Source organism: Thamnophis elegans, chromosome 2, assembly GCF_009769535.1.
Source record: "Thamnophis elegans isolate rThaEle1 chromosome 2, rThaEle1.pri, whole genome shotgun sequence".
Lineage (NCBI taxonomy): Eukaryota > Metazoa > Chordata > Lepidosauria > Squamata > Colubridae > Thamnophis > Thamnophis elegans.
The window spans coordinates 89835044-89950962 of record NC_045542.1 but is presented as its reverse complement, the minus strand read 5'-3'; the positions used below and the strand labels follow the sequence as shown (position 1 = coordinate 89950962).

At 40.3% G+C, this 115919-nt stretch overlaps 3 protein-coding genes across 4 annotated transcripts; 1 reads left to right on the top strand and 2 right to left on the bottom strand.

Moving 5' to 3' along the window:
• Nucleotides 1–11992: 11992 nt before the first annotated feature.
• MAML1 (mastermind like transcriptional coactivator 1) lies at nucleotides 11993–51672 on the bottom strand. The gene is given in 8 exon segments (XM_032210517.1): nucleotides 11993–14703; nucleotides 14706–15219; nucleotides 15222–15451; nucleotides 16637–16751; nucleotides 17801–18054; nucleotides 26100–26669; nucleotides 26672–27503; nucleotides 49251–51672. Coding segments are annotated over 8 exon segments (3153 nt in total). The 5' UTR covers nucleotides 49671–51672; the 3' UTR covers nucleotides 11993–14485.
• A 1755-nt stretch (nucleotides 51673–53427) lies between these two features.
• CANX (calnexin) lies at nucleotides 53428–85349 on the bottom strand. Of its 2 annotated transcripts, none has more exons than XM_032210516.1 (15): nucleotides 85243–85349; nucleotides 78453–78647; nucleotides 77695–77768; nucleotides 76638–76696; nucleotides 75785–75926; nucleotides 73636–73717; nucleotides 69489–69681; nucleotides 68313–68502; nucleotides 64709–64822; nucleotides 63598–63754; nucleotides 61892–62107; nucleotides 60882–61001; nucleotides 60634–60775; nucleotides 60198–60313; nucleotides 53428–54574 (listed from the first exon to the last, which is right to left on the bottom strand). In XM_032210516.1, exons 2-15 carry the CDS (start codon nucleotides 78642–78644, stop codon nucleotides 54521–54523), a joined length of 1851 nt encoding a protein of 616 aa, XP_032066407.1. In that variant the 5' UTR covers nucleotides 78645–78647; nucleotides 85243–85349; the 3' UTR covers nucleotides 53428–54520. The 2 variants fall into 2 exon arrangements, with proteins under 2 accessions (XP_032066407.1, XP_032066406.1); XM_032210515.1 differs by having other exon boundaries at nucleotides 85147–85334.
• An 11165-nt stretch (nucleotides 85350–96514) lies between these two features.
• On the top strand, nucleotides 96515–96970 carry CBY3 (chibby family member 3). The gene has a single exon (XM_032239056.1). The coding sequence runs from the start codon at nucleotides 96515–96517 to the stop codon at nucleotides 96968–96970; it is 456 nt and encodes a 151-aa protein (XP_032094947.1).
• Nucleotides 96971–115919: the final 18949 nt, after the last annotated feature.

The following is a 115919-nucleotide window of genomic DNA, read 5'->3' as shown; positions in this document are numbered from 1 at the left end:
TGAATCTTCCACTGAAACTGTGGATACTAGTTTGAGCACTTAATCAGTAATTGAAAGACACAAGTAAGAAATAGTCTTAAAATGTATATAAGCTGTGAAACAACATATTTAAATGTTCTGGTCTTTTACAGTAGGGTCAGCTTGCTTTGAAAAGGGAGTATTTGTTCTTAAAATTATTTTAACACTTTGGAAAAATATTTAATATTAATTTAACACCTCACTGGGGATAGCTATTATGGAGCATTCCCTGGTGCCTTTCAGGTTTTTGGCTCAGTTTCTTTTAATGTAATGCTGATTAGCATGCAACTAATAAGCAAAGCAATATACCTTTAATGATTTAATGAGGCGGCTTCTAAATCCTATGTATCTTTCTTGCCCATCCTTTGTTGGACTTAGAGAAGCCATCACTGCTGGCCAAAGTTGACTGCCTTGAAGGGTCAGAAAAAGTCATATATTTATCAAGAAGCTGGATAGAAACATTCTCAAGTTTGTGTTGCACATTAAATAGTCTCCAGTAAATTCAGTGTGAATGGTGAATTTAATTCCTTTCTTATTAGCCAACTCAAAGTGAGTATCCTTAGAAAATGAAAATCGGAAACTAGTAATAACTTGATACATTGTTTGAGAATGTGTCTATCTGCTCAGAAAGAAGAAAACATTGAGTAGTAGGGCTGTATTATGTTAATTAGGTATATTAAATATTACTGCTTCTCACTTATTTCTTCTTCAATAACATAGAGACTCATAGATTATGCTCCTTTACAAAAAGTAACAGTTGTTAAAGACACTTATATTTTTCTCAAGGTATATCCTTAATATATGGAATTGATCAATACCATAAAATCTTGTTTTAACAGACAAGGTGAGAGAAAAAAGTGTGAACAAGAATGTCCATAGGTGAAAATGTCTGTAACTGACATTATTTGTATAATTTGTCACTTACATAATTGCAAACTTTATATAATTTACATCATATTTTTACACAAGTTGCATACATTATGTAAGGTGCCCATGTTGTCATTGTCGGAAAAAATGGAGAAGTTTCTGCACAGCCTAGTTACATATGTTATGGTAGAGATTTTAAAAAATGTAGTACATATTTTTCTAATATGTAAGCTAATTTTACCATGACTTCAAATCCATCTAAGTACAGAGTTGCTGGACACCTTACTTGTAACCAATTATCTATTTCTAATGTGAGCCCCTTTGTTCCTGTAATGTAGATATAGCTTGTATTTGGTTACCAGAGGGAGTCTTTCACCTTGAAAATGTTGCTAATGTGTTTTATGTGAGAGGCCCTGCAGACCCTCACAAATAAACAATTCGGAAAGGAAATGTTGGGTTTGTGGTTTTCACTGGGCAGACAAATGAACCAGAATGAACCTCACTGTAAAAATAGCTGAAAAGGAAAAGGTAGCTGTGGTTATCCGAGTTTTCTCTCCAACAAGTGTGCAGCCCGAATTAAAATGTTTTCAGTTTTATCTGAAATCAGTCGAATGGAGTTCTAGGAAATGAAGAGCAAGTTATGTATTCAAGTAAAAGCTGTATCTAAGGTATTAGTACTTTGGAAGAAACAATCTATTGTTCATTTGTAGCAGTTAATAATTAACAAGTATTTAATGAATATTTAAACTGACTCTCTTTTGAAAGGAGAAGCAAGGAATACTTGTTATTAATTCATGAAATTAACAGTATAACATGGGATTTTTCACATTTGTTTGTTCTTCCTTCCTTTATTCCTTTTAATTAAAATATAATACAGTGGTCATGCTTTCTCAAAATAAGCAATGTCACAGTCCTTTGGGAAGGGTTTAAGGAATAAAGTACCTTACATCTTTTTAAGCGAGGGGTCCTTGTTGCTCTCTGAGCTTGGTTGTTTTCTAGCAGAGGTTTCATTACTCACACTAGGTAACATTATCAGTGCTAATAAGGAATGGCGGTTGCTTTCAGTTTATATTCTAATGTTTTTTTGTTTTCTTTGTGGCTTGTTAATGATCTCTTTTGCACAGTATTGTAGATGTATGGCTATGTACTGTGCAAAAGAGGTAAGCCAAAAAGGGAACAAAAAACAACAACGAAACACTTCCTGACCAGCAATCAACACCCAGATGAGTAACATCAAGATTTACCTCAGACCAACAATCAAGAGATAAACAATACCCGATCAAGGAATTGTCAAACAAACAGTAAACAGTCCAATCAAACAATCTCTGAAACCACCCCCACCAACATTGAGAGGGCAAGCCACTAGAATATAAATTGAGATTCCTTACTAGCACTGATGGTGTTATTTAGTTTGGATAATGAAATGTCTGCAAGAAAAAGGGCGTTGGTAACTTACCTGATACGCCTCTTCTAATAAGGTGGAGAGAGCATCTATGCATGGGTTGACACTGTCCGTGTTCTGATTGGACTGAGTCTGATTACTAATTAATTAACCACTATATAACCCACTCCATTAGTGGTACCGCCCAGTTTTCAGGTGAAGAAAAAGAAAGACAGACTCCTCATGTTACCCCAATAAAAACAAATTTAGTAAGTCAAAGAACAAAAGATTACAACATGTAATGGAACCCCGAAGGGCCCAAGCTCAACTTCCAAAGAACAACAACCTCAGGAGTTCAAGGAATATAAGGAATATAAAGAATACAAGGAACAGACAAAGAAGGGCCGGGGCTAGATGCTATCTCCACCTTTTTAGAAGATGCATATCAGGTAAGTTACCAACGCCCTTTCTCAATAAGGGTGGAGATAGCAACTATGCATGGGACATACCCAAGCCCCATAACATTCAAGGGTGGGCCAGCGACTGTTCCTGGATTGGTCTAGCCAAATGAACCGCCTGGAGCACTCTCCATCCGAATGCAGCTTCAGCCGAAGCGAACTTATCAAGTTTATAATTGTGCACAAAGGGGGAAGGGGAGGTCCATGTAGCCGCCCTACAAATCTCCTCCAGAGTTGCTTGTGTTGCCCATGCCATTGTCATGGCAGCGCTCCTGGTAAAGTGGGCCGTCACCCCAACTGGTTTTGGTTCCTTGTGTGAGTCATACGCAGCAGCAATATACCATCTGACCCACCGCCCAATGGTGGCTGTAGAAACCCTCTGTCCCAGGGAAGAATGGAAAAAAATAAACAGGGTCTCTGAGTGCCTGTGGCCTGCCGTGCGCTCAATGTAAATGCTTAGCGCTCGACACACATCCAACTTGTGCCAGCCATGTTCCACCTCATGAGTGGGAGAGGGACAAAAATTTGGAAGTACAACCTCTTGAGTGCGATGAAACCAGGACCCCACTTTAGGTACAAAAGAAGGGTGCATAGATCCTCCCTCACAGATAATGCATGCAACTCAGAAATACGTCTTACCGACGTAATGGCCATCTTCCAGGTAAGTACCAGCAAGGGCACCTCCCTCAGGGGTTCAAACGGTGGATAGATTAGGGCTTCCAGGACCTTGGCCAGATCCCAGATTGGGTACCGATGTACCGCTGGGGGTTTGAGGTTGACTGCCCCCTTTAAAAATCCCCGGACGTTGGGATGATGTGTCAACGATTGACCCCCGCCCCGGATGAGTACACTGCTAAGGGCCGCCACTTGACACCTAAGGGTGTTGAGAGCTAGCCCCTTTTCCAACCCATCCTGCAGAAATTCCAGAACCTAAGAGATGGTAGACTGAACTGGTGATACCCACGCACCAACGTGAAAATATTTTTCAGGTTGCATTATAAATGCAGATTGTGGACAGCCTCCTGGAGCCCTGTATGGTGGAAATGACCCTCTCAGAAAGGTTTCCTTCCCTCAGCATGATCCGCTCAACCTCCAGATGGTTAGCTGCAACCACTGGGGTTGTGGATGACGGATCGACCCCTGGGTGAGAACAACCCGATCCGGTGGGATTCTCCAAGGCCTTTCTACTGAGAGCGACCGCAGGTCAGTGAACCAAGGGCGCCGAGGCTAGTGAGGAGCCAGAAGGATGACCTCCGCTTCCAGATAGATGATCCTGCGGATGACCCTGGGGAGAAGAGGGATCGGGGGAAATGCATAAACCAACCCCCTGGGCTGGGGGCAGCGAAGGGCATCCACTGCTTCCACCCCTGGTATGTTGAACCATGAGAAAAACTTCGGCAGCTGGGTGTTGTCCACGGTGGCAAACAGGTCGACAATGGGGAACCCGAACAGTCGCCTGACGACCTGAAAAAGACAAGGGTGTAGATGCCATTCGGCTTGGTCAACTGTAGATCTACTAAGCCAATCCACCGTGATGTTAGTGTCACCCAATATGCGTTCAGCGGAGATGGACTTAAGGTTCTCCTCAGCCCAGGAAAATAAGAGGTTCGCCTCAACCATGAGGTCACCAGACCTAGTACCCACCTGTCTTTTGATCTGAGCCTAGCCGTCATATTATCTGTAAGAATGAGGACATGACAGCCCAAGATAGAATTCCAGAAACTCAGTAAGGCTAACCTAATGGCCCGCAGTTCCAACCAGTTAATACTCCTCTCAGCCTCCTCACTTGACCAAAGACCCTGGACCATTTGGTAACCCATATGGGCTCCCCAACCATGAAGGCTGGCGTCAGTGGTCACTGTCACTCTATCGACCGCCCTAAAATGGCATCCCATCTCCACAGCTGAGGATCTCCACCAGTCGAGCGACTGACGAATTTCCTTGGGCTATGAACCCTGGCCAAGGAAGCACTGTGGTTGGCCTTCTGGTAGGGGAGAAGGAACCATTGCAGCTCTCTCGAGTGTAACATAGCCCAGGGCACTATGGAGAAGGTGGAGACCATTTTGCCCAACACCTTGGATAGAGTGGCCAATGAGCTGTGACTGCGCAGCATCTTTGTTACCAGTTGCCTAAGGCTGTTGATCCGGTGTTCACCCATGTTCCCTCAGGACTCTTAATGAATACCTGGGGTGCGGAGGAAAGGCCAAAGGGCAAAGCCCTATACTGGTAATGGTGTGACCTGTAGCAAAATCGCAAGAATTGCCTGTGGTCCTCCAAATAGGTACATGCAGGTAAGCCTCTGTGAGGTCAATGGAGGAAAGAAAATCACCTTCACAAATCCCCTCCAGGATAGTCATCAAGGAATGCATCTTGAAATGCCTGTATTTAACAAACTTGTTTAATCGTTTCAAATCCAAAATGGCCCTCCACCTTCCAGAGGCCTTAGGTATGACAAACAGAATAGAATAGAAACCCCAGCCGGCTTGACCAGTAGGTACCTCCTGAGTAGCCCTAATATCAAGCAAATGCTGTATGGCGGACTGCATAAGGGATCTCCTCTGGGGATTGTTAGAAACTGGACAATGAATAAAAAACTTTGGGGGTGTAGAAACAAACTCCAAGGCCAGACCGAACTTGACCGTGGCCAGGCATCAGTGGTCGTGATTTTCCATCAGTCAGCGAAGAAATGCAACCTGCCACCAATGGAGTGCTGACCCTGCGGTAGTATCGGTTACCGCCTCCATGAAAGGGGCGCTTAGACTGGTTACCTCTCTGCTGCCGAAACTGTGGCTGTCTATACCTCTGAAAGGTTCCCCCCTGTGGGCGATATCCTGATGGGGAATACTCTTGTTGTCTGCCAGACCCCCCCCCCCCATATTCCTGGTTGCAAAAGGTTTGCCTCCTAGGATAAGGAGTTGAACGTGCAAACCCTCTTTTAGAGTTGGAGGGGAGGATTTTACGCTTATCCTTACCCTCGATCAAAAAGGGAGTGAGAATCCCCAAAGAGTGTGTAGGGTTCGGACGCCAAGCACCACTTATGTTTGACCTCCGTCTGCCACTGTGGCAGTCACAAGAGCCTGTGTGATGCCACCCATGACGCCATTGCTTTAGAGGCGAACCGGGTGGTGTTCAGAGTGGCGTCCGCTGTGACTTGCACAATGGCAATAATCTTATTCAGATCCTGGTGGGACCGTGAATCCCCAACCGGGATTCGCCCCTGCAACTGCTGCAACCAGCTGAGGCTGGAACGGGAGAAGGAGGCCGCTGTCGAGGCCTGCACCACCCAGGCAGCTGCCTGGTGGCCCTGCTGGATGACCTGGTCGGCCCGTCAATCCTCAGGTTTGAGGATATCCTCCCGTGCCCCCGGCATGATGGTATTAGTGTAGAGGGCTGTCATGGGTGAGTCAATTGTGGGCCATAATAACGCCTTGTTGAGGCCGTCTGCCACGTTAGAGAAACATTTGTCATTGGCCGATGGGGCTGGGCCTGACACAGGCGTGCACCACTGGCGCTGGACGGCATCGACAAAAATTTGTGGGGCCGAGGCTTAGCAGTGAGAAGATGGAGTTTCAGGCTACTCCTGAAATTCCTCTATACCGAAGGATTTTTGGACGGGTTCTTTGAACCCTAGCTGTCCCGGAGAAGACAGTGAAGGTGAGGAGAGACCCAGGACCTCAGAGATACCCGCAAATCTCTGGGGGGGGGGTATTAACTCCTCGTGCCAATTCCTTTCTGGATTAGCTGCGTGCTAACTGAAACTGCAGGTTGCCCCTAAGAATGCTAGAAGTGATGTCATCTGGTAAGCTGATTTTATTATCCAAGAGAGACTGTTCGCGTTAAAAACTTAAGATAACTGAAGCCAAAGAACAGGGAAATTTAGCGGCGAATTGGCTTTTTCTAATGGATTTATGGCTGGTGGTTACTTTACTTCTTAAATGCTTCAAGAAACTCCTCGACACCCTCCCCCCTCTGAATCTCCTTAAGTGGATCGTAAAATTTATTTTCTACTAATTAGCCCGTCACGATTCAACACTTTTATTACTTTACTACTCGGCTTTGTTTACAATCACAGCCTGTGAGAGACTAAGAAGTCTGTGGGGAAAAAAAAGAGTTTGCAATTTTTAACTGCGACACACATCATGGCGTCCCAAAATACCTCTAAGATTTCATTTCAGAGACTTTTTTCCGCATGTAGAGGACTTTTTGATTCTTATCAAAGACTGGAAAGAAAACTGGATCATCTGATTTTAAAATATGAAGCAAAAACTGAGATTGTTGAATGTTTAAATGCTCCTGAAATACAAACGGAAAATGTGAGAAATGGTGTCTGGTCTATCTCAGAGGAAGAAAGGAGGGGGGAAGCTATAAAGAAGACTCATTTAAAAAGACAGAGTGCAGGAGGAATGGAAAATCCACCCTTGAGAATTAAAGTTAATTTGGAAAATTTTACAAGCCCAGGACAACATTATTATTATTTCGTCACTGACATTCAGAGTCCAAAGGTGCCCAAATATCTTTGTCTGGATTTGATTATGAAAACATTTGGTAAATTTATCCAATGCGTGGCAATTGGCTGGAGAGGATCTTGCTATTGGAGAGACACTGGCTGATGGATGGAATGGATAGTAATATATACAATTTGGAACTGGCTGATAGATTGAAGAACACAATTGAAAACTAGTTAAACCTAATTGCTTTTTCTTGTAACAGATATAGTTGAATAATAATTGATATTGATAGTAATGTATATAATGTGGAGTTGATATGATAACTAACAATTGGAAGATTATACATAAAGAGTATTAACTACAATAATTATCACTATTAAAAACTAAATAAAATACATACAATCAAATGTTAATCAATACTGGGAAAATGTTATGATATATGATATAATTAAATATTATGGATGTCCAGCTAAAATAGGATATGAGGACTTGATGATAATAGAGGATTTTATAAATAAGTAAATGAATTGTCAGCATGTGTTATGGATTAATTATGTAATGCATAGCTAAGGATGAAGGATGTTTAAATAACCATAGGTAATTAAAACTGGAGGTATAATGATGTTGATATGGCAAATATTCAAGTTAAGATATTTGAATTAATATGAGTTAATGGAAGAGAAGCACCAAAGCATGTTGTAACCAGTTGATATACTTCTTTTTTTTTCTCATGATAGACACCTGTGTTTTGTTTCGTTTTCCTGCCTTGTCTCTTGTCGTTTTTGTCTTTTTTTGTATTATTTTTATTCTTTATTTTAATTTTTATCTTTTATCTGTCCTTTTTTTTTTCTTTTTCTTTTTGATTTTTTCCTCTCCCACCGGTGTGGGCAGGGATTGTTCAAGATTATTACTTTCATCAATATTGCTAAATAATAATTACAGTTAAATGAAAATGGATATATAATAATGCCTTAGTTAATATGAGTTATGTTGGTTGACTGTGGAGATGATGTACTAAAACTTATCTGTAATTGATTGATATATTTTTTACAGATGTAAAGAAAGATGTGTACCTGTTTTAAACTAAAATTAAAAAACATTTATTAAAAAAAAAAAATTGTGGGGCCGGAATGGTGTCAGTTTCCAGCTTGTGTTCGATAAACCAAACACTGGCAGGTTGGGGCTGGGACGCGGTCTCCTTTGCTCTCTGATCCCCCAGCTCAGATGTAGTCTTGGGCTTGCAGAGTAACGGTGTGAACAAGTTGGGTGGAAAGAGGCCTGTAAAAGAAGGCTTGCCTGCAACTGGCCCCTCCTCGTCTGACAGCTCGACATCTCTGATTTCGCCCTCCTCAGAGGTGGGGGATGAGCAGTGGTCAGGCTCAAGCATGTGGGCAGAATCTGAAGCCGTCGGGAAGCCTCCTGCACGTGCCGGCCCCTGAGCTGCTGTGGGTAGTGAAGCTTTCTCCCTCAGGCCAGCTGCGATCCCTTGCTTTATAGCCTCTGTTATAATATCCTGACAAGCAGGAGGCATGCTTTGTATAGTAGTGGGAGCATAAGGGTGGGCACAGTAGTCTCTCCCGGGCGGGGTGAATGTGGCCTCAGCCATCCTGCCTTGTCCTTGTGTGCCAGGGGTGCCCCAAAGGCCTGCTGTGTTTATTGGCAGCATTGGACTAAATGGTCCCTGAGCCAAATTTAATTGAAGTGGGGGCAGTGGGCTGGGCGGTGGCGGTGCCCGCAGATCTTTATCAGAGTGGCACTGAGAGAATGCTTACTCTTTGAAGAGACCTTAGAGGCCTTCCTTGCCTTGGAGCCTTTGTCAGAGGATCCCTTGTGTGCTGGCTTTGATGAGGCATCAGAGGTGTGTGTGTGTGTGTGAGGAGGGGGGGTTCTCCACCACAGCCAGAAGGCTAGGCTCCCCCAGTGCCGCTTCTCTGCCCCCATTAGAGACTGACTCTTGCATGCTGCTGTCAGCCATGCTGCCCAGGGAGCTATAGTGAGCCTCAAAATGGTGTCAGTGACTAGGCCAGCCCTGGCTCTGCCCCTTTTTCAAAATGGCATTCGTGTCTTTTTTTCTCTGCAGAATCAAGGCTTTTGCACTGCGCTAGGCCTTTGGAAGGCCTGGGAGGAGCACGGAGTGGGCTGCAGCCCCTCAGTGGTGTTTCGGGCGCTCCCCCCGCATGGACGGCTGTCAAAGGCCTCTGCCGCCGTTTCTCGCTGCCGCAGCAGTCAACCACAAGGAGCAGGTGAGATGAGAACTCACTGAGCCAAGCAGGGGGAGAGCGTTAAGGCTGTGGGCAGCAGTCCTTACTTCTCAAGTCCAGAAGCCCCAGAGCTCACCACAATGGAGAGCAGGGTAACAGATTCGAATTTAGGCCTCAGTATTTATCCTCCCACAAGTATAGAAGAAGCAAGGGGTAACACGACTGTCCCAGACTAGACTGAGTCGGAAAACTGGGTAATACCACTAATGGAGGGGGTTATATAGTGGTTAATTAATTAGTAATCAGACTCAGTCCAATCAGAGCACGGACAGTGTCAACCCATGCATAGATGCTATCTCCACCCTTATTGAGAATAACGAAGCTCAAAAAGCACAAAGGACTCCTCGTTTCAAACTACAAATATTCTCCTTTATTGGTAGCTTTTTAAGCCTTAAAATTTCCTATGGATTAAAAAAAAAGATTGGTTCACTTTATGATGCCATCCTTTTAGTGGCCGCTTTCTCTGTGGCCCTTAGCATGCATAATACATACAAAAAGAATTGTACAAGTGTTCTTTGATGGGAAGTTATTCCTGGCTCAGAAGAATACTATGGTCAAGATTATCCAAAGCCACCAAGATCAAGATCAAGGAGCACAAAGATGGATGCGCCAATGCCTTCCAGGCTCAGCCGCAGTTCCCTCAGGAATTTGGGTTGAGAATTTGAATCAGCCGATGGCGAATTTGTTTCGTTTATGGCTTGAAAATGGAAGAGTTTAGATGCTGATGTGGGTTATTTTGCATGCTATGGTTTTTTTTGCTTTTAATCTTGTGTGTGTTGTCCAGAGATGTGTGGCTATAAAAATGGTCTAAATAGAAAGAAAAGAAATAGTACGTATTGTTCATTGTTCTATGCAAAACATTATTCCACAGCTTGAAACAGGAAATAATGGATGAAAGTAGAGTACAAGCCGTACTGTATACTCAATTTTCAGGAGTGTCCTGAAGGAAGATCAGAATGAGAATGAGGTATGCAACCTAACTTGTAAGGGCGGATGGATATTCATAATACAGGCATTTGCTACTGAGAAGTCGCCCCCAAGCTCTTCCCGCCCATACCTTGCAGAAATGGGAGACCAAGTTTCTTTTGGGACATCTGAGTTGGGTTTAGGATTCCAGTTGGGAGTCCTGCAGATGCCCGGATGCCAAACCATGTTCTTATATTTCAGAGATGACAGCCAGCATATTGAATTGCATCTGGAATCTAAAAGAAAGCCAGCACAGAGCTTAGAGCACAGGTATAACATGCATAAAGCAATGTGTGCCAGCTAAAAGACAAATTGCTGCATTCCAGATTAATTGAACCTTCAAATGAGAGCCAGTTTCTGTTTCTGAGGGGGAAAAGTTTTCATTTATAGTTATCTTCTGATTATTTCCCTCCCTTACATTCTGAAGTAGTTTAAAAAAAAAAAAAACAAAGCAAGACCAGGCTTTTCCAAAACAGTTGCATTAATCTTCATGGCCAGACATATAAAATTGGCATTAATCATTGTCTAGCACTCTGTTAAAAAATAAAAATGCATATTTAAAATATATACCTAATGTTGACGTGGAAATGCATCCATGACAAATGGAGGCCTTAAGCCAGTGCTCTGCATTTGGCCTTGCTACATGTTTCAGTTTCAGATCAGCCAAGGAATAGAATGAAATGAAATTGGCTTTTGGCAAAAAAGAAAAGAAAAGAAAAGAAAAGAAAAGAAAAGAAAAAGGATCGAGAGAGTATCCATACCAGTTCCAAAGATAACAGAAAACTATATTCATCTCAGGATATTAAAAAAGAAAACACCATAACAATGTGTTCAGTACACTAGCAAAATATTTATTTTTTAATAATGACATAACAGAAATGAAAGGTTTTTGGTGTGCCACAATAATCGTAGTTAAAGAAAAAAAATGGGATTAATGGACTCTTTATACATCTCAATGTCAAAAAAAAAAAAAGGTTAGCATCAAATCTGAACTGTTCACCATTTAAACAAATGTAAAACGTATAACCGCCCCCAACATATATATAAAGAATTATAGTTTTAAAATCTATAAAAAGTAAAAATATACACTCAGAAGATCTAACTTTTATTCAGTCTTTAATATAAAACTGTAAACATTTATTTACACAAAGAAAATGTGTAGAATAGAAAAACTGAGCACCCTTTCCATTTTGCGGGGATTTAGGAAGGCGCTTGGGGGGGGGGGAGATCTTGGACAGGTATGATTTTTTTCCACACCCTTCACCAGGACTGCAGCCTATAAATAAAACCGAGGCAACAGGCCAGGCAAATTGAGGGGAGGGGGGGTGTCTTATTGCTCTGAAGCTGCAGCGAATAGAAAGCACAAGTGCAGATATTCAATGATGAACTGCTACTAGTGATTGATGGGAGTGCCCTGCACTTAGCCCCAGCTAGCTTCCATGTTCAAGGATCACTGCACGGGACATTTTACCTCTTCTAACATTATGCTACATGTTCAAATCTGAAAGAGTTTTGTATCGACTGAAAGCAACAATTGAAATCAAGTTGAAGATATAACGTGACTTACATTTTAAGAACATTTTGATTTTTTTCCCCCAATTTTGAAAGGACAGTCAATCCAAAATTATTTCCAGCTAATTTATTTCACCAGAAGGCATTTGTTACCCTTGAAAGATTCCAGATTACAATTCTCATCAGTCCAGCAGCAGGGCAACTGTGTGTGGAACCATGGGAATTGTAATCCAGGATACCTAAAAAGCAACAAGAGGCTTATTCCTAGTTGTATGTGCTGCAGCTGATAAAACCTTATGTAACTAAACAAAGACACTTTGAAACACAAAGTGACTTACATTTCCTTCTGACCAAAATTTTATCTGATAAATTAAGCTAGAATGGTATAAAACTCGTAGTTATTTTTTTCTGCACCTAAAGAAGAAATACGAAGAACTCAAATAATTAAGAAGTATGAGGTCTCAAGTACCTCCACAAACGAAAGGAAGGCACACTGGTGCAAGATTACCAAAACACATAACAAATATACTTTATCTCCATTTCAAATCTCTTCCTCCCAGACCCCAATAATTTTTCCATGGTCAAAAAAAGCAGCTACAAAGATTACAATATTTTCCAGCTGACATTCATTTTGGATCAAATCTTTGATTGAATTGAATTCACTGAAAAAAAATTAACTCAATTGCCGATTTATGGAAAAGATTAGTAAATGTAACTCTAATCTAATTTACTTACAATATAGTGACACCTATATTTTAATTATTAAATTAAGCAACTCTTATTATAAAATGATTTTTTAAAAATATACACTCAATGCAATTTGCTTCAGTCTGGACATATCAGTAGTGGAACCATTCATTAACATGCAGTTTTCACCATTATTCCCCATCAATTATCCACCAAAACACAAACATCTCTTTAGCATGGCATACTTATCTTGATCATGGATGGCAACCATATACAATGAAAGGAACGGGAAAATTAAATTAAAAGTAGTGTTAAAGCAGATTGTTTTCCAAAGTGCACATTTGAGAGAAACACTGCAGATACAGTAAAATATTTTCCTATTGTTCATCTTCTTTCATCTCTTCACTGTTCCCCCGTCCAAAAAATCCCAGATTCAAATATTTCTATAAATTCTCCTGAACGTATCTGAGGCAAAGGAAATTCTATGATTCTCAGTTGCAAATGCTATGAAGTAAATGAAGAATCCTTATAACAGGAGGTAAATAGCCCTGTTCATTAAAGAACAAAACAAAACCTCGAGTAGGAACAGAGAGGTATCTATGCATCTAAAACAACTTTCAAATTGATTACCTTTATAACTAAAGGTTAAGGCAAAAGGTGGTTTGTTGGCAAGCAGAAATTCTTTTTGGTAACACATTAAAAATAATTCTCTTTTCCTTGCCATATAAAGAACTAATTTTACACATCCAGGAAATGTGTCTCCATGGAACATGATGAATTAGCAGCATTTATTTCATTGGAGATTCGTCTTTATATTTCTAAAGAGCTTCAATCACCATTTTCCCCAAGCGTCTCACAATTGTTAATTTTTTAAAAAAAGTATAGTGTGCCCCCCATCTTCCTGTGCCATTATTGCAAAATTTTCAGTCAATAACTCCCAAGGCATAAAACTTGCTTCACCTGCTTGACAAAGACTAAATCATCCTATCCACATAGTACAGTATACACATGGCAACAAAAATACTGCTAAGAATGAATGCCCTCTGAATCAAACAGAGAAATGTGATGTGGTGTGATCAATCCAACTTTAATGAATGCAGGAAAGGAGATAGAAAAAGTGCACACACTTGATTTTAAGTCTGTTTCTCCAATTAAAAAATAACTAAAAAAGAAACCCCCCCCCCCCAATAGCAGAGTGCAAATTGCTTAGTTCAGTAAGCCATAAGCCAATTAAGACCAGGTTCCCCAGTTTAGACCTACGGCAACCTGCTTCTGGAATTGTTGTATTAGTTAAGGATCTCCAGTAAGCCCATTATCAGTTATTGTGAATTCTTATATCTGGTTTGCTAAGAATGTTGGCACACATTGATTAGATCATCATTCTCCCTAAACTCAGGAGGATTCCACAAAAAAACAAGGGCTATACACATTCTTTCCTTGAAAATGGTGGCAAGGTGGCACTTTTTACTATTTAGAGATCCAAATTAGGATAAAGAAATCTATCAAGTACTATCTGTAAGAAAGAATACCAACACTTAATACTTAAAGCCTATTCCTTGTTGGCTTACTTTCTGCACTGCAACTGCATGGGTTCACATTTAAGTCTTCAAATGTAAAACACTGGAAAAAAGTTACATTTTTGCTGGGCTGTTTGGGGGTACGCACCAAACTGTTTGCATATGTTGTGTTCCAGACACACTACAGAGATGACATTTTTTCCTAGCAAGCCGGTGCATCTTTTTTATGTTCTGAGACCCAGAAAGAAGGAACTCCAATACATTCCCACTAGAGCCTGTGAGTTTTCAATGACACAGGTATTTGGTCCAAAGATAATTTGTAATTTTAAAAAAATGATTCAGGGAAGAAAACAAACAAACAAATTTCATTTCAGTGATTCCCTAATAACTCATCCAAATCATTCATCCACTCTTCTGAAGTCCTGCTTTTCAATAAAGTGTCTATGAGGTCTGTATCTCCCGTTAAGTTCTGTAGTCCATTACCTCCAGATGGGTTACTGTAGGCAAAAGGCAATTCCTGATTAGCTGTCCTCACAGGATAACCTTGAGTACAGTGTAGACTGGTTCTGCTGGACAGCTGCTGATTTGATTCTGGCTGAAAGTCAGATCTGGGACAGTTTGACTCATGCCTTGCAAGACCTGTTGTGACTGGACTGACTGTTGAGTAGGAGGGTTTGTCCGCTGCTGGGCCCCTAACGGCAGAATCTGTCCAGATACAGCTGAATTCATGGGTGCTATTGTCCTGCTGGTGTTGAGGCTTACCTGAGGCATTCCTTGGGCAAATTGTTGACTGGGCAACTTTAAATGAGTCTGCTGCATATGGAACGTGGAGCTGGCAGTAAACGTCGCTAAACCATTATTTCTTTGAGCCTGATTGTTCATATTTGATATAGCTTGATGCTGCCAAGATGTATTTTGGGCCCCAATTGCTGGCATTCTTGCCATCTGAGGCTTGGATAATGTAGCATTTAGTGCTCCTTTATGTTGGTGAGAAATGCCTGAATTTCCTAGTGTGTTCTGTCCGTATCCAGCAGGAAGAGCAGTGCCCTGAGCCAAACTGGGTTGTCTTTGCATCTGTGGCTGACCATTGGCAGTTGGATTTGCATGTTGTGAACCATCTGGGTCATACCAGATGCCATGCTGTATAAATTACCTCGATGAATATTCTGCAGACTAGCATATTGATTAACTGCTCGATCTTGCTGATTACTGCTTGATGAGACAGAATTGTGCCCTGTTCCAATCTGAATCATGTTCTGATTCTGAGAAAACATTCGTGGACTGCTGGAGTTGGACTGGCCTAAATTATTTACCCCTGTCATTGATGGAGATGAACCTGTAATATAAGATTACCAACATTAGTGATTTTAAAATCAATCCAAACATTCTCAGAATATTTGATGCAACATTCTGTATATGTAACATGCAATACAGTAGTTTCTAGCTATATTTAGGGCTTGCTGGCTTAGATCCTGAAAACTTCTAGTGGGATGAGCTTTAGAAAGGTTATTTTCTTCTTCCTGCCAGCCTTCTGAATAGCCTCTTTTAAATGTTTTGTGTGACTCTGGAGGCTAAGGGAAGACGTCAAAAATTAAACAAAGGCAGCTTTACTGAGCATCTCTTTCCTTCTATTATAATAGCATACTTTATGTGTCATACACATCTCAAAAAACACAACTTTTCATAAAATTTACTGTTTTAAATGCAACTGATTAATCTGGAATATATTGTACAAAGATACAACTACCGTATTTTTCAGAGTATAAGACACACCAAGATTTTGAAGAGAAAAGCAAGGGTTTTGGTCTCCTTGCATCCGGTTTTTGCTTTCTCCAGCCCCAGGAGCACTGCAGGCCTCCCAACTCCTCTGTGCACCCCATTTTTGCCAAAAACAGTTCTGTTTTTGGCAAAAATGGATCCACGGGGTGGGGTTTCGGGAGGCCAAAAATGATTGTATTCAGTGTATAAGACGCATAAACATTTTGACCTTTTTAAATGGGGGGAGTGAGACTTATATTTCAAAAGTATGGTATTTAACAATGCTGATTTCTGTTCCAACCAGTTAAATGGGCATTCTGTTTAATCTGTTTCAGGCAGAATCCATGAGATCTTTCTCAGAACATGTTGATATTGTGCAGGGTCTGTGTGTGTGTGTTTGTGTGTGTGTACACACACAATAGATATATCTTGTGCCCTTTGATAAAAGACTGACTCATTTTGGAACAGCTTTTTGGAAGCTAGTTAAAATCTAATTATTTTGGAAAGCTTTGGAGTGAATGTCATGTTGTCAGAGCTGTTATATGATTTTATTAACTTGAACAATTAATCTGCATTTATTGTGGATATTTCAACTGTCTATTTTGTAGCTGTTGTCAATCATTAGGAATCACACATTACAATAGCACATGTATTTAATAAATAAAACAATACTATCAGACTATATTTTGACTACAAAAGAGCATTTTAAATATAACTCATGTCCATCCCAGTCCTTCATATTTCAACCCCACATCCCCTTTACCTGGGAACTGGCCCAACTTGTTGTTGATATGGGTTTGTGTCTGATCTTGATACTGAGGAGGTGGTCGTGTCAAATGCCTCTGGAGCTGTTGCTCCTGATGATGCCTCTGTTTCTCCTAAAATGGAAATCCAGGTTATCAGAAGGATGTTTCTCCACACAAAGCATCAGATGTAAGCTTTATTGTTGAACCAACTAACCATCCACTGCTTTGATTGTAATATAACACCAATTTTAGAAAATAAAATATACTTTGTATGTAAAGGTAATGTGTGCATCTTAAAACACGCAAAACAAAAGGGATCAGAAAATGTTCTGAGAAAAAAAATACTTTATGAGACAATATACTTAATGTGAAGAAATTAATGTAAACATTCCTTGGATCAAGCTTCATTTAGAACAACTTCCCTCCATGCAGTTCTTAGTAGTTTGTCACTGCCTTCCTCCAGCATTCTTTTTCAACTCAATGTTCAAATGAGACTTATTAGTCTCTGGTTTCATACAGAACTGCTTAACAGAAGCATTAATACTGTAGTTTGCTACGTTTGTTACTGTGAACTGTCTACATAGCCTATTACTTTGTATTTGCTCTTTCTAAATGCAATGATAGATGATGGGGATTACAATTAGGTACTGGCTATCTTTCTCAATAACTACCAGTATTACATTAATCAATCTGCTTTTGTCAGGGGCGAATTGTCCCATTCCATTCCCTTCTCCATCATTTCCCTTCCTGCCCCTTATTAAAGTTGTCTTAATCTGTTTTTAAACTGTCCACTCCTAATGTTTCTTCTTCGTTTCTTAACACCTCCTTTATCAGCAGAAATGTGCAGTTGTGGCCAGATAAGAATCCATACTCATCCCTAAATTCTGGAAAGAGGGATCATGTAAGCCATTACCCTGACTTCTGCTTAGACCAATTTCAAGGCAGCCTCACAATAATGAGCAACTATCCCCAAGAATGTCCTAGTGCAAGTCTTCCAAATCCTTTCTGATTTAAAGGCATGTGTTTGAGGGGTGGGTAGGAGGGAATCCTACAAAATCTGTAATAAGCAGTACTAGCCTACTCTCATGTGGTAAACATAATATGCAACCTGATTATTTAACATAATCAAGTACTGAATATTCCACTACATTGGCACAATCTTTGTCACAGCAATGTTTTACCTGTTCAGCAAGAAGTTGCCTCTGTCCCATTAGAAACTGTTGTTTCTGTTGTTCTAGTAACAACTGCTTTTGTTGCTGCTGCTTATGATCTAGTATCATCTGGTGCTGCTTCATTACAGCTGCTTGCTGCTGACTGTTGAGATAAGCTGCATTACCATGGTTACCTGCCATGGAAACATTGGGAGGCTGTACATTTACACCAGAGCCAGGAACAGAAACAGGAATGCGAGGAACACCAGCAGAATGATTTGATCCTATAAAAGCAGAGACAGAAATTGGTTATGCAACAAGGACATCATTTGAGAAGAGCAGTATCTCCAATTTTTATTGACCACAATAATGAAAAACGTATTGAGTATTCACTACTACACTGTGATTCATGAAAAAGTATAATCTAGCATAACTTTGTTTCTAAATGAAATGAGCCAAAGTATATGAAATGGCTTATACAGAAGAGCTGCCACCTAGAGGCAATCTGAAGAGATTTCATTGCAAGAGGCAGTTCAATAAAGATCAAATTCCATGTAGACTCTTTCAATAGGAAAAAAAATTAAAAGTAAATAACTAAAACTTTTCAAATAGACTCCTATCTCTAGTTCAATGAGGATAATATCACATCCTTCCTAAACTGGCTAGTTCAACAATTAACCATTAATATGGTTAAGACTTGAATACCCATAGAATACAGGTTCCAAATATTCAGCTCAGGCAGAATTGTTCATAAATAACGTTAGATTCTTAATTGATGCAACTACTTTGGACAAAATCAATTGTTTTGGGAACAGGGAAATAAGATTTTTAATTGGTTTCTGAAGCAGACCTTGATTCACCTTGGATCTCCTCAAATTGTAATATTTTGAGTGAATGTTTTATTCTACTCCTAAATTTAGTGGTACAAATTGTGTGGTTTCCTTTCTTAATTATGCCTGTACGTTATATCAAGAATGCAACGTTTGCTATTATGTGAATTTGTTATGTATAAATGAGAGTAAATCAGACTAATTGCATTAGCTTAGTAATAATTTTGATATGCTTAAATATTTGGTTTTCCATAACCAAGAAATAAATTTTATACAAGATCAGCAAAAGAATACTTTCTTTTAGGTTATGCAGTAATTAAGGTTATGCAGGTTTTAGGTTATGCAGTAATTCTTTTGCTGATCTTGGTATAAAACTTATTTCTTGGTTATGGAAGATAAATGAAAGAGGAGATAAACAAATGGTTTAGCATTTCTTGGATATTTAGAGTAAGAGAAATTTGAATAAGATCCTTTAACTCTGTTGTTATTTCTGAACTCTTTTTATTGATATTCCTTTATGTACTTTCAAACAACTTTATATGCCATTAATTAACTTTCTTTGAATGGTATCTATGAGAACCTACCATGCATTAATTACTATTACAAGTAGAGAAAGATGGATTTCACTTTCAATTCAGCAATGGGCATTCAAGTGAAAGCTATAATTCGACCCAACTGAGATTTAGCAAGTAATAGGATCCTTGTTTTTTCAGGGATCAGTTTCTAATATACAGAAACATACATGGACGGATTTCTGGCTCAGTGAAAATCCCAACTCTAATATTAATATACAAATAAATAATATTCATGCAAGAATACATCAAATTTTGGCAAGCTTTTGGGTTGGAATAGGTTTGTTGCCATTCTAATTACTTTCTTCCAGAATTTGCTACATAGTATTGAATCAAAGGTTGCTTTTAAATAACCTGGCATAATCCATTAAATGACCACAAATAAAATTTCATGGAGACTAAGAACTAAACTCCATTATCTTTAGATTTCCATCAGGTCATCCCTAAGGAGGAGAAAATTAGGCATTATAACAGGAGAAAACACTGTGGCATTGATTTCCCATCACAATATAGCATTAAAGTTACCAGTGAATATTGATACTGAATTTGAAAATTGAGAAATTGACCATTGGCTTACCTGAAGGGTCGTTCTCTGTGCACTGCGGGAGTGTCCAAGCAAGGGTTAAATTCTTCCCACTGCCCAAGGACTGGATTGAAAATTCTTTGGCCACGCCTTCTGCTCCTTCTAGCTGCAGTTTTTTCAATGAAGGCATGGTTCATGCAAGACGGCTGTTCACACGGTTGTAGATCCACCACAAGGAGCCGGATCATCCAGAAACTTCACCCCAGGGTGGAGTTGGACACTCCCTCAGTGCACAGAGAACGACCCTTCAGGTAAACAACGGTCATTCTCCTGTGCACTGCTTGGAGTGTCCAAGCAACATGCCCAAGCAAAATGTCACTAGGGCAGGTGCAACAAATGCGGCCCACAATGCTAAAATTTAAGAGTTGGTGGAAAGAACACTCTGCAAGACACGTCTCCCGAAGGCCGCATCCGCAGAGGCTATTTGTCCAATTCGTAGTGTCTTACAAATAAAGAAGGCGCCGCCCCGGTCACAGTCTTGCAGATCTCCTCAATTGAGGCCTGGGTAGCCAAGGCAGCTGTGGTGGCTGCGCTTCTGGTTGAGTGCGCAGTCAGTCTGGAAGGTACCAGTCTTCCCTGATGTTCACAGGCGAGCGAAATACAAGCTTTGAGCCAGCACCCAAAGGTGGATGAGGAAACCTTGCAGCCCATAGTCGCCAGCTAAAATGACCACAAACAAGGTCTCAGAGTGCCGGAAGGATGACGTCCGCTTAATGTATCTCTTCAGCATCCATTGCATGTCGAGGATGTGCCAATGGCACTCTCTAGGGTGACTAGGCCTCGGGCAAAAATTCTGAAGTATAAGTTCTTGAGCTCTGTGGAAGTATGAATTGACTTTCGGAACAAATGAAGGGTCTAAACAAAGGACAACCCTGTCATTAAGAATGAGACACAAGTCCTCCCTAACTGACAGAGCCGCCAACTCAGACACTCTCCTTGCCGAGGTGATGGTGACGAGGAAGGCTGTTTTAAATGAAAGATGTTGGATGGACGAAGCCCGGAGAGGTTCAAACGGTGATCCAGAAAGAGCCCTGAGCACCACTACAAGCTTCCAGGTAGGGTAGTGATGCACCACCTGCGGACACAAGTTCGACGCCCCTTTAAGGAAGGCATACACGCTGGGATGACGGCTGAGTGGCTGATGGGAATCCACGGACAAAACGGTGGATAGTGCTGTAATATGATGCCGCAAGATGTTCGGAGCCAGTCCTTTATCGAACCCCTCTTGGAGGAAGTCCAAGATTTGTGGAAGGGACGACGTGAGTGGATCAAGCTGATGGAGAGCGCACCACCCGGTAAAGGCATCAGTAGATTCTGGTGGTGGAGGGCCGCCTAGCTGCCTGAATGGTTCGGTATGACCTGGCTGGAGAAACTGGCCCTAGTCAGGAGGTCCCTCTCAAGTGCCAGATGGTCAGTTGGAGCCACTGCTGCTCCGGGTGACATATAACCCCCTGGCTGAGAGAGACCAAGTCCTGCAGGATTCTCCAGGGCTGAGCGATGGAGAGGCTGGTCAGGTCAGCGAACCAGGATCTTCGCGACCAGTAAAGTGCCACCAGTAACACCTCTGCTCGCTCCACCAGAATCCTCCTGATGACTCGAGGAATTAACGGCAATGGTGGAAAAGCGGTAAAGGAGGCATGTGGGCCAGACGCAGTTGAGAGCGTCCACCCCTTCTGCCTGCGGTGAGCAATATCTGGTGAATTTTCCAGAGTGGTGAAGAGGCCCGAATCTAAGAGATAGCTGATGAAACAGGTTTAGGTGAAGACGCCACTCCGACTGGTCCAGACTGGTGGCTCTGCTTAGCCAATCCACTCGGACATCCCTTGGAAGCCCAGAGCTGGTGACGACCCATGTCTCGAAATGGTTGCCTGTTCTGAGCTGAGCTCGGTCTGATCCCTGAGAATAGGGGCATTGAAAGGAAGAAGAGGATGAAGATGAATTGGACTGTAGCTCGGGCCGCTCGAAAGGACTGCTTTCAAAAGGAGGATCATCTGCAATCCGGTTTGCGGGAGACGGAAGGCATGACCTTCCGCTTGTTCTTGTTTTCAATTAGGACCGAGTCCAGAGCATCCCCGAACAGTTTACCTCCCCTGAAGGGAGCGGAAGCAAACTTCCACTTGTACCTCATGTCCGCATTCCAATGGCAAAGCCATAGGAGCCAGCGGGAGATGATGTTGGAAGCCATGGCCCTAGAAGCGAACTTCGCTGCATTGAGGGATGCATCCGTAGTATATTCAGCTGCCGCCAGTATTGTATTAAATCCTGATGGAGCCTAGAATCCCCATGCGGAAGATGGGTGAGCAGCTGGCGAAGCCAGGCAATGGAGGCCCTGCTGAAAAGGAGGCTGAAGTGGAAGCCTGTATGGCCCACGTCGCGGCCTGGTGGGTGTTGTGACACACCCTATCTGTTCTCTTGTCCTCCACCTTAAGACCTTCCAACAGATCAGGCAGAAGGACAGAATTAGAGGTGAGGGCAGCCACAGGAGCATCGATCTCTGGAAGCTTGAGGAGATCTTCTATGCTAGGTTCAACAGCGTAAGCGGCTTGTCCATACCCAGGGTCGCCCAGGTTCCTGGCTGTACCCACTGGCGCTGCACTACATCCTTAAATAACTTAGGTGTGGGAACTAATTCCTGAGCCTGAATATTCTCATTGAATAACCCCCCACTGGGCCAGCAGAATCAGTAGACTCCTGAGTGATGGGAGGAGCCACCTCCAGGTGAGTAATGACCTTTGCCTTGTGCAAAATTGATTTAAATAGAGAGGGCTTGAACAAGCCAGCAAAGGCGGACTTATCAGGAACCAATCCCTTGTCCTCCGACAGCTCTGGTTCTGCAAGGTCCTCCTCCTCTGACACTGACCAGCACTAACGACGGAGGGGGGAGGTGAGGAAGGCCTGTGGGCCTTGGACTTGCCCTTGTGCCCATGCCCTGACTTAGCATCCCCTTTCCTTGAGGCCCCTGGGCGATGCCCTGGGAAATTGCAGTAGGGATCACCTCCCACAACTCAGCCGAAAGGGCGGGGCCCTAATCCTCCCACTGGTGGGTCCCTGCCCTAGTGGTGGCTGTTGAAGAAGGCCTGCAGGAGGCAGAGGAGGGAGGGGGAGGAGAATCGCCATCTTCAACTACCTCACAATTGAATAGATCAGCACCCCCACCGATAGAAGGAGATCTGGATCCTCCATAGGACTGGTTGAGGAAAATGCTTGGGGGTCCCCCCGCAGGAGGATAGGGGAGGGCCTGGCTGAGAAGGTCCCTGGCTCCCCGGGTACTGTGAGGTGTCCTCACAATGAACTTGTGCAAACAGTGATATTCTGCCTTTGCACCTTATCAAATTGCCTTTCTGAGGACATGTGGCGCTGGCATCCACCCTATCCTGGCCTGTTGTCTTCTTCCTGGAATAAGGGCACCTCCCTATCTCCCTTATGGCCTACCTGGCAACCCTGCCCGCCTTACTGCTATAAGGCCTGTCCTGCCAGGTGGAGGGCCCTTCCTCGGGAGCTTCCACAATGGCATCCTTTCCATGCTACCAAACTGCGACAGCCGAAAGTGGAGAAACTGCGATCTGTCGGGGGGGGGGGGCGTGTCAGATGGTAGCCCCACTCACCCCCACGATGAGGAAGGAGCAAGCGCGTGCCAAATGGACACAGCGCTGCCAGTCCAGGAAGGTAGGTTCACACGCTGGAATCCAGCAGATTTGCAGCAGCTGGGGGAAAGGTGGCCTGTGGAGGATGGCAGCCGCCAAGGCCTCCGAGTGCTAAAGCACTTGCCCTGAGACCGCTGCAGCATTGAGGAGTTGTTCTGCTGTCTTCTGAAGCTCCACTGGCAATGTGCCCCAAAATGGTACTTTTGGCGGGACCCCCACCCAAATGGCCACGCCAACCGTAGACATGTGCACGACCCAGGGAATGAAGATGACTACGCCTGGCCCAAATGCGCGCCGCGTGGTCGTCCGGTCTCTCAACGAGCCTCCCTGGAGCCGGACAGGCTGCCAAAGCCTCGGACTATCCCGTGGGTGAAGATGAGCCGCAGCGGCAAAGCTGCTCGGGAGGCTGAGGAGCTCACTGCTCCGTCTGGAGTGAAGAACTGGCTCCTCACAGGCAAGGCAAGGAAGAGAAACCAAGGATAACTAATCTAACTAGAAATGATAAGTAAAAATAAAAAAATCACTCGACTAAGTAGTAAAAAAGAGAAAAAAAATCAGCTAAGGCTATGAACATCCTGAAGGACTTGGACTGAATTGAAAAAACTGCAGCTAGAAGAAGCCAGAAGGCATGGCCAAAGAATTTTCAATCCAGTCCTTGGGCAGTGGGACAGAATTTAACCCTTGCTTGGACACTCCAAGCAGTGCACAGGAGAATAAGTCAAGACAATCCTATCTATTGTAAAAGACCGTTGGCTTACCTGAACAGTTGTTCTCTGTGCGCTGTGGAAGAATTTGAGATGGGATACAGATATTTATCAAGAAAAATCTACTTGTATTGATTTTTAAGGGAATATTTATAGTTGGTTAGTCACAATAAGGAATTAAGTACCTACATACCTATTATGCTATTGTGTAACTTTATGCAAAGTACAGAAAAAGAATAAGCCAAAGGAATCACGTCAGGCTACAGATATTATCTTGTTTGCTTATCATAGTTTTGGAGACTGAAGCTTTCATGTAACATTATTTTAGAAAGTCAGAAAAAGTATAGTCTAAATTTCTAGCCTTAACTGCATTTTGGTCACATTCAACATTCCTTGATAACAGTATAAGTACAGCATCTAGAAACATCAGTGACGTGCAGTCAGGGGAGACTGGGGAGGCACAGCCTCACCAATGTCAAACATGAAAAGGAAAAAAAATGTAAACGTGAAAAGGCGAGTGCTGAGGTTAGGCTAGCTAGCTGCTGCCTCACCGTGATGACTGCCTGTTTAAAAAAGCCTCTAAAAAAGCGCCCTCTACTATGAGGCAGGGAGAACTGCATGCCTCATCTAGTGTGCACTTTTTAGGCGCTTCGAGCAGAGTAAGCGAGGGTTAAAAGCCTAAAAAATCCCGAGGTAGTTGGAGGCACGCGTTCTCTGCTCATAGTAGAGGGCACATTTTTAGAGGCTTCAACTCTGTCATTCTGTTTAACGCTTCAGCGTCGCACTCACTCTTCCTCCTCTTTCTCCGTTTCTGATGCCCCCACCCCCATGCTCCCTCTTTTCCTTCAAATTTCCTTTTTTTTCTTTAATAAATGCAATGCTCAGGCCTTCTCTCCTCTCCTGCGACACCCACTGACTACAGCACTTTCTTCGCCGCCTGAGTTTGCGGCAGAGCTCAGGCGGGCGAAAGAAAGCGCTTTAGTCAGTGGGGTGCCGGGGGAGAGGACTGCCTCACCAGCCATAAACCTCAACGCACGTCACTGGGAAAGATATATCTTATTTGCTGAAATGGCCTATTAACATACATTGTCAGTCAATATTTGATTTGGTCTTTTGTTGTCAGAGAGATCAGAAACAGGATTTTTTTAGCAATTTAAAGCAAGCTCTTCGGAGCTATTTCATAATGGAATGTTTCAGGCTTCTTTTTCTTTCCCTATTTCACTTTTAATGCAATCAAGTATGTCTCTGTGTATTTCTTCTTTTGTTAATCAGATTTAGTAAAATATTATGTAACAAATATATTCCCTATTCTGTTATCTTATTATAGGGGCAATAGGAGAACAGGAAAGTGAGCTATGCGAGAAGTATACATGCAATGAATGCATAACAACAATATGTATGTTAGTGTGTCATTCAATAGGAGATGGCAAATACTGATATGTTGTTCCAACATTTCCTTGATTACCACAAGCATTTCATTTTTGGAGGTAGACAAGAGGTAGGTATCTATTGAAGTTTTACAGCAATTGAAACAAATAGTTTCCCTGCCCTAAATTTCATTTGGTCTTGAACATTCACTTCATCAATAATATTTAATGACCTGTGCAGGTTTGTGATAATATCCATGGAGTTTTTTCACAATTAATAAAAGCTATATATTGAGCTTTTTACAATGAATAAAAACTATAATCAACTTCCAAAATTCAGTTTGTTTTCTACAAGACTAATAATTTTCATTAAAAAAGCTATCAGAAAAAAAAAGAAATTTCCTTAATGGTTAACAGATTTTGAACTGTACACTAATCCTGAAAGAACAATTCAGAAAGGAGAGAGAAACTACTGGTATATACCAAGAAAGTATTTTAAGTAACTTTTCCCACACTGTTTTTTAAGTGAAAGGTTGATTCTTCTTAAAATGAAACTTATAAGGCTATTTACAGCATATGCTATGAAATTAATTAGTATATTACTATACCCAACCAGCTGCTAGAAACACTTACCTGATTGTGTGGTATTAAAGGCCTATAAGCAATATTTCCAGACTTCTTCATTACAAATATCCCACTCTGCTCATCGCTCATATGAGGCAGCGTAGACTGCTGATGTTGCTGAAGATATGCTAACATAGAAGACTTGTTTTGTCCAGGTACTGTGATTCCTTGCCCACATTCTTTGTAATGTGAAAGAGGTTTTGTATTCCCATAATCTAACACAGAGTTTTGATTAGATGCAGAATTCTGATTTATGTTGCTTGGCTGATGGCTTAGCATATTTCCACCATGATAATTACCTCCTGTTCTAGGAGAACTCTTGTTTGGCATATTGGGTATCAGGAGTTTTTGGTTACTGAAGTCTTGCTGGTAAACAGAAGGACTAGTTGGATTTTCCATAGTGTATGAGACAGCCAATGGACTGTGAGAAGGTCCAGATTGTTGCCAACTAGAAATTTGATTGGATGGGTGGACCTGCTGTTGGTTCTGCAACAATTGATCTCTCTTTTGCTTAGCAGCTATTTGCTGTAGCTGTTTAGCAGATGACATCTCTTTGGCACTCCCTGTAGTTTTCCAGATAACAATGTATTAGATAGAGGCCTCTGAACATTTTGAGCCTGGCTTGATGGTTGCATTATTGACTGGTTGGGATTTTCAGGCATGGACTGATTTGAAGGCTGAAACATTGTTTGAGAATTACTAACTGCTGGAGAAGCAGCAGTAACAGGGATAGAAGATGTACCAATAAACGTGCCAGTAGAGGTAGTTCTGACTTGTGGAGACCCTATTTGTTCCTGTTCAAAGTCTGCCGGGGAAAATTCAGTCTTTATAATGATATCTTGTGGTAAAGGAGTTTGTGCAGTTGAATTTGAAGGATCAGCATCTTTCTTTTCCTCAAAGTCTTCAGTAAATAGGTCTTTCATATCCTCATCGGGCATTGATCTGTTTAGTTCATTCATTAGCTCCTCCCACTCTTGGTCATTAAGGTTAAGATCAGACATCAAATTGTTTTGCGATATCGAACTTCCTGGTCCCGTAATCATACAAGGAAGATCATCTGGTTCTTGTTTGAGTTCTTTGTTAATAACCATAGCAAATGAGTCATCAGCATCACTGCTTCCATTCAACTGAAGGCTAGAATCTGGCAGGTCCTTTTTGCTCATTCCATCTAGGCTCATGGAATGTTTTCCATTAAGCTGTAAATTTTCTCCACTGGAAGGTTTGCTGTCAGGCTGATGTAGAGGGGATACAGGAGGTATTCCATTGGAGGAGCCACTCAACCCACCAAGACCATCATCATGACACAATTTCTTGGGCATGGGAAATATGTCACCAAAGCCATTTGACTGGTCGCCATTTTGAGGTGAAACAGAATTATCAAGTTTCCTTTTTACAGTTTCATGAAGCTGCTGAAAGAAAAATAAAAAGTTCAGTTAATTTATTGCTTCAGCAATCTAAATAACCTAGTTTTTTAGGCTAGCAATCTTCACAGAAATATAATGGATTAACACTTCTTTCAAGCAACTATTTTTTTAACTTCGAAAACTATGCACATTCTGCAGTAAGAGAAATAAAGGATGTTTGCACATATAAAAATATTTTTTTTCAAAATAAATTATTATTTTGGCAATATTGACTAACTCTTTCACTAGACTTCACTTCCAGGGCTACTACTAAATTTCCTTGTAGCCTAGGTACTCAAGGAAAAATCCGAGGTCATCCAAATTATAGTAATGCTGAAATGGCTTTGAACTGATCAGATGTGGAATGGGAGATAACTGAAAACATCATATAAAAGTGATAAATAAATATTGATAAATAGTTTAAAAACATATAAGCAATTTTTGTACTCTTTAAGACTTTATGCTAAATGTGGAATATGATTGCACATGACTCTTCTACAAAATATTTTTGTGATAAATGAGTAAACAATTGCACTCACAATATGCTCTTAAGATTCAATTATTCTAAGATTCTTACTCAGGCTTTAAGGACAGAAAAGACTACTTCCACTATCATCTACTTTCTGGGGGTAAGGTAATCCAAACTAAGAGGCAAATTTCAACAAATTGATTTGTAAAGATTATAATAAAAAGCAAACTTTCTCTCTTCAGAATTCTTTAAAAACATTTTTATTTTTTTATTTTACAGTTAGCAGTGGAGTTGCTTTTCTAGAAATAACAAACATCTAGGCACAAACAGCATCTCTCTCATAAGTCAAGACTTAATTCAAAACCTCTACTTTTTAGTAAAATTCTACCTTCTCATTTGATACCAGATATAAATTTTATAGTTGTTCATTTGAGATGTTCCTAAATCTGGCATGGGCAATTTAATAGATAACTGTACTGGAAATGAAACATGAAACTACTATAAGTGAAAGTCATGTCGGTCCTGATGTCAGCAAGATCTTTAAGGGTTACCAGAGATAACATCATATATTTTTTTAATCAAAGAAGCCATCTTTATATTCCTTCCATTTACATTTAACAGTCTTGATCTTTAGTCCCTTCAAATAATGTTCTAGTACTTGATTTCCTTTTTTTATCCCTTATTATAAAATTTTTCAAAGCCTTAAACAAGCCTGTTTTGTAAATCCAATACAGGAAAATTATCCAAGACACTCTCTTGGTTTGTATACCTCTTTTAATTATTAAGACATCAGCAAGTTTCTTTTGAATGTTCTGTATGTAACATATTTTTCATATCATTGTTGCTGCCTGTCATTTTTAAAACCGCTTTTAAGTAGCTCTCAATCTTATTAGTTAAAACTTGTTCTTCTTCCATGATGTCTTTTAAACATAGTCTTATCTATAGAGGTAGGCATTCTTTAAAAGATACTTTTAGGTTCATTATTCAAAAATATATCAAATGTTAAAATATACTGATTAAAGTTGAATTTAAGTTTTTTTTTTAAATTGTAATCTTTAGTTCCCTCTAGTGTCCAATTTTTAAAATCTCATATCATTTTTAAGAATTCAAAAGAAAAGCATTTTCCTACAGGAAATATTCTCTCTGTGTAATTATTTCCAATTTCACATTTATCTGGACCCAAGTCTTTCGCTGTTTATTCCAAATTTATGATTGTCTTTAAACTTGCATTTAAAACATTTTTTCCTAACAACTGAAGGAAACTCAAGCTGTGCTATAAAACTCATCTAGTGCTATAAAACATATTGATTCAATGCAACTTCTAAAAGTGATCTTAAAAGAGGTATGCAAACCTATTGTCTTTTTAAAGGTACTTTGAAGGTACTTGCGCATTTGAGCAAGATGATTGCGTCCTCATCACCCAGAGCATTAAACCTATTGCGGATTTTTGTCCTGCAGTCTCCTTATGAGAAACAATTGTCTGGAGCACTTGGGGGCAATTCAGGGAGAATTATGAAGAGTCAGTCTACTTGCCAGCTCTTCATTCCTCCGTGGTCATTGGCTTTTAGAAGAGCAGTCTTCTTCTGACATTTCTTCCCAAAGTCCAAAATTCCCATTTTTATCTTTTTGGAGAGCTCATAGACTCCAAACATGATGGAGGTTTTTCAGACTCATTATTTGTATATGACTAATCCAACTGAATGTACATTTTTGTGCTCCATCACTTGAGGTTTTCAAGAAGAGGTTGGGCAGCCATTTGTTCAGAATGGTACAGTCTCCTGCCTAAGCAGGGGATTAGACTAGCAGACCTATTATGTTTTTAATATACCAGTCACACATTTTTGTATTCAATCCACATTTTTTTCATCACCCATTCATTCTTGATCTTATCTGTTTCATCATACATACTTCTGAGATAATCTACCCCCATAGATTCAACTCACTTTTATGTTTTACTCGCTGTACCCAACTCTCATTTCTATGTACCAAAGTGGGCAGAAATATACACTTCTTTCATCAAACATTCTTCTAAAGTTTCTGGGACCATTTCCAAGTCATCTGTGTGACTGGTGTTATTACAAAATGGGTCGTACTTTAAAAGAACTGGTAATAATCTGAGACTCAATCAGATGCTAGATCTTGAGCTTCATTGAAGATAAAAACCATGAAATAATAACTTCAAGTAAATACTTGTAAACTATTTCAGGAAGTTAAACAGCTGCTGTAACAGGCCTATTGAACTATTCAATAAAAGATCAGGGAAAGTATTATTGGGCAAGGTTTATGACACCTATTGTTTATGTTGAGGAAAGAAAATAAACAGGATGAGTCTGAACTCTTAATAAATAATATTAAGTTTATTTTACATTAACCTTATTATAAAATTATATTTCCACCAATATAATTTTAAAAATATAACAGTGGCCTGGTTAAGGTCATTTCCATGACTAGAATACTGCAATTCAGGGATATGATTTTCTCAAAAGGTAAGTTTAAAGGTAGAATTTGTAATGTATATTAAACAAAAGCGTATCTGCATAATAAATTCAAATGAATGGAATCAATAGTATTATAGAACAGGAGTCCCCAATCCCCAGTCCGTGGACTGGCACAGATCCACGACATGTCAGCACCTTGGTCACGCAAACAAGCAAAGCCCCAAGCCTGTGATGCAAGTAGCAAATAAAACCACACACTCCCCAGTCCAGGAAAAACCTTTCTTCATAGAACCAGACCTTGGTGCCAAAAGGTTGAGGGCCACTATTGTAGACTATATATTTGAATTAAAATAAGTGGAAAAAAAGAGTAAAGCCAAAACTGTTTTAGTTTACTATAAAGGTAGTTCTTGAAATCAGATTGTAATGGAGCCTTGCCCATTACGGTCACATGTCGCAGTAGTCATTAGGTGAAACACATTGCCTAACAACACCCCATTCCTGCTCTCCCCAGTGAAATGTAAAATGAATTTATGGGTCCTTAAGGGGAGTGTGCGATGCCCACTGGATGGGGGAGACTACTGAAGGCCTAGTACAGGCCCAGGCCCACCTGCCCTAGCTCCCCTCAATGCCTCCCCATCCTTGAGACACCCTGTGTTCTACTTCCCACTTTTGGGGACTTTGGGTCCCAAAAGACCTTTTTCCACTCCCATTGGGTCCTTCCATGGCTTAGGCTTGATTCTCAGCCCATAAGGCAGAACACTCTCTCACAAGTTACCTTTTAAAGAGCTCTAAGGCTTTCTAAAGTGCTAGGATGACTTATTCTTTGTACATTCACCTTTTTGTCCTGCTCAAAATGGTGTTGGTGTTCTGGTCACCACCGCACAGCCCAGGGACACGTGACTTGCCCTCTTCTCATAACATGAGACCTGGAGCGTTTCAGAAGGTAAATGTGGGGTGTAATTGGCATGTGGGGAGAAGGCCCAAATGCTGCAAGCTTCTGGTGAGGTGGGATGGGAGGAGACAGGAGTGTGCTGCAGCAACCCTATGGTGGGTCATAAGGGCAAACAACTGCAGGCCTGCTGCAGCCATTACAATTTTGAAATGGGGTCATAAGTAGCTTGTGGAGAGGTCAGTCATAATTTTGAATGATAAATAACCTGTACTATTATTTGCCCAGCCAAAGAAAAGAAAAAAAGGATATATTTCCAGCATGAAAATGCAGTTCTTCGGTAAATGATAAAAGCCAAAGTTTATTCTGACATCTGTTGAGAGACAACTTTGCCAAGCACAGAGCTTCTAGGAAATGCCTAAGTTTTTCCTTCAGAGAATGAACCACACATGTCCACAAACACAAATCTGCTGCTCTTTTTATTAACCAATATGGAGGATGTAGTTGAGAAAATTAAAGCACAGGAACAAAAATGGGAAGAAATAATTGTGCAATGTTAAATATCAAGATTTTCAAGACAGCTAACTTTATGTGTCACTGAATGTATTTCCTGAATTTCAAGAATTGGATTTAAATAGAATGGTGATGAGGATTCTTCAGCAAAAGAAGCTACTGACTAAGGGAAAGCATGGAGCATATCACTTCTGCAATTCATTCTAACTATTTTGTCACCAATGATCATAGGAGGCATTTTCTTTTGTAATGAAGACAGAACAGTATCAGTGTTGTTTTTGCTCTCCCCTCATGTTGTATTCCTCTAAAGTCTAAAAATGCTAGAGAATTACTGGAAGCCTGACACTCAGACCAATTGGCCATCAACAAGCACATAGAAGTATGTAACATCTACACATCATTGAAAAGAGGTGAAGTCTAAAAGGAAACAAAAAGCCGAAAAGGAAACAAAGAGATCAAAATACCTCCTCAACCAGCGATCAACATCCAGATGAGCAAAGATTAATACTAAGATTAACATGAGACCAACAATCAAGAAGCAAGCAATACCCCAAACAAGGAACTACCAAACAAGCTAACAGTAAACAACAGCCCAATCAAGGAACATTAGTAAGCCACTAATCATGACTCCTGGTCAAGAAGAGACATGGTTTGGATGTCAATGGAGTTAATTTTGGAAGTGAAGGAGATATACACGTGAAACTAAAAAAAATTAGAATATCGTGCAAAAGTTCATTTATTTCAGTAATGCAACTTAAAAGGTGAAACTAATATATGTAGACTCATTACATGCAAAGCAAGATAGTTCAAGCCGTGATTTGTCATAATTGTGATGATTATGGCGTACAGCTCATGAAAACCCCAAATCCACAATCTCAGAAAATTAGAATATTACATACAATCAATAAAACAAGGATTGTACATAGAACAATATCGACTTCTGAAAAGTATAAGCATGCATATGTACTCAGTACTTGGTTTGGGCCCCTTTTGCAGCAATTACTGCCTCAATGCGGCGTGGCATGGAAGCTATCAGCCTGTGGCACTGCTGAGTGAGTGAGAATAAGCCGGGGCAGTGGCTAATCTATAGGTTGAAGGAGCAGAAGCAAGAAATCAAAGAAAAAGAAAAGACTCATTCAGAAGTTCTATTTACAGCTATACAGAGAAAACCAAGACTATTCAAAGGAAGGAATACTACACTATTTGGAAAAGTCAGATTTGCCAAAGATATCTGAAGAAGAAAAAGATATGCTCAATGAGGAAATAAAATCATCAGAGATAACTGAGGCTATTCAGAAACAAAAGAACAATAAAGCAGCGGGGCCGGATGGACTCCCAGCGGAAATATATAAAGAATTCCAGGAGTTGCTTTTACCAATGCTGATGGAGGTTTATAAGCTGTGTTGAAAGAGGCGAAGACCCCGCTATCATGGACGGAGGCTTTATTACCCAAGGAAGATTCAGATCAGATGTCTATACAAAACTACAGACCAATTTCATTGTTAAACTCAGATTATAAAAAAATTCTCCTGATAATTGCAGAACGGTTGAAAAAATTCCTCACCATGTTCATCCATCCAGATCAAAATGGATTCCTTTCCAGAAGACAGATTAAAAATAATATGAGAACTATGCTGGATATTCTAGAATATTATGAACTACAAAATGAAAAACAGGTTGCGCTGCTTTTTCTTGATGCCCAAAAGGCATTCGACAATGTGAATTGGGAATTTTTACACCAACAATTGGAATATATGGAATTTGGGGATAAGTTCATAAACACAATTAGATCAATATATAAAAATCAAAAAGCTAAAGTAGTAATTAATGGTGAATTAACACAAAGTATAGCAATACAGAAAGGCACAAGACAAGGTTGTCCCCTATCCCCGTTGTTGTTCATATTAACTCTAGAAATTTTAGCTAGGAATGTGCATAAAGAGGAACAGATAAAGGGATTAGAAACTAAAAAGCAATTTAAGTTGCAGGCCTTCACGGACAATTTAGTTTTTTTTTGGAGGATCCCTTAAAGGCTGGTATGAAACTTATTGAGGAATTGAGAGTATGGGAAAATAGCAGGTCTGAAAATAAATATGACAAAGACTAAAATGTTGGTTAAAAATATGACACCCGAACTGAAAAAGGATTTGATGAAGAAATTGAGTATTCAAATCGTCAAAAAAGTGACATATTTAGGTATACATCTAACAGCGAGGTGTGTGTCCATCAAAGAAGACAATTATATTAATTTGATTAATAAAACTAAACAAGATTTAGTAAGGTGGAAAAATTTACAATTATCCCTGATGGGTAGGATGGCTGTCATAAAGATGAATGTACTACCAAACTTTCTTTTCTTGTTTCAGAACATTCCCATCAAATTAAAAAAAGGCTTTTTAAAGAATTTGAATCAATTAATCTCTAAATTTAATGATACTGCGGCTATTCTTACATGGATAAAAGAATGGATAATGTTAAGAAATAAAAGGTTACTCAAATTGGAAGGTCATGACCTCCAAGCAGTATGGCATGCCTTCCTATAGTATGAAAAAGGATCTGCCCATAGGTATTTCCATATACACTATGTTAGACAGTCCCTGATATTAGTTTGGAACAAAATTAAACACGACCACTATATAGAAATACCCATTTGGCTATCCATGATGGAAGCATATATACACCCAAATTTAATTAACATGGAAAAATTATATATGCAAAGAGATACTGAACAAACAGGTGGAGTTAAAAACTAGACTAGAATTGACATCACAAGGGGTACACCTAGAGTGGTGATCTTATCTACAGATACAATCAAGGCGTGCATAGAATAAGAAAAAGGAAGGCATTGCCAAAGAATACACAATATTAGATAAGCTCCTGATAGAGACAGAAGACAGGTTGATTAAAGTGTTATATAGATATCTGCTGGAATACAAACTCGAGGAAGAACATGTTAAGGAAACTTTGATTGCCTCGGTGAAAAATTTTGGTTACAATGTGGAACTGGCTAAATGGGAAAGACTTTGGACATTCAATCGGAAATTAACAATGGCCACGGCTTATAAGGAAAATCTATACAAGATGTTCTATATATGGCCTCTTATGCGCAATATTGGAAAAAATAAAATATTCCATCAGAGTTAGACATAATTAGGAAAATTTTGGATTGTGCAGAAGCAGATAGGCTCACCCTAGAACTAAAAAAGTAAAGGGGAGACGGAATATTATGAAGTTTGGAACAGGTTTTATGACTAGTATAAGACAAGGTGACAAGACGAACAAATTGTAAATAATGTGATTTGACAGAAGAATAGATAATGTATTAAGTAGGCTGACAGTTAATGGATGAGATTATGTGTATATATTGTGATTGTATGGCCATAAAGACTTCTCTGTGCTGCACTATTATAAGTGTAAAATCAATAAAAAATTTTTTAAAGCCACTAATACACATTATAAAATGAAAGCAAGCCCCACTCCCCACTAGCAGTGATGATATCACCTAGTTAGGTAATGACATGTCTGCAAGAAAATAACCAAACTTAGAGAACACCAAAGATCCCACAATTCAACCTTGAGCTGAAAATATTCTCTTCTATTGGTACTGAATAAATATCACAAGATTCAGTCCGGCCCTATATACATGAAATATCTTGATTAATATTTTTATTAACATTGTGAACGAGGTAGAGAGAATGTTCACCAAATTTGTATATGGCAGAAAACAATGGAATAGTGTAAATAGTGAAGATCAGAAGGCAATGATTGGTAGGAGGTTACAAAATAGTACCTTTATCAAGTTCTTTCCATTTTATTTTTGAGGGAGAGAGTTCAATGCAAAAATTATTAACACAAAGCAGCATTTTTCTAGATGCACGCATGAAGCCTAAAAATAAAATAAAGAAATTGCTTTTCTTTCACCGGTGTTGTCATGCCTAGAGGGAATAAAATTCTTATGAAACCTCCCGACTTATCTGTCCTAATCACTCTGCAAAGTGAATTACAATTGAGGTGAAGGGAGAGGGTTTGATTCTTGACATGGCATACCTTGAAAGGCTCAAAGTTTCACTGCTCTCTAATCAGAGAGGCACTGAACTCTGTGATCATGCAGACAGTAGCAGGGGAAGCCCACTGCAAATAGATACACAATTGGTAAATCTGCACAATGCTAGGCAAGACTAACAGAGCAATTGGACAATGTTTGTCTCATTCAAGAACATTTCAATAGACTGCAGGTCAACCAATATCCCAATTTCATGGAAGTTTGCCAGAGAAGTTTGAGGGATCAATTTCTAAGCTTCTCTCCTCCACATGAATTATTTATGGCGAGTCAGCCAACAAGTTTCTACAAATCATTGCATATATCTTTCAAGGTCACTGAAAGGAGTAAAGTGGGTTATGCCCTGCATCAAGGGCAATGATCCATTAATGATAATTACCAAAATGTCTTGCAAATGTTGAATTGCATACAATGATCAGACAACAAATTAATAATTTGTAAACGGAAACAAGTTTACAGCAGAATATAAACTGCGGTTTCAACTGTATGCCAGAGAACATGAAATAATGAGAGAGGAAATTCGATCTCCAAGCTTGTGGGTTGGCTTATGAATGTTCCATTACCAGGCTAGGTTACATCTTCAGCAGAATTTAATGAATGTCAGTGTTGATGTTCTTCTGCTTATAAGGGCTTCATGTGATCAATAAGTCTTATGAAGGGGGGGTGAGGATATAGTGATGGGTCTTTTAAGGGGTCAGGTGTTAGTCACATCAGGAGAAAGTCTTATGCTGACTCTTGTGAGGGAGTCAGGTGTGGGTCTTGCAAAAGTGCCGAGATAATAGTTGAGGATTTCGTGTTGGTTTCCACTAAATTTTACTTTACGCATACTCACCTAAAAAACTGAATTTGAACTTCCCTGATACTTGACTTCTGAAACTGTTCCTCTTCCATACTATACTGGTAGTTGGGGAGATGATCAAGATGCAGAATGTATTCTGGATTCCACATTTAAGAGAAGTCATTTAGAATATCTAATTCAAGGCTACCTGAATCTAAGAGGCTGTGAGAGTACACAATAGATGTTCATGCCTCACACTGAAACATTAGTTCTGTATGAAATTCCTGCACAAACTTTGTTCCTGTGATCTGCCCCCACTATCAATAGACAGCGAATCCCAGGATGAAGAGAACTCTGTGCTCGCCAATAAAATAGATTTTCTGGTACTGGTTACTGTGCAATAGGAAGAGAAGGGAGGACTTTGCAGATTCATCTGACTGTGCTGGCAAGACTTGTCTGATGACCTTGAAGAGTTGCCAAGGGAGAGCCTGGGGAGTGAGTCAATGGTTGATTTACATAGTAACTTGTAGGTATCTTCTTCATGTATGGGAGATGAGACAGATTCTGATGGGGTAATTGGTGTAAAAGAGTATAGAGATAATCTTGAAGAAAAATACAAGTAAATGTAAACTTAGTCCTTGGAAAGAACAGGGGATGAAAAAGAAACCTAAGCTTAAGAGGAGGCATAAGAAACCTTGACCATTTTTCAAGATTCTGTTATACTCTATAAATAGTATTCCTGTGGTTGTCCCAAATTCTGACTCCTGACCTGACCTACTTTGAAGGCTAACAGCACTGCTTGACTGACAGATTTGTCTTCTCTGTAAAAGCTTTTACTAAAAATAACAGAATTTGCCAATTCCTATTCCAAAACACATGTCCTCCCATTCATTAAAAAGTGTTTTGAATTTAGGAGTTTTTGTTTATTTGTAATGAGATTTTTTTAATAAGAGTATATGGCCTTATTATTAACACACATACAACACACACTGTAATGACTAAATATGATATATTTATTTCTTGCCTAATCCTTTTTTTAAATGAGGAAATTACATTAATTTACCATGTTAGGGTACTGCAAACTATATAAAGGATGGTAATGGGCCATTAAAAATACTGGACAACAAAGATTTTGCTTCCTGAACATTTTTAGGTATATCTTATAGATTTTAGATGATAATCACAAAAGTAACCTGTAATTTAACCTATCACATACTGTTTTATAGCAACCTTCTGTTTTTACACAATGACAATGTACACACTCTTCAGTATTTGTTGCCTATGCTGTACACGTGAAACATACGAAACATGAACTGTTGTTAAAGCAAATCCAGTATACCAAGAACAACTGGAATATCTGTAGAGATCTAAACGCAGTGGCTCTTCTGCCTGGAATGCAGCTTGGATATACCAAGTATTGTTACATATGCAAACAGAACAACCGGGCAAGAGTGTCACATAACGTTAAAAAGAAATGCCCAATAAAAAAAAAATGGTTCCGGGATGGAAAAATGTGGCACATGAACCACTTTGTCAACCCCACTAAGATATTTTTGCCTCTATTTCACATAAAATTTGGACTGATGAAAAGTTTTGGGAAAGCAAAGCACAAGGAAGGTAAAGGTTTTTGTTATTTGAGACAGATGTCGCCAAGAATAATTGATGCCAAGGTTAGGCATTTTAGTTAGTCCACAGATCAGATACATTGTCAATGGTAAGCAATTCAAAGATCTGTTATTGGGGCCACGGAAATTTGTTTGGAAAGCATTCACGGATATTGTTGAGAATTTTCTTGGCAACTACATAGCATAGCATAGCATAGCATGCAAATTTCTTATAGCATTCAAGACCGCGAAGTAACATGTCATTGAAGATTCATTTTCTGCATTCACACTTGGACTTCTTTTCTGAAAATTTCGACAGTCAGTGATGAATATGGTGAAAGGTTTCACCAGGACATTGCCCAACGGAAAAACAGTATCAGGGCAATTGGAATCCATCAGTGTTGGCTGACTACTGTGTTTCCCCAAAAATAAGACAAGGTTTCATTTTCTTTTGATCCCTGAAATAAGCTCTTGGCCTTATTTTCAGGGAGGTCTTATTATTTTTGAGGTGCAGGAGGCAACGAGCATGGTGACCTCATGGTTGCTGCTGTGTTGCAATATTTTCGGGGAGGACTTATTTTCAGGAGAGGGTTTATTTTAGCCCATGCGCTCAAAAGCCCAATTGGGTTTATTATCCATGGAGGTCTTATTTTTGGGGAAACAAGGTATTGTTGGACACTGTACCAAGATACACCAGATGCTGAATAAAATTAAAAATCATCAGGAGAACACTTTTAGCCCTATTGAACTTATGCAGTGCATTAGAAGCATGTGATTAAATACATTATAATAATTAAAAGTTAATTTCATATTCTGAAGATTTCTAGTAATATAGTCATTCTGAAATTACTTGTGTTCAATTTGAAGGGATCTATCACAATCACCAAAAGTTTTTCCAGAAGCAAAACTTTTGGGGAAAAAATGTGTTATCCAGTGAACCAATTCAAACAAGATCAAACAAAAATGGATAGAGTATAGAGAAGGTCTGTATAAGAAACATATCAAAATCTAAGATATCTTAGAAGGTATTTTCTACTTACAAGAACCTCCAATACTAAAAGATGAAGTTAGATCAGCGCTCTGATCATTACTAATTGGAAGATTACAGGAATTGGAATACCTTCAGAACTCTAACAAGCAACAAAGAAAAATCAGTAAAGAGTCTACTCAAGACTATTCCAAGAAAGCTGCAAAATTACAGTGGCAAATTGAGGAAGAGGTCAATTTCCATACTGATATCTAAGATATTTAATAGTGTGTGCAAACTACTGTATTCTATCCTTATTTTCACACAATAGCACTTAAAATAATCCAATGTGGATTATTAGAGTTCTACACAGAAAGGAAACCATGGTGCTCTCTGAGCTTAGTTATTTACTTCCAGATGCTTCATTACTAGACTAGGTAATCACAATGAGAAAGCATCAAGGACTCCACAATTCAATCCTAAACTAGATACCGTATATACTCGAGTATAAGCCGACCCGAATATAAGCCGAGGACCTAATTTTACCCCAAAAAGCTGGAAAAGTTATTGACTCGAGTATAAGCCTAGGGTGGGAAATGCAGCAGCTACGGTAAATTTCAAAAATAAAAAATCAGTGTTATTTGAAACTCAAAGTTATGTTTATTCAAGGGACCCGCTTAATTAAAGTGTTCTATAATATCAGTATGACTTATAATACTGCAAGTCTGCAATATTAAAATACTTGTATAGGGGATCCCCGGGATCCCCCGAAGAGATCAAATCACAACCAGTATGCCACCTTCTTGGTATATTGTTTTTATTTTCACTGAGTTTTTAAAAATGAGCATTATTTCATCCTTTTTTTCTTTATGTTTGATTGGTATCTGCAATTTGTGTTAATTCTGTTCATACATATAATAAAATGAAAAACCCAGCTCTCTTAAAAAATATTTTAAGTTCTTTCTGGTGCTCCCTTTTAGAATTGGCCAACTAATATTTCTGTTCGCCCAACTAATGTCAGGCAGAGTTAACTGAAAAAGTAATTTTTCATGAAAGGACATTTTCCTAGGATTTTAATTGTTCTTACTGTCAGATTTCTCGTTATTTCCAGCTTGAGTCTCCTTCTGACAAGTTTCCATTGCTTCTTGTCCTGTCCTCAGGTGCTATTGCTGCCGCCGCCTCCTCCTCCTCCAACAGCACCAGCACATTTGCTGCCCAGCGCTACGGCTGAGGTGAAGCCGCCAAAGCTCCCGCTGGCGCCCCCGCAGCGTTGGGCGGATATCCGGCAGTGCTGTTGGAGGAGGAGGAGGCGAACCAGCCTGCCATCGCCGGCCACCGCTAGCCCCGCCGCTCTTCCCACCCCCTTCCAAGCCCCACAGTCCAGCGGATGGAGCAGCGAAGCCCGGGGGTCTGTAGAGATTGTCAGTCATCCAGGTCACGGTTGTCCTAAAGGTGCTTTTTCAGGCAACAACTGGGCTTTCTTGGGTTTTTTTGGAAGACGTTTCATCCAAGAAGCTTCTTCAGCTCTGCCACTATCCTACTTCCCCACTATCCTGTCAGAGCTGAATGGTGAGAAACGAAACGTCTCCAAAGAAAAAAACAATAAAGTCCAGTTGCCTCCTGAAAAAGCACCCTTGGGTTGATCAGTGATATTGAGAGACACGCTGCATTTACCTTTAATTTTCTTTCTTCTAGCCTTCTGAAGCGGGCAAACAACTCAAGAGAAACTTTTGCAAATTCATACAAGTCCGAATTTACATCATAAAGCATTGTTCTTCCACGTCGATGAAGTTTAACTCTGGCAATTGCCTTATAATATATTACTTTCTCCGGTCTTATTGTTTTTGCTGGGGGGGACGGGGGACGAGTGTTTAACAACGCCACCCGATAATCATTTTTTATTGTGCCCCACCCCTCCCCTACAAAGCGAGTCTGCGCGGCCGGTGGAGACAGCCGACCTCCTTCCTAATCAGGAAAAGTCAGGCGCGTCGAAACTTCGGTAGCTCTCCGCGCTTCCTGCCATGCTCCAAGCCGCGGCTCCTCTCTTCGCGGCCTCCGACGCACCGAGAGCGGGAGCCCTCCAGCCGCCCAGGCCCAGCCCCTGAGGCGGTCGCCCGCTGCGATAGCGAACAAGTGCAACCTCTTCCTTCGGCCGGACTGGGCTGAAGCCGCCGCCGCCGCCGTCGCGCGCTGCTGCTCTTCCTGCCTCCGCGCTTGCAGCGGTAACGGGCGGCGGGGTTGGTGGAAAAGGCGGAGGCGGAGGCGAAGGGAGGGAGGCGGGGAGAAAAGAATGGCAGCAGCCAAGGAACCCGGAGCGGCACCAGCAACAGGGAGCAGCAAGGCCGGCGAAGGGGAGCCGGCGTCGTCTTTCCAGAGCCGCCTGTGGAGGAGCCTGCAGCTGGGGGGCAAAGGCAAAGGCAGCAGCAAAGCGGGAGCCGAACGCCGCAGTGCGGACACCTCGTCGTCGCTTCCGCGGAGTCGCGCCGCGGAGCAGCCGGCCAAGGCGACTTGTTAGCAGGGGGCGTCGTCGTCGGTTCCAGGTGGGGCGGCTTGAGGCGTCGAAAACACGTGCTGGACCGCGTCTTCTCGTCCTCTCAGCCCAACTTGTGCTGCTCCTCGGCAGAGCCCCTGGAGGGCGTGAGCGCCGAGGCCGGCTCTGCTCTGCGCCGCCTACGCGAGCATCTCCTTCACCACCCTCAGGGCAAAGGGGGACAGCAGCAACAGCAGCACGGCCGGGGGGCTGACGACCCGCCCGCCTCTCCTTCCTCGACCTCTTCGGCGGCTGCCCCCGAAAAGGAACGGGTAGTAGGCGGAGATGGAGCCCTCAAAGCCGAGGCGCGGGAGAAGCCTCCGCAGCCGCCCCGACTCGGAGCTCACCTGTCCCATCAGAAGAGCTCTTCTCTGCCCGGCAACTGGAATCCCCTCTCCAAGGGATCCCCGTGCAGAAAATGCGGGGAGCAGCAGCGAAGCCCCGGGGCTTCGCTGCTCCATCCGCTGGACTGTGGGGCTTGGAAGGGGTCGGGAAGAGCGGCGGGGCTAGCGGTGGCCGCGATGGCAGGCTGGTTCGCCTCCTCCTCCTCCAACAGGCAACAGCACTGCCGGATCCAGTTGTAGACTCGAGTATAGCCGAGGCGGCTTTTTTCAGCCCAAAAAGTGGGCTGAAAACTCGGAGGGTGCGGGGAGGGCGGGGGGCTGGCTTTTTTTTTTATACTCGAGTATATACGGTACACTCTCTATGAGAAGAGGAAATGCAGATGTTCAAGATGGATTAAGAAACTCAATAATTTCACAATCAATAAAAGCTCATTACTGAATAACAACAGCACAAGAATATATACTATTAGCAAGCAGCACAATCTATGAAAAGAGGAAGCTAACAGCTGGTAGGGAAGAAATCAAATGTTTCAAAAGCATACACACAAAAGGAAAGGGGGAAAAAAGGAACATAACAATCAAAAACAGTAGCCACAGAACCCAGAGAAATCCAGAGAAAGGGATAAACTAAGAAGAGACTGAATGAGGGTATTGCTAGCCAGCTCCTTCAATAAAAAGAGCCTATAATGAAACATTTTGTTGCAAATTCTATGTTCAACATTGCAAAATAAATACACTACAAATTTAAAAAGAAATGAAGCAGGATTTTAATACTATTTTTTCCTCCCTAATAAGAATACTGTGAATTTTGATTATCTATTTGGGTATGTTACATTTAATTTTTAATTTTTGTGCTTACATCAGTTTATTTGGTCAGATTAATAATTGGTAAACTACACAACTTGACACAACCTAGTTATAAGATGCCTCTCTTGAAACAAGCTTAATACAAAGCTTAGTAAATGAGTCAGTTACTGCCCCACCAAAGTGCATCAAGACAAGAAAAACCTGTTGTAGAACAAAATCTCAAAAGAAAGGGAACTCTCAAAAAGAAATCGATACTATTTGTCAACCTATAAAAAAACCTTTATTCTATTTTAGGTTTAGCTCATAAATAACTAGAAACTGAATAGAAAAGTAATGAAATTACATAGAGTGGGCTTATATACAAATCAGAAACCTTATCTCAAGAACACTGAATAGAATAAGAGAATATAGAATATATTTAGAAAAGGAATCAAATTGTATCACTTGCTCTATTCCATCAATCATATGAAATTATCTTAGTTCCCACCAGCATTCAACATGAAAGAAATTATGTGTCTGGAAATAATGTATTATAAGTATTATGGAAATATATTACATGAACTATCATATTTTTCGGATATAAGACACTCTGGACTATAAGAGCCGAGGTGGCGCAGTGGTTAAATGCAGCACTGCAGGCTACTTCAGCTGACTGCAGTTCTGCAGTTCGGCTGTTCAAATCTCACTGGCTCAGGGTTGACTCAGCCTTCCATCCTTCCAAGGTGGGTAAAATGAGGACCCGGATTGTTGTTGGGGGCAATATGCTGACTCTGTAAACCGCTTAGAGAGGGCTGAAAGCCCTATGAAGCGGTATATAAGTCTAACTGCTATTGCTATTGCTATAAGACGCACCTAGCTTTTGGGGAGGAAAACAAAGGGGAAAAAATCTGCCTCTGTCTCCCAGCATCCATCCGGTATTCATCTGGTCCATTTGCTGCCATGGCCTGTTTGCTTCTGCCATTGCCAGAGCCTGTTTGCCGCCACAGCCCGTTCTAGAACAACTGATCGGCGCCGCACCCCACCTCCACAATATTCGCTGTGTAAGATGCACCGACATTCCAACCACTTTGGGGGGGGGGAGTGTGTTCTTATACTCCAAAACATACGGTACATGAAGTTCCCCACCTTGAGATATTTATAAAAATAATAAAGATAGGATATAAATAAATCAATAAAATAACCTGTTTCACATATCACACAGATACATATGCTGTATAAGAACACAATATTTCAGGCAATAAAAAAAATAAAAATTATTTTATCTCCCTAATATGCCCAATCCTAGGCATGCTACATGAATAGGAAGCCCCAGATATTACAATGACTTATAAGTGATAATTGCTATTAACATTGTCATGTCTCAAATCTAATTACCGTATTTTTGGAGTATAAACGCACCTGAGTATAGATGCACCAAAAATTTTAAGAGGTAAATTGAAAAAGTTTTGCACTCTGCAGATCTCCCAATCCTCTGCACGCCTCACTTTTTGTGAAAATAGGGCATGCAGACAGTTTGAAAGGCCTGCAAAGTGCTCCCAGGGGTCTGGGGAAAGCAAAAAACAAGCAAAAAACGCCCCCCCCCCTTTTTGCAAAAATGGGTGTTTTTCCCCCCAAAAAAGGGCATGCATAGCCTTTAGGCGGCTTGTAGATGCTCTGGGTGAGTGGGGCAAAAATGAGCAGAAAACGGCCCATTTTTGCTTGTTTTTATCCTCCCCAGCCCCCAGGAGCAATTTGCAGGCGTCTCAAACCCTCGCATGTCCATTTTTGTGAAGGGGGCGAGGTTTCATGAGGCCAAAATGCGCATTCAGTGTATAAGACACATGCAGATTTTTCACCCACTTTTTCGGGGGGGGGGAGAGAAGGTGTATCTTATACGCTGCAAAATACAGTAGTTACAATATCTTACACTGAAGACATCTGGCTACTGGATGTTACCATTATTTTTGCAATATAGATAGTCCTTGATTTACAAATAGTGGCTTAGCAACAATCATACAGGGCTCCACAGAGCTACTTATGACCCGGCTTTGAAATTCCGTGGTGGTCCTCCCATCTGCTTTCATATGAACTGAATCTGGATGCTTGGCAACTGATCTGCATTTACAGATGATGCAGTGTTGCAGGGCTACCTGACCACAATTTATGTTTTTGTCGGAACACTTGTGTTTACTTCTGGTTTCCAGAAAATATAGCCCAATGGCAAAAATGGATTCACTTAATGACCCTCATGTTCACTTAGCAACTGTAGTTCTTTGCCTTAATGATTGCCTGCAAAAAAAATCTCATAAATTGCGTGCACGTCACATGGTGACTCAATGATTGGCCTGACTTAGAACCGTAACTCTGAGCTCAATTACAGTTGTAAGTTGAGGACTACCTGTACCCAGCCTCCAAGGAATGCTTGATATCATCTGAACACAGCTGCCTACACTATGGGAAGAGAGAAGTAAAAAGGTTTTATTTTAAATTAGTCACATAGTACCTCAGTGGTCTTTTCCTGATATTTCTAATATAAAGCAAGTTAAGAATAGATTTTTCTTCCTAACAATGTAATTTAACAATGGTTCCTATTCCTAAGAAACGGTAAAAGTTGAATATCCAGAGTTCATTTTTGAAACGCTAAATACAAAGTAACATTTTCATTGTTCTTTATGCAAAATTTTCAATAATTATTAAAATGACAAAATTTATTAGGTTTTCTAAAAAAATGTGAACACTCTGGATTTTAAATTCCCACAAACGGAATCCACTTATCGTGAGGAAAAGGTACTTGTCTCATATCTTCTCTGGAAAATTCAAGTATCATCTGGAATACTCTTTGTTTAGCAGATGTCTCATTCATGACTATTCAAATATGATAGTAACAATAATAATAAAGTATTTCTAGTCAATTCACACTCTAATAACCAGATTTTGTGCACCTGACAATGTACATTGGAATGAGAGTACCACTGGCAATGCCGCACAGGTGAACTTTATGTAAACAAGATAGCAGCAACCAGTGATCTCTCTCTCTCTCTCTCTCTCTCTCCTCTCTCATGACTATCCATCACCATAGTTTGCTTTGTTCTTTCAATACCAAATTATCAGAAATCTGACTACAGACATTACTAATGAATTTTGAATTGTACATTTTTGCAATTCAAACTAACCTGTCCACATTTGGAGGCTGGAGAAGGCAGGAAAGGGGCCAGCTTCCATCACGCAGCATACATATGCAGCATGCAAGAAAACCATCCCTTCCTGTCCTCTCCCGATTCCCAGGATCCTCTATATTGGGCATGTGTTGTTCCAGGCATGTGCAGCACAGTTCTCATTCCACGCATGGAGGCACTGAAAGCCAAACCTGATGGGTCTGGTAAACCCTGGGTGGAAGTGGGAGAAGGTGGGAAAGGGCCAGATTCTGGCACATTGCATATATATGCTGTGTAACCAGAAACCAACCACCCCTTGCCCTCCCATGACCTGCCTTCTAAGCCTACTGGACCACCACCCAGTACTGAACTGAAGCACACATTTTTTAATGCTTATTGACTTGAGAACAAAATGGACTTATGAAGAGACTCTCAGTATATAACCCATTTGTATGTAAGCGGCTATATGTATTGTACATAATAAAAATATTGAATTTATCTTCTGTATTAACCATTCTGAAAAGTTATTGACAGTTAACAGGAAGAGAATTCTGATATTTTCTTTATATTATTATTTGAGACCAATTTCTTTTAAATTTAAGTAATATTTACCAATTATGGATATCATTTTTCACTAACACTAATAAAAACATTATTATTAGCTTTTTATCATCCATCCATCCATCCATCCATCCATCCATCCATCCATCCATCCAGCCATCTATCATCTGTCTGTCTGTCTGTCTGTCAAGTCAAGGTAGCAAACATATTTAATACTCTTGCCCTTATTTTCTCCACAACAACAATCTTGTGAGGTAGATGGAGCTGAGAGAGAATGATTGGCCTAAAGTCACCCAGCTGGCTTTCATGCTTAAGGAAGGCTTAAAGTTCAGCTTCCTGGTATCTAGGCCAGCACCTTAACCACAATAGCAAATGAATGAATAATACTGACATATATTACTCATAGCCTAAACTTTAGTATTAAAAGATACAGCACTCGCAAACTATTCAATGCTACATTAAAAACAAGTCATCTATAAAGTATCATGTACAGAATATATTATCTAGTCAAGTTTTATTCAATTTTCCCAATATATAACTAATTGAAAAATTCAACATCTCAAGTAAGTTATCAGAGAAACTTGGAAATCCTGACCAATGACAGGAATGGTAGATAGACAGACAGACAGACAAGTAGGTAGGTAGAAAGAAAAAAAACTTTCCTGAATAGATTTGATAGGTCATTGTGTGACACAGAATAGCTGAACTAGATAGGCCTGCTTTTTCCAGTGTGGATTAGAATTATAGGGTTGGAAGAGGGTCATTAAGCCACCTGAATGTAACAATGCAGGAATCTCGGTTAAAGGAACTGAGAGAGAGAGAGAGTTGTTTCCTCTGAAGATGTGACTAGTCTATTAACACTGATTAACCTACATTATAAAATGTATTGCTACATTTTCTTTTGTTTTCCTCTTCTAAGCACAGAAATTCCATATAACTTTTACTGTCAAATAAAAATTAATGCGACCAATCATTTGGACTGTGACCTATCTCTGTCCAGCCACCTTCTAAACAAGAAATGACTAATAGATCAGACAACTTCTGATTCTACCATGTGAAAAGATCACAATTTAAAATGACAGAGGAAACTTTTCCCTTCTTGTACCCTATTTTATTAGGAACATAAAGATAATTTTACATGCTTTAAAAGCACAGGCAGCTATTCCAGCTCATTTCTACTTTACCTGCATATTTCCTTCACTTCTGATGGGAAAAAGATATAGGATTTTACTTGTATCAATTTTTAACAAATTAACAGTATTCCACTGTTCCAGTGTATTCTGAATTATACTGAGTTGTGCTATTAATACAGTACAGAAGTTACGTGACTCCTCCAATTCCAAAATAAATTTGATTGAATTTAAAAAAAACATTGATCAATAAAATGCCTATAGTCTATCTCCACTATTTGTAGATATTAAACTTTAAATGTTCATCTAGAAAACATGTTGAAGGCTTGGATCCTGAAGCACTCTCACATGAATTAACAATTTTAGCTAGAACACCAAAGTATCTAAAAGACAATTACCTTATAATTTGTTCTTGTACAATTTTTTAAGAAACCACAGAATTTACCTAACTCAAAAATAATAGTTCAAAATGAAAATGAAATATAAACAAGTATATTGTCTGAGATAACAAACTACAATAGTTGCTGTAGATAACCAATCCTCCCTAATTGTTCCGGATATATAGTGCTGCTCTTCTAGCAACCCAGAAAAAGTTAATAAATATATGCTGATGCAGAAGAATTCAAATACATCTTTAAATCCTAGTTTAGGAGAGAAATAGGCATAAACAGCTTTATCAATTACTCCACAAAATATTATAGAAATATTTGTTTAGAACACTATAAGAAGGAAACTAGATTTCCCTGAAAATCCTGCATAGACATTCCATTTCTGTTTTCCATTTATATTCTCAAGATGCTAGTAATATATATCTTACTTTATAGCCTATCTAGTGCAAAAAAGCAGAAGAGGTTCAATCATTTGCCATTGGAGGTTCTCCTAAGTAGAGCAGATACCCTACTGCTCATATTGTCCTAAAAATAAACCAAAATAACTCTCAGGTGAATTACTTTCGGATTCCTGGGGAAAGATTTGAATTTAAGTGAAGGAAATAAAGACATTATGTATTATTTCTGCCTTCTTACAGAGGTCATATACTAATGCTGAATTCAGGTATAAAGCAAATACATCCATTGCAGTTTTAGATAAAATAATCTGCTTCAGTTTATTTTGAATTTTATACAAGTAGAATAATACTGATGTCTACTTTGTTTATTTTTCAAGTTCTTAAAAAAATATCAAGGGCCATTTTAAAACTGCTTGAAGCAGCAAAGTGAAGAGATAATATGCATAGGTAAAACAAGCACAACAGTGATTAAATTATCTTTTGCTACAAAGGGTAAGACAGTGGAAGACGGGAAAAAATGTTACTGCTACAATTCTGAAATTTAAAATGAAGAAAAAAACCATACGCACGGGAGTGTAAATCTTTTCCATTTTAAAAGTTTCGCAACTTTTCTAAAGTATGCTAATGTTTTGACAAACAAGAACCCGCCTAAGTCCAAACTACAAATACACAATTTATTTTAAGGGAGGGTGGGGTGTCTGAGAGCTAAAACAAACCCCTGGCCCCGACATCTGGATCTTACCGCGATAAGGGCGCTGCTACGGCCGTGCTGTTGCTGTTCACCGCCCGCGGTGTCACCGTCCAGGCCATTGACTCCAGGCCTGTCGGAAGAAGTGGAGGTAGACGCAGGGCCCCCGGCCCCCGGGGCCGGAGCAGAGGAAGGCGGATGCGAAGGAGCCGTCGGAGGTGGCGCAGTGGGGGGTGGAAGGGGCGGCTGGCGGTGCTTCCCCGCTCGCTTGGCCTTAGCCTGCAAGCAGCGCTGGTGAAGGGCGAAGGTCTGCTGGCGCTCCAGCTCCAGGCGTTCCGGGGACACGGCCTGGTAGCGGGACTCGCAGGCACTGTGATGTCGCCGGCAAAGCTCGATGCGCCGGCGGAGCCGCTCCATCACCGCGCTGTGCTGCGACACCACGAACTCCGCCATGGGGCAGGGGGGCAGAACCATGAGCCGCGAGCGGAAAAACGGGAGCACCGGGAGCAGCCGGCTCTTCACTCCGCCATAGCTGGCGGCGAGGGACACCGGGCACTTCGGAGCCCAATTCTCCCTCTTCTTCGGCCGTCACCACTGCCTTTCTCAGGGCAGGGGGCGCCCCAGTGCCGACCGACCCCGCCTTCCCTATGCAGGCCCGATGATTTCAATCCCCTACCCCAATGTAGCTCAGGCCCAGAGCCACCCAAACCTCCCGTTTTCCATTGTTATCCGCGCCTCAGCCGCCGCCATCTTGAAATTTTTTACCCTTTTTCTCCCCCACTTGGGAAGCCTGCCCAGTCCGGAGCGGGTGGCCTTTCCTAGGTAGTGGCAGACGTCACGGCGCACACACTCACTGGCAGTAGGCGTTAACAGACTGCTCAAAGAGCCAATCGGAGATGGGAACGGAAAAGAAAAGGGCGAGGAAAAGCTGGGGAGGGGATTTCCCTTTCCGTTTCTCTCCTCCTCCCCCACTTCTCTACGACCTTTCCGGAAAAGTAGCAGGGGCGGAACTTTATGATTGACAGGAAATGTCTCCGTATGCAGCTTGTGCTGGGATGGCTGAAACTTATAGGCCTGCCCCTCGCATACGTATTGGGCAATAAGTGTAGCAATATATAAAAGTAAATACTGAACGGTAGTCGGGTTTTACACTGAAAATATGCAAATGAGCAACAAAGGCCGAACCAAGCTTTTGAATTCTCACCAGCCTTTCCTTTAAGGACAACTGCCATTTTAAGTGGCTTCTTCCATGTATTCCAGTCAGTATACATTGATTTAAAAGTTTTCTTTGCCGGACTAACGATTAACATAGTGTAAACGAATAACCTAAGTCTGGGTCCTCTTAAAACCCAGAAATCCTTACGGGTACTAGTCTTCTGTTTATATAATATAGCAATGCTTTTAACCGACAAGTGACGCCCAACTCTCAACAATCCTGGGCGTTGAGAATTAGTCTTAGATTAACCCACGGGATAACATAAATAAATGCTAACTGGAGAAAAGGAGAAAGGTTTTCACCTGTAACTGGAAAGCACGAAAATACTAAAACCGGCTTCTTTTCCTCTTGCTTGATGGTGCGGTTTTGCTCCAATGGACGCTAGCTCAAAAGACCACTCAACACCCTCAAAAACCAGCTACCAGCAAGACATTTGATCAGGGAAAAGCGCCCAAGAGTATTTGGAAATATGTAAGCACCTGCAGTTGTTGACCAGATTTTAAAATACATACTAGTGAAAAGTGTCAATTCTTGAACAGGTAAGGTATACATGTAACTTCTAGCGTATCTAATTTAGGCTTTTTAAATTGCTGGTAAGTTTAGTGTTGTTTATAGTTTAAGCATATTACTTGTGATTTATGTTACAATATATTTGGTGAACATTTGTGTTTAAACCTAACGTTGGAAAAAGAATGAATGCAACAATTTATTGGATTAAATGAACCATTTATTGCCAGCAGATTGGTATTAGTTACCTTAAGGAAAAGTATCTTATAGGTTTAACACACAAAGAACTTTTTTGAAAGTTTTAAGGCAGCATTCTTGGGACATTTCATAACATTTCTGGAATGAAGACTATTTTAGTGCACCAAGCTATCACAGCATAATTTTGAAGTCACAATTACTCTAGGAAGCAAATTATAACTACCAGTAGCAGAAAGTTTGAAACGTAAGAAAGGCTACTCATAAATAATAATTCCATTTCTTCAATAATTAATGGTTCATATCTTAGAAATATGTGCTGTGTAAATCAAATCTGTATTAACTGTATCAATAATTAAAATATTTTCTATGGTAATCAATTTCATATTGAAATTGTGCATGTTATAATAGAACAAGGTTATAAACAGTGATATGAAGTTGTATACTTTAAACACTTCAGAAAGATAAACACATTTCATGAAGGCGGAGTTTTCTAAAAGCAAGATACTCATTATGAAACCAATTTGGAAACCATTACCTCAATGTATTATTCATACCTTTTAAATTTCCACTCTTTTAACATTCCTGACTCAAATATTCTCAGTGGGATATTTAATTATTTTGCATTTTGGATATTGTTCAGTTTTTTCACAATAGAATAGTATTAGTTCTGAAGAAAGATCTATCAACTCTTTTGTCTTTAGATTTTGAAAGTTAACCAAAAAAATATTGCAGACGTAGAAAAATAGTGATCTATTTTCTTTATTGATCAAGTAGCTTACATTTGTTTATAACTTAACCAATATATTTATATGCATACTGCATCTTCAGATTTTTACAACAGTCAGGACTTAAGTCACAATCTTGTTTACCAACACTTGCACCCTGCATCAAACAATACTGGCATTTAGAAATTTATAATAGAGAAGGCAAAGAGGTGCAAAGAAATGTATTCTTAGCACCATATTTAGTGTCACAGGAGAGTTGGGGCCACATTATGGAGATCTAGGATACCCTTTATGGTTAATCATGTTCAGCTCTCCTGTCAACCATAACAACCACATCTGAAATGGGGTAAGTATCCTAAGACAGAACACACATTTAGTTAAGATTTTTATCTTTTTTAAAGCATCTATATCTTTATATGCTGTATATGAACTGTGACTGATTTGAAATAGCTACAATGCACATTCTTTTCCAAAAAGAAATAGTCTAATATCTTATTCATTCTAAAATTATTTAGAACATTTCCTAAGTTTGTTATAAGTCTAATTCTTTCGAACCAAGAGTTCAACTATGTCAGTGTAAAAATATTTCCTGCATCGGAATGGTTTTCCATGGTCTTTTTAAAATTATCCACTAAGTTACCAATTCAGCACCTCAAATTACTTGGAAATTACAAATGACTTTTTATATTATTTTTTTGCTTTATTATTCTTAAATAGCAGATGACAATCTTCTCCCAGTACTAAGTAGTCTTAATAAGGCTTCACAGGTTACACTGGGCATTTAAAAAAGTACATTTTCACTAACATGAAAAAAGGCTAAAACATGCAAACAGAGGAGTATTCTGAAGAGGTCTTATGAGTTCAGATTCATTCTTACCAGTATCCTGGAGAAAGGAATATATGTTTCACAAAAAGTGAAGACATTGATCAAAAAACATGAACTCAAGCACATTAAAATTAGTACTAGTATTAAATAGCCACTGCAAGTTAATGTTGTAGGAAAAAAATAGAAGAAACTAGGGGGAATAATTTCATTTAAACATCCTGACTAGACAACAGAAAGAAACTATGGAAGCAAGCCACTGACTGTATTAAATTGAATCTACCAGTGGAATGGATGCCAAGTTTATAAAGCTCTCTGGAGGACACAAGGAGAAAAATAAACTCTTGCACAACTACTGTAGATGTGCAAGGAATGATGCTGGAATGCAAGCCAAAGGCTGCAAGCACTGTAGCTTCAAATTAGGATAATTCTGCTTTTTTGGAAAGATAACAGAATTGAGGGTTCTGCAAAATAATCTGCAAGACAACTGTTAGTCGTTTTGAAAAAGCTATGTATATAATTATATCTGAACAAAAGTATAAAATCTTAATTACTCTGAAAAATTCTTACCCACCAAGTAAAAACTGGGAGTGTTTTAATTCAGTGCCATATATTTAAATAAAGGATAACAGGTGGCAAAATATTTCTTCTTTGCTTTCCTCCATCATGCACTTCAATATAATATAGAGGATTATGCTTTTCTTAAGTAAACACTCTGTATTCTACGTAAGATTTCTGAATAGCTAGATACTCAATGCAACATATTTTAAAAAAATTTATTCATCTGGAACCCCCTAGATTCACAACATTTTGATACATGAAGAGCACTGAGATTCAAAATGTTACATATGCCAAGTTTTCACATGCTTATTCCTCAGCCACAAATACTGACATTTGCTTTCAGCACAAATAAAACTTGAATGATCAGCTTGCCTGTGCCTTTTATTCTGTGCATAAATGTACATAAGATGGCAACAATAAGAAGGTTAGCAACACTCTCCGGTTTCAATGTTTGGACCCAGAAATAAGTAGTGCTACCTTCTGAGAAAAGAAACACAATTTTAACAGTGAGCTAACAAGTGTATTCTCTAGCAGCAAAGCTGCATCTGAAAAAACTGTACAGGAGAAACAACAGCTGGAAGAGAAGGAAATGTTTTTTAAAAACTGAGGGAGGGGGGAAACACAAAAACTGAAATCAAATTCCAAATTGAGAAAAAGTTCAAAATCTAAACGAACAAGACAATCCAGTCTCACTAAAATCTGTTCCTAAATTCAGACTAGTGCAAACACTGTTTTAACTGAGCTGTATCTGTGACCAATCTGAGTATTTCATGGCCAAATGCTTTTCATCAATATGGAAGTTTGAGCACTTGAAGATCGCTTCAAATGGATTTTAACTTTATCCTACATTTAACATGATCATACTATGAGAAATAAGAGTTGTATAAGAACTTTCATCTTTGTAAGAAAGAAAAGACTTATAAAAACTTTACATCTGGCATTTTTCTTAAGGTTTGCTCTTCACTTCCATTGATAGATTAATACATTAATTTAAGCCAAAAGTTTTGAGACTGGTAATTCTATCATCTATTTAAAAACAAAATAAAAATGTTAGTTTTTGTAACTTTCCAGAAATTCATAGCCGGGTTGTGTTAAATGCATTTTTTTCTTCAGGAATATTATTGAGAAACACAATTGCAAATATTTGACTGCTAAACACTTTTCACTGCAGAGTATTTGACAGGAACCCATGGATGGTATATTTTGAAGATTTTTGATTTTCAGCAAAATGGTATCCATGGTCCTCTCCCAAACCATATCAGAAAAATTAATCAGATTAAGTTTTTAGGATATTTCATTCTCTTCTTGGTTTTCTATTTCTGGGAGACCTATTCACAGTTTCTTCTGCCTGCAAACATAAAAGAACATATAAATAATCCAGCTACATTCAGATATTTAGCTTTAAAAGTAATAAGCAGATATTTTCAAAGGTAATTTATTGAGATCTCAAGAATAATGTACGTCAGTAAATGTTGTTTGCTTTAACAATTGTTAGCACTGCTGAATAGACAAGCTACTTTTTAAAACCTTAAGCCTGATTTTTTAGCTGTCAATCAAATTTAAGTATTATCCCACATGCTTATTTCTTTCAATATTAAAAGAAAAAAATGTTTCAACTGTAACATACATATCAGAGTAACAGAAAAATCAAATTCAGGGTTATTTTTGTAAAAGGCATTACAAAATGTTAAGATTTAATATTTTTAACATTTGACATTAGCTTTTTTTCATTTTAATTTATTTGTATGCCGCCCTTTTCCCTGAAAGGGACTCAGGGCGGCTCACAACTCAAAGGGAGGGGAAAAACAAACAAAGTTACAAAAAACATAAAAACCATGCGTAATTAAAAAAGCACAACAGTCATACCATTCGAAGTGGGGCAGCGAGTCTTTAGCCCCAGGCCTGTCGGAACAGCCAGGTTTTAAGGGCTATGCGGAAGGCCTGGAGGGTGGTGAGGGTACGAATCTCCACGGGGAGTTCGTTCCAGAGGGTCTGAGCAGCCACAGAGAAGGCCCTCCTCCGGGTAGTCGCCAGTCGACACTGGCCGGCTGATGGAATTCGGAGGAGGCCTAGTCTGTGGGTCTAGTGGAGGTAATTGGCAGTAGGCGGTCTCTCAAGTACCCAGATCCAATACCATGAAGGGCTTTGTAGGTGACAACTAGCACCTTGAAGCGTACCCGGAGATCAACAGGCAGCCAGTGCAGCTCGCGGAGGATAGGTGTTGCGTGGGTGAACCGAGGCGCACCCACGATCGCTCGTGCGGCTGCATTCTGGACAAGCTGAAGTCGCCGAATACTCTTCAAGGGCAGCCCCATGTAGAGCACGTTGCAGTACTCCAGTCTGGAGGTCACAAGGGCACGAGTGACTGTTGTGAGAGCCTCCTGGTTCAGGTAGGGACGCAACTGGTGCACCAGGCGGACCTGGGCACATGCCCCCCTGGTCACAGATGACAAATGGTGTTCAAAAGTCAGCTGTGGGTCCAGGAGGACTCCCAAGTTGCGGACCTTATCTGAGGGGTATACTGTTTGACCCCCCAGCCTGAGAGGTGGAACACTTGGCCAATTAGTAGGAGGGAAGCACAGCAGCCACTCGGTCTTATCTGGATTGAGTACAAGCTTGTTAACCCCCATCCAGTGCCTAACAGCCTCGAGGCCCTGGCACATCACGTCCATCGCTTCATTGAGTTGGCACGGGGCGGACAGATACAGCTGTGTATCGTCCGCATACTGGTGGTATTTTATCCCGTGCCGTCGAATGATCTCGCCCAGCGGTTTCATGTAGATATTAAAGAGGAGGGGGGACAGGACCGAACCCTGCGGCACCCCACACGTTAGGGGCCTAGGGGTCGATCTCTGCCCTCCGACCAACACCGACTGCGACCTGTCCGAGAGGTAAGAGGAGAACCACTGTAAGACAGTGCCTCCCACTCCCACCTCCCGCAGTCGTCGCAGAAGGATACCATGGTCGATGGTATCGAAAGCCGCAGAGAGGTCAAGGAGTACTAGGATGGAGGCATGACCTCCATCCCTGGCTTTCCAGAGATCATCGATCAATGCGACCAAAGCGGTTTCCGTGCTGTAGCCAGGCCTGAAACCCGACTGGAAGGGATCTAGATAACTGGTTTCCTCCAAGGACCGCTGGAGCTGAAAGGCCACCACCTTCTCAACAACCTTCCCCACAAAGGGGAGGTTGGAGACTGGACGATAGTTGTTTAAGACAGCTGGATCCAAAGATGGTTTCTTCAGGAGGGGTCTCACCACCGCCGCCTTTAATGCGGGGGGAAAGACCCCCCTCCTGAAGGGAGGCGGCAACAACTGCCTGGATCCAGCCCCGTGTCACCTCCCTGCTGTTAACAACCAGCCAGGAGGGGCACGGGTCCAGTACACATGTGGAGGCACTTACAGCTCTCATGGCCTTGTCCACGTCCTCAGGGGTAACAGCCTGAAAATCAATCCAGTGATGTCCTACCAGATTATCCCTTGGTGCCTCAGCTGGTTCTGCGGGATTGGAGTCCAGGTCCGCCCAAGCCGAGCAACTTTATCCGCGAGGAATTGGACGTAGTCCTCAGCTCTGCCTTGCAAAGGATCGCTCGTATCCCTCCTATTTAGGAGGGAACGGGTTATCCTGAACAAGGCGGCTGGGCGCGACTCAGCGGAAGCAATCAGAGAGGCAATGTATGCTCTTTTTGTCGTCCTAATTGCCCGGATGTAAACTCTGACGCTGGTTGTTAAAAGTGCTCGGTCTGACTCGGACTTACTGGATCTCCATCGATGCTCTAGGCGTCTCTTTCGGCGCTTCATCTCCCAGAGTTCTTCAGTAAACCAAGGGGCCCTCCTGGATCCACTGCCTCGGATCGGCCGTAAAGGCGCAATCCGGTTAAGAGCCTCTGTCGCTGCTGAATTCCAAGCAGCAACCAGAGTCTCCGCTGGACTGCAGGCGAGAGTATCAGGAATAACCCCAAGCTCCGTCTGGAAGCCCGACGGGTCCATAAGTCGCCTGGGGTGGAACCACCTGGTCGGTTCCTCCTCCCTACAGTGGGGGTTTGGTCTCCGAAATCAAGCCTCAGTAGGTAGTGGTCCGACCATGACAGGGGTAAGATCTCACTACCCCTCAGACCAAGGTCACAACTCCACTGCTCCGAGAGAAATACGAGGTCGAGCATGTGACCCGCCGAGTGAGTTGGGCCCTGGATTACTTGGGTCAAGCCCATGGCTGTCATGGAAGCCATGAACTCCTGCGCTCCATCAGAGTGAGCGCCGATAGAAGGCAGGTTGAAATCCCCCAGAACCATAAGCCTGGGAAACTCAACTGCCAACTCGGCTACCGACTCGAGGAGCGAGGAGAGGGCTGCCGCAACGCTGTTGGGAGGCAGGTACGTTAACAGCAGACCCACTTGACCCTTGAGGTCCAACTTCACCAGCAAGGACTCACACCCGGCAAGCTCCGGAGCAGGGATCCTACGAGGTACTAGGGACTCTCGGATAACAATAGCCACACCTCCACCCCTTCCCTGAGCTTGCGGCTGATGTAGCACCTGAAAACCCTCTGGGCACATCTCTACGAGGGGGACTCCTCCCTCCGGGAGGAGTCCATCAACAATGTATACTTCAAAAAATATCAAATACACTCATTTGGGAATGAACTCCATGAATATATCAGATTGCACTTGATAGTGTTTAATATTAGAATAATCTTCTAATAATTTGTACAGTTATACGTAACTTCATTTTGAAATATTACTAACTGGAAAAAGTTGCTATATAAAATTTCATGACATTACTAGGAAGTTAAAAGTGTAGGAAAGGTAACAAAGTCAAATTATTATCTTGATTTGCTACAACTTCATGTAATGAGCTCATTAAAAAGTTGTACAGACTAGGACTTAACTACTGGGTAGTTCAGTGGATAGGAAGTTCATTCAGGATAGATCCCTGTGTGTGATTGTTAATGGGGTACCAATCACACATAGTGTCCCACAAGGCTGAGTCCTAGGTCCTATTCTGTTCAACATGTAAGTGATATAACAGAAGGACTGCTTGTTTTTTTGCTGATGACATGAAGTTGTGTAATAAGAGTTGATCTTCTTGGAGGTATTTCGTAACATGGAAAATGATTTGGCATTGCTGGAAAATTAGTCAAAAATATGGAAACTCTAGTTCAGTGTTTCTAAATATAAAATCATGAACTTGGGGAAAAAGAATCTTCTGGCAGAGTATGGTATTGGTGTACAGTGTTAGAACAATAGAAGAAAAGCATTTAGGTTTACAAAATGAGTAAATAGTGTGGCCACACAATTGTGAAGGCAAACAAAATTCTGGAATGTATTGTTAGAGGATCACCAGCATGAAGGAGGAGGCCCTAATCCCACTATATAATTCTTAAAATCAGTTCCCATTTGGAATATTGTGTCCAGTTCTGGAGATCTAACTTAGAAAAATATAGAAGATTGAATAAGTCCAGAAATGGACAACCACGACATAAAGCCTGAAGGACAAAACATTATCAAGACAGATTGCAGATTCTATGTTTTTATATTTTCTTTTAGAATTATCAACTTTAGAACAAAGATAACATTCAAGCCATGATTGTCTGCAAATTACAGAAACTAGTATAATAGTTAGTAAGTAAGTCAGCAATCCAGCTAGCCTATGTCATCTTATAAGACCCAAGGAGACCTGCCTTCTCTGCTGCACTTGCTCTTTGGAGAATATCCTCCCGCCACCTGAGTTCCCAACTTGTGTCTTCCTGCAGGCATTGGCAAAGGTTTTATTGGATAAAACCCATCCACTAATACAGTGATGGGCAACCTTTTTGGCGTGGTGTGTCAAAAATCGGCAAAAAATCGAGCATAACACGCGTTGTATGTCACTTCGACAAAAACATAATTTTGCCATTTTTTTCTATAATGCCATACATCTCGCTCCATGTCTCTTGAAAGGGTCGGCCACTGCCACTACCACTCCCTTTACTTAACCTTTGTTTTTTATTTTTTGGGTGCTCCATCAGTGGGCCAGTGACAGCAGATAGAATTATAGATAGCCAATGCTAATGGCGCTCACAGTTCCCGTTGGCACTCCGCTGTTCCCTGCTGTGGTGTGGTCGTAACCGACAGTCCCAGGAGTAGACTCTCTGTGCCGGCCTGACTGGAGAGAGGCGTGCACTGTTCCCGCGCTCCTCTCCTGCGGGTCCTCCCTCGCCGCGCTGATGACGTGTGCGCACGGCACGCATGCCTTACCAGCAGCCCCTGCGCTCAGAAAGGGGCGGCGGCGATACAGTGAGTGTGGGCGGGGGAGATCACACGTCCCGCCCCCCCCCCCCCGTTCCTCCAGCACAGATTCTTTCATCCTCGGCGGCCGTGCAGGAGCTGAGGATGAATCGCATGAAATCCTGTGCGTGTCACCCCAAATGGCTACGCGTGTCAGCACTGACACGCGTGTCATAGGTTCGCCATCACTGCACTAATTTGCCTTTTATACACAGCATTGGGGTGGGGGCATGTGGGGACGGTTGGTGTATGTGTTGTATTCTTTCATATTTTTCTCTTTGCAGTGGTTTGTTTTTAATTCTTTGTAAGCCATTCAGAATCCTTTGACAAACAAGCAGCCTAAACTCAATTTTTTTTTAAAAAGGCATCATTGGCTTTCAGAATTTTGTAGAAGTGGATACCAAGCAGTTTAGTATACAGATAATGCATATACAGATTCAAACCCTGCAGCTACACAGGGTTGGGGGAAAAATAACAAATGCTAATCTGCCTTAACAAATTTGTATCCCAACATGTGATGTTAGTACATAAATATTTACTGTTTCATTATAGCATACTTTTGTTGTCTCTCTTGATTCCCATGAAAAAGTTGTGGTTACAGATTTAGGAGGCAATATGTTGTATGATAGCCTTATTAAATATACTAATAGTCTAATACCCTGTATTAATATTTGTCTCATACAAGTTTATATAATTAAATACTTGCCTCTGTAATGTCTCTGCTTTCTTCTTCCTCTTCCATCTCTACCTCTTCTTCTTCCTCTTCTGCTTCCTCTTCTTGGCTCACATTTTCTGTATTTCCATCATTCCTGTCCTTCTCTTCTAAATAAAGTTTTACAAGGTATTATTTTTTTTACAACAATAGTGTCAGTTTTGCAGACCTCAATGCAACAGACAAAATTCCTGATGTGTTTATATAATTTTATGATATTTATGTGAATTTGGGTAATAACAATACCATGGATGATATAACAGACAACTGGGAATAATCAATACCTACTCCCCCAACTGATACATTAAAATTGAACTTTCGTTGTACTGCAAAAGTCATCATTCTTTTCTCAGAAATCAAGACATTTTTTGAAAATGGGCAATTTTCCCAAACACTTAGTCATTTATGAGCTTGGGGCACTTTTACTTACCAGGCTTTTTTTCATTTGATTCTTCTTCTTCTTCCTCTTCCTCATCCTCTTCTTTTTCTTTTTCCTCCACCTTCTCTTCTTCATTTACATCTGGTTGAGGAGCATCTGTCTTTTTGTACTCTGCAGCACTTGGTTGTTTTGTCTGAAATAAAATGTTGAAAGGGTTTTCAAGTTCAGTTCTTCTAAAATGGACTGTTTTCTTTCTCAGTTTATCAAACAAAATGTTTAAAATCAACTACCATACAGACCTTTCCAGAGCAGCAGAAAAGAACAATGAGAAAAACAGGCAGAGCCACTGTCAAGATATATACTATCCAAAGCCAGGGACGTTCTTCAGCAGCAGCCATCATTTGGGTCACGACACCAGGCTAGAAAATAAATTTAAATCTAAATATATGCATATGCATTTGGTATAGTAAACCATATAGTTGCCAGAGATATAATTCTATCGAATTATTAACACATACCTACAACAACTTTATAGCATGGTACTCAAATTACATTAAGTTATTTTAACTCATATAAATTAATATATTTATAGAACCCTCACCCTATTTATGCAATTGTAAAGTGTATTAAATGTTTGAGATGATTAAGGTGATTTCTAAATCTCTTTAACTACTAACATTTCCAAATATTAATTACTGCAACAGTTTCATCACTGTTGTAACTAATATATTCTATGAGAGCAATCTAAGGGTTGTTCAAGAAGATTAAGCATGCATATTTGAGTTATCTCACCATTTAGTTTCTTGAAATTACCTAGTGGAAAGAATGCTAGAGCACCCTGACTGAAAAAGTCAGGACTGAAGATCTGTAAAGCTATTGCTAGCAATGGGTTTTCAGAGTCAGTTGAATCAATTGGTCAATAGACTAGCAGCTTTCACCTGATAGGATATAGCTTTCTTCTGCCTTATTTTCTTTGGAGAAAATACTTTTGATCCTAATGTCTGGTATTAAACTAGTACTTTATCTAAGGCTACAAATCTAAAAAAAAATGGCAGTTACTTAATTTAGCCATTAAAAAATAAAGAAATATGAAAATGAGTTAGCATATTCCATCTAATAACACCAAAACAACATTATGAATAAACTAAATAAAGAATACTGTAACTCTATTTGCCATAAAGAAGTTTTGTTTCTTTTTTCTCAAAGAGGAAAATACAAATCAATCTGTTTAATAGAAAAGAAAAAAAAGAATTCCAGAATAGTATTTTATGCTGCACTATTAGGAAAAAAAAAAACTTTTCTTTCTCACCTCAGCAGCACCATCAGCTGCCTTCTTCAGGCCCCATCCATCATTACCCCAATCATCTGCTACTGCTCGCTCAGTACAGATGATGAAATTGTCAAAGAATATATCTGAAGTCATAGACCACAATTCAAGTCCCACAGCATTAAAGGGGGTCATTTTGAATGGCTGTAAGTCTTCAAAGAAGTCAGGGTTTGGAATCTTCCTTGGCTTCCAGATGCCCTAAATAATGCACAGACATCACTGAATCAATTCTATAAGTCTTAATTACTCAGACATTTTAAATAACACTTCAAACATTCCATAACTGAACATATTAATAGAAATCTTAATATCCAATTAAAATATTATGAAGCAGGCTGTAGAAACACTGTAGTGATCTTCAGGGAGACATTGCCTGAGCAGACATTGACAAAATATAAATTGTAGTCTATTGTCATATAAGGCAGCTTCTATAGAGGTACTTAAATTATTCTCTGTAGCATCACAATCTTGTGGCACTTTATAGACTATTAATTACAATTCATTGAGAAGTTAGATCTGGATTTTAATGGAGACAACAACTTTATTTTTTTGTATGTGAATGTCTTATACAAACACAAACAGAAGCAAAGCTAGAACAGGAAAAGGAAAAGAAAGCAAGGTAAAAAGGGGAAAGCAGTGATTTTTTCAATGCAGTAGAATTTAAAATAGTCTGAAAATTTTGCTTTACATATTAGTAAGTTATTAGGAATTTCTATAACAACAAATTAATCAACAAAACTTAGAAACAAAGTTTCATTTTTTTCTGTTTTGGACATAAAGTCCAGAAGCAGTTTTCAATAGAAACAAAACTGGATAGATTCTTTTCTTTAATTAAAGTAGTTTGTTTTGCCATTTCTGACAACTCCTATCGCTTTTTCCATCCATTCTTCCATTATGAGACAATGGCTTCATTTCAGATTAGATTTTTGTTTCATTCCACCTTTATTTTTTAAAGTCAATGCAGTGAACATGCCCAATACACTTTTCTGCTATTTTCTTAACAACAACAAATCTGTGAAGTTAGTTGGGTTGAGAGGGAGGAACTGGCTCCAAGTCATTCAGCCAGCTTTCATGCCTAAGGGTGGACTAGAACTCAGGCTCCTGGTTTCTAGCCTTGTGAATAATCTTACTATTGGTACGGTGACTGTATTGTCACCTAGTTGCTTGTAAACATATTACTTTTTATGTGTACATTCAACAGAATGTCCCTGATTTTATTTCTTCCATTCACTTCTCTATGGCCTCGCACCTTCCAAACTATGTGAGTAAACATACTAACAGCTGATAGCAGAATTTCACACACTGGATGAAGTAGTCTTGTAAATTTATGCTGTAGCAACTTTTAAGGAGCCACAAGACTATTTCTATTTTTTCATATAAAATTTTCTGAAGGGGCAAACTGGGACTGTCATGGAGATCTGAGTCAAGAGGGATGCTATTGTGGCCTGTGGCACCACTGCAGGCCATATACCGATAGCCAAAGGGCTGGATGTGGCCTATGGACCATACAATGCCCAGGGATGATGTAGAGGTAAATTCACAAGCTTATTTTCTATAAATAATCACCCATCTGTATTTCCAAAAGTGTTATAATTTAGTTCTGTATAATGATCTGACAATATATCTAGTTTAACATTGAAATAATACATAACAAACATTCCTTGACAGAGATTTTTAAAATAATATACCTGATAATTGGGGTTGTCAATCATAGTAGGCTTCCATTTGCCTTTATAATTTGGATTGTCAATTGTGGGCCGTTGCCAGGTACCACAGCCAGGAGCAGATTCACACTTGGGATTTGCAATCTGGGGTGCCTCCCACTCTCCATCCATATCTTCATCCCTGAAACATAAAACTCTGCTTTAGGACTTTCTTTTTCTCATAAATGCAGAATATGTGCATGGGAAAGACATAATCAATAACAATTAATTATACTTAATCCAATATAAAAATACAGTATAAATTACAGTGTTGAAATATTAGAATTTTATTTAGGTTAGCATAATATACATCCATCACTGAAAAATTATGTAAACTAATGTACTAGTACTATACGCATTGCTTCCGTTTATTGACACATGGTCAGGGAGAAACTTTGTGCTACAATATATAGTTGAAATTCAATTCATATTGACTTATGCTATGAGAAAGTATTTGCCCTTTTCAGTCTTGTGTATCTTTGCTACTATTACCAGAACCTCATGGATCCTTCTGAAATAAAGAAAATCTGTGTTAACAAGTAACACTAAACGTAGGTGTTTGCTTCATTTATTTCACAAATTAAACCATCCATCATAAGATCTTTGAGTATGAAAAAATAGTTGTCTCCTGCTTGAGCAGAGGGTTGGACTAAAAAGCCTCCAAGGTCACTTACTCTGTACCTAGTAACTGTCTGCAATCAGCTTTAAGTAAAATGACTGCAACAGAACTCTTCCAGTAATTGGTGATCAGTCACTCACTTTTCTATGTACTAATTTTAATCCATTTGTCTTGGTAAATTGCTCCAACCTGGGAACATTTGAGAACTTTCTGGCGCCAACTATTCATTTCAAATTATGCGACAAAATGACATTTGCTGGCTTTGATTTGGCCATTTCAAAACACTATATCTGTTACTCTTTAATTTTCTTATAAATATGTATGGATGTTTAGTCCTTAACTTACAGCCATTCGTTTAATGACCGTTCAAAGTTACAACAGCATTAAAAAAAGGTCCTCACAATTATGATCACTGCACGAGTATACTTAGGACCATGGCCTAAAGCTAAATATATTGTGAGATCAGTATTAACTTACCAATCCTCTGGTTTTTCGGCATCAGGATCAGCTACATATTCTGGTTCATCATCCAACCAACCTTCTGGCTTCCCAGCATCTTCATCTGGAATTTTAGCAGGAGCATCCTCATCCCTATAAAAAATTAACAATCAAAATTATGTTATTGTATTTACAATTTATCATGGTTTAAAACCAAAATGTTAGCTTTTTCAAATATTTATTAGTTGTCCTAGCCAAATCAGTTCTCATTACTGATCATTTGTTCAGTAACAGTTTGAAGTTATAATATGCTGAAAATTAATCTGACAGCCAATTAGTACAATCATTTACAACCTTCTGAGTGTCCCTTAATCATGTGATTATTAGTCACTATATGCTGCCCTGTACCTGCCTGGGTTTTGTTTAGCCTTTGCAGAGAAGAGACTGGAGAGAAACGAATTGAAAGAGTAAGCCATTTGCTTTTCTACACTGAAAGCAATACAACTGCACCAGCAGCATGAAAAGACTGATTAGAGAAATCACTTGCTTCAACCATGCACCTTGCAGAGCAATGATTGAAGAGGGATCACAAATGTATTTTAAGCTGTTTGCATCGCATGCTTGTTACGGTTAGAGTTGATTGCAAGTGTGATCACATTGCTTTCTATGTTGGTAAGCAGGCATGCCTGCATTCCAAAGAGTGGGAAAATGATTAGGAGGCACATAAAATCTGAAGATATCAAACTGACTAGTCTTATCTTTTTCCAGTCAGAAAATGTTGTGGTCATGTAATTTCCTATTTAATGAACTTTCTCTTAACAAGGGAGTTGCCAATCCCAGTTAGTTTATAAATGAGAACTTACCTGTAGAACCTGGTAGCTTATGGAACTACCTCAAAGTAACCAGACCTTAATCAGTTCCACAGGGAAGGATGTCTTTGCCTCCTAGGAGGCAGCAGAGAACACACTAGGCAAACAGCCAATGCTAACACCTTCCTGTCAGGTATTCCCCATTGTATGTTTCTTCACTCACTTGCAATCTCTTTCTCATCAATTAACAGAAGGTAGTCCTCACTTAGCAATTGGAATCGTTAACTTTTAACCTCTGTGGCTAAATGATTGTAGTCATAAACCACAATGTCACATTATGACTACATTATTTAGTGACAGCAATAATGGCACTCTCTGTTGCCATTGTTAAGCAAGGACCTCCTAATTTCCAGCAAGCCAGGTTCCAACAGGCCAAGCCAAGGGGGAAGCGGCAGGAGCTTGCAAGTCTCAGGTGGCTTACAAATTGCTTACAAGTAAGATAGTAAATGACTGCTGTTAGGTGGGGGAGTATGCATGAGAATGTGCAGATGACTGACAAAGTATGGCATGACATGGACCAGCCAGCCGGGGAAGTATGAACATGTGATTATGAACGTGTGGTAAAGTGCAATGGCTGCTGCCAAATGCGCAGATGATTCTCAAGGTCCAATGAGAGCACAGCAGGGGTGGATGCTGTTAGATGGGAAAGGGTGTGCGAGTGTACAACCCTTGTACAAGAACTGGAGTGGGTGTTTCCAGATATAGGAGTGGCTGTTGAGGAACAGAAGAGTATAGTGGGGTTGACTGTTGCCAGATGGGGAAGAGTGTGCTAGTGAGTGATACAAAAAGGTTGGAGGTGGCTGCTGCATGGTGGGGGAAGGTGTACAAGTGGCTGCCGAGACATGGATGGAGCGTGGGTAGCTGCTGTCCAAAGAGGAGTGTGTGTGCAAGTGACCACCTCAAATTGATGTATATTGTGGGTGCCATAGCCAGGCTCCTTGGAGGAAAAAAGCTCAGAATTCAAGCAACTTACAGGAATGACTTGCCAGCTTCCTACTGAGTTTGCTTCTGGCAAGCCAGCAGGGAAGATTGCATGATGTAGGATGTTGCAATTGTTATTAAGTGCAAGCTGGTTGCCAAATGCCCAAATCATGATCATATGACTTCAGGGGTGCTGGGATAACCAGAAGTTTGAGAACTGATGTTAAGTATCATAACTTTGACTGGCCATTGAATGGTTAACTGAGCAGCAGCTGGAATTCCATGTGCATGTCCTTAGTGTGCCTTTCAAATGTCAACTACGTTTGCTACAGAGAAAAGCCAGAATAGTGTGCTGACGACATCCCAGTTGTACACCCTAACTCTGGCAAGAGCTGTAGTTACTTTTAGCGAATGTTTGCAATTCAACAGTGATGAAAAAATAACTGCAACCAATCCTCACATTTACAAATCTTCACAGGACTGTAAAGCAAAGGAAAGCTGAGGTATGATCATTGCAGCTTCACAGTGACTTTGTTTATTTACTGAACTGATAGTTCTATTTGTGGTCTCAAGGGGTACCTGTACAAGTGATGATGTACAAGGACTTAAAGGTGCTTGCGGATTGGGAATAAATGTGTCTCAGCTCTAGCAAGACTAAAGGTCTCTGTGTTGTGGGGCTGTTTCTGGAGCCATTCCAGTGAATAGCACTCCCTCAAATAGAGCTGGTGTGCAATCTGGTTGCCTTCCTGAACCCATAACTACTGTTCAAGGAGTAGATTAAAGCTATGACTAGGACAGCCTTTGCACAGATCTATCTCACATACAACTTGTGCTCAGGATCAACAGGCTCTGCTTATAGTCATTCATGCCTTAGACACTTCCTGTTTGGATTATTGCAATATTTATATACGACTGCCTTTTAAAAGACTCAGAAGCTTCAACTGGTCCAAAATGCAGCAGCAGACAGTTCAGGATGCACTGAGGTTTGGCAAAGAAGCACCTCTACTATGCAAGTTGCACTAGCTTCCAATAGATTTCCGTGTGCACTTCAAAGGGCTGGTTTTCACTTCGGGACCTCCTTTCCAATTATTTCTGTGATCCCACCATACTAGGAAAATGGGTTATGTTCCAGATTCCCTCAGTGAAACTGTCTCATCTTGCAGCAACAAGATGACAACATGCCTTCTTTGTTGCAGCTCCTCTCTGGAACAGGTTCTTCCTGGCGACTGGATGGCCCTGATATTGTTAACCTTGAAAGCTGTAAAAGCCTACAGCCTCATATAAGTAAGTCTATGACTGAAAATAACTATCAGGTACCTTAGTTTTTGTATTCCATATTTGTTTTTAGCATTTTGTCTTGTAACCTGTCCAGTTATTTGCTTCCAATTAGTAGCCATATAAAGTTAAATATAAAAAATGCAGAGTTATTGAATTGATAGATGAGATTCCCTAGCTTGAACACTTAGTATTTTTACTCCCTTTACCTTCATTACAGCAAGGAATGCAAGGAATATAAGAACATTTCTGAAAAATTCTCAGCTTGCTTGCTAATGCCCCGAATAAAGGGAAACACAACAGTGCTGATAAGAAAATTCGTGAAAAAGGTAAAATCACAACCATAACATTCTCATTCTACAAAAGCTCAAACTCTTTTCTCAGATTGCAGGATAAACCTGGGCTCAATGCATCTCATTAATGAAGCTATTAAGCATACCTATCTATTAGTACACAGAGGGATTGTCTCCAATTCCATAATATAATTTATACCAAACAAGGCTACAAAAAATGAGCTCCAGTCTCACCTTCTTTCATCCTTTTATAATGAAAATAAAGAGTCTTCAACAAATACTCACCAATCATCTGGTTTAACAGCATCTGGATCTGGAATTTTAGCTCTCTCATCCCAGTCTTCTGGCTTCTGATCATTTGGGTCTTCTATCTCACGTGGAGGATTCACAGGAGGGGTCATATCAGATAGTAGATTCCCAGTGTTTACAACAGTTTGATCAATCAAAACTTCAAAGCTGTTGTCTGGATTCAAGACTATGATAAAAATCCAGAAATATAAAGATAAAATGAGTTCAAAAAATCTGCCATTATCTTTTGGTCTACTGTCTCCTATTTATAAGGCATTGTGAAGGGATCTTGTGAATGGAATGCAGTATTAAAAATATTTCACCAAATTCAAGCAAGCAATAATATTTTGGTTCCCTAGACTACTCAAAAATTTCATGGAAATCATATAGTCAGTCCTTGACTTACAACCATTTGTTTAGTGGCTGTTAGTTAAATTGAGTTATGACAAGTTTCCACATGGTGGCATGATCAAAATTTGGGCACTTGGCACTGACATATATTTCTGACAGCTGCACTGTCCCCAGGTCATGTGGTCACAATTTTAATTTTCCCAGCCAGTTTCCGACAAGCAAAGTCAATGAGGGAAGCCAGATTTGCTTAATGACCACATGATTCACTTAATGGTTTGTTTAACAACTGTGGCAAAAAGGTCATAAAACAGTTTGCTTAACAACTGTGGCAAAATGCACTTAACAACTGCCTTGCTTAGCAATGGAAATATTGGGCTTAACTATGGTTGTAAGTCAAGAACCATCCAGTTCTCCTTATTAAAGACCAGTTCTGCCAAATAGAGTTCATTGTTAAGAATCATGGGGATATAAAAAAGTTATTCTTTACAATATAGTCCATATGTTAGACCCACTGATAAATTAGAGCAGGAAATCAACTCTCCATGAAGGTAAAAACTAGCTTTATCGAGATGAGTCATAACAGAATTGTGTAAATCTGACTCTGCTATACTTCTTATATGCCCATGAACCCGAGAGGTCTCTGACTGCATTTCTCAGTCATTAAAATAGTTTCATTCCTTTTTTCATAAATAACATTTTTGCATATTTTCATCACCTTCCTTATTCACTATACCATAGTTGAAAATGCTCCCTCTCTTGCCTTCAATAATTACTATATTACAATTTCATCCATAAAAGTATCCAAGTATGTGTCTGCTTTACCCAGCGTATAAAGATGTGTCTTTTTATCAGTAAAAAAATTCTTTAAATCTGCCTCAGGACGTTTGGCATGTTTCTCCTCATATTGGCCAGTCTTTGGATTCTTGTGACGGAAAATGAAGTGTAACTTGTAATCTTCACCACACTTGTCTGGACCAAACATGATTGTGTATGGAGTCTTATCATGGAATTGGTCCTATGGAAAATATAGATAGGAAAACCTTCAAAATATAAATTAACTTTTAACAAAGCTTTCATTTTACACTTTACTGCACACCTAATTATATTTAAATTTAAATGAGCCTACTAACCATTTCTCAGCTGACAGATTTAATTCAAAACGGGGAAGGGGGAGAGAATCCTTTGTTAGGATCCCTTTTTTAGTGCAAAATAAACGAATGCCCAAATGAAAAAGATTGATATTCTAACTAATGAGCAATAGTTTTCATTTCTTAGCAGTTTTTACAAAAAATGCATATGTAACCTGAATGTCATTAAAATAATGGGATTTATGATAAACAGTAAGTGTTCAGTAAACTGACATGCCATCATCTTGTTAAAGTATTAAGATGATTTGCAAGAGACCTTGCTGATGGCGGCAGCTTAATGAGCTGCCCCCCACCCCGGGTTTCTGGTCGCGTTATCTGCCTAAATACCTGGTAGATAAACTCATTCTTCAGGCAAAGAAGGGTGAGAGAGAGATCCAGCTGGTAAGAGCTTTTCTTTGAAGTTTGCAGTTGTTGTTTTTTTTGCTGCAAATGGAAGGGAGGGGCCAACCGTAGGCTGAATCACATCTCCGTGCCAGAAAACCTCTGCTGTTTTTTTTACGGCGCAAAGCAAGGATCCCCCCACTTAGGACAACTCTTGATATATTTATTTGAGATTAATACAAGCAGAGTCCGTACCTGAGAACCTTATCTGCCTTTTTTCTTATTTTTTTTAAATCCTAGCTTCCTTTTACAAGAGTTCCCTTTGTGCACGGGATTTTTTTTTCTTAAAAAATAAGCTCCTAAGATGGCGTTGGTCCCACATTTCTAACTATCCAGCAAGAGCACTGATAAAAAAGATCAAAGGAACAGCCAGCTTGCAGTCTCTCTCTTAATTAGCTTACAAGACTTTATGTTTTCTTATCAACTTTTAAAAGATTCCTTGTTAATATAGAGACATTCCAAACAGAGATGAATATGTTGAACTGTTTCATTACAATGCTAATCTCTTGAAACCTGCTTTGTTACAATGCTCTTTTCTGAAACCCTTTGAAAAACCTCTAAGAACAAATAAAGGGGGGACAATACTTCTTTTCTTCGTAAGCTACACAGTGGGCCAGTGGAGTTTGAATAATTGTTGAATAAGAAAAGATATAATGGCAACAAAATTAAATTCGGGGAGACCTTTTTCTAGATGCACATCGCACACACTTGGCACAAGTCGCAGCTTCCACCATCTACGCCCCCTACTGGAGATTTGCTAACAAAAGAACTTTTTTTTGAAACTTTTAGAGAATTTAGAGAGCAGAATTCAAAAGCTTTCAGAGAATTCAGAGAGGAGATAAAGAATGAGATGAAAGACTTATATGATAAGCTTGATAACAAGATTGCCAAAACAAATGATGATATGTTGGGACTTGTAACTGTACTGACAGAATATGTTTCTGGAATGGAAGATAAGCTAGAGGTTCTTGAAAAAGCCAATACTAACTTGACTTCCAAAATTGAAGTGGTGCAACAGAGTTGAAAATGCTGAAAAACAAATTGTTATGATGCAGTACACACAGATGGAGCTTGCATTAAGAGTCAGGGGGCTGCGTGAGGATAAACAGGAGAACTTGAAGCAGATTTTTTCAGAGGCTTTTGACCGTCTGGTGGAAAGACCGGGGTCCAACTTTGACTGGCAGATCGAAAAAATTTATCGCGCTAACTCTTGGCTGGCAAAACAGAAGCAATTTCCCCGAGATGTAATTATATACTTTGCTACAAGAGAGTTCAGAAACATAATACTACAAGAGTCTTATAATACCAGGCTTCAAATTGGCGGGCAGGACTTGATTGTCTTCAAAAAAATACCACCTCAAATGCTAAGAGCCAGGAGAGATTATGCTTTTCTAGTGGAAGAACTTAGAAACCGTCAGATACAGTATAGATGGGATGTGCCATTCGGTATTATAATTACATTTGATAAGCAAAAATATCGTCTCAACTCTGTATGGGAAGCCCGAGATTTCTATCACAAGATCCTGAAGGTGGGACACCCTGAATTATCTGGATCTGGAGAAAGACCACGAGAAGGACAAAATAAACAGCAAATCACACAACTACCAGACAAAAAGCACCATTTCCTCCCTCCGGAGAGCAAGGGGTCAGGGAACAAAGACCTAACCGTATGACTACCAGACGAATGGGAAAACAAGGTACATCGCAACAACCTCAATAACCACCGCCCATTGACCAAGGAGTTGTGGTCTGAACTCATTACAGAAGAGAAATAAAATATTTTACTATCTCAAACAGTTTAAGAACGATATAATTTACTTGTAAGAAATTCATATCAAATCAACTGATCAAAAATATTTGTTCAACCCTGAACTTGGTTAATATTTTGTGACCTCTGCTATGGAAAAGAAAAATGATATAGTAGTATACTTAAGAAAAGACATTAAGGCTGAACTAATTGAAGCAGATCCCTTTGGAAGATTTATCGCATTAGACTTAATTCTAGAAGGGAAAAAGACTTGATGGATGACTTCTAATTGAGAAATGTTTGGCGAGAAAGAAATGCAGAGGCATATGACCTCACCCCTTTTTTTTTTTCCTGATGGACATCTACCCTTTTCAAGGATTGATTCTACACAAATTACTAATGATTTATTTTCTAGGGTGAAGAAGACAAAGATTGCGGCAAGGGTCCTTTCGGATCATAACCCAGTCTGGATGGAATTGGGAAGGGTAGTGCAGGCAAGGAGGTCTTGGAAGTTGAATGAGAGTTTATCTAGATATGAAAAGTATATTAATGATTGTAAAAAATTGCTATCTGAATACTTTGCTCTGAATAAGAATAAGGGTACTTTCATGGGATTTGTAGGGGATGCAAGTAAAGCGTATATGAGAGGAGTACTGATGAATATAAACAAAATACATAGATATAAACTAGGGCAAAAACGAAAAGAATTGGAAGAGGAAATTAAAAGAAAAATTTGAAATGTATCCAAATTGTGTTATAGAGGGAAGGAGGTGTTCTAACAGGAAGAGATTTAAAAGGCATTCTGGAAATTTTTTTTCCTTTTTTTTTTTTTTTTGCAGAATTGTACAAAGGAGACAAAATTAAGGGTTTAGATATAGACAGATACTTAGATAAAGAGATAATACCCCTGGTTAGAGAAGAGTACAGGTAAAAGTTGAACCAACAAATAACCTCTGGGGAAACCCTGCAGGTAATCAAACAACTAAGATTAGGAATAATGTAAACTGTTTAAAGTTTGAGTAATGGCAAGAAGCTGAGTTCAACGTAGAGACTTTACTGATTTCCCCCCCCCCTCTTTTTCCTTCCTTTTTTTAAAAAAAAATTTTCTTTGGTTTTAATATATTTCGACTGTGTTTGATAAAAAGCTATACTGTGTACGGACTCTGGGAAGTCGGGGGGGGGGGGAAGGGAGGTGGGGTTTTAGGGGGGAGGGGGGAAATATAGTATGTGCTGGATTTTAAACTGATTAATATGATTGCACTTGTATACTGTTGCGTTGCTAATTCTAGTGTAAAAATAGGAAGCTGAATATATTGATAGATAGTAGAAATACACCGAAGGGAGGAGTAGAAGGAAAGAAGAAAGAGGGGTAGAGAGGGTGGGAGAGAGGATCGGAGGGAGGGTGAGCTGGAAGGGAGGGAGTGTATTGGGAGAGAGGAGTGATAGAGGGGGAAGGGAAGTAGGTTAGAGGGGAATGTTGGAGGGGAGAAAGGAAAGTTGGAGGGGGGTGAAAGAAAGGGTGTATGGGGGGTTGAAGTGGTTATATGGCCCCGGTTATGCACAGTATATATGTGACCGTATGAAATGAAAATTAAAATGAAATAAAACATATTTAAAACAAGATGATTTGCAAGAGTGTAATCCAAACAAATAAACATTAAAATCTCAAAATTAGAAGATTAACAATACTCACCAAGTTTAAATCATTAGATTTGGTAAGCAGTTTCACATACGCACCACCACATTCAATTCCATTTTGGAAGTTGACTTCATACCTAAGTTTGCAACATAAGAGGTTACAGTCATTTTTAAAAAAATCCTATTGAAAATGATTTCACATGCCACTACATTAACATTTGTCTATCAAAGCTTACATTTTTGTTTGCGTTCTTCCCTCCTCTCACAATTCCTTCCTAGGTTTCTCTCCCAAAAATTACATTTACTTACTTACACACATACCCCTCCAATTTCCAATTCTATCATATAAAATAATAGTATAATATGCACATACCAACGAGAAACTAAATTTATTTTTTATTTATTTTTAAAGATTTTTTAAATCTGTCCTTTATTATTTTTATAAATAATTCAAGGTGGCGAAACACTATTCTTCCTGCTATTTTCCCCACAATAGCTCTGTGAGGCGAGTTGGATTGAGTGACTGGCTCAAAGCCACACTCTTGGTTTTCATGTCTAAGGTGGGACTAGAACTCAACAGTCTCCTGGTTTCAAGCCTGTGCCTTAATCACTAGAGCGGGTGTCAGCAATCTGTGGGTCCAGAGCCATATGCGACTCTTTCAGCCCTCTGCTGCGGCTCCCAACACTGCTGCTTCTGCCATCTCCTGTTGTGGCCCGCCAGCGGCCAGTGGAGCTGGTGGCAGACTCAGACAGTGAGGAGATTGGGGAGAACATGGGCCAATCCTGGAGTCTGGGGAATGCTCTGATGAACGCTCTGCGTCGGAGGCAGAGATGGCGCCAGGGCCATCTGACCGTTATCAGCTGCCTTTGGAGTCGGAGATCAGTGGGGCAGAAGAACAGCTGCAGCATGTTCCCGATGTGCGCATGCAGAGAGCTGCCAGGAGAAGGGAACAGTTAAGGAACAAGGGACAACTCGGGAGTAAAGATACAGGTGGATGGTGAATGACTCCTCCCATAGGGAATAAGGAGCGAAAGGGGAGTGGAGTTTGCAGGAGAGAATTAATTCATTTAATTAATGTAAAGTTTTGTTCGCGACTCAAGAGACTCCTTGCCAAGTATTTTCTTGTACAGCATTGTGTTTGGAAGATATTGGCCTGGCCGTTCTCCAAGCCTGATAAGGTCTGTGGTTGTAAATTCACCCTTGAAAGACTGTTTGCCGGGATTTTGCTGGATTTGAATGAGAGGAATTCACATTAGCTTAATAAAAAGGGGTTTTGTCAGGACAAGGAGTCTGCTTCGTGATTTGGTGAAGCCTAGGTCAGAACACCTCCATGGCCTGCCCACTGCTCTTGCAGTGCCTTGCACAGCAGTGAAATTTAGAGTGCTTCACAATGGGGGAGAGGGGGTCCATTCCTCCTGGAACCCATTACGATGTGGAGCCACAATGCAACCTTGTCCCACTCGCCCCTGCAACACCAGCGGTGGTGTCTCGTTCTCGCCTCCTGGATGTCAGTTGCTCTTCCTGCAGAGCCAGCAGGCCACCACTGACCAGGTGATCGTAGCGTGCTGTTCATAGGCTGGTCGGCCTGCGGACGTCAAATTCCCACCACACAGCACCAGTTCAGGGGTCCCCACCCCAATGACAAAGCCATGCGAGGTTTGACAGTCGTGTGGGTCAGGCATGTGTATCGGGGCGGAGAGCAGGTCGCGTGTCTCCAGCACCAACAAAGTAGCCGCCTGCTGTTTTCTGCTGTAGTCTGTCCAGCAGCAAGATCCAGAGAGAAAGAGAGAGATAGGAGAGAAAGTAGAGAGGAGGGGGGGTGAACAGCACACCTGAGACCGGGTGTAGCAAGAGGTGCCTGGGGAGGGGTGAGGCGAGGCCGGACATGGCAAAAAATTAACAATCGATTCTCTGCTCTAATGACTGGCTGGGTAGGCATGGCTGTGTGTGTGTGTGTAATGTGACTGGGAGTGAGTCATGTTGAGTTGGCCATGCTTACCCAGTCACACTGGTTGTTAAATTATTGGCTCCATGGGTTTTCTTTTCTGTGGGAAACAGATCAAATGGCTCTTTGAGTGTTTAATGTTGCAGATCCCAGACTAGACCAAAGTGGTTCTAAATTACATTGTGAGTTCTTATCTATTGTTTATGCATTGGTACAGTATTGCTGGCTCAATGAAAAAAGACAGCAAAACATACTTACTGTACAATGAGAGGCTTGGTGTCAAAGATAAACGGCTTATTAAGTTTAGCAGCAATTGCATGATGTTTGGCCCGTGAAATCAATACAAGTCCTTTATCCCCAGGAAGTTTAGTATCCTTCATTTCCTGTACTTCCCATTTGCCTATAGAAACAAGACAGAAAAAACAGAACTTTGCTCTTTTGTTTCCGTAACAAATATGATGGAGGCATGTCAAACACATTTTTCAAACTCTTCACAGTTATAATGTGCTTGCACTAAATGCTCCTCCCTCTTTTCCTTCAGAAGACTTTACCAGCAATACCTTTTGCAGACAGTAGGTTTTTTTTTGATAAAATTATGTTTTTTATATAGTTAGAAGCTACTGAATATCAATACACTTATTTGATAACTAGGCATAATTATCTGTTCATAACTGCTTTTTGCAAAGTCACATGATGATTTTGTTGGAATTATTAATCTGGATTCTTGTGAAAAATTATGCGTGTATTCTACTTTCATAGAATCATTTTTATGAGACTACAATAACCATCACTTACTATAATTTTATATAAAATGTGGGACAAGAATTTTCCCTCTTACTAGGGGAAAAACCTACTTCAAAAAAAGTATATAAACAAATACTTCGGGAATTGGCCAAACAGATTTTTCTGATAAACATCTAGACTAAGTTTAAATGCTCTAACAGAACTCTGATTTAGCTTACAGTAAGCAAATAAATTAGTATCTTGGCTGAACAGATTGCAAATTGAGTCTTATCTAACTGAATAATCCTGTCTAATAAAATACTATTTCTGTATAGAAAAACATATTGCAATAAAACTTCTTATATGAAGAATAAGATGTCATACAAACCATCATATTTGGCAATCTCATCATCCGTATCATCTTTCTTGGCTTTAGACAGAAACCACCTGAAATGTTTTTTAAAAGTTTACATGAAGGCAATGTAGAGCAGGGAGAATTCATTTTTCAATTTTACATAGCTACCAATTTCACAACTTTGATTTTGGGTGGTACGCAAACAATTAAGAACAAATCTAAAAAAATTAAAATCAACTTAAATAAGAAGACTGGGGGAGAATGGATCAATGCATTAAAACATAATACAATCACTGTGCACCTTTTCAAGGCTGTTAGGAAAAAAAGGTTTTGAGAGATTTCCAGAAGGCCAATAGGACTGGGCTAATCTTGCTGTGGGAGGTGGGGAATGATGTTCCAGAAGGCAGATATTATGGCAGAAAAGGCTACACTCTGCTCCCACGCCATTGCAATTGATACATTTCAAATCATAGTAAATGTTTACTGCCAACTCAAGTTACTTAAGAGACTATAATCTCTTATAATTAAAAAAGTAATTTACCAGATTATTTATGCATATAATATGACAAAGTTTGGTAGGGATGCATAAGAGCCATTTTTATTTTCATATCTGGACTGGAATATTCTTTCTAGAAAGTCACTCTTAACTAAGGCATTAGTGAACAAGTCATTTCTTCATAAATCTTTAAATGTATTTTTTAACTTACTATGTCAAACTCAATTTCATGGAGGACTGCATCAGGGCTGTGGTTGACCCTGGAAGGGCCAGGCGGGCATGGCTGACTGGTGGGTGTGGCCAGCTTGACACAACATACTGGGCATGGCTAGCAGGGTGGCATGTTTCCTCTTTGCATTGGGTAGACTGGGCCAAAGCCATAAGGGCTGGCTCCTTACATTTTCCAGGACAGCCCTGCAGGCCAGATCTATATGATCCATTTTTTCTATATGATACATTTTTTTTCAACTGTTATCAGATATACTCTATATTAGGTATTTTAATTGCACTGATTTCATAAAAATGTTTAAAAAATATTTTAATTTAAGTTTTCCTCATGTATATCTACTAGTACTTTTTTAGATGAATGCTTACCCTTCTAAAGTTCCTTTATCAAAGTTTTCAGCAAAATAAACTTCTCCTGTTGGTACTGGAGCTGTATAGGTAACCTGAAGACAGAAGTTCAATATTAGATGATATTCTGACTATTTTAATTTTTTACTGTTTATAATCAAGTGCAATATTAAAACTTAAGTTATATATAAAAATTACTAATAATTCAACCTCTAAGTTAAGATCAGAATTACCAGAATATCTGTGTAGTAAAATAGTCTTGGGATTTATACACCAGGTGAAGTTATGTTTGATTAGACATTTTCTAAAATATTAAAAGCAAAAACCAAGCTAATGTATGGATTAGTGTGTGTGTATAATACACACACACACACACACACACACACACACACACTAATCCATACAGTAGCTTGGTATAATACACACTCACTTCAATCTTTAAATGTATGATTCAAAAGGAAATTTCTATCTTTAAATGATAATGGAACACTGATGTTCCTTTGGTTTGAAAATAGGCATTAGAGATCTTCTTTTTAAGAATAGATGCTATAATGCAATCACACAAAAGAACCTGTACAACATCCTGTGAGAGCACCCAAAGTTGTGTGATTTGATTGCTTGAAAAATCCTCAAATTATGCATGCTGTTTCCTAATCTTTCATGAAATCTTATATAAAATACTAAAAATGCAAGCATAATTCCAATTTTACAAGACAAAGCTGGGTTTTCCTTTTGTAGCTTTTACACATTTTTGTAACTGAAAAAAAAATTAATCAAACCTTAGGTAATGGAGGAGCACTGGCTTCATGCTTTAATTCTTCTACTTCTTCAGCACCATTATCCAAGTCATCTTCTATATCTATTACATCTTCATCATCATGATCGTGATCGTGATCATGACCATCATGTGCCAGGACACTGGATATTCCAGCTATTAGCAACAATGCAAATAGCAAACACTTTCGCTTCATGGTCTATAAAAAAGAGAGAAGAGAGTGTTAAATTTATCAATAAAATGTAATTTAATTGCCAAGAGTATGATCTTTTGCTTGTCTTATTTAATCCTAAACCCAACCTTTACAAATACAAAGCATGCATCATGGCGGGATACAATAAATTACTTTAATGTTAATTATTATAACAAAGAATTCACACACCAAATTAGGTGTGATGCAGATATTTCATATTGTGTTGTGTAACCATTCTTTCTAGACAAGGATCGATAACATTTGACTATAAGAAAAATAGGAAACTTTAAAGTAAATGTTAATACATTTATTAAAAAGAGGCTACATTACTGTCATATTTAATTTTGGACCGAGTAAATGAGATCTGATTGTTTTTACATGAGTTACAGTTTTACAGAACATATCAAACGCTGGGAACACATATGAGAGGACATGACTTTCATACTCCCATGGATGTTTTTCCAAGATACTAAGTCAGTGATGGTAACCCTTTTTTGGCTGCCGTGCCAAAAGCGGGAGGAGAACAGGGGGGTTGTGCGCCGGCATGCCACACCCATAATGCTATGCGCACGTGATCAGCAACAAACACCCCTCCCCTGCTTTTGCTGCATTTTTTTCACCTTCCCCAGGCTCCAGAGGCTTTCTGGAGGGCAAAAACCGGCCCTACAAGCAAACCAGAAGTTACTTCCAGTTTGTCCATAGGGCCAATTTTCAACTTCCGGAGCCTTCAGAAATATGTTCTGAATTTCAGGTTTGCCCGTAGGGCTGGTTTTTCGCACTTTGCAAGCTTCAGGAAAGACTCCGGAGGGCGAAAAACAGTCTCAAAAGAAGGCCGAACTCAGCATATGTGCTGGGCAGCTGACAGGGCATCGCCTCGCGTGCCTTGACAAATGGCTCCGCATGCCACCTGTGGCACACGTGCCACAGGTTCGCCATCATGGCACTAGGTTAAACTATGGAAAGAGATATTTATAGTATTCAATCTTTTCAGAAAGTTCTACCTTCTAATCTTATATTTGTTTAAGGAAACAATTTAAGGAAACAATTTAAGGAAACAATTAGATATGAAAGATTGAAAATATACAGCCACAAATGTTATACATTACTCAATTGGCTACTATACTTTAAATCATAATATAATTTAGGTACAAACATTACTGGGTTCAAGAAAGTTACCAATTATATCCTACAAAGAGAAGTTCTTGCCTTATATCCAGCAATGTCATCTTTTCTGTCAAAATTTTAAATTTTACGGTAACTCTAAACTTTGATTATTTACTTATTTTTTCCATAAACTATACCCTTTCTCACTTTTTCTTTTATCTGCCATTTTTATTCTTTAATTTTTTTAAATGAATAAAAATTTAAAAGGTGCTTAATTTTACATTATTGCCATTTTTGTCTTTTAAACTATCTTCCTCTAGGGATCCAACTATACAAACCATTTTGAAAAAATATGTAATAAATGCTTTTAGCAACTTGTAAGTAGAATTTTACCAAGCAGCAAAGTATCTTTTCAATTTATCACCTAATTATCAGTGTTAAATGTTAAAAGATCAAAGCTACTGAAATTATGACAAAAACTGCCTATTTTGAGACTATTTACAGAAATATTATGCACATTTTTAATGCTTGGAGTAATGTTGTGTTATGGATACTGTGAGTAAACAGGAGAATAGAAACTACTTTGGCATGACTGAAGAACAGTAAGAACTCTTGTTGAAATTGAGTTCATGACTATCTTTCATATACAGGTAGTCCCTTAGGTTATGAACATTTGTTCAACGAGCATTCAAGTACTGATGGCACTGAATGAGCATAGCTTATGATCGCTCCTCAAAGTTCCAGCCATTGCAGATCCCTGTGGTCATGTCATCAGGGTACTTGGCAAATAAATCACACAACAGTAGCAACATACCCTGGTCACGTGATTGCTATTTGTGACCTTCCCTGACAACTTACCACAAACAAATTCAATGGGGACATCAGATAGGAAGGTTACAAGTGACTCCTGAAGTAGCCCCATAAGACATCCCACGGACCTTGTATTACATAGCAAACACTGCCTGCAGTCTGTAGTGTGCCTCCATTTGTAGCAACGTCTGCCCATGGCTCTCCTGCATTCCATAGCACCCACCAGCACTTTACAGCACTAACCCATGGTAAAAGCCTGCAGCACCCACACACACCCTGCACTCCTTGCCTGGGACTTCAGCCTCTTTCCACTTAATGATCCATGCAGTCTTATGGTTAAGGTGTTAACTGGGACTGCTATCGGTAAGCAATGCATCATGTGATGTTATGTTTTACAACTGCATCACTTAGTGACAGATTACTATTCCAACTCTCCATGTACCTGGAGAACTAGCTGTAAATTGCAATACTATAAATTTTCACTAAGGGGTAAAATGAGATTTTTTTTAAAAAAAGTAAAGGATTATATTGTTTTATCAGCATATTTAAATAATTAAACATTTTCCACTTTTAAGATCACATTTGTTGTTGAAATTCATAAGATAAACAATTAAAGTGAAATGAGATTTGATGAGGGTCCCTTGGCATTTAAATTTAGCACAGCTATGCTGCGCTTTGGACTAGAAAACTAAATGCATTAATTTGTGCAGAGGTTTCAACATAATGCCTATGTGAAACTCCTTAATAACAGACCATCTTTCTTTTGTGGCTCCAAGTCTTAATTTAAACAGCTGCAAAGAAACACGTTCATATCCACCATATCTTCAAAAGCAGTTTTGTGCCTTCCAAACTGAAGTGTTGCACAGTTCTGTTATTTAGCTACCAGTACATTCAAACTCTACTACCCAAACAAGTGAGCAAGTTACCAAATATCATCTAATAGGGCCCGTGGAAGTCATTTAAAAAAGTGCTTTGTAGACCCTTTTAGCATAAAAAGTACCATATTTTTTGGAGCATAAGACGCACTTTTCCTCTAAAAAGAGGCTGAAAATCTGGGTGCATCTTATACACTGAATACAGCATTTTTTGCCTCCTGAAGCCACGCCCCCTATACTAAAATGGCTGTGCATAGCCTTATGGAGGCTTTCAGAGATTTCCTGGGGGCTGGGGAGGGCAGAAATGAGTGAGAAGCCTCCATGAGGCTATGCATACAATTTTTTTTGGCAAAAAAAAACCCGGCCCGTTTTCACAAAAAATGGACCGGTTTTTTTGCTCTTTTCTGACCCCCCCGTAGGAGCACTCTGCAAGCCCCTCCCCCAAAGCTATTCATGCCTCTCCTTTTTGGAAAAAAAATTGGGCCTGTTTTCGTTAAAAACGGGCCATTAGTTAGTGTGGTTGATGAGAATTACATTGGTCAAGTGCTGTGCCAGCAGAAAGAAAGTTTTAGGTGCTACAGGTTGTCAGCGATTTCCTTCTCCAGCACATGGATAAATATACACCTGGAAACATCTACCTTCCTACCTACCTACCTACTCTATCTCTCCTTACTTACCTACTGTATTTCACTCTCTCTCTACTCTCTCTCTCTCCCTATCTACTGTATTTCTCTCTCTTCCTCTACCTACCTACCTCTCTACACACTTTCTCCCTACCTACCTACTGTATTTCTCTCCCCCACCTACCTACTGTATTTCTCTCTCTCTCTCTCTCTCTCTCTATCCCTTTATCTACCTACCTACCTAACTACTCTCTACCTCCCTACCTACTGTATTTTTCTCTCCCTCTCTATCCCTCTATCTACCTACTTACTTTAAAAAAAAGCCTCTTCAAAACCTGGGTCTTCAAAACATACTCCGAAAAATACGGTATTTCTTCTTAAAGCATTAAATCCTTTGGAAAATTTATGCAACTCCTCTGAAGACTGTCTTTATCTGCACAAACTCAGATAGGACTTTCCTGGCGCTGCCAAGGAAGCAAGTAGTATCTTACTCATAAGAACCTTTGATATGATCAAGAGTTGTTGTTCTAAATAACAGATTGAGGTAATGCAAAAGTACACTTACTGTATTTTGTTACTTTTTAACCCTTCCTTTGTATTAAAAATCATATTTAGTGATTAAATGTTTACTAAGTACAGGTACCTGAAAATTATGTTTTGAAAAATGTAGCCGTTCAAAGATTTAAGTGTCCCCCCACCACAAGTTGTGCCTTTAACCAATAAACAAAATGTTCATTTTGCTACATATTTTCTTTTAAATATTTATATGTCATGAACAGGGTACAAGAAAGTACAAACTCTACCTATTAAAATATATACCCATATTTTTTGGAATATAAGATGCACGTTAGCTTCAGGGGAGGAAATAAAGGAAAAAAATCTGCCTCTATGGCCCATTCACCCCCAAATGCTGCTATCGGAAGGCAGCAATTGCTGCCACCTAGAACAGCTGATTGGCACCACACCAACCCCCCTTCTCCCCCCCCCAATATTTGCTCTATGAGACGCACAGACAGTTCCACCCACTTTTTGGGAGGGGGGGTGCATCTACAGTATATAAGTATGGCATTTTTACCTAGTCTAGGGGCTAAACACCTACTAGAACACATATTTGTCTATATTCAAAATACTTGTCAAGCAAGGCAAATACTTACGTTTTTAAATTATTTGACTGACATGCGTACATATCACGATAGTCTGCTTTTTTGTTAAAATCATTTACTCATGATTAAAAATTAAAAATTACATTAAATCACAATGAAATATGAACAATTTTTTTTTCAATATGAACAGGAATGCCTGTAAGCTATTCTGTAATTTTGGAACACAATATCCAGTTCAAAATCTTTTGCCAAATTAAAAAAAACCATTAATCACATTTAAGACAACACATAGATATTTCATATATACTGAATTGTCATTTCCAATTCAGTGTCATTCCATTAAGAACTAGAATACTGTTTTGAAAACATTAAGTTATTGCTTTAGTTGAGAATGGTATAGAATTGCTTAGTCCACTATGAACACTAGACTTCTTCTGCAGTCTGTTTTACAATCATTTGGGAATTATTCCTTAATATTGTTCCACTTAATACACTTGTATTTTTATTTCTGTAAGAGTTTTTACAGCACTCAAACATCACTTTTGATGTAAAAAGGTATTTATAACTTGAGACAAACACAAGGAAAATGACAAATTAAATTATGGAAGGCTATATGCCTGACTTGCAGATTAAAAATAAATTGCTACTTTCAAATACAGAGATATTTCCTCATTCCTGTGACCATTATCCTTTTGAAGTTCAAGGTTTGTTAGCTCATTACACCACCTATATCCTGCATTCACAAGTTAACCTTCAACCTGCCGAATCATTCTACTCACACACAAAAATTACATTTCTTCATGCTCAAACTGTGATTACATTAGCTCATTTTTAAAATTAGACCACAGCTCCACATCCAACTCGTTTAGATTTTTAAAATTATAAAATCAATTCAAATTGAGCAGATGCCCTTATCCTTCTAGCTTATCATTTTGGTTTTTCAGTCGACAGTAGGATAGATTTGATTTAGATCAGTTTTTCTCTCCCTCTAGATTCTCTGGAACACAAATCCAAAATTTAATTTACCCATATTGTCTGAACATTACCTGTTTATGTATTAAGTCCTAACTGGCAAAAGGCCAATTCATCTCAAATAGGAATAAAATACGTATTTCTTTCCACTTTTCTCAGAGCTCCACAGGCAGAGAACCCACTTTTGATGCAGATACTGGTATCAATACTAATGTCACATTATACGATTTTCACAATAAAAGATCCCATGAAAATACAACATCCGTTTTCCGCTTCATTCACTCAAATGCACCCGTCCACTGCGCACGCCTTAGAGAAGAGGCCCTGGGCCAAATTCACTCATTCTCCTTTTCGCCTCATGACAGAGCAAACTTCCATATAAAAGTCACGCGTATTTTCATACTCCAACAGCTCTGGAAGGCTTTTTTTTTTACATGAGGAAAAATGTTACCTATACTTCACGGCTATCCGTGTCCGGATCTTCTCCCTACTTTAGGGTCCCCTCTCTGCCCATACTTCTTTACGGGGTCCTTCGTCCTGCGGCGAAACCTCCTCGCCCTTAACGGCCGGCTATTCGTAACACACCCACGACTGCAAATGCTAAGTCATTTAACACGCATGTGGCCCTCCACCCAGCAGTCACACCGGGCCCACAGGCCCGAGGACTAAAGGGCCAGTCTCAGGCACCTTCCACCCAACTCCTCCACGAGGCCTGAGCGTCGAACCCACAAACTCTCCGTTCCTTCTGGGCCGAGCCAAAAAAAGAAAAAAAAAGAGAAGCGACGGGAATGACTCTCCTCATTCAATTCCTCCGCTTAGGCCTCACCGGGAGCAAAGGCGGGAATCGCCTACCGCCTTAAGCCTTCGCCCCCGTTCTCAGACTCCCCACCCCCGAAGTCTCGGAATCCCTCCAGGAGTTCTCGACTCGTCGCCTCAGGACTCTTTTTCCACCCGTCGCCCTCCGTCAGCCAAGATGCCCGCCTTGGCCGCTCCAAATCCCAGGTCCCCCCTCACTCACCCACTCCACACACGACAGAGAAGCAGCAGGAGCCCGAGGTTCTACGAGGGGGACTCCCCTCCGGTTCCTGACAGAGACGGGCGAGCCCCAACCCACCTTAACCGCGCTCCCACCGGGCAAAGAACTCCAGGCGGCCCGAGTGCCTTGTATCACGTGGTCGCTTTCCAGAGCGCTGCCGCCGCTACCCACTCTCCCTAACACAAACCCCGCCTCTAAGGCTGAGAGACTCCTTACCCCATTGATTCAGAGGGGCACGGAAGCCCCGCCCATAGGATCGCTCCTGGATTCCATTGGCCAGCCCGCGCTGTCACTTATCTTTGGTCTGTCCTGAAGCGACGTCCCTACGACGCTACCTTCGTGGAGCGCTTCGATTGGAGAGTTATGAAAGAGGAAGTGGCCTCGGATTGGCAGTCGGTCAGAGAAGGGGATGTTTGAATGAAGAGTTCCGATTCATTATTAAAGTGACATGAAACTCCTTAGACGGTTACTTTTAGTTTCAACCCGCAAGCCGAGTCCTTCTTAATTATTTCATCATCTACTGTATAATTTTACCCCCGACAGTTAGATATTACTTAGACAGGCTCAAATTAAATATTTTTCACATATTATGAGGAAAAAAAGAAGGAAAAACAGGATGATTAACAGCCAAATGGGTGGATTCAGTTACAGCGATGAAGAGTAGTTATTGGAAAATCTGAAGGAACAGGTTGAAAACATCATCCTGGAGAAAATATGCGGTCACTCCAATAAGAGTACCAAAATCATCACCATCATAGTTAGACATATACTTAGAAAACGATTTTAAAATGAACAGCTTTCAATGTTCTTATAGAAAATATGGAACTCTTCACAGAAGACGCAGAATAGTCTTGTTATGTAGTTTTACAATTTATTTCTTTATGAGATGTAAGCCCAGAGCCCATGATTGGGTGCTTAGACACAGCATGCCCTTGTTGCACTTCTGCTCTGTGAGATGTGTTGTTGCCAGCAGGCTTCCAGAATGCAATTCAAGCTGCTGATTATTACATATAAAGCTCTTTGTGGCATAAATCCTGATTATCTAAGGGACTACCTATCACCCATTGTTTCTACTCAACCAACATGAATTGAGAGAGTTGGGCATATTCCAGGTTCCCTTATTCCCAGGCGCTGGGTTAGAGTGAGAGAAGGGCTTCTTGCCAATTTTCTTTTTTTTTTAATGATTATTTTTTCAAGACTTTTTGATAACATAACAATATTTTTGTTTTCCTGTATTTTTATTTTTGTTGTTGTGTGTAAGAATGTCAAATTCTGTGCTGCAGTGTTCAACATTTATTGAATGATGACCTGTGCATGAATAAGACTTAAGCAACTAGTTCACATATGATGGATTCAGAAAACAGTCATAGCAGGGTATCCAAAATGTCTCCCCGCCTTCGCAGAGTTATTGCTTTTTATACAGTTTTTAACAAGCAGCAAACAGCATTGTTACTGGTTTATTCTCCTTGTCAATCTTTAAGAATATCCCAGCCAGGGTAAAGTCGCGCATATCTTGATGGTTCCTGGTGGTACTAATTAGGTGAGTTCATAGACATTTGAGATAAACAGTTACTGAGACATGGCAGTTTGCTGCATAGGGCCTCTACGTAACCTTTACATGACCTCTATCTCTACAATATATTAAATTAAACTATTTAATTTGATATAGTCTTCCCCTTTATGCTCCCCTACACCTAACTAATGCTACTACCCTTCTTTTAGATTCTTAGACTTTTATATATGCTTCCTGTTTTAATATTTTCTAATTTTTCATAATTTTATAGACCCTGTATGTGTCTTACTTAAACTGGCTCAGATTTCTAATAGATAGAAAGCTCATAATCCACCTAGAAGTGTATTCAGGCACAGATAGGTGAGTCAGTTTGGAGAGAAGAATTTCTGGAATGATGATCTGTGATGATTTTCATGTGGGCCAGCATTAACCTTTCAAAGGTTTTCATAACTACAGATGTTATGTTACTACACAACTATATGGTTATGTTACATAATTATATATGTTATGCAAAATGTTAAATAAAATGCAGAATAGTAAAATGAATTGACTTGTTACCCAGGTAGATGGGATGTTATTTTTTATTGTATATTTTTGTTCACAATATTCTAAACTGGAGTAATAATGATTAATCTATTTTTTCTTTTGACAGTCCCAATTTATTTCACTGGGCATTCTGGCTTTTCATATTTAGTACTGCATTATGTCATGATCTGCTAGATGGCAGCACTTAAACTAGAAAGCTAAGCATTATCTGGTTATTTGAAAGAAAGAGAATATGGGAAGTCCAGTACTAATTGTTAAAAAGAAAAGTATAAAATAAAGCAATGGAAAACCCCTCTGAATTGTTGCCAAAAACCTATATAGATATATCTGGATATGTCACTGGACTTCAAAACAAATGTATCTTATTATGTACTGCAAAATGATATTTGATTATTTTTCAACATGCTAGACTTGTCTTACTGCCAAAAACAATTTTAATAGCATTAATAGGCAAAATGTGTATCGTTATTTCACAAGTACATTCCTAATTATATATTTCAGAATTTACAAATGGCAGTTGAATTAGGTCTCTTTGAAAGCCTAGATAAACTACTCTGGATTGTGCAATCGTCAGCAGAATTTGCAAATAGTGACTGCACTTATTTTATACATATTTAAGTTTCAGTATAATTGTCATTCCTGTACTGCAACTCTGAACAGTAAATTCTGAACATATTTTGAACAGTGGTACCTGTATAAAAGTTACTACTGTACTGTAAGACTTGGCTGATCCAATATACTTGACTAAAGTGTATTGTTTAATTTTGCAGTGTGCTGTGTGAAAACAGGTAATTTTATTAATGTAGTACATTGAGGTTCAGTAAAGCATACATGAGCAGTTTATATCAATGACTTCAAAAGTCTCAATAAAAGTCATTTTTGGGGGGGGAGAAGAGGAAATAGGAGGTAAAATTGTTTAACTTATAAGCATGTCATTTGTTAATAGGCCATTTGGTATGTGCACTTGATACATGAAACTTGTATCAACTTGCACAATACTAATTGTATGTAGTGGATTAATTAATATCAATTAATGTTACCAGCTAAACACTGAAGTGTCATTTGACAGTCATAAAACAAAACCATCTTCATTTAAGTATTTATTGCATGCAAAAACATGATTGGATAAAACAGAAACAGCAATTGTGAGACATTGCAAGTCACATAGTGACATTAGGTAAGTTAACAATATGATGTGAGGCATAATTTCAGTGAGAGTGTATATATGTATGTGAATACACTCAAAAGGAATAGTTTATCTCTACTGCCAAACCTGTTTATGCCTGAGGTTTTAGCTGAAACAAGAACCTGAATAGCTACAACAAAGCTATTCAGTGAGCTATCGGGTGAGCATAGCTTTCTGAGAACAGGAAGAACGTTTTGCCTATTTTAATGGCTAGTACTGTCTACAATCTGTCTCCATATGCTTTCTTCCAAAGCCCTCAACGACAGCTTGGGGCTACATATTGGACTACTACTGTAGTATTAATAACCAATGTAACTGATTATATAAAGAAAAGTGCAATCTTATTTCCACAAGACCATACAGGGGGAAGGGAGGGCCCATCTAACTAAATTACAACTCATTGTGATAGATCATATCAAAGTTCCTTGTGAGGCAACTCTTCGAGAAAGATGATGTATTCTTCTACTTGTGTCAAGGATCACCAAGACCGAGAGTTAATGTTATGATTTAAGCCTTAAAATACTGGAGAAAGGGAAAGAAGAGAAGAATCAAGCAAACAATCAGGTTTCTGGAATATTCAGACTAATGGCTACACATCCAGGCCAAACGTATTTTCTTTTCTCTCAATTAGAAACTATTGACCAGGACAATTTTCTCTATCTTGATGCAGATGTGGACTATAACTCCCAGAATTTCCATCATCATGACCCTTCTTAAGCTATAGTTCAACAGAGCCGAAGGATACCAAAGGTACACCTGTTACTACTCTTATTCATGTTTCAATATCCTATGATTTGCTGAAATAATTATGGTATAATTAGATACTACTGCTACTATTATAATAGAGCTTGGACAAGGAAAAGAAAAGGATATGAATAGTGTGACAAAGAAATTTTCAGTTACTGAAACAGTTTTCAATTACTGAAAACAGAAAAACATTGTTTTTAGTATGAGCAATCACGATAAAACTGGTAGAAGAAATAACAGAAATGGGAGAAGAGGTATGATCCATAAGGTTTCAATAGTCATTCTCATTCTGGGAACCATTGACCTGAGTCTTGTATTCCATTTAGAGTCTTTAGATAATCGTTTATGCTTTTAATAAAAAAAAAACAGCTAGAGATAGGTAGAGTCAATAAACTTCATAAACAAACAAATAAATAGGGATAGAAAATTATTATTTTTAATAAGTACTTCTGGGGGAATATGTTAAGCAAATGGTATTAAACTGTTCCAAAGGGTGGGTATGATGATAGAAAGGGCGTTGGTACCTACCTGATACGCCTCTTCTAATAAGGTGGAGGTAGCATCCATGTAAGGGCTGACACCGTCCGTACTCTGATTGGACTGAGTCTCATTACTAATTAATTAGTGAGCCTTATAACCCCCTCCTGAAGTGGCTCCACCCAGTTTTTGATGAAGGAAATAAATACAGACAGATAGGTATAAATACAGACTCCAACAACAACTTTAGTAAACAACTCTAAAATTGCACAAAAAGGTCATAGACTACACAAAACAAGATGAAACTGTACTCAACATAGAGAGACACCTAGAACTGTACCAGATGAAATGGCCAGATGCTATCTCCACCTTATTAGAAGAGGCGTATCAGGTAGGTACCAACACCCTTTCTCAATAAGGGTGGAGCTAGCATCCATGTATGGGACATACCCAAGCCTAAATGCTCTCAAGGGTGCGATTCAGACTGTTCTAGCTGGTGATCCTCTGCCCTGACCGCTTGCGACACCCTACGACTGACGACCGCATCTGTGGAAGCAAATTTATCTAATTTGTACTGCCTAATAAAGGGTGAAGGGGACGCCCACACCGCAGCCCTGCACATCTCATCCAAGGAGGCTTGAGTAGCCCATGGCGTGGTGGAAGCAGCACTTCTCATGGAATAAGTGGTGATGCCAATCAAAACCACATCCACTCGCGATTCATATGCCATCCCAATGCAACGTTTGACCCACCTGCCAATGCAAGCTACAGACCCCTTCTGACCAAGGGATGGTGCATGAAAAGAGACAAAAAGTGTCTCTGTTCATTGTACTGTAGACGTGCGTTCTATGTAAAGTTTGAGTGCTCGGCACACGTCTAGATTGTACCAAACTTTCTCTAAATGATGAGTTGGAGTGGAACAAAAGTCAGATAACATGATCTCCTGGGTACGGAGAAACCAGGAGCCCACTTTTGGAACAAATGTAGGGTCAAGACGGAGGACTACCTGATCCTGATAAAACTTACACAGGTCCTCCCAAACAGATAAAGCAAGTAAATTATCTGTAGTGGAATCTTGCTTAATGGTTCGAATGGCGGCTTGGTAAGAGCCTCTAGGACCATGGTAATATCCCAAGTTGGGTACCGGTGTACTACAGGAGGTCGCAGCCTTACAGCCCCCCTCAGGAACCTCTTGACTGTGGGGTGCTGTGAAAGGGTCTGTTTCCCCCCCCCAGGTAAGTATGGTCCCCAAGGCTGCCACCTGTCACCTAATGGTGTTGGGTGAGACACCCTTTCCAGCCCATCCTGCAAGAACTCTAGCACCTCTGGAATGGAGGAGCCATCTGGAATGATATGTTTGCCAGAACACCAATTACAGAATATCTTCCACGTAGTGTTGTAGATGCGGATCGACAGCCTCCTGGAGGCATGTATTGTTACAATGACCCTATCCAAGTACTCACCCCCTCTCAGAGCGAGCCGCTCAACCACCAGGCGGTCAATTGAAGCCGTCGGGGTTCCGGGTGCTCCAGCGACTCCTGGGTGAGGGTTATCCTGTCCGATGGGATTCTCCAGGGCCACTCCGATGACAACATCTGAAGGTTGGCAAACCATGGACGCCGTGGCTAGTATGGGGTTAGTCAGTATGATCTCTGTCCGGAGGCTGATGACCCTGCAGATCACCCTGGAGAGGAGGGGTGTAGGTGGAAAGGCATAAGGCAGACCCCTTGGCCAGGGACTGCAAAGGGCATCCACCCCCTCCGCTTCTGGCATGTGCAACCTGTGTAGAACCTGGGGAGCTGTGTGTTGTAAGGGGTGGCAAACAGATCCACGATCAGCATTCCAAAGCGTCACGTCATCGCCTGAAAAAGAGAAGAGTGCAAATGCCATTTGGCTTGGTCTACCTTGATTCTACTCAGCCAGTCAGCTCTAACATTATTCACCCCCAATATATGTTCAACCGTGATGGACAAGAGATTATTTTCAGCCCAGGCTCCCAGAATACTGGCCTCTAGCATAAGATCTTTAGATTTTGTACCTCCCTGCCTATTCACGTGGGCTTTGGCCATGATATTATCCGTGAGGATCAGCACGTGTTGGTCAGAAATGAGGTGTCATAATTCCAATAGGGCCAATCTTATTCCCCTGAGTTCTAACCAGTTAATGCTTCTGATAGACTCTTCCTCTGACCACTGTCCCTGGGTGATGTGCCCCATGTGGGCCCCCAAACCATACAGACTGGCGTCCGTGGTGATGATGACCCTGCCACCCACCCTAAAGTGGCACCCCTTCAGTATGGCTAGAGATCTCCACCACCTAAGTGTTTGCCGGACCTCCCTGGGCACAGTCACCCGCACTAGAAAATTGCTGATTCTGCTCTTCTGGAAGGGAAGCAAAAGCCATTGGAGGTTCCTAGTGTGAAGTCTAGCCCAGGGGACTCTGGCAATGGCTAACACCATCTTCCCCAATAGTTTAGAGAGACTGGCCAATGTAGGTGTATGTTCTATCTCTATGTCTGTCACCGTCTGTTTCAGGCTACTAACATGCTCTTCAGACAGGAAGACCTGACCCTCCGCCGAATTGATCCAGGCCCCCAGGTGTAGAATCCTGGTGGTAGGGGAGAAATGGCTCTTGACCTCATTGATAGAGAACTCGTGGGTGCGTAGTGTGTGTAGTGTGGTGAGGAGGTCTTCCTGGCCCTGGCCTCTGAGGCTGACTGGACCAAGATATCATCAAGGAAAAGTTGGACTCTTACAGGTACAGTGCGCAAATAGGCCGCCAGAGCAGCCATGGCCTTAGTAAAGACTCTGGGCACAGAAGAAAGGCCAAATGGCAACGCCGTATATTGGTAGTGGCAAGAGGTGTAACAAAAACGCAAATATTGTCAGTGTTCTTGCAGAATGGGTACATGCAAGTATGCCTCTGTAAGATCGACCGATGTGAGAAAATCACCCTCGCAAATCCCCTCCACAATTGAATGAAAATAATGCATTTTAAAACGTCTATACCTAATAAACCTGTTCAAATGCTTTAAATCAAGGATGGCCCTCCACCCCCACCCCCCAGAGGGCTTGAGAATGACAAATAACAAGGAATAGAATGCCTGGCGGATCTGGTCGGCAGGGACCTCCTGTATGGCCTCTATGTCTAGGAGGTGCTGAATCACTGAACTCATTAACAACTGTCTCTGGGGGTTACTAGAAACTGGGCACTGGAGGAATGAACTAGGGGGGTGGGAGATCAATTCCAAGGTCAGATCAAACCTGACCATGTCTCTAACCCATGCATTGGAAGTTGGTAGTCTGCCACTGGTCTGTGAAATGTCGCAGTCGTCCCCCAATGGGAGTCCGAGCCTGGGGCAGATTAAGGTTTGCGGTAGTATTGCTTACCGCCCCCACGAAAGGGTGTTTTAGACTGACCCCCTCGTGGCTGCCGATACTGTTGTTGCTGCTGGTAGCATTGCCCGAATCCACCTTGCTGGTGGAATCCGGACTGGGAACAATCTGATTGCCTGAAAGACCCCCATATTCCTGAGCCCTGAATTGTTGGCATCTAGAATAAGGTGTGGATCAGGCAAAACTCTTCGTAGGGTTAAAGGGTAGGATCTTACGCTTATCCTTGCCCTTGATCAATAAGGGTGTAAGAGAATCCCCGAAGAGATCCCTGCCCTTATATGGCTCCAATGTGAGGCATCCGATTGCCATTGGCCTAGCCACAGAAGCCTCCGCGTGGCTACCGAGGAGGCCATGGCCCTGGATGCAAATCTGATAGCGCTCAATGTGGCAACCACAGTGAATTGTACAACAGCAACAATTTTGTTCAAGTCCTGGTGGGCTCGTGAATCGCCCGCCAGGATGCGCTCCTGCAGCTGTTGAAGCCAAAAGTGGCTAGAGCATGAAAAGAAAGACGCAGCTGTTGAAGCCCGTACTGTCCAGGCCACTGTCTGGTGACCCAGCTGGAGGACTTGGTCGGCCCATCTGTCCTTTGGCTTAAGGATGTCTTCCTGCACTCTGGGAAGCATGGTACTTGAATGTAGCACCGCGATGGGGACATCGACATTAGGCCACAAGAGGGTTTTGTTGAGAAGAAGAGCAACGTTGTAGAACTGTTAGTCATTGGCCAAAGTTGCCAGCCCAAATGTTGAATTTGCCCACTGCCTCTGCACCATGTCGAGGAATAATTGAGGTGCTGGGATGGTATCAGCCTCCATCTTATGCTCCGTAAAGAGCGCACTGGCTGATGGAGGTTGCGCCGGAGTAGCAGCACTTGCTGCAGGAATCCCGAAATCTGAGGAGGACTTAGCCTTAGTTAACAGTGGCTTGAACAGAGTGGGGGGGAATAGGCCCACGCATGTGGACTTCTTAGGAGCTGCTTCTTCCTCGCCAGAAAGATCAGCATCTCTGATTTCACCCCCTTCAGAGACAGGGGAAGGAATATGGACAGACTCGGCCGGAGACAAGTGGGCAAGTGGCCCTGTAGGTGCCCCTGCTCGTGATGTGGCCCAGGGGCCCCCAGCTGCACCCCCTGGGATCTCTCCTGGAGGCCTGCTGATGGCCTCGGCAATGAAGTCTTGGATGCCTGAAGTCATTGATGGAATAATGGGCATCTGACAGACCGCCAGCGTGGTGGGTCCACTGCCTCTCTGGTCTAAGACCGGCTGCAGTTGGGGTAAAGGTAGCCTCTGCTGGTCTGCTATGTGGTCTGGAGACTGCGCTATCCCAAAGCCCGGATGTGTCAATTGGAAGCATCGGGCTAAAAAACCCCAGGCTCATCTCCAGTTGCAGAGATTGCAAAGGACTAGGGCGGCCCGCTGGGGCAGGTAAATTGTCATGGCACTGTGATGTAGGCTCCGATGCCTCCTGATGAGAGGACTTGGAGCCCTATTTGGATGCCTTCTTGGTTTTGGACCCTTTAGTGGATGAAAAAGAGGAGGCCTTGCTGGATGCCTTCCCTCCTGAAGGGGTCAGAGGCGACAAGTGCTTGGGGGGAAAGGCACTGATTGCCCCAGTGTGAGAAGGCCAAGATCAGCCTCAGAAGCGCTTTTGGCAGCTCCCATCATGACTCCTGTACGCTGCTGTCTGCCATTAGCCCTGCAGCATGATTGGATCACTCAAAATGGCAGACACGATTTGATCGGGGCTCCGCCCTCAGCCAAAGTACCATTCATGCCCTTTTTACAGTAGGGCGGGCCTAGCTGAGGTAACCGGAGGTCTACGGAGGCCTCGCGGTCGTTGCCGGCGCTCCACGGGATTGCTCGGCAGATGGTGTGGCCCATGTCTTGTGCCGACCTTCCCAGCGCTGGGGAATTAGCGGAGCGCTCTTCTGTGTGCGTCCAGGCAACAGTTGAGTGTGAGCGCAGCAGCGAAATGATAGCTCCCTTCGGCAAGCTGCAGCTGGAAGGAGAAGCCCCGCAGCGAAGCTGCAATTCTGGCTGTCAATTAAATGCCCGCTCCTTATCCCCTTCAGGAAACAGTCTTGATGTGACCAGAGTCACGAGGGTAGGAGATAACTAGGATGCATGCAAGCCTGTGGGCCTAAGCCTTTTGTCTATGATATAGGGGCTCCTGAATGGTCCGTTCAGAAGTACTCACGGCCCCAATGTACAGATAGTGATCTGTTCGTTCATCGTAAGAATTTCAATCTCTCAATAATTATTGGAAGAAAGGTTGGATAACCCAATCGTCCCAGAGTAGACTGAGTCAGAAACTGGGTGGGGCCACTTCAGGAGGGGGTTTTAAGGCTCACTAATTAATTAGTAATCAGACTCAGTCCAATCAGAGTATGGACCGTGTCAGCCCATACATGGATTCTATCTCCACCCTTATTGAGAAAAGACTCTTGCCTCAAATCCCATCATGTTGTCACTCCATCCAAAATTAAATGAGGGAGATCACAATGAAAACATTACTCTCTCTATATTACTATAAGGGATCTTTTTGTTATTTCAGTAATCTGAAAACTATTTTTTCTACACAATCCTGTCAGATCAGGAGTGGTCTTTTTGACGGTTTCTGTACAGTCTGAGACAAGGTGACATTTTATCTGGGGTACAGTTTTCCTTGGTTTGGCATCCCCACTATGAAATTGTTTCCAGGGAAGCTTGCAGAAGTTATTTCCACTATTCTTTCAAACAGAACGTTTGCTAAGAACAGAAACCAGTTCTGTGATTGAAAGGCTGTCAGAAGACAATTTTCATTTTATTGACTACTTAGAGGGTTTTCCAACCCAAAAAGGACAGCAACAAGATGGCTTTGAAATTGACTGTTCATATCATATCATCTGGCAGCAAACTGAACATACATAACTGGTTATCTAATGAGAATCTTCTCCACTAATAGCAAAAGAATGCATGGTTAAACCACATCTTCCAACAGATCTGGTCAATATTGAAAAGTGTTGGAAGATGTAATTTAATATCATTGGGAAGGTCACATTTTAGGAATTCTTGCTTAGCATCTACAGTATAGCTTTAAGAAGATATATATTCCTTCTTGACTTCTTTTTAGATTATATTATTCCTTTTTATACCATCCCTGTTTCAGCATGCATTTTTTTCTTTTTACCTGGGCTTTTAAAGATAGATGGTTTGATTGATGAACCTGACTGACTTTTAAAAATATAATACCGTGTTATATATTGCATGCTTCCAAACTTATAAACCACTATGGGAAATGTTAAGCAGCATTTTAAATAAAGAAATTATTAATTTATACATCTAGCCAACTTCATTTCAGATCTAAATAAAGCTATATATAATACCCCAGTCCTCTCTTTAACATTGGGCATGTTGGTTTTCTATTCCAGAACTTTCTTCCCTAGGTTTCTTACTGGTATCTCTAATTCTCCTTGTCATGGAAACCATTTCTAACATTCTACAGGATATGCGTGATTACTGGGCTGATCATTTTTCTCGTAAATTCTATCCAAGAAGGCCAACGCTTCGCCAAGCAACTACATTATCCACCTTTTATTTATTGGACTACAAAACCCGACAAGCTGAACTTGGAATGAACTATGACCATCCATGTGCTCAGCTGAACAAAGCAAAATTTGTCTTCCACAATGGTGAGTGGAAAAATGAGAATATCCCCCAACAGATGCCCTTATTACAGTTATTCCCCTCACCAGAAAAGGAATCACCCAACAAGGCCCTGAAGAAAGCAAACAAATCCTTACTGGAAGAGAACAATTACTTGAAGCTGCAGCTTGAGCTGCTTATGGACATGCTTACGGAGACCACAGCACGACTACATTTAGTAGAAAAAAAGCTGGACACTACTACTTGGCATTCAAATACGAAAAAGTCAAATAACAAGGTGCTTATGCTTCGAGCTTAATAAACAGCTCAGATATAAGACCTAAAACAATTGTATTCTGAAGTACTGATGCCCAGACCCTTAATACAATATTGCAAAAAATAATTTTGTAATGGCTTTGATTGTGCTTCGTGTGTTTTGACTCACTGGGGTGTTGGAGAGAGAGGAAAACCTGCCTTTATATATTCAGTTCTGGCAATGGCTGGACTAAAAATCAGCAGCAATTGCTTCTTGGGTACTCTTTGCTTCTGATGAGAGAGCGCCTGTCCCAGAAGCAACTCTCCAGCATGACTTCCAGGATACTGATTCCACTGTTTCTGCTCTTATTTCTAGCAGATATACATAAACGGGAATTTCCCATGGTCTACAATAGGCTAACAGTAGCAGCTAGCAGTGTCACCTAGCATGGGCTACTGCTAGAAGTCAGATGTTCTGTTCTGAGGCTGTCACCTTTCTCTTCCTAACAATCCAGTATCTGCTGTCAGATAGCAATGCAATTAAGCAGCAGTCTTGAGGAAAATGCAGCAATGTCCGGCTTATTTCCCTCTGCACTGCAGCTTGCTAGTTATGTGCTTGTGCATAGATAACTTGATTAGACCAAATTACAGTCTCTATTTGTCTATGGAAACTGGCTTTGTCCACCCTTATGCCCAGTGGCTTCCCAGGTTCTTTGGCACAAAAACAATCTTATTAGCTTTGACCTGATTCTTTTAATTCAGGGTGCTGGAGATTAAACCTGAGATTCATTATCAATATCACGTACTGCAGAGGTGTGCTTTAGTGTACTGTAATCAAGCATAGTAACATACATATACAAATGCAGATGTCTCTCAGCTGGACTCCCATTGTGTGTATGTACTTTATGTATATGTACACACATATGTGTGTGTGTCTCCTGTTTTCTGTTCTCTAATATTTGTATTTTCAATGTTGTGCTCTTATGCAGTTTTTAAATTTTCTAATATTTTTTGATCATTATGTTTTTAATTTAAAAAAGCTGTTTCTGACAGAGTGATTTATATTGTTATGTCAGCAAATGCATTTAAGATAAGCATTTTGTAAATAGTCTGCTTATGATTCTGTTGATTTTGTGAACCATTAAACTTGGATAATTGAGTACACCATAGTTAAATTAATTTTGGATAAACAAATCACATGCACCTAACTCCAGATACTTTTTGGGGGTTTCTTTTCTTTTTTGGGGGGTTGCAGGTGAATGATTGGCAAAATGGAAAAACCTGGCATCTTGATTATATTTGTGTCCTGCAAATGTAGATACCTGAACTAATCTCAGGTTCGGCTCTAGTCTAGAGCATGATACTGTGCTTCTGATCCAAGGGTTGAAGTACCCAAGTATCTTTAGCATAGGTGACAGGGATTGGAGGGGATTAAAAACATACACTTCAAGAGACCTGCTAGATCAAGTGAACAATTTTTTCAGTTCAGCATTTTGTTTATACAAAGGCAAAGTAGGCACATTTAGGAAGGTTCGCAAATATGTACAAATGGATTACAGCTCTCTGCTGCCTGTGATTTCAAACAACAAACACATCCAAAGTTGTCATTAATAGCTTAACCCACCAATCTGGCCAATCTCCATTTAGCTGCAGTTAAAGAATAAGGTGATCATATTTTCAGTTCTTACTTTCCCCCCTTAAATTATGGAAGCTAAATCCTAATGAAAAAAAAAATCAGAATAAAACAAAAAAGTAAATTCACTCTGGCCTCCATCTGCCTTTGGGTTGAGTGGCATCATAAATTGGAATGGACTGTTAAGAGAGCAGCTTTCTCTGAAAAACCTGTTTTCTAACTGCTACTTTTCTAAGTAAGAAGGAACAGAGAGCAATACTTCATCTGCAAATTTCCCAAGTGGCAAGCTGGTTATAACTTTGCTTGCTTTTAAGTGTTCACAGATCTGTTGATCATCTTTTCCAGGATCTTCCCAAGCATTCATGATATGCTGATTGGTCTGTAGTTTCCTACATCTGTCCCTCCCCCCCCTTTTTTTTTTAAAGCTGTAACCACATAACTATTCACCATCTTTTTGTTTGGCTCCTTTTGTATTCCAGCATCCAAATACAAAGAGTCTGGGATTTAAAAGGAAAGGGAAAGGGGGGGGGGAGAAATGGTGCCTTTGTAACCAGGCGATTGGTTGGCTGCAGAGGACGAGCATGAGGAGGGGTTATTTAATCTGATGTCACAAGCCTACAAGTGGGGGGAACGAGTTACTTATAGCGGCTGAGAGCAGCTGCGCGGACGCTCGGTGAGCGCCGGGGCAGGTTTCTGAGGTTGGGGTGGCCAACTCCCGCAGTCAAAACTGAGCCTTTCCCGGTAGCGGCCCCTTGATTTAACAGCTTCATAGCTTCCGGGTATTGTTTCAGCATCCCACTAGACTCATCGGAACCGCAATGATTCTCCGTTCAAAAATCCCGCTTCTACTCGGCCAATCCAAGACAGCGCAGCCAAACTCTCCTCTTTTGTTTTGTCTACTGTGATCACATTGTGCTTTCTGTGCCCTCTTTATGACGTCTACCGGTCATCGGATCTTAGGTTCGGATTTGAGTAAACTTTAAGTCGCTGGCCATTTCTCCAAGTGTAGCTTTGTAGAGCCGCTATTTCCCCCCCGTCCTGTGTAATTTCTGAGTACATTTTATCCGGAGGCTAAAAAGTTTACTTAAATTAGTTTTCTACATACGGGATAAAAGTGCTCTTCTGCCTTTTGAGCGCAGCGTGCACGGTATCTGAAAGTCTAAAACTTGTGTATGATTTCGTGGATCCGTTCGTGTCTTCAGTTGTATGTGAACCTAGTTGCTTATTTTTAGGATTGTAGTTGGCCTAAATGGGCTAAAAAAAAAGAGTCAAAATGCAGCTTTGATGAAAGATCATGTACGAATGTGTTTTTTGATTGAGCAGCGTAGACGACAAAATCTGAACTTCGGGAGCAGGATAAAAACGTGGCGGGCTTTGTCCTCAGAGCTACGGGAATGGTTTTTCCCGGTCTGGGAGGTTGCAGTTGTAGTGGGAACGGCGATGATTGCAGGAATGGGTATATACTACAATAAGGTGAAGGCGACTCTAGTTTAATTCCGGGAAGTGTTATTTCGAATTACATTCAATACATTCTTTCCGAAGTAAAAATCCACTTAAGATTTATGCTGTAGGGTGGAGTGGCGCTTAAAGATGGAACGGGGAATAGAAGAAACAATCTTCAGAACAGCGCACTAAGTGGAGTTTTTGTTATCTGTGTCTATTTTCTGTTCCATTTTCAGCCACAATGCAGTTTAGTATTTGTTGGTCCTACGAAGGACTTCTGAATTTTGGGTCCATCTCTTCAGGTCCCTAGGAGCAGTAGAAGCATGTTTTTGAGGTGATTATGATATCATAATAATCATCATATCACATTTTTCATAATCACGTAATTAAAATGAGGCTGGTCAGTCAGTTGTTTGAAATGATAGGGTCTCCTGCTTGAGCAGGGGGGTGGACTACTAGAAGACCTCCAAGGTCCCTTCCAGCTCTATTCTGCCTGATTGATTATCCATTCAAACATTGTGATTCTATGAGCTAGATCTCCCCATATCTTTTAGGGTTGCAGTACTTCTTTGAGTTGTTGTGGTTGGTGTCAGCTTTGATGGTATCCAGCCACTGTGTTCTTTGTGGCCTGGTTTCCTTTTAGTGCTAACTTTTCCAAACATAACTGATTCCTCCAGAGAATTCCTCCATGACATGGCCAAAACAGGTGAGATGCTTTCTATGTTTGGAGAGGTGGAGTGATACTTCAAACCGTCTCTAGTGTCCTGGATCAGGATTTGGGTCACCATATGGATTTGGGATAGACCTGTGATGGCAGGTGTCACATGGAGTCATATCAGAGGGCATGCAAGGCATCCTATATCAGTTCCAGCGCACATGCGCATGCTGGCCAACGGTTTTTAGGCCTTCTGGAAGGCTGGGAGAGGCAGTTTTCGCCCTCCCTAGTCTTCAGGAAAGCCTCATGAAGCCTGGGGAGGGTGAAAAATGGCCCAACAAAAGTCCGGAAGCTTCAGTGAGGCCTGTGCACATGTGTGGGAAGGGGAGCGTGGGGGTGGGTTGTGCACGCATGTGTGGGTGAAGGGCATTGCGTTATGGATGTGGGCATGGACATGTGCGCTATTGTGCATGTGCGTACCCTTTTGGCACCCGAGTAGAAAAACATTCGCTATCACTGGGATAGACGTTGGAAAAGCAAGGGCAAACAGGAAGATGGAGGGAGTTCGGAAATTTCTGCTCCATTCAATGTGGCAATGTTGTTGTTTACCCTTAGCAACAGAAAGTGAAACTGAAACCACAGTCATTTCTAGAAAGATGTCAAATACTGAAGGCGCTGAGGATTATGTTGAGAATTATGTCATAAAAGTGCAGGGATTGCCCTTGTCCTGCTCTGCAGATGAAGTGCAAAGATTTTTCTGTGGTAAGTTTTTTGTCTTCTCCTTCTGACTAAAATGTACAATAAAGTTTTCCTTTTGTATGGAGTTTTCCTTTTCAGATGCTGTAAAATGTGAAGTATTCCCTTTTCCCTTTTTAAATTGCATTATGTTGGTTGGCAGTCTGTAGAGATTCTCAGTCATCTAGGTCATGGTTGTCTCAAAGGTGCTTTTTCAGGCACTACTGTAAGGGTCACATGAGCACTACTCAGTTGACCCTGAGGACACAGATAAACCTCCAAGTGCTTCAACAACCCTCTAAAAGATTGCAAATTACCAGCTGTCTGCAAGGAATATAAATCATTCCATTCCCCACTATCCTGTCAGAGCTGAAGAAGTTTTTTGGATGAGAAGCAAAACGTCTTCAAAAGAAAAAACAAGGAAGTCCAGTTGTCTCCTGAAAAAGCAGCTTTGGGATATGTTGGGTGAGATTATTTTAGGGAAGTAATAAAGGGTGGTGGTTCTGAGTATGCCCCCACCCCCATGTTGAGAAGGGAATTCCTGTTTTGAGAACATAGTCTTATTGATAACAATGTACTTTGTGATTAATAACTTGTTAATTAGAATATTCTCTTCTCCCCTGGCTTAGATTGTTTGTTAATTTCTGTTCTGTACGTAGTCTGTAATATATACTGTAAGTGTTATCTTTTCTTCTTCCTATTCCAGAATTGCTTGAAATTATTAACTTGTTGCTTGTTTCTCTATCTTTATGGTTTGGATAATAGCCTTAAGCACTGTTGTATACATTTGACTTTTGCTAGAAGTCTTCTTGGCTGTTCATCATCTCACTTTTCCTTAGAATGCAAAATATTAAATGGATATTCAGGGATCCATTTTATTTACACAAGACGAGGAAGACCAAATGGGGAAGCATTTGTTGAATTGGAAACAGAAGATGATCTGAAATTTGCATTGAAAAAAGACAGAAAAACAATGGGACACAGATATGTTGAAGGTTTGGATTAAATTGACATAGTAACTGATCAGTTATTTTGGGTGGATTTTAAATGCATGAATATTTTTTATGTCTATATAAATGTTCCTGTTGTCCATATGATTGTCATGAGGTGGTCAGATTACAGAATTCATTAATTCTAAGTGTCTCTTGCAGTTTGCAGGTCAAACAAGTTTGAAATGGATTGGAATCTAAAGCAAACCGGTTCTAACACTCCTGATACTGCCAATGATGAGTTTGATAATTGTAGAGGACTTCTATTTGGTTGTAGCAAGGAAGAAATTATTCGGTTTTTCTCAGGTATGTGGGGTATAAATTCTAGTATGGGTAGAGATTAGAATTCTACTGGCTCTGAAATAATGCTAAGTAATTTTTACTAATACATTCAGCCATGGCCATGCTTAAAATTGTAATATTGAACTGTTCCTCCTATTAAATGTTACAAAAAGACAAATCTTGTACTAGGACTTGTTTCATGTTTTGTCCATATAATTGTTATGTCCATTGTTCTATAAAATAGATTTAAAATAGAATGTAGTTCATACATTCAATCTGTGGCCAAAATTGGAGTAAAATAAATATAAAATTGAGCCTTACAGTTTTGAGTGCACGCAATAGTCCAAAGAATCATAAACGTATTTCTGAAATATGAGATTAACTTGCATTAACTTCAGATTTTATTGAAAAATGTCTATCCCAAAAGTCCTGCTACAAACCTTAAAAAATGTTTACATTTTTAGTTACTTGAAATAACATGATAGGCAGCCGGTGCATCTGGAGCATGTTTGCAGTAGTGCCGCCCGGTTTTATTTTATTTTATCAATTTTTAGTACTCTTACCCGATTCTTTTTTATTTAATTAACATTTTTTGATGGAGATAACAGCGTAGAACATAATACAAACAAAAACTTTTGTTGCTGCCGAAGAATTAAATAAGCATGGGAAAAAGAAAGAAACGCCATGGCACCAGCCCAGGATCTCTTCCTTCAGTGAAGACAGCAAAACAACCACGAATTGAGGAGCTCTTTGTTGGCAAGAGATCTGTAAGTAAAACTAACCCCCCCAGCCCCAACAATCTGGAGAGATTGGAACAGGACTGGCAAAAAGATACGGCAAATCAGCATTTACTAGACTTCTCCAATCGGGTGGAGGGGGAACAAAATGTCTCCCAGATTTTATCACAAACAACTAGCACAACAACTTCCTTTATTGAGTCTAAGTTAAAGACTAAAAAGGCAAAGAACAACCAGATAATTCAGAGCATGGAGAGTTTACCCCGGGAAAATTCAACCAAGTTTATGGCAAAGCAATGCCTTCTCACAGCGCAAACGGTGGTCTCAATATTTGAACAATTAATTGCCATCCAACATGATGTAGAGTCACTGAAAAAAGATTTAGCTGTTTTTCTTCAAATGCAATATCGGGCCCCAAGAACTCCCACTAAAGCTCAGGCAGAAGATTTGATTAACTCCCATTCGCAGGATAAGGGAAAGGAAATAGAACAAAGAGCCAGAAAAACAGTTAAAGAGACAGATAAAAGGAGACAGCCCTCTCAAAAAAACAGTCCCCCCCCCCCAGACAAGGTATCGAGAGGAAAAGGTATCAAAAAAGAAGAAATCAGGAAAGAATCCCTCCCTCAATCACAACAATCACATCGCTTGCTACAAACACAAAGGATAGCTTTTAGAATCCATTTGAACAGACTTAATTATGGACGTTGGAATTCCAGAAGTGTGGTATTAAATTCCCTAAGCCAGCTTCTTTACTATCACAGGGGCATGATTGATCTCCGTGCTGTGGAGTGGTTACCTGAGGCCCCAAATTGGAAGCGGATCCTTCTGTCTTTCAAACAGTCCACCATACCTCAGATGTTATTCAAGATGAAGGCATTTTTAGCCTCCTTCCAAATCTTTCCCATCAGAGTCTTTGGTGAGGAAAGGGTTATCCCTTTAATAACTAACATGCGAGCCTTCAAGGTGAATAACACCACCTCATTTTCAACCTTGGAAAAGAAAGAGAATGATAGTGGGAGTCAACCAATCTTGCACAGAGAAGAGACACTTAACAGCACAGAAGCTGGCCTCATTAACGCTTTTGGTGCTTTCCCAAGGAAAGAACTGGATACAGCAGAGCCACTTATAGACCTGGTTTCCCCAATAATTGAGCCTTTCACTTCCCCCCCCAGAGAACAAGAGATTGCATGAATTTAAGATTATAGAAAATAGAAGCCAAGATCCAAAGGGAGTATTAGAGACCTCAGAAAAGATGGAGATGTTTTCATCCCTGTGTGAAAATTCCATGACACCTTCATCATCGCCAGCGCCAAACCAAGATACTGAGAGTCGATTCATGAAAGAGCCACCATTGCAAAAAATGAAAGAAGACCTAGTGAGGCCTTGCCCTGCAGCCGGAGAGGAGGCTTCGGAGTGGCGGGCTCTGCTGGCTGGTGCTGGAGCCTCCTGCCCTGAATGGGTTTCTCGGGAGTCTGCATATGATCTGGACGGGTCCTCCCTATTTTTGGAGAAGATCAGTTCGGTGTGCGATGATACCTCAATCCATGAAAACTACATCAAAGTATCATCAGATCCCCAAGAATTGTATCTGACTCAAAGAAGTGCAGAAAAGATTTTTTTGGAACTGAAGCAAAGACTATTGTTCCATTAAATCCACATGATTGAAACAACTGTACAACCTTTGAAACTTTTTTTGTTGTTGCTTGAAACTTAAACAATACTCTCATGAATAAGAAGTAGGACATAGATATGCAGCCATCATTGTCCAACACTGTTGGATCCACCGATGTGTACTCCAAGGAGGATTCATAAGTAGAGATCATGCCGACCCCCCAACCTTCCCCATGCAATAATGTGGTTGATCATATTAAGAAAGCTGAAAAGCACATTTGCAATGCTAAATTCTACTAACTTCTACTCTCAGATCCCACAGCAACATATCAGAAAGAACTACAGTATGTAGCCTTATGAAATAAATTCCTAAGGACATAAAAGACCGCTTCTATAGAGAAAACACTCCAGGAGTTCTTCCTTCTAAAAATACACAGATCAAACAATTCAGATAATCCCATTATTTCAAGCTTGGAAACTTAATAGCTGCAATATCTGAATTTATTAACCTAAACCTTATACTACCAGCACCGTCTACATAAGAGACACCACAATCTTCCTAAGAAAACTGAAATTCTTTGGCAATCTTCTTGGCAACACTATTTTAGCTATCATGGATATTGAAACTCTATATACAACCGTCATTTGCAAACATGGGCTTCAAGCCGTCAGGAGCAGCATCAGTGATGGCCATTTCCCACGGAAGAGAGCATTGCAGACGATGACATCTACAGTGGCTTATTAGATCAAATTGAGTAAGAAGCTCTTTACTTTGAGAAGGGAAAGATATTCATGGACTGGAATTGCTTTTGATTTTGGGGTGGATATGGGGTGGAAGGTCTTGAATTAATATGCAATTACAAATTCAACAAGTAAAGCATTTTGTGTTACTGCACGTTGAAAATCTGCAGAATTTTTTACTGTTGTAGGCTTTCAGACCTAGCCATGCTTCTTTTGTATATATGTAAAAAGTTTATTTTTCCATTTTTATAACAAATAACCACATGTATACTGTCACATAACCAACATTATTTTATATTATTAAGTATTTACATCAATTTGTTTTACCATCAACCCCCCAAAACAATTATTGGCTCTTCTGCTCTTCTTTGTTACCCTATCCATCACTTTCTTCTCCCTCTCTCCTCCTCCTCCCTACCTCCTTTCTTCCCTCTGTCATCCTTCTCTTTTCTATTTCCCCTTCCACTCTACTTCTCCTCTCTCCCCTTTCCACTCCTTCTTTCTCTCCTCCTCTTCCCCCCCTCCTCTCTCCTTACCCTCTCTTCTTCCCTTACCTCTCTCCTCTCTTCCACACTCCTCATCTCATTTACTTGGTGTATTTCAGCCTCTGAGCAAGCTTCATTTTATGTTGATGGTATTTATAATTTCATTTCAATAAACATCTTTAATTTAATAAATAAACAAAATAAAAAAAAGAAATAACGATACAAATCACTGTCATTTTATAAATATGAAATATTTCACGTAGATATCTTTGAAATATGTATTCTGATTTGTAGAATTAGTTGCTGTGTTTTAATTTTAATTGAAAAATTGCATTTGTTTATATAGAAATGAATTATATGTTGCTTTTCTTAGCATATCCTGTGTTAGAGAGAGTATTGTTATTAAAGCTGCAGAAATGTGTCTATTTGCAAGCAGGATAATTTAAGAATCCCATATTTGCTGTATTTATATTGATATGTTTCTGTTACTGAGTTAATACTACGATGTACTTATTCTAAATATAAAGTATAACTTATAGTATATTTTTAAAGCTATAAGAAAATCTTGATTGGGTTTGTGATGAGGTTATTTGTCCTTGGATTGAAGGATTGGAAACGGGTGGGATCCTACCAGGTTAACAACCGGTTTGCTGAGTTCATACTTAGCGCTTGCGCACGCACCTGATGCACACTGCATGTCTGTACACAGTTTATAGAGAAATCATCTTCCGCATTACTGCTGGGGAGGAAAACAGCTGGGGTGCGGCAATCCACTCTGCCACGCCTGTCAGCTAGGCTTCAAAAAGGGAATATAGGTGAGTATAGTGCAGGGGTGGACGGGTCCAGCTGAAAGGCGGAGCGAACTAGTTCGCTCCCATCTGATAGTCAGAGTTACCGGTTCGCCCGAACTGGTCTAAACTGGTAGAATCCCACCCCTGGTTGGAAATAATGCCAAATGGGATAACATTGCCGGTGGACTTCCAGGGGAGGAGTACAGGGGAGGCCTTCATGCAGTCTGCTTCACAGGAAATAGCTGAAAAGGCGCTAAAGAAACACAAGGCACAGGTGGGGATGGACAGTTGGTTGTCTATGTCACTCTTCTTATGGTAAACTGTTGTTAAATCCATATTCTCTCTTCTTAAATCCTCAGGGCTTACAATATAAACTTTCATATTCTAACATCTCCTAGCAGAAATTTTGAGTAGTTTGGAGACTGGCTGGCCCCACCCCCATCAATTATCTGTCTCCCAAGTCCCAGCTGACCAGGAGGAAATGGGGATTTTGCAGTAATCTTCCCCTGGAGTGGGGAGGGAATGGAGATTTTACAGTATCCTTCCCCTGCCATGCCCATCAAGTCACCCCCACCAAGCCATGCCCACAGAACCAGTGGTAAAAATGTTTGAATCCCACCACTGCTCTGGTTCTAAATGCACATAGTCTTTTATTACCATAAAATGTGATTATTAAAGTTGTTCTATACAAAATTCTTCTGTAATTTTTCACATAAAAGGATTAACTTTCAAAACTGTCACTATGGTCATCAATGTGGTAGGCCAGTGATGGCTAACCTTTTTCGCATTGCGTGCCAAAAGCGGGGGGGGGGGCACAGGGGGGTCGTGCTCGGATGTGCCTACACTCATAATGCTATGCATGCAACCCCCACATGCATGCATGTGAGCCCTCCCTATGTGCATGTGTGCGTGACCCCACTCATCCACTTTTGGCCTGCGATGGACCCATTTTTCACCCTCCCCAGGCTTTCTAGGAGCCTGAGGAGGATGAAAACATCCTCCCCCCCCGGAGACCCCCCAAAGGCTTCAGGATGCTTCCCTGAAGGCTCCAGACAGCGAAAAATGGCCGTATGGGCAAGATGGAAGTCCGTTCCCTAACTTCTGGTTTGTGCATTGAGTTTTTTTTCGCCCTCAGGAGGCTTCCTCCAGAGGGCGGAAAATAGCCGAAAAACAAGTCCGAAGTCAGTGGTGCCTCATGTGCCCTAACAAATGGCTCCGGGTGCCACCTGTGGCACGATGTGCCATAGGTTCGCAAACACGGTGCTAGGCTGAAAAAAGCAAAATTTGTCTTCCATAACGGTGAATGGCAAAATGAGAGTATCCCCCAACAGATGCCTTTATTACATTTATTCCCCTCTCCAGAGAAGCAATCCCGCAATAAGGCCCTGAAGAAAGCAAACAAAGCCTTACTGGAAGAGAACAATTATTTGAAGCTACAGCTTGAGCTGCTTATGGACATGCTGATGGAGACCAGAGCACAACTACACTCAGTAGAAAAAAATATTGACACTACTGCTTTGCATTCAAATGTGAAAGAGTCAAATATTAAGGTGCCGATGCTTTGATAAACAACTTAGATAGAAGACCTACCGTATATACTCGAGTATAGGCCGACCCGAATATAAGCCGAGGCACCTAATTTTACCACAAAAAAAACTGGAAAAGTTATTGACTCGAGTATAAGCCTAGGGTGGGAAATGCAGCAGCTACCGGTAAATTTCAAAAATAAAAATAGATACCAATAATGTTTTTGAATATTTATTTCAAAGAAAAACAGTAAACTAGCGGTGTATTCAATGAAATACTTCACTCACCTCATGATGCTGATGTCCCGCTGTGATGATGATGTCCCGTGCAGCCGCGGGAGCGATGTCCCGCCTCCTATGACACACGGCACAGTGATTCCTATCATTGGATCACTGTACCAGAGGAGGTGGGACATCGCTATGTGGCTGCTTGCCATAACAAGGAGGAGGTGGGACATCGTTGCAGAGCGGCAGGAGGGGGAGGAAGGGGAATCGTAAGACAGCCCTGCATTACATTAGAACGTGAGGAGGGGGGATGGTGCGGTGCGCGCTGCGCGGCAAACTGACACAGAGGGAGGGGAAACTCACAGGGGCACTGGGCCATTCACGAGTGTCACCCAGCGGCATGGCCCCGCCCCTTTTTCTCCTCCATTTCGGGCAAATTTTTCACTGACTCGAGTATAAGCCGAGGTGGCTTTTTTCAGCCCAAAAAGTGGGCTGAAAAACTAGGCTTATACTCGAGTATATACAGTAATTGTATTTCTGAAGTACTGATGTCCAAACCCTTAATACAATATTGCAAAGAATAATTTTGTAATGGCTTTGATTGTGCTTACTGTGTTTTGACTCACTGAGGTGTTGGGGAGAGAGGAGAACCTGCCTTTATACTGTATATTCAGTTCCATTAATGGCTGGACTCAGCAATTGCTTCTTGGATACTCTTTGCTTCTGATGAGAGCACTTGTCCCAGAAGCAACTCTCCAGCATGACTTCCAGGATACTGATTCCACTGTTTCTGCTCTTATTTCTAGCAGATGTACATAAACGGGAATTTCCCATGTCTACAATAGGCTAACAGCAGCAGCTGGCGGTGTCACCTAGCATGGGCTACTGCTAGAAGTCAGATGTTCTGTTGTGTGACTGTCACCTTTCTCTTCCTAACAATCCAGTATCTGCTATCGGTCAGCAATGCAATTAGAGCAGCAGATTTCTTTTAATTCAGGGTGCTGCAGATTGAATCTGAGGCTCAACATCAATATCATGTACTGATAGTGTATTGTAATCAAGCATACTGATATGTATACAAATGAAGATGTTTTTTCAACTGAACTCCCAGTTTATGTTTGTGTGTACATGTACACACACACACACACACACACAGACACACAATATACTGTACATCTAGTTTTCTTTCTGCCTTGACAAGCTGGCTGAAACATACAAGCATTTAATACTACAGCTAGTTTGCATAAACCTGATTCTAGCAGTTATTTGGTATTATCTGCACAGGAAGATTCAAAGGAAGAAACCTGTAGGAAGCTTCTGCAATTAGTCCTTGACTTACAATCACTTGCTTAGTGACTGAAGTTACAACAGCACTGGAAAAAAGTGACTTTTGACTGTTATAACATTCCCATGGTCATGTGATCAAAATTCGAATGCTTGGCAACTATATGTATGATGATTGCATTGTCATAGGCTTATGGGGTCAACTCTTGTGACAAGCAAAGTCAATGGGAAAGCCAGATGCACTTAATAACTGTGTTACTCATTTAAAAACTGCAGTTGTTCACATAACAACTGTGGCAAGAAAGGTCATAAAATGGGGTTAAACTCTTAACAAATGTTTTGCTTAGTAACAATTTTTGGGATTAATTGTGGTCATAACTGAGGACTAGCTATATGGGGGAGGGGGAGTAAGGGAGAGTAATGTTTATATAGAATATACAAAAATTAACTAGATTTCCAACCAGATCTTTCTGACTTTAGTGGAAAAGTATTAAGTCACTTTTGCGGCTGTTGCTTGGCTTGAATCAATTTGCATGAAAATTCATGGCTGCTTTATTTGTCATTCTAGGATTTAAGTATGGCTAAGTTGACAAAGATGACTGCTGAGTTGGCTCTGGAGAAGAAAAAGGTGGATCTTAACTTTCTGCTTATGAGCTAAATAATAAGGCAATAGCTTTTATAAAATATACTGTATATAAAGTCAACTGAAGTCCAAGCCAGTAAAACACATTTAGTTCTTTACTCCAATGCACCCAGTGAGCTTCTTCTTGCTTCCTTCTTTGTGATCGTTCTGCTTTACTCTGGTTATTTCACCTTGGAGTTTATGTAATATTTTGTTGAAAATGTTCTTGCTGATAAAAAAAGTATGTTGATATGCTAAGCTTATCTTTTGCTGACCATTTTATGGATTCTATTCCTTTCCCAATTAGATAAGCAGCAGTGCTCACTGAACCACCTGCATGTTTTCTCCAACCTGCCTGTAGACCATGACTATAACAGAGATATTACAGAGTGTTGGAACATCTGAATATGAAGCTCAAAAAGTACTGTCTGAATTCTTCTACACTTTCACCTTTGAAAAGAGGTGCCATAACGACACTGTGAAATATTTTTGGATCTGCAAAACCTGCTGCTAAAGTTTGTAATATTTAAATATTGAAGAAGCACACATCATTCAGTAAAAATATCAGGAATCTGGTAGAATCTTTTCAAATTGACACATTTATTAAAATACATAAGTGTTTGTGAGCTGCTGCTTACTCATTAGGTGGATAGCGTGGTAGAAGTGAGCTGCAGCACACAAAAGCGTCTGATTTTTGGCTACCATAGCCTAATGTGGCTCTTCTGCTAGTATAGTTTTATGCCTTGTTTTTATACTTTACGGTTTTGGTTTTTTAATTGCTGGCCAACACAAATGAATTAAGAATGACTGGAAAATAATGGGAGTTGAAATCCACACATCTTAAAGTTGTCAGGGTTGGGAGACACTGTACTAGACAGATACTGTAGAGAAAGATAAAAATCGAGGGAGGACGCAAAGAGAAGAAGGCAGCAAAAAGAGGAAGGAAATAAATGGGAGGAGATAAATCCAGATACAGGGAGAATAAAGACGGAGAAAATGATATACATACTGTACATACTTACATTGACAAGGCATTAGCAGGAAACTTGTGAAAGGAGGAAGGCAGCTCCCTCCCTTTATGTTAAATAGAGCCATAGCTTTATTCCTTTGTACAAATGAAAAAAATGACACTATTTAGAGTAGCCATTGATACTGCCTTAGGAATTTCAGTACTGAACATGTAGTCACGCAATATTTTGGTATATCAACTATACCATCAACTTATGTTACTAGAATCCACTTGTCTAACATGCACACTTCTATTGACAGTTCAAAACTACAAATATACAGTACTACATATCACATAGGAAGGGATGCTAAAAGCACATGGATATTTCTTAGAAAATCAACAAAATAAGATTGTAAAACCAAATTAATGTAAAGAACACTATTTTTTTTTGCCAGCTCATACAACTTATATGCCTCTGGTAATGAAAACAAGTTAAAAGTCCATTAATAAGTCTGCTAATGCTGAAAAAGGCTCACTTATCATACCTGGAACAAATCTTTTGAAAAACGTACATCCCTTTTTCAATTGCTTAAGCATTTCTAAGAATTTGTAACTGATCTGAACAAGTCTGAAACTTCAGCAATGGAAGAAAATCTAATACCATTTTCATGGTGCAACATGGTCAATTCCTGGTTCTGTAAGTTGTGAGGAGTTAGGCAATAGAGTTAATTTAATGGCTCCAATAAACAGATGTTAGTGTATTGCACAAACATACCAATCTTGACAGTTATCTTCAAATTAATGTAGCAAGAAAAAAACTTAGAAAACCATTGAAACTATATTTTGTCTTTTAGTTAATTAATTCAAACAGATCATCTTTATTTTTAAAAATATGTGAAAGGCTGAATATGAATAAATTCTAGTATCAGATACTTTCTCCAATACAATAACAGTTGAAAGGGATCTTGGAGCTCAGGCAGGAAACCCTATACAATTTCAGACAAATGGTTGTCCAATCTCTTCTTAAAAACCTCCAATGTTGGAGTACCCAGAACTTCTGAAGGCAAACTGTTCCACTGATTAATTGTTCTGTCGGGAAATTTCTTAGTTATAGGTTGCTTCTCTCCTTGATTAGTTTTCATCTATTTCTTCTTGTCCTGCTTTCAGGTATTTTGGAGAATAGGTTGATCCTCTCTTCTTTGTGGTGGCCTCTTAGATATTGGAACATGGCGTTCATGTCACCCCTAGTCTTTTTCATTAAACTAGACATACCCATTTCCAGCAACCATTTTTTCTATATTTTAGCCTCCAGTCCCCTAATCATCATCTCTTCTCTGAACTCTTCCTAGTGTTTCAGCATTTTTTCCCCACTGTGGTGATCAAAACTGGATGCAATAAGTGTGGTATTACCAAGGCATTATAAAGTGGTCTTAGCACTTCATGTGATCTTGATTCTATCCCTCTGTTAATGCAGCCTATAACTGCAATGGCTTTTTTAGCAACTGCAGCACACTTCTGGCTCATATTTAAGTGATTGTTCACTAGGACTCCAAGATCCCTTTTGCAATTACTACTATTCAGCCAGGTACCAGCCATCCTATACCTGTGCACTTCCTTTTTCTTGCCTAAATGTAGAACCTTTTTTCACCACTGAATTTTGTTTTGTTAACTGGGGCCAAATGTTCAAGTCTGTCAGGATCCTTCTGTATTTTAAGCCTATCTTATATTTACACAGTTTTGTTTCTGTGGTTTATGGGCTTAGTGTTGTGCTTTTGGGTAGTTTTTAAATTTTCCAATATTTTGTTGATCATTACATCTTTAATTGAAAAAAATAAATGAAAAACCTGATAGTGATTTATATTATGTCAACATATATTTAAGGTAACATATCACCCTGCAAAGTAAACCTCACTTTAGATGAGCATTTTTTTAAAGTAGCCTGGTGGTCCATTTATGATTGTTGATTTTGTGAACCATTAAATTTTGCTAATTGAATACACCATAGTCAAATCAACTATAGATAAACAGATCACACACACCTTACTCCAGAAACCTTTATTAGTCTTTTCTTTTTGGGGGGTTGTAGATGAATGATTGGCAAAATGGAAAAACCAGACACTCTTGATTACATTTGTAAACTGCAAATGTAGGTACTTGAGCTAATCTAATTATGTTCTAGAATAGATCTATGCTTTTGATCCAAGGCTAGGAGTACCCACATATTAAGGTGGGATGGAGGGGATGATAAACATGCATAACACATTTCAAGAGATCTGATAGATCAAGTGAACAATTCATTAAGTTTAGCATTTTGTTTATACAAAAGCAGAGTAAGCACAAATGTGGACAATATGATAGGAGCTCTCTGTTGAAATCTGTGATTTCAAACAACAAACACATACAAACTTTTCATTAATATCTTAACCCATGAATCTGGCCAATCTCCATTTAGCTACAGTTAAGGAATAAAATGACCATATTTTCAGTTCTTACTCCTTCCTTATTTTAAATTATGGAAGCTAAATCCTAATGAAAAATTTAAAAATCAGAATAAAGTAAAGGCAAAATATTAACAAACTAAGCTATTCCTAGTGAATAGAGGAATTCACAGAGGTTTGCTGTATTACTCTGTTGGAACAAAACTACTACAAAGTCTTTAGCATCTTAAAAATAATGGATTATAGTTTTGTATGGCATACATGCTAGAATTTTGCCAAAAACCAAGTATGGAATATTGGATTCACTCTGGCCTCCATCCATTTGTCTTTGGGTTGAGTGGTATCGTACATTGAAGCTGGAGATAAGAAAGCAGTTTTCCCTGTAAAATTTGAGTTTTCTAACCTGTATTTTTCCAAGCAAGCGGCAATGGTTCATCTGCAATCTTCCCATGTGGCAAACTATTTATTCCTAGTAATTTGTAGACCTCCATATCCACGGTATGAATTATTTTATCCTAATACCCCCTAGTCTGACGAATAATCATCTCTCAATTCATGCATAACACACTTCATGCTGGTTTAACAATGGAGCAGCTATTTGGGGAAGGGAGGCCCTCCATCTTGGAGCTATTTGGTCAGATGGATTAGGCCTATAGCAGGGTCCCCTTGGTAGGCTCATATTTAGGCACTAGCAAAATAGTACTGCAGCCTTCATCCATCATGGTAATTACTTTTATAGACAGTCAGAAAACAAGGACGACACAGTGTTGTATATATTGCCCCAGCAGCAGGTCAACTGCAAGTCTCTTATGTGGCTTATGAGCATGTTTGAAATAGTTTATTGGCAAGAAGGTGACAAGCAACAGGGAGAAAGCAGAACTATTTAACTCATTTTTTGCATCTGTCTTTACACATAGGGAAAAAACAGTCCAACCTATCAAAAACAGCACCACAAAAATCAGATTAGGAACACAAGTTGAAATAGGGAAGAAAATGATAAGTGAGCACCTGTTTACCCTAGACAAGTTCAAATCATCAGGACTGGATGGATTACACCCCAGGGTTCTGAAGGAACTGGCAGACAAGATCTCAGAACCACTGAACTATATCTTTCAAAGATCCTGGAGCACTGGGGAATTGCCAGAGGACTGGGAAAGAGCTGATGTGGTTTCCATCTTCAAAAAAAGGGAAAAAAAGATCCTGGAAACAATAGCCCTATCAGCCTGACCTCAATACCAGGGAAGATTCTGGAAAAGATAATCAAGCAACAAATTAGTGAACACCTAGAAGTAAACAAAGTAATAGCCAAAAGCTAACATGGGTTTGTCAAAAACAGATCATGCCAGACTAATCTTACTGCATTCTTGACAAAATTAGTGGACCAGAGGAATGCCATTGATATAATTTACTTGGACTTCACTAAGGCATTTGATAAAGTAGATCATAACCTACTACTAGATAAAGTAGAAAAATGTGGGATAGACAGCATCACCACCAGATGGATTCGTAACTGGCTGACCAACCTCACTCAACGTGTAGTCCTCAAATGGAACTGCATCTACATGGAGGGAAGTATGCAGTGGAGTATCCCAAGGTTCTGTTTTAGTCCCAATAATCTTCAACATCTTCATCAAATATTTGGATGAGGGGATAAATGGGGAACTTATCAAATTTGCAGATGACACCAACCTGGCAGGAATAGCCAACACTCCAGAAGATAGGGTTAAGATACAGAAGGATCTTGACAAACTTGAACATTGGGCACTATCTAACAAAATGAAATTCAATGGTGAAAAAAGTAAGGTTCTACATTTAGGCAAGAAAAACAAAATGCACAGGTACAGTATAGGTGGTACCTTGCTCAATA

What these genes read in the sequence shown, in the direction of transcription:
- CANX (XM_032210516.1), bottom strand. Translation starts at nt 78,644, where the DNA reads ATGAAGCGAAAGTGTTTGCTATTTGCATTGTTGCTAATAGCTGGAATA. An exon ending in TGAGATTGCCAAATATGATG is followed by an intron (nt 75,927 to 76,637) that starts GTTTGTATGACA and finishes TTGTTTCTATAG; the next exon opens with GCAAATGGGAAGTACAGGAA. An exon ending in GCTGTTAAACCAGATGATTG is followed by an intron (nt 64,823 to 68,312) that starts GTGAGTATTTGT and finishes AATTTTTTATAG; the next exon opens with GGATGAGGATGCTCCTGCTA.
- CBY3 (XM_032239056.1), top strand. Translation starts at nt 96,515, where the DNA reads ATGCGTGATTACTGGGCTGATCATTTTTCTCGTAAATTCTATCCAAGA.